We start from the raw sequence: 144,179 nt of genomic DNA, 5'->3' as shown, positions 1-144,179 counted from the left end.
AAGACATATATAGGCCAGACCTGGCATACATGCCACTGTTTATGCGATGCATGCCATATCTGGCTCGATTGTGGTTGGGTTTATGGCCCAGACCCATAGAAAACAGGTCTTCCCTAGATCCGGCATCAAGCTGGCACTTCTGACTGACCAGTGTCATGGCAGAGTGTATGTCAATCAGATGTGGGCCAGGTCTGGCAATGATGGCACTATTTATATTCCTATTTTAGTTAGAAGACCCAAATGCCATGTTGCAATACTATACAGCTATGGGAGCCAACGTTTCAAATGCAGGTTTGACAGGTTTGTGAGTGTACACTTTATCCAAAGCCTAGTGAGGGTTTACTGGAAGGTTAGTGGTTCGATCCCTGGCTCCTCTAGTCTGCATGTCGAGAATGTGTATGAATGTAGTTAGGAAGCACTCAGTTTAGAAAAAGTGTGTGATTGGGTGACTGTGGCATGTTGTATAGAGCACTTTCAGTAATCTGGGATAGTGAAAAGCCCTAAATAAAAATCAGTCCATTCACTGTCTGAACATAGTTTTGTCATGTTACTTTTGCACTATTATGCACATGTTGTTATTACATGGCTCAACTGAGGTACACATTAGGATGACATCTGGGGCCAGAGCTGAAACTGTTCTGGGCCAGCACAGGGCCAGCAGTGTGTTTGCAACTGGTCTTGTGCTAGCCCATGTGTGGGCCACCTCTGGTAAACCAGATCTGGGCCACCAAATGGCCAACATTCTTTGCAGCATGTGGACCGTGTGTAGGCACATTGTGTGGCCCAGATTCGATCCATGCCAATTTTGCTATATGGGTAAAGATAGTCAACTTTATTTTTAGAAGATAAAGTTACTAAAAGATGATGTGACCATCAGAGTCAATAACATTATAGTTCATGCAGTATCAGTTCATCTTACCGCACCATCTCCCTAAAGAACTTCTGGGGGAAGATGAACTTCAAATTTCAGCTCCTTACTGCCATTAATTTATTAGGTTTGTGCATGCTTGAAAACGTCTTGAGCCAGCTTATTATAGGACAGGAATGAAAAATAATTGAAGAAGAGCGGTGGATAGTGTCTTTGGACTCAAGCAACCAGTGAACTTATTGAAAACAAACAACCCCCACCCCCCCCAAACATTATCTATAAAAATACAAATACAGTATGTTTGCATGGTTAGTACTTTTAACTAACCTGCCCTTTGACTGGCACTTCAGCATTTAGGTGCATTTCTTTTCAAATCTCTTTTTGAGCGTCCATTACACCGGCCTACTGTCTCACATTGTGTGCAGAGAAGCAGGTAAAAAAACGAATGCCTTGCAGTGGCTAAGTGGGGATATACCATGCAGCCTATGAGTCAAGCAACTATTGTTTTTACTAATGAAAACAAAATAATCATATATCCATACATCAAAAATGTTAATCTGAGAGAGAACAACACATCTAAGCAGCTACAACAGGGGAATCTAAACTACATAGAAATCTCAGACAATATAAATACCACGAGAATGACTCATCTACACAAGTCAGAGCAGGTTATAGAATGTGACTGTTTTATATTGTTTGTATTATACATAGTTCAGTTGATAGTTGAATGCCTCTGCACCGTCTGAGAGACAAACCTGTCTGCCTCTCTGTCTGTCTCTGTGTGCAGGATGACCTATGTTAACCCAAGACAATGTAGAGTCACTCAACCTGTAAACAGGTGCACAATGGCACAAGAATATGTGAAATTCTAAATTAATCCATCAACAAGGTGCTCCTACAGTACTCATGATGATAACTTGACTGTGGTTGTTTCTTTGTTTTTCATTTATGGAGTTGCTGGTTTGCAGTTTGATCATTGATGTTTATCAGGTAAGGCTGTCTTGTTGCTGGATGTGTTTCTAGCCCATGTGATGGATAGATTCATTTGCAGTTAGTTATAACTTAGATTCTCTACCACACACTTGGTAGCAGCACAAGTTTGTGGGCATATGCCTGAATAGAGCCTATTGTTAGCTATGTGGCCTGTTTATACTTCTTGATGTCCAATGACTTGAAAACTAACCAGGGTTTTTGGTTAGGACACACATGTTTGGGTCCAGATTGAGGAGCGCCAATTATTGTAACTACTGTTAGTGTCTTTAGTCCATGTAGTTTGTAGCTTCATTAAGTGAAGTTTGAAGAAAGATTTATATACAGTCCTTGTGTTATTGTAACAGTGTTTCAAAGGGCTATTTCTGTGGTTGGGAAGTTGACAAACTGATAGAGTTTTGATAAAGTTTTCCAAAGATTGTAGAGATTAAAATCGCCTGAAACAACAGCAGCCTCTGAGTACTTGTTCTCATATCTACATATCATGTCATGGAGTTGTCTGAGGACATGGAGGTTGTACATTACCCTCAATACAATCCATTAGACTTATCTAGCTAAATAAGTAATAGCCACCAGAGTCTCCTAGTGTAGTTCCAGGAAAGAGTCGAGCACTATAAGATTAAAATATTCTTTGTGACCCTTTCTAGGTAATCGTATTAAGGTTTCTCTATCATACTTAACATGAGCCTCAACTGACAGCAATGGGTTTGCTGAGGTGTTTAGAACAAAATTATCATTACTATTGTAAATATTATAAGTACCTGAATTAATGTTCAAGGCCATCATTGTATTAGAAAATATATACAATCAATGTAGAATCTAAAGCAGGGGTGTCCAAACTTCAGCCCGCAGGCCCCCGCAGTTGGCCCGCTGGCCATTTTTAATTGGCCCGCAAGTAATTTTATAAATAGAATAGAATATGGCCCGCGCTTCAGCTTTTGCTTGACAATCTGGGATAGTGAAAAGCCCTAAATAAAAATCAGTCCATTCACTGTCTGAACACAGTTTTGTCATGTTACTTTTGCACTATTATGCACATGTTGTTATTACATGGCTCAACTGAGGTACACATTAGGATGACATCTGGGGCCAGAGCTGAAACTGTTCTGGGCCAGCAGTGTGTTTGCAACTGGTCTTAAACTGGCCCTAAAAGATGATGTGACCATCAGAGTCAATAACATTATAGTTCATGCAGTATCAGTTCATCTTACCGCACCATCTCCCTAAAGAACTTCTGGGGGAAGATGAACTTCAAATTTCAGCTCCTTACTGCCATTAATTTATTAAGTTTGTGCATGCTTGAAAACGTCTTGAGCCAGCTTATTATAGGACAGGAATGAAAAATAACTGAAGAAGAGCGGTGGATAGTGTCTTTGGACTCAAGCAACAAGTAAACTTATTGAAAACAACCCCCCACCCCCCCCAAACATTATCTATAAAAATACAAATACAGTATGTTTGCATGGTTAGTACTTTTAACTAACCTGCCCTTTGACTGGCACTTCAGCATTTAGGTGCATTTCTTTTCAAATCTCTTTTTGAGCATCCATTACACCGGCCTACTGTCTCACATTGTGTGCAGAGAAGCAGGTAAAAAAAACGAATGCCTTGCAGTGGCTAAGTGGGGATATACCATGCAGCCTATGAGTCAAGCAACTATTGTTTTTACTAATGAAAACAAAATAATCATATATCCATACATCAAAAATGTTAATCTGAGAGAGAACAACACATCTAAGCAGCTACAACAGGGGAATCTAAACTACATAGAAATCTCAGACAATATAAATACCACGAGAATGACTCATCTACACAAGTCAGAGCAGGTTATAGAATGTGACTGTTTTATATTGTTTGTATTATACATAGTTCAGTTGATAGTTGAATGCCTCTGCACCGTCTGAGAGACAAACCTGTCTGCCTCTCTGTCTGTCTCTGTGTGCAGGATGACCTATGTTAACCCAAGACAATGTAGAGTCACTCAACCTGTAAACAGGTGCACAATGGCACAAGAATATGTGAAATTCTAAATTAATCCATCAACAAGGTGCTCCTACAGTACTCATGATGATAACTTGACTGTGGTTGTTTCTTTGTTTTTCATTTATGGAGTTGCTGGTTTGCAGTTTGATCATTGATGTTTATCAGGTAAGGCTGTCTTGTTGCTGGATGTGTTTCTAGCCCATGTGATGGATAGATTCATTTGCAGTTAGTTATAACTTAGATTCTCTACCACACACTTGGTAGCAGCACAAGTTTGTGGGCATATGCCTGAATAGAGCCTATTGTTAGCTATGTGGCCTGTTTATACTTCTTGATGTCCAATGACTTGAAAACTAACCAGGGTTTTTGGTTAGGACACACATGTTTGGGTCCAGATTGAGGAGTGCCAATTATTGTAACTACTGTTAGTGTCTTTAGTCCATGTAGTTTGTAGCTTCATTAAGTGAAGTTTGAAGAAAGATTTATATACAGTCCTTGTGTTATTGTAACAGTGTTTCAAAGGGCTATTTCTGTGGTTGGGAAGTTGACAAACTGATAGAGTTTTGATAAAGTTTTCCAAAGATTGTAGAGATTAAAATCGCCTGAAACAACAGCAGCCTCTGAGTACTTGTTCTCATATCTACATATCATGTCATGGAGTTGTCTGAGGACATGGAGGTTGTACATTACCCTCAATACAATCCATTAGACTTATCTAGCTAAATAAGTAATAGCCACCAGAGTCTCCTAGTGTAGTTCCAGGAAAGAGTCGAGCACTATAAGATTAAAATATTCTTTGTGACCCTTTCTAGGTAATCGTATTAAGGTTTCTCTATCATACTTAACATGAGCCTCAACTGACAGCAATGGGTTTGCTGAGGTGTTTAGAACAAAATTATCATTACTATTGTAAATATTATAAGTACCTGAATTAATGTTCAAGGCCATCATTGTATTAGAAAATATATACAATCAATGTAGAATCTAAAGCAGGGGTGTCCAAACTTCAGCCCGCAGGCCCCCGCAGTTGGCCCGCTGGCCATTTTTAATTGGCCCGCAAGTAATTTTATAAATAGAATAGAATATGGCCCGCGCTTCAGCTTTTGCTTGACAATCTGGGATAGTGAAAAGCCCTAAATAAAAATCAGTCCATTCACTGTCTGAACACAGTTTTGTCATGTTACTTTTGCACTATTATGCACATGTTGTTATTACATGGCTCAACTGAGGTACACATTAGGATGACATCTGGGGCCAGAGCTGAAACTGTTCTGGGCCAGCAGTGTGTTTGCAACTGGTCTTAAACTGGCCCTAAAAGATGATGTGACCATCAGAGTCAATAACATTATAGTTCATGCAGTATCAGTTCATCTTACCGCACCATCTCCCTAAAGAACTTCTGGGGGAAGATGAACTTCAAATTTCAGCTCCTTACTGCCATTAATTTATTAAGTTTGTGCATGCTTGAAAACGTCTTGAGCCAGCTTATTATAGGACAGGAATGAAAAATAACTGAAGAAGAGCGGTGGATAGTGTCTTTGGACTCAAGCAACAAGTAAACTTATTGAAAACAACCCCCCACCCCCCCCAAACATTATCTATAAAAATACAAATACAGTATGTTTGCATGGTTAGTACTTTTAACTAACCTGCCCTTTGACTGGCACTTCAGCATTTAGGTGCATTTCTTTTCAAATCTCTTTTTGAGCGTCCATTACACCGGCCTACTGTCTCACATTGTGTGCAGAGAAGCAGGTAAAAAAAACGAATGACTTGCAGTGGCTAAGTGGGGATATACCATGCAGCCTATGAGTCAAGCAACTATTGTTTTTACTAATGAAAACAAAATAATCATATATCCATACATCAAAAATGTTAACCTGAGAGAGAACAACACATCTAAGCAGCTACAACAGGGGAATCTAAACTACATAGAAATCTCAGACAATATAAATACCACGAGAATGACTCATCTACACAAGTCAGAGCAGGTTATAGAATGTGACTGTTTTATATTGTTTGTATTATACATAGTTCAGTTGATAGTTGAATGCCTCTGCACCGTCTGAGAGACAAACCTGTCTGCCTCTCTGTCTGTCTCTGTGTGCAGGATGACCTATGTTAACCCAAGACAATGTAGAGTCACTCAACCTGTAAACAGGTGCACAATGGCACAAGAATATGTGAAATTCTAAATTAATCCATCAACAAGGTGCTCCTACAGTACTCATGATGATAACTTGACTGTGGTTGTTTCTTTGTTTTTCATTTATGGAGTTGCTGGTTTGCAGTTTGATCATTGATGTTTATCAGGTAAGGCTGTCTTGTTGCTGGATGTGTTTCTAGCCCATGTGATGGATAGATTCATTTGCAGTTAGTTATAACTTAGATTCTCTACCACACACTTGGTAGCAGCACAAGTTTGTGGGCATATGCCTGAATAGAGCCTATTGTTAGCTATGTGGCCTGTTTATACTTCTTGATGTCCAATGACTTGAAAACTAACCAGGGTTTTTGGTTAGGACACACATGTTTGGGTCCAGATTGAGGAGCGCCAATTATTGTAACTACTGTTAGTGTCTTTAGTCCATGTAGTTTGTAGCTTCATTAAGTGAAGTTTGAAGAAAGATTTATATACAGTCCTTGTGTTATTGTAACAGTGTTTCAAAGGGCTATTTCTGTGGTTGGGAAGTTGACAAACTGATAGAGTTTTGATAAAGTTTTCCAAAGATTGTAGAGATTAAAATCGCCTGAAACAACAGCAGCCTCTGAGTACTTGTTCTCATATCTACATATCATGTCATGGAGTTGTCTGAGGACATGGAGGTTGTACATTACCCTCAATACAATCCATTAGACTTATCTAGCTAAATAAGTAATAGCCACCAGAGTCTCCTAGTGTAGTTCCAGGAAAGAGTCGAGCACTATAAGATTAAAATATTCTTTGTGACCCTTTCTAGGTAATCGTATTAAGGTTTCTCTATCATACTTAACATGAGCCTCAACTGACAGCAATGGGTTTGCTGAGGTGTTTAGAACAAAATTATCATTACTATTGTAAATATTATAAGTACCTGAATTAATGTTCAAGGCCATCATTGTATTAGAAAATATATACAATCAATGTAGAATCTAAAGCAGGGGTGTCCAAACTTCAGCCCGCAGGCCCCCGCAGTTGGCCCGCTGGCCATTTTTAATTGGCCCGCAAGTAATTTTATAAATAGAATAGAATATGGCCCGCGCTTCAGCTTTTGCTTGACAATCTGGGATAGTGAAAAGCCCTAAATAAAAATCAGTCCATTCACTGTCTGAACACAGTTTTGTCATGTTACTTTTGCACTATTATGCACATGTTGTTATTACATGGCTCAACTGAGGTACACATTAGGATGACATCTGGGGCCAGAGCTGAAACTGTTCTGGGCCAGCAGTGTGTTTGCAACTGGTCTTAAACTGGCCCTAAAAGATGATGTGACCATCAGAGTCAATAACATTATAGTTCATGCAGTATCAGTTCATCTTACCGCACCATCTCCCTAAAGAACTTCTGGGGGAAGATGAACTTCAAATTTCAGCTCCTTACTGCCATTAATTTATTAAGTTTGTGCATGCTTGAAAACGTCTTGAGCCAGCTTATTATAGGACAGGAATGAAAAATAACTGAAGAAGAGCGGTGGATAGTGTCTTTGGACTCAAGCAACAAGTAAACTTATTGAAAACAACCCCCCACCCCCCCCAAACATTATCTATAAAAATACAAATACAGTATGTTTGCATGGTTAGTACTTTTAACTAACCTGCCCTTTGACTGGCACTTCAGCATTTAGGTGCATTTCTTTTCAAATCTCTTTTTGAGCATCCATTACACCGGCCTACTGTCTCACATTGTGTGCAGAGAAGCAGGTAAAAAAAACGAATGCCTTGCAGTGGCTAAGTGGGGATATACCATGCAGCCTATGAGTCAAGCAACTATTGTTTTTACTAATGAAAACAAAATAATCATATATCCATACATCAAAAATGTTAATCTGAGAGAGAACAACACATCTAAGCAGCTACAACAGGGGAATCTAAACTACATAGAAATCTCAGACAATATAAATACCACGAGAATGACTCATCTACACAAGTCAGAGCAGGTTATAGAATGTGACTGTTTTATATTGTTTGTATTATACATAGTTCAGTTGATAGTTGAATGCCTCTGCACCGTCTGAGAGACAAACCTGTCTGCCTCTCTGTCTGTCTCTGTGTGCAGGATGACCTATGTTAACCCAAGACAATGTAGAGTCACTCAACCTGTAAACAGGTGCACAATGGCACAAGAATATGTGAAATTCTAAATTAATCCATCAACAAGGTGCTCCTACAGTACTCATGATGATAACTTGACTGTGGTTGTTTCTTTGTTTTTCATTTATGGAGTTGCTGGTTTGCAGTTTGATCATTGATGTTTATCAGGTAAGGCTGTCTTGTTGCTGGATGTGTTTCTAGCCCATGTGATGGATAGATTCATTTGCAGTTAGTTATAACTTAGATTCTCTACCACACACTTGGTAGCAGCACAAGTTTGTGGGCATATGCCTGAATAGAGCCTATTGTTAGCTATGTGGCCTGTTTATACTTCTTGATGTCCAATGACTTGAAAACTAACCAGGGTTTTTGGTTAGGACACACATGTTTGGGTCCAGATTGAGGAGTGCCAATTATTGTAACTACTGTTAGTGTCTTTAGTCCATGTAGTTTGTAGCTTCATTAAGTGAAGTTTGAAGAAAGATTTATATACAGTCCTTGTGTTATTGTAACAGTGTTTCAAAGGGCTATTTCTGTGGTTGGGAAGTTGACAAACTGATAGAGTTTTGATAAAGTTTTCCAAAGATTGTAGAGATTAAAATCGCCTGAAACAACAGCAGCCTCTGAGTACTTGTTCTCATATCTACATATCATGTCATGGAGTTGTCTGAGGACATGGAGGTTGTACATTACCCTCAATACAATCCATTAGACTTATCTAGCTAAATAAGTAATAGCCACCAGAGTCTCCTAGTGTAGTTCCAGGAAAGAGTCGAGCACTATAAGATTAAAATATTCTTTGTGACCCTTTCTAGGTAATCGTATTAAGGTTTCTCTATCATACTTAACATGAGCCTCAACTGACAGCAATGGGTTTGCTGAGGTGTTTAGAACAAAATTATCATTACTATTGTAAATATTATAAGTACCTGAATTAATGTTCAAGGCCATCATTGTATTAGAAAATATATACAATCAATGTAGAATCTAAAGCAGGGGTGTCCAAACTTCAGCCCGCAGGCCCCCGCAGTTGGCCCGCTGGCCATTTTTAATTGGCCCGCAAGTAATTTTATAAATAGAATAGAATATGGCCCGCGCTTCAGCTTTTGCTTGACAATCTGGGATAGTGAAAAGCCCTAAATAAAAATCAGTCCATTCACTGTCTGAACACAGTTTTGTCATGTTACTTTTGCACTATTATGCACATGTTGTTATTACATGGCTCAACTGAGGTACACATTAGGATGACATCTGGGGCCAGAGCTGAAACTGTTCTGGGCCAGCAGTGTGTTTGCAACTGGTCTTAAACTGGCCCTAAAAGATGATGTGACCATCAGAGTCAATAACATTATAGTTCATGCAGTATCAGTTCATCTTACCGCACCATCTCCCTAAAGAACTTCTGGGGGAAGATGAACTTCAAATTTCAGCTCCTTACTGCCATTAATTTATTAAGTTTGTGCATGCTTGAAAACGTCTTGAGCCAGCTTATTATAGGACAGGAATGAAAAATAACTGAAGAAGAGCGGTGGATAGTGTCTTTGGACTCAAGCAACAAGTAAACTTATTGAAAACAACCCCCCACCCCCCCCAAACATTATCTATAAAAATACAAATACAGTATGTTTGCATGGTTAGTACTTTTAACTAACCTGCCCTTTGACTGGCACTTCAGCATTTAGGTGCATTTCTTTTCAAATCTCTTTTTGAGCGTCCATTACACCGGCCTACTGTCTCACATTGTGTGCAGAGAAGCAGGTAAAAAAAACGAATGACTTGCAGTGGCTAAGTGGGGATATACCATGCAGCCTATGAGTCAAGCAACTATTGTTTTTACTAATGAAAACAAAATAATCATATATCCATACATCAAAAATGTTAACCTGAGAGAGAACAACACATCTAAGCAGCTACAACAGGGGAATCTAAACTACATAGAAATCTCAGACAATATAAATACCACGAGAATGACTCATCTACACAAGTCAGAGCAGGTTATAGAATGTGACTGTTTTATATTGTTTGTATTATACATAGTTCAGTTGATAGTTGAATGCCTCTGCACCGTCTGAGAGACAAACCTGTCTGCCTCTCTGTCTGTCTCTGTGTGCAGGATGACCTATGTTAACCCAAGACAATGTAGAGTCACTCAACCTGTAAACAGGTGCACAATGGCACAAGAATATGTGAAATTCTAAATTAATCCATCAACAAGGTGCTCCTACAGTACTCATGATGATAACTTAGAATGAAAACAACAGAATTTGAGAGAAAACAACAGAATTAGAATGAAAACAACAGAATTAGAATGTAAAGAACTGAATTAGAATGAAAAGAACAGAATTAGAATGTAAAGAACTGAATTAGAATGAAAAGAATAGAATTAGAATGAAAAGAACAACATTTGAATGAAAACAACAGAATTAGAATGACAAGAATGGAATTTGAATGAAAACACCGGAAGTTGAAAGAAAACAACCAAATTTGAAGGAAAACAACGGAAGTTGAAAGAGAACAACAGAATTTGAATGAAAAGAACTGGAATAGAAGGAAAACAATGGATTTCGAACGAAAACAACAGAATTAGAATGACAAGAATGGAATTTGAATGAAAACACCGGAAGTTGAAAGAAAACAACAAAATTTGACTGAAAACAACAGAATTAGAATGACAAGAATGGAATTTGAATGAAAACACCGGAAGTTGAAAGAAAACAACAAAATTTGACTGAAAACAACAGAATTAGAATGACAAGAATGGAATTTGAATGAAAACACCGGAAGTTGAAAGAAAACAACAAAATTAGAATGAAAACAACAGAATTTGAAAGAAAACAACAGAATTAGAATGACAAGAACAGAATTAGAATGACAAGAATGGAATTTGAATGAAAACACCGGAAGTTGAAAGAAAACAACAAAATTAGAATGAAAACAACAGAATTTGAATGAAAACAACAGAATTAGAATGACAAGAACTCATTTATGGAGTTGACAGTTGGATATTAATTAATTAATTTCATGATGAGGGTATTGGGTGTATTGCACTTCTTAGTTTTAACACCCTGAGCTAAAGGATCTGTATTATAACTTATGCGCCTGCTATTTCATGAAAGAGCTAAGGGTGGTACCAATCCCCACAAATGCCAATATGAACTGCCAACAGTCCAGCATCACCTACAGAAAACATCTGGCTCATTATATAAGCGCAAAAAAAAAAAGAGGACATGAACTGCATGGATTAAAATTCTGTCTAAATGGGAAAACATGCTCCTTTCTAATCTCTCATCTCTCCCATGATGTCTCCATGGTGGGATAATTAACAAATCAGCATTAAACCAATATATAGGTGAGATTGTGTTAAGTAACGCTTCATTAACAAAAACAACAACATAACCCTTTTGTTTTGGTACAGCTGCTGGCTGTTGCTATGCTGACTCGTAAATCTGAAGATAGTCTGGTAAATTTGGGAAAACAAAAATGGCTTGCTCTTGTACATAATCGGGATTACACTAAAGAGAAATGAATTGCCAGGGTAAGTCGCTGTTTCCTTATTTATTTTAAATTGATACACTAACTTTGACATGGGGGCAGCACAGCGGTGCATCGTAAGCACTGTTGCCTCACAGGAAGGATTTCAGTTTGATTCTACCAGCTGGAACCTTCTCTGTAATGTTTGTGTGACGCCCACAAGTGTATGGTCACAATTTTAATTTTTTGTGAATTGTTTTGATGTAAAAGACCTGATTTTATGTTGGTATTGCACTTTTCATTTAGAGTTATGGACAATGTAATTGCTAGAGATGGCACGATACCACTTTTTTATGTCCGATACCGATACCGATATCATAAATTTGGATATCTGCCGATACCGATATGAATCCGATATAGTGTTTTTTAATCAACAAAACCGTTTTTTTTAATATCTTGCTGCATTTTGTATAAGTTCATACTCAAGTTTAAAACAACAACTACACTAAAGCTATTCTGTTATACCTATATGCAAAAAAAAAAAATTTCATAGTTCAGCAATACTGATCAATCTAATAAACTTAAACCTACACCATCCTCCCTATTCTGGTATTTTAAAGAGTACTTAGCGTAAATATTAAGCAACCTAACTAATAGGGTTCCAACTCCCAGCAACAACAAAAATAAATAAATAAAAAATAGGGAACCACCCCTCACGCTCCACCTCATGATGCTTAATCAACGTAATCAACCTTAATTTGATGCAGTGTGAAAAAAAAAGCACAGAAATCAATTATTTTTCAAGAAATATTAAATAAATTCAACATCTTTCTTCAACAAAATTGCAGACTGCACAGATGGTACCTTCCCAAAGGAAAAAGTACTATAGCTTACTAGGGTATATATATTAGACTTAATAGTCACTATATACAGTAATTGACTTCTATTCATTTTACATCAAATTAAAACTTTGGGTGTAAGATTCGGATAATTATTTATTAAAAGCTAGACATTTTAAATGAGAATAAGAAAGAAAAGTATGTCTTTGTGCCCCCTTTTCCCTGTTAATGCCCTATCGGCCCCCCTGGCTAAACTTTGCTAGATCCGCCCCTGCACAGTTACCAGCCGTCAGCTACGTAGAAAAAGATCCTCGAGTAGAAAGTAATAATAAATAAATTCTAACAACAGCTGATCAAGCTTAAACGTGCTGCTGTTGTTCAGCCGCTGGTTTCCTCTTTCTGGTGCAAAGTGGGCCAAAAGCAAACTAGAGACACGGACTCACGACAGAAAAGCTGATCAGCTGATCATTAAGCAGTTTCATGATTGAAGTAGCAGCCAGAAGAGGCAGTCGCTCCATATATCGTTTGGTAAGCTTAACGCAGGAATGCTTTACAAACATTCAGAGATGGACTTACACACTTGCTTTACTTCTCTCGGGGATAACTTTGTCGGAGATGAAATGCCGGGTTGCTAGCGAAGCTCCACATGCTATCCAGACCACCGACAGGTCCTGCATGCCACAGCCGCTCTATCACGTGATGCATACTGCTCCGACGTGCTTCGTGATATTTAATGGATCGGATTACATTTTTTATTTTTCTCCGATATCCGATCCAGTAATTTAGGTCAGTATCGGACCGATACCGATACGTAATATCGGATCGGTCCATCTCTAGTAATTGCGTGGCATTACCACAAGGGAGAGATAGTGGTGAGTGCGATAGGCCGTTGTAACGCTTCTCTGACTAATACGGCGGGGTCCCTGTCGGCTCGTGGCCGAAAAATAGCTTTACTTTGTTGTGTGGGTCAACTTTGCTTGCGAGAGACAGAGAGAGGCGTTGAAAGACTGCTCCAACGGAACTTATTGTTTTCGGAGGAAAACACGAACACAGTGTACAGTCGAGTCTTAATAGCTTACTTACAACTGGGCTCGTCAGGTACTCTTCTTGGCTGAAGTGGTTATTATTATATTTACATGCTTCCAGCTCCCGTTTTTCCTCGATGACAACTCGTACCTTTCCACTCCCCTTTTTCTCCCTCCTCGCTCACAGACACATAACGTGTATGGCAGTCCATTCTCCCTGCAACACGGACTACACTGCCCATGATGCTACATTCTTTAGAGCTATGCTTGTAGCATTCTGCCTGTTAGCTTAGCACAACAACAACAACGAAAAGGCGCTCTCTCACCCAGGAAACTCACAGTCACCGAGAGAGAGAGAGCGTCGCCCTGTAACTATGGCAACCGTAACACTTCCGCCTGGAACAACAGAACGTAGCTGTCAAACAAAACCCAAACAGTCCTGACCCGCGACAAAATGAAACAGGAAAGTATCGCAGTGTAATCCATTTATTTCAACAAACTAACTGTATTCTGAATACCACCTTTTTAAACCGTAACTGTAACGGAATACAGTTACTCATATTTTGTATTTTAAATACGTAACAGCGGTACATGTATTCCGTCACTCCCCAACACTGGTTAAATGTCATCATAACAGCTTTGACTGGCAGCTGCAGTCACGGAGAAACTTGCGTATCTCTGTTCAGGAATAGCAGATAGAGTGTAGGCTCTGAGAGGAGGGCCAGCGTTTACACTACGAAAACACGACCGAGTGTTTTAACCTGACAGCCTGAGGTGTTCTTCAGTAAACTGGACTACCCGACAGAAGGACCCAAGGCCCCGCTGCACTTTTTCGGTAAGTTAAACGTGTTTGTAAGCTAATCCGTAACTAAAATTCAAATTCAAATTCAAATTTTATTTGTCACGTGCACAGTCATACACAGTACGATATGCAGTGAAATGCTTAGACAACTGCTCGTGACCTAAAGAAAAAAAAAAGGAAAAGGCTATGAATAAGATAGGAAATAAATATGAAAAATTAAAAAGGGTAAATTTAACTAGGAAGGAATAAAATATAAAAAAAAATTAAGGTTAAAAATGAAATAACTGTACAACACAAATTAGAATGAAGGGTAAATTTAACTGGGAAAGAATAAGATAAAATATATAAGTTAAAGTTGAAAATAAAATAACTGTACAACAAAATACACAATACACAGTGTAGAAATATATAAGAATGTATGAAGAAATATAAATAAATAAATATATATATACACAATACCAGCAGCTGTACAAGTATTAACTGGAAATGAAGAATATAGTGACCAGTGTTGTGCAATCCACATTATGTCTTGTGCAGTGCAAATATGCTTAAAGTGATTTAAGTGATGAAGTGAAAACAATGTCCAGAAAGTCCAGTGTGTGTGTAAGAACTATATGTGTGGGTCAGTACTGTGTGGTGGTGTGATTGAGAGACCGTATCGCCTGCGGGAAGAAGCTCCTCCTCAGTCTCTCTGTGTTGGTCTTCAGGGAGCGGAATCGCTTTCCTGACCTCAACAGAGAGAACAGTCTGTTGTTGGGATGGCTGAGGTCCTTCACCATCTTCCTGGCCTTGGTCCAGCACCGCCTGCTGTAGATTGAGTGCAGGTCAGGGAGCTCGGAGCGGATGGTGCGCTCAGCTGACCGCACAACCCTCTGTAGAGCTCGTCTGTCCTGCATGGTGCTGTTCCCGAACCAGGTTAAGATGTTTCCCGTCAGGATGCTCTCTATGGTGCACGAGTAAAAGTTCCTGAGCACCTTGGAGGGCAGTTGGAAGCCTCTCAAGCGTCTGAGGTGGTAGAGACGCTGACGGGCCTTTTTCACCACGGTGTTGATGTGACAGGACCATGACAGGTCCTGCGTGATGTGAACTCCGAGGTATTTGAAGCTGTCCACTCTCTCCACTGGGCACTCGTTGATGACAGGGGTCTGGTAGTTCCTCTCCTGCTTAGTGCTGAAGTCCACTATCAGCTCCTTTGTCTTACTGACATTTAGAAGGAGGTTGTTCCTCTGGCACAAGTTCTCCAGATTCCTAATCTCCTTCAGGTAGGCCGTCTCGTTGTTATCAGAGATCAGGCCCACCACGACGGTGTCGTCAGCAAACTTGATGATGGTGGTGGAGCTGGTAGTGGCCACACAGTCATATGTGTACAGAGAGTACAGCAGGGGGCTCAGAACACACCCCTGGGGGGATCCAGTGCTGAGAGTGGTGGAGGCTGAGACATGTCCACCCATCCTTACTGCCTGTGGTCTGCCAGTTAGGAAGTTGGAGATCCACTGACACGTAGATGAGCTGAGTCCCAGATGCTCCAGCTTGGTGGTGAGTGTGGAGGGAATTATGGTATTAAATGCAGAGCTGTAGTCTATGAAGAGCATTTTAACATAATTCCCCCTTCTAGTGTCCAAGTGAGTGAGTGATGTGTGGAGGAGATGAGAGATGGCATCGTCTGTGGAGCGATTTGGACGGTAAGCGAACTGTAGTGGGTCCAGTGTGTCTGGTAGTGAAGAAATGATGAAGTCTCTGACCAGGCGTTCAAAACACTTCATCACTACTGAGGTGAGGGCTACAGGGCGATAGATAAGAGAAGCAGGGTGGGGTTTCTTCGGGACAGGAACAATGATGGACTCTTTGAAGCATGTGGGGATCACCAACTGAGATAAAGAGATGTTGAATATCTCAGTGAACACAGGAGCTAGCTGGTATGCGCAGTCTCTTAGGATGCGACCTGGGATGCCGTCTGGTCCTGCTGCTTTCCTGGTGTTCACTCTCTTGAAGGCTCTCCTTACTTCATGCTCGGAGATGACGAGCACATTTCCGGTGCTGGCAGTATCTTCCTGTCTGCAGCCGTTAGCGCCGCTAGCACTAGCATCGTTGGAGTCCTTAGCTGCAGCCTCGAAGCGAGCATAGAAAGTGTTCAGCTCGTCTGCCAGAGTCACGGCCGCGTTTGTCATACCGGTTGTTGGTGCTTTATAGTCCGTTATTGTCGTTAGTCCCCGCCATAGGCTCCTAGAGTCACTCTGTTGGAGTTGTGACTCTAGTTTCCTCCCATAGCGCTGCTTCGCCTCTTTCACCGCCCTCCGCACGTTATATGATGCGGCTTTGTACGGGTCCATGTCCCCTGTCGTGAGTCCCGTGTTGTAGGCAGCGGTGCGGGATCTCAGAGCGTCGCGGATGGTTTTATCCACCCACGGCTTCTGGTTGGGAAACGTTGTGATAGTCTTTGTCTCCACGGTATCATCCGCTAGTTTCCCGATGAATCCCACAACCGCTTCCGTAAACACGTTGACATCATCATCGGAGCTGTTTCTGAACATGCCCCAGTCTGCGTCATCGAGTGTGTCCTGTAACGCGGCCACCGATTGATCCGTCCAGCGCGCGACCTTCCTCTGAACCGGAACTTCCTGTTTCAGCCTTTGTTTGTATTATGGCATGAGGAAGATGGCGGCGTGATCGGATTTGCCAAACTGAGGGTGAGATTGTGCCTTGTAGCCGTCCTTGACCGTAGTGTAGCAGTGGTCCAGTGTCCTTTCACCTCTGGTGGGGCAGGTGATGTGTTGATAAAAGTTCGGCGCTGCGCGTTTGAGGTTGGCGCTATTAAAGTCCCCCGTCACAATAAGCGCAGCGTCCCGGTGTTATGTCTGGTGCTGTGTGAGTGCCTCATGCAGCTCGCATAAGGCGGTGACCGTGTCCGCTTGTGGTGGAATATAAACGGCACTTACAATGACCGATGTAAATTCCAGAGGTAGATAAAAAGGACGACACATGATGGACAGTAGTTCCAGATTTGGTGTGCAGGAGCGTGTGAGAGGAACAACGTTCGCACTGTTGCACCAATTGTTGTTCACCATTAAACACACACCGCCTCCCCTTGACTTCCCCAAGTCCCGTGTCCTGTCCATGCGGTGAACCGAGAAGAACTCGGCCGGCTGGATGGCGTGGTCCGGCACCGCTGGGTTCAGCCATGTCTCGGTGAAGCAGAGGAGATTGCAGTCCCGAATGTCTCTCTGGAACTTTATCCTGGCCCTGAGGTCATCAAGCTTGTTCTCCAGTGACTGGACGTTGGCGAGCAGGATGCTAGGCAGAGGTGTGCGGTGTGCACAAGCTCTCAGCCTGTTCCTGACGCCGGCTCGCTTACCTCTAGGCCGCCGCCGCTTCCTACCTACCGTCCTTAGCTCGGTCCTGAGACCTAGCTAGCTAAGATGAGGACTCGGCTGTCAGGGTTCGTTTAGCTAAAAGGTGCAGGTGAATGAATTTACTAAAGAAATCAAGAGAAATGCTCCAGGCGACTCAGTCACTAATTACTGTTACTGTACTTTTATTACAAGTATTATACTGTAAAAGCAACAGGATGCACTCTGCTTCAGCTCCTGTGCAGAGCTGATTATTAAATATGTGCAAACAACAGCATGTTTTCAGTCTCTTGCCACATCTATAAGGACAGTAACTTTAAAAAAAAAAAAAAAAAAGCTTGTACCTTGTAGCTCCTCATTAATCAGGAACTATGGATTAAAGTACTGTAGTGTACTGTAATACTGAAAAAAAATGTAAGAGAAGAACTTCAGATCCTGAGTGTGTGAGGACAAAAGAATCAGCTTTATTTCAATTTTGAGGGATAAAATTTATATTTGAGTTTGATGGTTCTGTTCTCTTTGTGATTACAAGAGCTGCCCTCAGATTCAGACCTCAGCACCACCCAGTGACAGCAGACAGATCATCCAACATGTTCACATGTTAACTGCAAAATGAACTGATGAAAACAGTACAAAGGTTAAAGTACCACATGTGCTGCAGTGAAAGCTGCAGCTGTTTTATTGATAAAGTTAAACACACACACACAAAAAAAGGATTAATCACACCTGTAACTGTGTCACTGTATATCAGCATTAACAGGACCTTAGTTTGGTGTTTCACAAACCTGCTGATCTTAGACCTGCACAGCTTCCGTTTTAAACACTTGATGTACTCAGCTGCATGAAGAGCACGTTTGAGTTTCTCTGACACAATTAAATAAAACCTGATGAAAGTCAAAGGTCGTTACTTGTATGTTGAACTACAAACTTGTCATCTGGAATTCTTTCACAGTTTTTTGCACATAGTGGGTTATTTATCATAAAGTGATGCAGAGTTATTCATACCAGAGTAACCAGAGAGGATCATATATTTTTAAATATATAACTTTCTACAGGACTAAATATAATATCTTTATGTAAAAGTCCGGAGCCTCTGGGGAGTATCCGAGTATTTATAACATTACACAAAGCAAAGGTCTCCATCACAGTGTTCATGAAATGCTGGGTTTATCCATCTTCTGGGGCGGGCCTACGGAGGAGCTCTGAAGATTTCCCTGTGAGGGAGCTGCTGGTGAAGATCATGAGTCCTGCTTGATCAGTGCGATGAGCTTCAGTGTTCCTGGTGTTTCTTAAATGAAGTCTCTTTCAGTGGGTCAACAGAACTTCTGGCACAGGACAGCTGTAATGAAAGAAAGGGAAGTTTCTCCAAACCTCTGGACTCAGAAACCCAGCTTAGTCCTGATGGTCTCCCTCACTAGTTTCTCTCCAGGGTGAATGTAGCTGTTATACATAATATGGACTCTATTATTAAATGAAAACAACACATTAGACTACACTAATGAAACGTTCTGCTGCTGTTTTTAAAGTTTCCATGTTACCAGGCTGTAGACTAGAGATTTAAACAGTTTTAGATCCATTACACTCACAGTCTTAAATGTCAAAATCTCAAAGGACAGCGTTACATTTTTGGTATTAACAGTAACTCTGGGCCTCTGTGGGATGTGCAGATGATCTCATCGCTGTCTAAAAATGGATAAAAAAAAAGAAGTGCTGAATCCTTCAATAACACAGAGTATTAGAGTAACAGGTGTGTAGCATCGCTAACTAGCTAGCAAGAAGCCTCCAACACAGTGCGTATGCTAGCGGCTAATGTAGCAAACGAATTAACAACAGAGCGATTTATAAGATGATAAGCTGTGTGTCTTTTTTTATAACAGTGACATGGTTGTATTTACCTTAATTAAACGAGTCGTCAGTCGCGGTAAACCAGCAAAAAACTCGAACCACAGGTGCTACGTAAAAAGTGTAGGGGGGCGTGTTTGCGGTCATGTCCAGCGGGTGTGTGGGCGGGAGTGTTACACAGTCGCTCCACCTCAAGTCACTACTGCGCAGACTCTGGCTCCAAATTTGCAAGATGGCAGCCTCCACAAGCGGGATATTTTGGCTTCATTTTTGCACAATGGTAGGAGGCGGTGTCGCGTTGTCCATCTTTTATACAGTCATTGGTTGGGACTAACGCGTTATTAAGTAACGCGTTATAGTAACTACGTTATTATTGTGGTAACGTGCACGGTAACTAGTTATTATGCCAAAACCGGGAACGCGTTACTCATTACTGGGATTTAGATAGGCTCGTTATTCGTTACTTCGTGTGGTGGCTATCGCGGAGCTTCCACAGATTCAATAACATTAGCAAGTGGTGGAGGCCAGCAGGTGGATGAAGGAAAAGGAAGGCAAGAGGAGAGACCCTCAGGTGAACTGAACTTCAGGTAAGAAGTTATAACCTGCAGTCCATCTGGGTTAGATATGAACCAAGTTTAGGTGGAGTTTATTTTCGTTATGCTGACTTTTTCGTACTGCGTGCTAGCTAGCATGACTGAGTTTCTATACAACTGAGTGGGTGCTATGTTACTGATGTTGAACTTTATTTTGTTCATAAGGTTAATTATTAGAGTTGCCAACCGTCCCGTAAAAAACAGAATCGTCTGGTACTCAGAGAAAATATTACAGGTTTCGTATTGAGGTGAAAAGGAACACAGTTTGTCCCGGACTTCAACTACAATGAAAAAGACACAAAGCTGGAGTTATTCTGTGTTTACGCCGCACAGCTGCCTCTTCTTCTCTCATCCTCTCACCCTCCCTCTCCTGTTTCTACTTCAATCATGAAACTGATCAATGATCAGCTGATCGGCTTTTCTCTCTTGTTTGTTTATCGCCCACTTTGCGCCAGAAAGAGGAAACCAGCGGATGTCGCGGTAAACAACAGCAGCACGTTTAAGCTTGATCAGCTGTTGTTAGAATTTATTTAATATTAATTTCTAGTATCAGCTGATGTTTGCTGGAGCCACAGCTGTAAACCTGCTGGTCATGATATCGGTTTGGTTATGTGATGAGAGGGAAACATGAAGATGAAACCAGGAAATGTCCTTACTGAATCATCAGAGCTGTGATAGAGAAACAGGTTTACCTTTTAGTTAACATGAATGAGTTGAAGGGAAGTTATGAACTGTTTCTGAGAGACAAATAACCCCAGGATCCTTTTCTAAGTAGCTGACAGCTGGTAACTGTGCAGGGGCAGGTCTAGCAAAGTGTTGCCAGGGGTCCATGTAGGGCATTAAAAGGGAAAGGGGGGCACAAGGAAATACTTTCTTATTCTCATTTAAAATGTCTCACTTTTAAAAAAAATAATTATCTGAGTCTTGCAACAAACAATTGATAGATTGATACATATATACCATCAGAACAGTGAACATCACTGTCACAACAGTGTTTATTTTCATTCAAAGGCTTTATGATTTTTGCTATAATGGTGGGCCCGGGACGATTTTTTTTGTCCCAGTCCAGCCCTGTATGAAGCTCATCTTCAGTCTGGTGTTACCTACATCTTCCTATTCAGAAGGCAGAATTTCCGAGTTCTGAGTACAATCGAAAGCACCACGACTGCAGTTTTTGTGTTGGATGTAAAAAGCAGGCTAGGATAGAATCAGGTGTGGCAATCTTGCTGGGTATCCAGTTACGGAAGCAACACATTAACAAGAGAATTCTGAGTAAAACCAAAGTTACTTTCTGTTACGTGTCTGCAGGCTGCATGTTTTCTTTCCCTCCCCTTTTGTTTGCCATTCCCTTAGGTCGCAGACTGCAGGCTGATGTCAATCTGGGGACGTCCAATTAATTAGAGGAGGGAGGCCCTAATTGGACAAACCAGGAGTGAAGCCCTTGATAAGGAGACTCACCTGTGGCTGGGCGCGGCTCTCTTCCCTCCTTGAATTGTTTGACACATGTGTGACGTTTCCCTGCTGTCTTTCTTTTGTTTGATGATTGTGGTGGGAGTAAAGTGGACTAGGTAAGTTTGGGGACCCCATACACTTACTCACGTAGAGTCTTTGTGTTAGAAACACTAGGTAAGTAGGTTGGTGCCACCCATGTAATTTTGAGCTTGTTTTAAGTTGAGGTTTAGGGTCTTTCTCTCCTGTTTGTTGCTTTTCTAGGATAGTAGCTCAGCTCAGCTAAGTTTTGGTTTTGTCTTTTTGGTGTTTTTTTTTTTTTTGGCACAACCTAACTGTCCCTTTTTCCCCCACATTTGTTGTTTGAGTCTGGGTTGTTTATTTTGTGAGAGCGCCGCCATTAAACCTTTTTTCATAACACCTGTACTGAGTTTCCGGAGTTGTTGTGTTATCCCCTCCTGCCCTCGGGGAGACGTAACACAAGTGGGGGCTCGTCCGGGATATATTTCCCAGAGCTGTGGACAACGCTGGTGCTTGGTACAGTGTTACTGCCTTGTAATTAAGTATGGCTTTCGACTTAGAAGATTTTATTCGTGCTCCGAGTCCTGAGAAGTTTGAGTTATGTCGCAAAGATGACTTATTGAGTATTGCGGCACACTTTGATATTCCAGTAAAGAAAAATAGTGCGAAGAAGGAAATCAAGGGCATTATCTTACAACGTCTGGTTGAGTTGAAGATCTTGACCGGTTCTGATGTGTGTGATAGTAACGTTCTCTCTGTCGAGCAAGGTGTCGCACCTCTGAAGGCGGAGGATGGTGCAATAGCTACTCCCCCCAAAGTCCAGGTGGCGCCTACGGTTCCTCCCACTCTACCTCGCTTTGATCCTCTGTCCCCGGACTTCAGTGGGTCAAATGGACATGCTAGACTTAAGGTGCGTCTAGCTCGCCTTCGGCTGGAAAGGGAGCAAACACGTAAGGCCGAGCTTGACTTCAAACTTCGGATACGTCAGCTGGAAATTGAAGCTGAGAAGGAGGTAAAGTTGAAACAGCTAGAGGTGGAAGCTATGAGACTTACACAAAGCCTGTCTTCTCCCAGCTCACCGGTTACTTCAGAACCCTTGCCTTCATCTGGCAGCACCTATAGGTTTGATGTGCGCAAAAATATTGCTTTGGTGCCAACATTTAGAGAGACTGAAGTCGATTCCTACTTTAATGCTTTTGAAAGGATTGCAACGGCATTAGAATGGCCAAAAGAAATGTGGGCTGTGCTGCTGCAATGCAAGCTAATGGGCAAAGCACAGGAGGTTGTATCAACTCTCTATCGAAAACAGCATGAAATATGATGTACTGAAGGAGTCCATCCTTCGTGCTTATGAGCTTGTGCCTGAGGCCTACCGGCAAAAGTTCAGGAATCACAAGAAGTCTGATGGTCACACATACGTAGAGTTCGCGCGTGAGAAAGCCGTTCTTTTCGATAAGTGGTGCACAGCAAGTGAAGTGAAGAAAGAGTTTGAAGCGCTTCGTCAGCTAGTCCTGTTGGAAGATTTTAAGAATCTATTACCAGAGAAGCTTGTAATGTTTTTAAATGAGCAAAAGGTTGCCTCACTGTCAAAAGCAGCCGTTTTGGCTGATGAGTTCACTTTGACTTACAGAAATGTGTTTGCATCACCCCCTCGTTCAGATAAAGTGTTGATCACACGCTCACCGAAGCCTGATCGTGGTCAGCCTGAAGCCAGAGCTAAGCAACCGTTTCTCTCTCGTGAGGTGCGCAAATGCTTCTATTGCCACAAAAAAGGTCATGTCATAGCTGATTGCCTTGCACTAAAAAATAAGACCACGCCGCCGCAACCCAAGGGAGTGGGTTTGATTAAAAACATGTCGCCTCCCAGAAACCAAACATCTCAGAGTGAAATAGACCCTTGTTTCAAACCATTTATCACACAGGGATGTGTTTCTTTGACGGGTGGTGCTGGTAATGACCAGTCTGTAACAATGCTGCGAGACACGGGTGGTTCACAGTCCATCATTCGAGAGGGTATTTTGCCTTTGTCTGTTGAGTCATCCTGTTGGTCAAGTGTTGTGGTCCAGGGTATTGGAATGACTTTTGTGTCTGCACCTTTGCACAATGTTCATATCACTTCTTCTGTGTTCAGTGGAGTTGGTAAGGTCGCTGTCCTCCCCTCGCTGCCAATAAAAGGGGTTGATTTCATCCTAGGGAATGATTTAGCAGGTGGAAAAGTGATGCCTGTCCCTGAGATGCTGGATAAGCCTGAACCAGGCTTGAAAGTTAGCCAGCAAGAAAACACTAACATTCTTCCTGCTTGTGGGGTGACTAGATCTCAGTCCAGGTGCTGTCATTCTACAGGAAGATCAGGATGGACTCGGCCACCCTGTGTGCTACTTCTCAAAGAAGTTCACTCTTCCCCAGAGAAGGTATTCCACCATCGAACAAGAAACCCTTGCCGTTCTGCTGGCTCTGCAGCATTTTGAGGTTTATCTCGGATTAAGCAGGGAGCCCATAAAAGTCTTTACAGACCACAATCCGCTTGTTTTCCTTTCAAGGATGTACAATAACAATTGTCGGCTTATGAGGTGGTCTTTAAACATTCAAGAGTACAACCTTCAAATCTGCCGTAAAAAAGGGACAGAAAATGTCCTGGCTAATGCACTATCCCGTGCCCTGTAGTCTGTTTAGGGTTTTTGTTTGTGTTTGAAGGATCCAAACTGTTTGTTTGGTGTTGTAAGGGTGGGGGTGTTACGTGTCTGCAGGCTGCATGTTTTCTTTCCCTCCCCTTTTGTTTGCCATTCCCTTAGGTCGCAGACTGCAGGCTGATGTCAATCTGGGGACGTCCAATTAATTAGAGGAGGGAGGCCCTAATTGGACAAACCAGGAGTGAAGCCCTTGATAAGGAGACTCACCTGTGGCTGGGCGCGGCTCTCTTCCCTCCTTGAATTGTTTGACACATGTGTGACGTTTCCCTGCTGTCTTTCTTTTGTTTGATGATTGTGGTGGGAGTAAAGTGGACTAGGTAAGTTTGGGGACCCCATACACTTACTCACGTAGAGTCTTTGTGTTAGAAACACTAGGTAAGTAGGTTGGTGCCACCCATGTAATTTTGAGCTTGTTTTAAGTTGAGGTTTAGGGTCTTTCTCTCCTGTTTGTTGCTTTTCTAGGATAGTAGCTCAGCTCAGCTAAGTTTTGGTTTTGTCTTTTTGGTGTTTTTTTTTTTTTTGGCACAACCTAACTGTCCCTTTTTCCCCCACATTTGTTGTTTGAGTCTGGGTTGTTTATTTTGTGAGAGCGCCGCCATTAAACCTTTTTTCATAACACCTGTACTGAGTTTCCGGAGTTGTTGTGTTATCCCCTCCTGCCCTCGGGGAGACGTAACACTTTCCCTAGTAACTAGTTACTCTGAAAGTAACGAGTAACTTGAAGTAACTGAGTTACTTTTGATAGAAGTAACTAGTAATGTAACTAAGTTACTAATTTAAAGTAACTTACCCAACACTGGTTTTCACCGATTGAGAGAAAGCTAACTATACCGCTATTTGTAATGGCAGCTGCCATTTCACTTGTAGTCGTTGGAGATGCTAGTTCTCTACATTGGAGAACTGGCTGAAAATGTGTGGTCAATGCTTACATATGAAACAAGAATTACATGTTATCTTCTCTTCCTATGTACAAGAATAACTGGCTATAACTGGTATAGGTCCTCCCACATTCCAAAGACATGCATTTAGTCATGATAGGTTAATTGGAAACTCTAAAATTGCCCATTGGTGTGAATGTGAGTGCAAATGGTTGTCTGTGTCTATATCCTAACCCTGTGACGGATAGGTAACCTGTCCACGGTGTACCCTGCCTCTCACCCTAAGACAGCTGGGATAGGCTCGCAACATTGAAAAGGATGGATCGAGATTTTATATTTTAGCACTGCTTACTCTATGCAGGGGTGTCGAACTCCAGGCCTCAAGGGCTGGTGTCCTGCAGGTTCTCACCCTTGGTCAACACACCTGAATCAAATGATTAGTTCATTACCAAGCTTCTGGAGAACTTCAAGACATGTTAGCTGTGTCCCAATTCAGCGACCGCACGCTTCGTAGTACACATTTGTAGACCGATTACGTCACAGTGACGCGACAAAGGGTGTCTCTATTCGAAGTATACGGTGGCCCCTAGAGACGAAGCGCGTACAAACTCCAAAACACTTGCAAACTCCCAAACACTTGCAAACTCCCAAACACTTGCAAACTCCCAAACACTTGCAAACTCCCAAACACTTGCAAACTCCCAAACACTTGCAAACTCCCAAACACTTGCAAACTCCAAAACACAACGTGCTCCAGGACGCTAGGGGCAGTGTTGAGCTTTTGTTACCTAGTAACTACACAAGCCAGGAAGTACCAATGACCGGATTTGGGCTGTATCCCAATTCATGGTCTGCAGCCTTAAAGGCCGCATTTTAAGGCCGATTACGTCACACACTTGACACATGAAAATACAACATTGTGGTATTAATGCGCAGTTGTTTAGAAACCGTTATGCTGTCTTGGCGAACTATATTTGTAACTTACAAAATGTAGTCACCGTAACATAATGTAGCCAGATGGGCTACTCGCCTTCCGTTGTTTTTCTTCTCTCATTCTCTCTCTCTCTCGCTCGCTCTACCACCCTCGCTCTCTTTCCACTGCACTCGCTCCTTGTATCAGGTGATCGGGTTAATTGGGAACCCACCTGCACATTGATTGCAGGGTGGCGCTAGCCTGTATAAAGCTAAGCCGATGTCTTGTTGGATTAATTCCTCCCGAGCTTCTGGTACGATACAGCAGTAAATGCTGGTGTACTGCGACGGACTGATCAGCAAGAGCCGATTATACGACAGCTACAGGTATGCTCTCGCTTAACCTTGGATTCCCTCCGAATACTGGAATTGGTGTTAATATCCTTTTCCGGCCTGTTGTAGCGCAGCAGTCTGTTTAATTCTGCCATTGCGGAGAGAGGTGTTCGTGGTATCTCCACCAATGAGAGTATAGTGCCTCCGGTCCTGGGGTAAGCTGTTAGAACTACTTTTATTAGCATTCATAGCTATAAGAGTTTAAGGTTACACTTATCTGTTTCAGGGTTCACTGCTGTACTCACCTCTCCATGGTAAATTGTCCAACCTAAATTGGAAGAGTGGACTGCCTTCTCAGTTGCTGTTGTGAACTCCTCCTTGGTGGAGTCTGCTGTCTTGTCTTGTTTTGTCTTATCTTGTTTTTATTAAGTAGGCTTACCTTTTTTTGGGTTCGCCTGGTGTTCTATTTTACCCTGGACTGTTGCTCGTACCCACACTTCTGTGATCGGGCTGAAGTGATTCTCTGCCCGAGTGTCGTGCTGGGACTCTAAATCGCCTGGGTGGCCGGTCTCAGCCGGTGGGGAGCCAGACCGGCCTACGCCTGAGAATAATTATTACCAGCACGAGTGGTAGTTTGACCCGTGGGGAATAAGCCTTTCCCGTGTGTGTGTGTGTGTGTGTGATTTCTTTTATTAAAGTTATTAAAGTGTGTTTTAGTCTTTTTATGATTTGTAGCGAGCCTGACGCTCAGTGTCCTTTTATTCTTTTAACATACTTTTCTGTGTTTTATTTCAGTGAAGGAGGACGAGCCAGTGGCCCTGGGACCTCAGGTGGTGGGTCGTTTTCACACTTTCTTTTGTACAGCACTGGGTGGTCTGCAGTGATTCTTTTGGTGTGATTTTCTTTTGGTTCCACGGCTGCTGGTAAGTCCAAGTTCCACGATTGTTTATTTTTACTGTAGGACACTGTCAATAATGACGCTACATCTTGACTTTTAATATTTTATTTATAAAATATTATTTATAATATTTTATTTATTTCTATAAATAAAACTGTTTTAATATTGGAAGCCAACCTGCCTCAGTGTGCATCCTTGAATCTGTGCGGTCTTCTTTTATTCCTTTTATTTATTTTTCTTAAATATATTTCCTGGGGGTGTAATTCCCCTAGGTGGCGTTGTCAAGTTTATTTATTTTGTTCATAACCCCGCCGACCACTTGGTCACATACTTGGCGTTGTCGACAGGATGCACGTTTGAGGTAGATGTTTGGTTTTGTAAATTGTTTTATTTTTTTGCAACGAGTCTAGTTCACCTGTTTGAAGGCTCTATTTGTTTTAGAGTGTGATTATAGACAAGACAGCAGTATCCAGGTAGAAGGAAGAGTAATAGGATTTTAGCACCTTGCTGATTTAATTTTCTCTTTTTTTTGGGTCAAAATTTATTATGGAGGAAGAATTGCAGCAACTTAGAGACTTGGTAGCGCAGTTAAGGGCAGATAATGAGCAATTGCGCCGGGATGGGGGCGCTGTGCTCGAGTCTGGTGGCGGGGCCGCGTCGTCCTCTTTCGTACCAGCTGGTTGCATACCAAATGTTGGTAGCCAGGCCGCCGTTACAGAGCGTCTGGTGGTGGTGCCTAGGGACCGTAAATGTCCCATGTTCAATGGTAGAACAGGCATCAATATAGCTGAATGGGTCGAAGAGGTTCAAGCATGCATGCGTGCCCGGCACCTGTCTGTTGCTGATCAAGCTTTCTTTATTTTTGACCATTTAGAGGGAGAAGCAAGGGAGGAGATCAAATTTCGCCCTAATTTAGAGCGAGGGGATCCTGCTCGGGTGTTGACCATTTTAAAGGAACTGTATGGCAATGCGCAGTCCTATGTCACTCTGCAGCAGGCTTTCTTTTCGAGGAGACAACGGGAGGAAGAGACTTTGCAGGAGTTTTCCTTAGCGCTAATGGCTCTGATGGAGCAAGTAAAACAAAGTGCACCTGATGGTATGCGTAACGCAGAGGTGCTGCTCCGAGACCAATTTGTAGAACATGTTGTTGATAGTGGTCTCCGCAGAGAGCTTAAACAATACGTTCGCCGTGTGCCCACTGCCACCTTGTTAGAGGTGCGCGGGGAAGCAATTAGATGGGAAAGAGAAGGGTTTTCAGGCGGTGTTCGCGACCGTGGCTATTCTCAACCATCGGCATATGGTTTTCAGTGTGGAGTGCACACTAGCCCTAGGTTCGCTCCTGTTGGTACACCCGAGTCCGAGTGGCGTGAGCTAAAGGAACTCCTAAAGCGCCAACAAGAGCAGTTAAATCGGCTCACTGAGACAGTGGCTTCTTTACAGAACCCCCGAAGAAGTGTTCGGCCTTCACGGGCTGGCTCGGTGATTTGTCGCCGGTGTCAGCAACCAGGACACTTTGCTAGGGAGTGCACTGGGGAGCGGGCTTCACGCCGCCCTAGAGCAGGTTCTGATTCAGGCCCTCCTTATGCCGCAGTTGGCAATCATCTTCCCGCTACCCAGTCGGAAAACTAACGCCATCTGTGCTGCAGAGTCACAGTTCAGGTGGGGAGTTCACTGGCTCACAGAAAAATAGGATTGGCAGGCTAATTTCATCGTGTCCAAAGATGGATGTGCTTATTAGTGGGGTAACTGTCCCTTGTTTGGTGGATACTGGGTCCATGGTTTCCACCATCACAGAAAGTTTCTTTTTGGCACATTTTGCCCCTTGGGGACAAGAACGCCTTCAGTCATGTCATTGGCTACAGCTTCGGGCTGCCAATGGGCTTGCCATCCCTTACATTGGCTATTTGGAGCTCAGTGTACTCCTGTGTGGCAAGGAAATGCCCTCTTGTGGAATCCTTATAGTGAAGGACCCTCCTGGGGCTACGCCCTCTGTCCCTGGCATCTTAGGAATGAACGTAATCCGCCGCTGTTATCAAGAACTGTTTGGGGCTTTCGGTGGCTCCTTGTTTAATTCTCCTTCTGTGTCACAGGCACCGAGACCAGTTTTGGAGGCCTTACATCAGTGTCAGCAGTCTGCAGCCCAAGCCCCAGAGGACCCTGTCGGTACCGTTAAGGTACAGGGCCCGCGGGCCGTGCGGATACCTGGTGGTGTTATGCAGCTGGTGGCCACTACTTGTTCTCAGCAGTTGTCAGGTCAGGCTGTGCTTTTTGAACCTTCTGAGTCCGGGTTGCCAGTTGGGTTGCTGGCCTCTCCATGTTTGGTTCAGGTGGATAAGGGCGTTGCCTACATCCCAGTCACCAATGTAGGGACAGCGGAAGCTGTTCTCCACCCGCGGACCCGTTTGGGAGTGATAAGCAAAGCCTCCCTGCCGGTGTTAGCGAGGAACACTCTTTTCCCGTTACCGTTTCCTCCCATACAACCAGCAGCCCTGCTCAAGAGATGGTGGATACGATTGACCTGTCTGCTCTCGCTGAGTCAGAGCAACACAAGGTACGGTTACTTTTGCGGAAGTACCGCTCTGTTTTCTCCACTTATGAGGGAGACTTGGGCTGCACAAACCTCATTTCGCACGACATACCGCTACTCGATGACGCACCTGTCCGGCAGAGGTACAGGCGAATTCCTCCTTCTGATTATGAGGCTGTCAGGGCTCATATCAACCAGCTACTGGAGGCCCAGGTAATTAGGGAAAGTAGCAGCCCTTATGCCTCTCCCATCGTGTTGGTCCGCAAGAAGGATGGAAGCCTCCGGCTGTGCGTTGACTATCGTTTGCTGAATAGCAAAACAAGGAAGGACGCCTTCCCCTTACCTCGCATCGAGGAAAGTCTGGATGCCCTAGCTGGCGCACGCTGGTTTTCTACCATCGACCTGGCCAGCGGGTACAACCAGGTGCCAGTTTCTGAGCAGGATAAGCCCAAGACCGCTTTTTGCACGCCGTTTGGCCTGTTCGAGTGGAATCGTATGCCATTCGGGCTGTGCAATGCTCCTGGTACCTTTCAGCGCCTAATGCAGAGGATGTTCGGGGATCAGCAGTGCCAGTCATTACTGCTGTACCTAGACGACATCATTGTGTTCTCCTCGTCTGTCTCTCAGCACCTGCAACGGCTAGAGATGGTGATGGCAAGGCTGCAGCAACAGGGGCTCAAGGCTAAGTTAGAAAAGTGTGCCTTTTTCCAGCAGAAGGTTAACTACTTGGGCCATGTAATCTCCTGTGAGGGTGTCTCGACCGATCCAGCCAAGGTTGACGCAGTAGCCAAATGGCAGTGTCCTCGTTCCGTGTCAGAGTTGCGATCCTTTTTGGGTTTCGCCAGCTATTACCGGCGCTTTGTGGAGGGGTTTGCCGCATTGGCGGCTCCCCTGCATCAAGTGGTGGCTAAATCGGCTGGCACAAAGACAAAGAAGGGCTCGGGACAGAGTTTGAGTGCTATTTGGACCCCTCAGTGTGAGGAGAGCTTTGAGGCCCTGAAAGCAAAGCTTGTGTCTGCACCTGTGCTAGCATATGCTGACTTTACGCGCCCATTTATCTTGGAGATTGACGCCAGCCACAGTGGTTTAGGTGCAGTTCTCTCCCAAGATGTAGAAGGTGTCGTTAGGCCAGTGGCTTATGCTAGTCGAGGTCTTCGGCCACATGAGCGCAATATGGACAATTACAGCTCCATGAAGCTGGAGTTTCTTGCACTCAAGTGGGCCATGGCCGAGAAGTTCCGGGAGTACCTGCTGGGGCAGAAGTGTGTGGTTTACACCGATAACAATCCACTCAGTTACCTCTCTTCAGCTAAGCTGGGTGCCACCGAGCAGAGGTGGGCCTCCCAGCTGGCGGCATTCGATTTTGAGATCAAGTATCGCTCAGGCCGCAGTAATAGGAATGCTGATGCTCTCTCTCGACAGTATGAGACGAGCTCCAGCTTGGCCGAGGGTGTGTTGCCTGGGACTTGTGTCCCGACTTCACTTCGGCAGGCTCAGTGTCCAGCCGTTTTGCCCTCCGTTACTCAGTTGGAGATTGGGGCCTTTCCATCCCACTCCCTGGAGGATATTCGTGCTTTGCAGGAGGCTGACCCCCTCCTCAAGGATTTCTTGGTACACTGGAGGAGGCACACCCTGCCCTCTTCGGAGGAAAGGAATCAGCTCCCCAAACCAGTCATGGTTCTGCTGCGTCAGTGGCATCGTCTGGTGGAGAAGGATGGCATCCTTTATCGCCGTATTTTGCGTCCAGGTGGAGGTGAGGAAGCCCTCCAACTTGTTCTCCCAGAGGCTCTGAAGCCTGAGACCTTGAGGCAGCTGCACCAGGACCATGGGCACCAAGGTATTGAGTGCACCACTGAACTGGTCAGGCAGCATTGCTATTGGCCCGGGATGTCCTCTGACATCAAGCAATGGGTTCAGCGTTGTGAACGCTGTCAGGTCGCAAAGGACTCAGGGTTGGGGCCTCATAGTTATATGGGTCACCTGTTGGCGTCTAGGCCAAATGAAATCCTGGCCATAGACTTCACGGTGTTGGAACCTTCCCGTAGTGGAGTTGAAAACGTCTTGGTTATGACTGACGTTTTTAGCAAATACACTGTTGCAGTCCCTACCCGGGACCAGCGGGCCTCTACTGTGGCCCAGGCCCTGTTAACAGAGTGGTTTTTTAAGTTTGGCGTTCCAAGCCGCCTCCACTCTGACCAGGGTAGAAATTTTGAGAGTTTGGTGATGCAACAGTTATGCGAATTGTATCGGGTAGCCAAGTCCCGTACAACCCCTTACCACCCAGCGGGTAATGGGCAGTGCGAACGGTTTAACCGAACCCTCCATAACCTCCTCCGGACTCTGCCATCATCTCAGAAACGCGACTGGGCTGCATGCTTACCGCATGTGCTCTTTTGCTATAATAGCACGCCACATCAGGGCACCGGAGAGTCACCGTTTCTCTTGATGTTTGGCAGGGATCCTAGGCTGCCTATTGATTTCCTTCTAGGCCGCGTTCAGGACCCAGTGCCTGGAGAGGTACAGGACTGGGTGGCCGAGCACCAAGCCAGGTTAATGGTGGCTTTTGAGGGAGCTTGGGCACGGTTGTCGCTGGCCGCTGACCGCCGTAAGGAACGGCATGACCAGAGAGTCCACCCTGTTCCTTTAAAGGTCGGTCAGCTGGTGTATCTTCGAGATCATAGCACCCGGGGCCGGCACAAGATCCAGGACCTTTGGAGCTCTGTGGTCTATCAGGTGTTGAGGGCACCCCAAGAGAACGGGGCTGTTTATACCATTGCCCCCGTGGGAGACTTGGAGAAGGTTCGACATGTCCATCGTGACATGTTAAAGGCACAGGTCAGCCTAGGGCCACCTACACCTGGTCCACCGGTTCCACCCCCACCTGTACCCGCTGACTCAGAGCAGACCTCTCTGAGTGACGACGAGTTGTGGCTCCTTGTCCCTGAGGTACCCTCACACCCTGTCGCACCTGTGGTGTCACTTCCCGATGCCTCTAGAGTTCCATCGGTGGAGCTCAGGTCTACTCCCAGTGTGATTGTAGCACCCTCGACCTCTGCTCCCCCAGGTTCTTCCTCAGGCTCTGTTGAACAGTCTGAGGTGAGTGGGCCACATTTGCGGAGAACAGCACGTTCAACAGCTGGTCATCACTCAAATGTTTATCACTTGCCACGTCCTGTTGAATCTGCGTCAGTTGCTAATGCTCAGCTTGCCATATTCAGGCCATGGTGTTAGGTTCCTTGAGTTATTGTCGGGGTGCCAATACAAAAAAAGGGGGGTAGATGTAGCCAGATGGGCTACTCGCCTTCCGTTGTTTTTCTTCTCTCATTCTCTCTCTCTCTCGCTCGCTCTACCACCCTCGCTCTCTTTCCACTGCACTCGCTCCTTGTATCAGGTGATCGGGTTAATTGGGAACCCACCTGCACATTGATTGCAGGGTGGCGCTAGCCTGTATAAAGCTAAGCCGATGTCTTGTTGGATTAATTCCTCCCGAGCTTCTGGTACGATACAGCAGTAAATGCTGGCGTACTGCGACGGACTGATCAGCAAGAGCCGATTATACGACAGCTACAGGTATGCTCTCGCTTAACCTTGGATTCCCTCCGAATACTGGAATTGGTGTTAATATCCTTTTCCGGCCTGTTGTAGCGCAGCAGTCTGTTTAATTCTGCCATTGCGGAGAGAGGTGTTCGTGGTATCTCCACCAATGAGAGTATAGTGCCTCCAGTCCTGGGGTAAGCTGTTAGAACTACTTTTATTAGCATTCATAGCTATAAGAGTTTAAGGTTACACTTATCTGTTTCAGGGTTCACTGCTGTACTCACCTCTCCATGGTAAATTGTCCAACCTAAATTGGAAGAGTGGACTGCCTTCTCAGTTGCTGTTGTGAACTCCTCCTTGGTGGAGTCTGCTGTCTTGTCTTGTTTTGTCTTATCTTGTTTTTATTAAGTAGGCTTACCTTTTTTTGGGTTCGCCTGGTGTTCTATTTTACCCTGGACTGTTGCTCGTACCCACACTTCTGTGATCGGGCTGAAGTGATTCTCTGCCCGAGTGTCGTGCTGGGACTCTAAATCGCCTGGGTGGCCGGTCTCAGCCGGTGGGGAGCCAGACCGGCCTACGCCTGAGAATAATTATTACCAGCACGAGTGGTAGTTTGACCCGTGGGGAATAAGCCTTTCCCGTGTGTGTGTGTGTGTGTGTGTGTGTGTGTGTGTGTGATTTCTTTTATTAAAGTTATTAAAGTGTGTTTTAGTCTTTTTATGATTTGTAGCGAGCCTGACGCTCAGTGTCCTTTTATTCTTTTAACATACTTTTCTGTGTTTTATTTCAGTGAAGGAGGACGAGCCAGTGGCCCTGGGACCTCAGGTGGTGGGTCGTTTTCACACTTTCTTTTGTACAGCACTGGGTGGTCTGCAGTGATTCTTTTGGTGTGATTTTCTTTTGGTTCCACGGCTGCTGGTAAGTCCAAGTTCCACGATTGTTTATTTTTACTGTAGGACACTGTCAATAATGACGCTACATCTTGACTTTTAATATTTTATTTATAAAATATTATTTATAATATTTTATTTATTTCTATAAATAAAACTGTTTTAATATTGGAAGCCAACCTGCCTCAGTGTGCATCCTTGAATCTGTGCGGTCTTCTTTTATTCCTTTTATTTATTTTCCTTAAATATATTTCCTGGGGGTGTAATTCCCCTAGGTGGCGTTGTCAAGTTTATTTATTTTGTTCATAACCCCGCCGACCACTTGGTCACAATAAAAATCTGCTTGACATTTTAACTTCCAAAGAACCTCGGTTTAACTTGATGTTGCAAATTCCATAAAAACCTCACAATTAATGAACAATTCTAGGATGTAGTGAAAGTAAAAAAGTAAATGGCCAAACATAACAGTAAAATGATTTCACGTTTTTGAAAGATTTAAAACATTAAAAATTATAACTGGAACTTAATAAAATGGAAATGGACCATTTTTTTTAACATCATTTGGTTGTGCCTGCATGTCATTGTGTGTGTGTGTTTTTTTTTTTTTAATATAATTTAACATAACTTACACAACGGTAGGTTACAGATATTCTTTGCATCATAGGATAATTTACATACAGAGGAGAGGACCAACAGATTTGATTATAACATGTAGCTTTTATGAGCACACTCACATCTCATATGAATTTTACAATTAACCAGGCCCATCCAGATTTTCCCATGCTGACCCATTACCACATTCTGCCACTGTCACTGCAGTACAGGTCAAAATGGTACAGATTTGTACTTTATTTCAAATTGAACCTTTAAAGGGGCATTTCTGGACTTTTAAAGATCAGTATTATACTTTTAAGGGAACATTTTTAAAAAATGTACCTATAGGTACAAAAATGTTCTTCTCTCGTACCTCTATTTCTGAGAGTGCAGCGACACAACGAAGGCTGTCCCAATTCAAAGGCAGCTCGAAATGCGGCCCTCAAATGCGCCCTTAATTTCCCTGAATTTTAAGGGTGGGTCGGTGTAGACTTTATGGCCCAACATATCCCAGATTTCATAGCGCGGCGGTGGTGTGGATAATTTCGCCGAAAAAAACGGCGGAAGAGTAAACTTTCATAAGTAAGTACTGAATATTATGTCACTTATTTATGCGCAAATGTTTTTATAATGAAGAACATTAAAACATTACTGTTGGCCACATGTCGGGAAAGTTATGTGACATTATCGATGTTTGTACTAACTTGGTTTTAAAGCCTTTACTTCAAAATATACGCCGTTCAATAGTTGACTTTAATCTTACAGAGAATGTGATGATTTTATGGATAATTAAAGTCAGTCATATATCCACAAACACAACAAGCTGAAAGTCAGTGATGCTGCTCGGTTTGCAGTCCTGAATATCACGGCACAAGCAGGATCCACTGCACTGTTAATGTTAGCTATGTTTTATTGCTGCCTCTGTTCGGTGGTGTCGAGCCAAACGGACTTTGACGTGTGTTTGAACGAGCTGACGGTTCACTCGTTAAGCTGAAAGAAAGATGCTTTAATCACAGGAGTCACACTTGTGTCCACTGTGTCATCTGGGAACTCTTCTTGTTTCGTAATAACACAAACACTAAATCCTCCTTCTTTTGTGCTGTTTTGTAGCAGTGTATACACCCGAGACTGTCACCTGCACTCTCTCTCTGTTTCTTTCTCTCTGATTGTGTAACAAAAGTATGAACATTCATTTATAAGTTACACTTGTGTTTGAATCCTGCAGCTTATCACACATTTGATTTCCATGTGTGACAACTGCAAGTGTCCAGAGTGAGGACAGACTGAGGGACCCACTGCTGCACATCATCTGTGAGGCTTTGCACCCCTGATGATCCACCAGGACAAACTCAGCAGTGTGTGAGGAAGAGGAGGAAGAGCCAGCAGCAGCTGACAGATGGAGAGAATAGACAGACTGTTCCCTGTTTGTGAAGGACTGCTAGAAAAGTTTAATATAACTAATTGTCTGTCCTGAATCAGTCTTATTAGGTAATGTTCAAATAATTTTATCATTGCAGTGTTTTCAGTGTGGGAGAAAGTACTCAGGACCTTCAAGTTACACACTATGAAAGGCAGCAACAAGTGTAATATTCAGAAACCTAAAGTATGTATCAGCAGCAGAATGGACCTAAAAATAAATGTTTGTTTCAGTTCTATGAAGCTTTGAGTATTTTGAATTAGTAGTACTGCTGTGTTTGTTGCATCATATTGTTGTAATTGTTTATATGCTTTATATATTCTGAGGTAAGTTGATCTATAGTGTTACATCATATTCTATAAGGATGTTATGTGTTTGTAGACTTTCTGCCCAGTTTGAACCATTTAGCAGAAGTCAGCCTGTTTAAGGCTCTGATATCTATTCTGTATGACTTAAAGCAGTTATGACATGGTCTGATTTTCTCACCCATTAAAGGAATATTTCATATATCAGTCTACTCTTCATTTTATCAGAAACAGTTTTCACAGCTCGTAAATTTTCCTTTTACACATACGTGTAAGCATTGAGCCAAATCTTTACTGAAGCTCAGTATTTGACACAGAGTTCAAGCTTACTGCTGTAATAAATCATAATAATAATAATAATAATACATATAATATTGGCCATATTATATTTACATTACCAAAGTAAGATGACTAGTCTCATGAACAGTATTAGCTAATTGTTATTTACTAATTAATCTTAAAATGACTCTTCAGTAAAGAAATGAAGCCCAACAGTCATGTTTTTACAGTCCCGTGGTCTCAGCCTCAGATACTCAACAAATAAAAGTGATCTCATAAAAAAAACAAAAAAACAAAACATTTCTGACAGAAATGTTCCTTCAATGCATTCACATTCTTCCAAATTCAATCTGCTGTACCTTGTCAAGCATGTACATTTTTAATTTAGGCAATCTGTATTTCTGTCTCAAGGCTGTATTTCACTGAGCCTCCATTAGGGGTCAGCGGTCAGCTAAGCACCGGTACTCCCTCCGGGTTCGGATCGCTCTTTTCGTGCGTCGTTGACTCCACTGACAGCTCCTCCGGAAGTCCCTAAGAGCTCCTGTCGCTTTATCTGTGAACAAAAGGTTTTTCTGGCTTTGTTTTTTCTTCTGTCAGTAAGAAAAAAAGTAGCCCTAGCCGGTGTCAGATGACAGGAGGAATGGAGGAATTTCATAACGGAAGCGAGGTTAGTCCTGATCCGAATTCACCGTTTTCACCAGTGACAGCAGAAATGAGCTAGCTAGCCACTCCCAGTGATAGCGGCGATTTTTTTTAATGCAAACGTCCTAAAATCAATAAATATAATTTATAATATTCAAAATAATCTGCTGTTGCTTTTACTGCTTAATGTGTTGTTAAAAATAAACGTTTACGTGCTCCAATAAGGTTAAATCTGTTGCTAAAAAGTGTTGCTAAAGTGATCCTATGGGTCACTTTAGCATTTTTCCATAAACGTATGTTTATTTAACTAAAGTCCTGTCATGTTATCTTTATTATGACCTGATGATCTGCTTTCTCTATTTTAGGGCTCATTCAATGCAGAAGAAGCTGACACCATAGTCAAAGAAGTAAGGTTTACTTTTATATGCAGCGTTATAAATCCCTTTAATGTCTTAACCCATTTTGCGCCACAGTGTCGTCATGTTTTTCAGGTCTTTATTAAACAAACACTGATTTTGTTCTTTGGGGAGTAAAACAAAAGCACATTTAACATTTTCCCAAGTATTAAGTCATAAAAATAGAAGTTTCAACAGCAGGTTGTTATGGAGAGATGCTTCGATTGTGTAGTAAACGGTTTAGTTTGATTGACTAAAGATTAATAATTAAATCTAGCCATGTAAACAGCTCAAATACACTCCTATTTTTAAATGTAACTTTTACGCGTCATTCATTTTTGCACATAATTTAAAGCTTTTTGATTTGTGTTTCATTGCTAAGCTTGCGTAGTTTTTCTGTGCTCCTGGGAAAATTCAAGATAATAAAAAAGTATCTTTAAAACCTCAGAAAAACCTTCAGAAACAAGCTGCACTCACTGCCTCTTTGTCTCAGTCTCCTCGGGCGCCAGCAACACCGGCTGACTAACACATGACTCTGAGCGCTGTGATGCCGTTTCTCTGTGTTTGTGTCAGTGCATTGAGAACGTCGTGGGCGGCGGAGACTACAGCCAGAGTCAGGTGAACAAGTGGACGGCGAACATCGTGGAGCGCTGCCTCACGCAGCTCGTCAAACAGGGCAAGCCGTACAAGTACATCGGTGTGTATTTGTTACTGTTAGAGTTAACCTTTTCATGCTCTTATGTTTGCCCTCCTATGAATTGTCACTCAAAAACAAGAAAGTCCCAGGGGGCCCAGCCAATCTTAAATCTTCACTCTCATGTCAATCTCTAATCTCTTCTAAAAATAGAGGAGGGTAATGGATTCACTTGAAGATTTAACTCAAAAAACATAAAAATCTCAGACTGTTGGCTTTAAACTGTTAAAGTGTTGAGGCCAATGTGTGATCCAGCTGCCACTCAGATACAAACTTCATTGCTATATATATATATATATATATATATATATATATATATATATATATATATATATATATATATATATATATATATATATAACTAATACGTGTATATAAATCAATTTCACAAATTTCTGCAATACCAGCCCACCAGGGGGCCCTGTACCACATGGAAACAGTTTTGTTTGTTTTGTTTTGTTTTTAACATAAAACAGTTACTGTAGAGGAAAAAAATCAGCTGATCCAGAGATGTTTTTAAAAAATCTTTTATGTGTTTGTCCTCGTGGGGTAAAATAATGAAACCAGATAACATAAAGAGACGCTTTAAAACTAATTCTTGTGACTTTGTTTGTGCACAGTGACGTGTGCTGTGATGCAGAAAACAGGTGCCGGCCTCCACACAGCCAACTCCTGCTACTGGGACACTGCCATGGACGGTATGTGTTGATTTTGGGGTGTTGTTCCCCTCCTCGATGTGCGACTATAGACGTTTTCTCATTGGTTTTTCGTGTCTGTAGGGAGCTGCACGGTGAGGTGGGAAAACCGCACCATGTACTGTGTGGTCAGCGTGTTCGCCGTGGCCACCGCATAGAAAAACGCACACACATTAATGAATCCACGAGGAGTGCAGTGTGCTCTTGTGACCAGCAGGAGGACACCAAGTGCCACAGAGCCTTCACCCGTACAGCTGTCTGTGCCTTCTGTCAGCTCCCTTAGACCAGTGAGCTCTGAGCAGCAGCTGCAGTGGCTCAAACAGCTGTATGGCTTCAGTTTCCAGCCTTCAGGTGCATGAAACGCCTTCATCGTAATGTATTTACTCCCCTCGCGCCACCGCCGTGCTTTCATAGCTTGATGTTCAGCTGCATTTATCCCAGACGCCTGACAGCTTGCTGTAAAACGACACGTTCAGTCAGGTCCTTCAGTGTTTTGTCTGTTTGTGAATCATGTAGATGAGAGAGAGAAAAGACACTTTTTGTACTCGAGCTGCAGGATAATAAACACGAAGACATTTAAGAACGAGCAGCAGCTTCCCCTCGTCTTTCTTTACACTAATAAAAGCGTAATTCTGTTTTATTTTTTCTGCTTATTTATGATCCCATTGATTTTATCCTGCTTTATTTTACATTTTTATATGATTTTAGCTACTTTTTGTTTTTTTTCTTTTCCTTGAATAAAGATTTGTTTATATAATGTGTTTATTTGTAGCATTTATCATTTTAGGCTTCTTTTAGTTAAACAGAACAGTTATGAGATGCTTTAGCAACAGTGTTTTAAGAATCTTCTTTCATTTAAATAAAGTAAACCTAACTGATTATACAAATATGTCTTATACATTTTTTCTCTGAAGTAAAATAAAGAAGTATTTAGCCTATTTAATATTTAATTTAAAACCTAAAGGAATAACATTTTATAGTTGTTTCTTTTATGAGTTGATTGCAGGACTACCTGTGGAGCAAAGTAGTTAAAATACCAATAAAGACCTACTTTAAACATCCATCAGCACTTTGTTCTACATAAATCAGAGAGAGGGGTCTAAAGCTGTGGCTTAAAGCTCCTGTTTACTGCTGGTAAATTTCCACCAGGAGCTTTATGGGATATCATCTCAAAAGGAATTCAGTTGTAGTCTTGCAAACACTGACCCAGTCTTTAAAATAATCTTATAGGCTGAAAAGGCACGTTTTTACTTGTGAACAGGTAGCAGACTTTAGTCTTTTATAATCCATTTAGAGTGTGGTGAGAGTTACTAAGTATGTGCACACAGACACACAAGAGTACCTGTAGACTTTTACACTAATTATAAATTCTACATGTGTTGTTGTTTTCGCACATAAACTCATCCTGCCAGCCTGGTGACATTAGACTAGAGTCCTGCTGATCTTAAAATAACCAAGTCTGTTTACTGAAGCACGGTTTTAATGTGTTTGTACTTTCTTGTGCTACTTTGTTCAGTTGTGACATTTTGGATTTAAATTTTGTGCAAATTATCACAGTTTAACTGAAAGTCAGTTAAACTTCATGGATTTTGAGTCTATTTCAACAACTTTGGTGCAAATCAAAGGGACAGCGTTGACAACAATCAGACAATCAAAAAAAAAAGAGGAACGGCTTTGAAGTTGGTGGCTCTCTCTATATTCCTCCTAACTATTTTTCTTTAGTTTGCTTTTTTCTGCTTGTAGCTTGAGATAGTACCTGTGTGACCTGAATGGGTTGCACAGATAGTCCAGCTCCAACAGGATGGCACAACCATGCTCAACATCACAGGAAGGATGCCCATGTTCCAGCAAACCCTCATGTGTGGAGGAGATACCAGGAAATGAGCTGTTATGCAACGAGAGCTGAACAGGGCTGTAGAAGAGCATGAACCCAGCAGTGTTTGTGCCTCATGTGCATGTTTCTAACCAGACTGTCAGAATGAGACTCTATGAGGGTGCTGGGCATTGTGGACAGTGTGGCCATATTAACTAGATGGGTTGCCAACATTGACCGGAGGGCATTTTTTTTGTTATTACATTAATAATATGTGTTTTCTTGTTCTTTTTTAGAGCACTTGCACTCATGCACGCTATGCAGAATCAAAACTGGATGCATAGTACACTCACAGAGAAGTATAACCGCAGTTATAAAAGTGGAAAATATCTTTCTTAGATTGCAGAAGCAAAGCGGGAAACAAACACAGAGACTTTTTCCCTCGGTGCAGACGTGGATCGAGTAACTCACCACACAGTAGGACAGCTGACTGTGAGAGAACTGTGTCTTCAACGCATTGCCATTAGTTTCACGATTTTCGAGTAGGGCTGCGCTTTGAAAACTAGCTGCACAAGCTGGTGAATGACCTTTTTTTGCATGGCTCCTTCCTCCCTGTCCTCCTCAGACGTGCTGGTTACTGTTGCAGAAGCACTAAACTACTGTTAACCCAATAATTAAACTGAGATCATACTGCAAAAAGTTAGCAGCAATACGGATGTTTACGTTTTCCATTATTAAATTGTACAAATTAGTGCAACTTAATTTGACTTTATCAGTTGGTTTAATAAACTGAAACTGTAAAAATGAGAAACCTTTAAAGTCTTGAAGCTTGACAACTAGTAACCAAGACCTCAGAAGTTTTCTTTAAATTGAGTTTTTCGTCCATGTAACATTTTAAAATGTCTTTACTTCATTAAACAGTTCATGCTGTACGTTTAGCTTTAGAGGCTCTGGAGAAAATGTATTCATTATTTAAATACCAACACGTTGTTGATTAAAATCTTTCACACAATGATGAAACCATTTGGAAAGGAAGACCTCGCAGTCAAAGCACTGCATTCTCCTGCAGAAACAGAATCAAAGGTGTTTTTTTTCCTGCAACATGAAAAGAAGAACAATTCATTCTCTATTAAAAAAGCAACAAAAGAGCATATTCACAAGTGTCCTTCAGCGAAGTTTGAACAAATTGAAGCGGTCATTTGTCAGGAATGCAGTGAAAAGTCAGGAAGTTTAAATTTAGTTTAGTTTTTATTAGACATTATGAGTTAAGAAATATTTTCAGCAGATTCCAAAAGTTTTTTCATTTACTATTTAAAAAGAAAAAAGCAGTGAATCCAAAATAATTACAGCAGGGATGTTATAGTAATTTTACTGCATGGGCCACACACATCCCACTTTGATGTGAAGTGGGCTGAACCAGTAAAAACGTGATAAACGTGTAGAAAATTCATTCAAAGAAAATGTCTTTGTACTTTGGGATAGTATGGATGGCAATGAGTGGTGGGAGTCATTATCAGTAGGAAAAACTACAGAACTTATGAAAATGCTGTTAAAGTTCAACATCTATCCACTAAAGCTGTCCAGGCTTACGTTTGATGCCCCTGACTTACAGTATGACAACAATATAGACATCTGATGTCTGAAAAGAATGACAAAAAGAACAGCAATAACCAAAATGTATAATAATTATCATGAAATATACCTTTTAAGAGTTTTGAACACTGTAATCAGCTAAATATGAAAATAAAAAGGTGGAACTACTTTCTCGTCTCCTTTGAGGATCTTTTTGACTATCGTCAAGAGATTGAGTTTGAGTTTTTTCATTAAAGGATTGAGAGCAATTTTAAATGTGTTTTCCTTTGTGGTTGATTATTTGACAACAAGCAGTCTCACATGGTAAAATGAACTTTAGGTGACAGAGCCTCTATTAGTAAATCCAACCATGCATATAACCCAGATTTATGCCACAGCTCTCCTTTTCTTATAGCAACACCACCCAGACCTCTGAAACAGACAGACCCTTCTCCAGAAAGCACTCCAGCAGGTAGCCTTCTGCTCCTTCCTGTTCTTGGATTGGATCAAACAGCTATTCAACTTTTTTAGAGAAATCAGGAAATAATCACACAGTAGAAGATTGCTTCTGGTTGGTCCATTTTTTTTTTTTTTATCAAAACAAGCTAAACAAAACATTTCTAGCCATAAAAGTCTTTGCCACATTTCTGCTCTCATAGAAAAAACACGGCAGCACAAAAGCATAAAGCATCCTGGAGCTTGTTCGGTCCATGGAGAACGTTTGCAGCAGCCAAAGCTTTAAAGGCCTCCACCTCTTCCCTCATACTGTTAGGGAATTGAAACCGCCTTTTAAGAAGATGAATCCACTTCTGGCACAAAGGAAAATCAATGAGGTGGAAACAAAAAAAAAAAAAAAAAAAAAAAAAGACGAGAGAAAACATTCTGAAAGTGGCGGTTTCACTTGTTGATGGAACAAAAAAGGAGAAGACAGTAACCTAGACAATGCCACAGGGTTTATTTTGAGTAACAACTGTATCTTTGCAGAAGTCTGCGGTGAAGACGTGATGAGAAGCTTGTCCCCGTCACCGATGAGCTGCCACTTGTTCCAAATGTAAATTTGTTCTTTTTTCAGAGGAAACTTGATAACTTATAATCAAGCAGCTACTTGGAAAGTTCCCCTTTTTTTTATCATGATCTAGCTGCTGTTTCTGATTTTCTTTGTTTTCCTAGAAATTTTCTTTATTGAAGATGAACTTGACAGCAGCAGCTGAATGAGACATACACTGTTTCTCCAGAGATGTCGCCAGCTGAGGCGGACCGCACAGGAACACACCAACTTTAGATCTGCAGGCACAAAACACCCCAACACTTTGATTATAGATATTGGTATTTATAGCATTCATCAGAGCAACAGTCATGGCTGTATTCCACTCAGTGGTCACACTTTAATAGCTTCAGAAAGAATCAAAAGGCAATGAATTAGCAGCAAAACTTCACCTGCATTTTGCTGTTTTGCAAACAATTCAAAAGTTCTCACAGAATAACTGAATTTGTGTATTTGTAAGTCTGTGCTTTAAATACTTACTATTTCCTACAGGCAGTTAAATCCAGTGTTATAAAAAGATCCCAGGGACCCCATTTAAATAGAGGTACTACACATACCAGCATTAAAATTTCAAGAAACAGGAAATGGATGAAAAAAATAAATAAATGTTAGGCGCAGAATGTGGCAGTAAGTTTGTACAGGCCTGCAACTAAAGATAAAATACAGATGGATAAAGAAAGATAAAAATCCATACTGGATTAATACACTGAGTGTTTTCTTATTTACCTAATTTGTTATTGGTAAAACTTTAAAAACAGTATGAAATGACCTTTAAAGTAACGAAAAGTGGCACCAACTTGGGAGATACTGCTAATAAAATAGTTTACACAATTACAAGGAGAAACACAATTTATAAAGTTTATATTATCACAAAATATAACTTGTACATGCTGAAGGTCAGTCTGACTAAATCGTTTTACCTTAATACATTATTGGTAACGTATACAGTGTGCCGGACTGATATTTTATTGTTTTGAGAAACTTTTTCCTTTGATGTACCGAACTGTATCATACAGGTATGCAGGAATTGTAAAGTTCGTTGACTAACCAATTAATGTCTTATCAGTATTAAAGGGTGCTCTACAAAATGAAGACTCTCCTGTTTATGTCTTTGAGTATTTAGCAATATGCAAGCAGTTATATATTTGTTATTTACTGCATCAGAAAACCTTGACTTTTTACGTAACTGTATATGATATTTCACTCTGAGCTGTAATGGACCTAATGTACGACACAGCATGATATTAATATTCTCAAATAAAATTACAAAAATCTCTACTAAATAAAATACTTGAGTAAATCTACTCAGTTTTAAAGCTGCCTAAAATTAGGCAAAGTGGAAGAAAATATGCTGACCCATTTCATTCTTTTATAACTGAGATTGGTATGATGTGCTGACCACTTCTCCCAGTTTACCAGAGATGAGTTTAATAAGATAAGATAAGATAAGATAACTACATTTTCAGTCATTATGTAGTGAAGAGGTAACAGCAGTTCTTGAGTAGATGAGATCATGGACTGTGTTTGCTTATGGAGAGATAATAACGTTAAAGAGGCTCACCGAGGGTGCTGCGAAGTAATATTGGTAAACTCATTGTCCCAGTTAGGTTTCCCGTAAAAGGTCTTCTGCTTCAGTCCGGTGATCGGATCATTTTCTGCCTCATGGTGAACACGGAAATGAGCCGCCTGTTAAAGGAAATGACAGATGGATGTCACTTTTTTTCTTTTTATGACTTTTTGCTTAATTTAAGAACCACATGCATTAAACCATAACATAAGAAGATTTCTTCAATCACAAAAAATGGTATTTGTTGTCAGTTCAGCCCACAGAAATAAAAATTTATATCAGTGCCTTCATACCTCCTGCTCCTTCCAGCGGGTGAGGTAGATGTTGTAGCTGAGGAAGCCCATCATGTTCTTCTCCGTCATCTGGCCCTCCAGGGACTGCAACAGGTCTGCAAACCACTCGAAGGCTTGGGTCTCCGGACAGAGCCAGTAGAAGTAGATCTGGCAAACAGTTTATTAACCTGACATTCAGACTTACTTACATTTATCATTTATTTTTTGGTTCATTTCAAACACTCTTATTTCACACTTTTTAACTCAAAGCCTTCAGTAAATAGTTTCACAGCAAAATGGATATGTAGCATCTAGCATTTCTTCCAGACAGATGTTGTAGATAATAATTTTTATTTTTGTTTCATTATGAACGCTTCATGTGGGGCTTATGTGATATGGTTAGTTTTATTTAAACACATTTTTTTTTAATTTAAAGTTCTCGCTCACCTTTTTGGTAAAGACATCTTGGTTGTTCTGGATGCGTTTGTACCACACAGATTTGAGGATGGAGGCAAAGGGAGTCACTCCAATTCCTGCACCCACCAGCATGACCACCTCATAACCAAACACGTCTTCACTGGCGGTACCAAACGGGCCATCTATGGCCACCCTGACAACAAAATATACACAAAATAATCTTATATCCTGTTTTTACTCTGCTCTGTGCTTTCAAGTCAAGCTTTATTTACCCAATAAAACTTTGATTATGTGTATTTATCTCAAAGATTAACTTGCTAACTTGCTTAACATGTGGATGTATTGGGACTTTTAGCCCCACACCCTAACTAAAGACCCATGGGCTCTGTGGCTTAACCCACCACTAACTAAATCTGACATTTCCAATGTGCAACTGTTGCTAAAATGTGAGCAATTAAGATATTTTTTGTCCCTCAGAGAGACAATGCTACTTGCTTGGTAATGCTACTGTATGTTTAGTCACTGTCATTGTTCACATTTATGTTTGTGTGTAAAATTAAGCACTCACGTATTGGACGTACAAGTTCCTAGTACTTCATTAGATTTATTAGGTTAATGCTAATTTCCAGAAAATCTTTATTATGTTGAATATATGAACACATGATCTTCTTCTCTGATGTTTTTTTGCTAAATGTTTTGACCCTGTTAAGATTATAAGAGATTCCATTATTTATTTATTTAGTTGTTTTTAACAAGATAATTGTGATGGCCCAATAATTCATGATGTACATCACAAGATCTAAAAATTGAACATTTTAATTACAATAATGATTTTACTTAAGTGACTGTAGTGCATAGTGAGTTTTTCTTTGTTTATTCTCTTATTTGTCTGTGTTATGGCAAATTAATTAAGCTTAAGTTACAAATTTGTGGAACTGGAAATGGCTTGAGTAACCAACATTATACTGAGATTTACACAAGGAACTATACAGAGCATGAGCATGAGAGCCTCCTCTTGATGTTAAAGGGCTGTACTAAAACTTGTTTTATCACCTTTTTATTACAACGTGATAATGTCAGATTGTTATGGTGTCTTTTTAGGAAGTTGTATCCAAAAAATTCAAAATGTATTGTGCAGCTCTGCCCTTTCATATGACATATTAATCAATATGTTTTTTTGAAAGATTTTTTTCAAGGTCAGCTTTGACCTTTGGTGCTAACAATAAAGATAAGGTCAAATGCTTGAAAAAGATATCTTGAAAACTGTGGACGTTAAACTGCTGAAAAAAGACATATAACATATTGTCTTCCTTTGGACGGAGAAATATTTGCGATGTTGCCATGCTATGCCTCCAAAAGTGGCTGAAGTCTGCACAACCTCCAGCAGACATGCAAAGAGGCATGGTGCATTGCCATTTTGAATGAAGGCTGCATACATGACTTCAGTCTCAAGCTAACTGCCATTTTTTTGCATCTGCTTTGGCAAATTCTAGAAAAAAATCTAAGGCCAGTTATATAATGTGTATATTTTTTTTAAATATTAGCTTCTTTTTGTTGTCATCTAGAACAGCTATTTGTTTGTTTTGCCTTCAAGCAACTTAAATAATGACATAATTTCAGGATTATTAAGGGATAATTGAAGACTTGGTCACTGTGCTGTTGTCTAGCAAGTCCAATCAAGGTCTATCCAAGCAAACAGTACACTGGCCTTAAGGTGATTCGAGGCAGCAGCTCAAAATAAAGGCCTCCTTCTTTCATTGTCTGGTCTATAGAAAGGAATTAGTGCTCAAATTTGCACAGCAGGACCACTGTGAAAAGATGGTATTCTTAATATTGTATGATTTTTACTGTTTGTGCCTCTCTACTCATTTCTTATGTGAGGGAAGAGAAACAGACATACACAATAAACCTCTCAGGGCTGTAAATGAAACCCCTCCTGCCAACTTTTCAAAGGCGCGCTGGACAGGCAGCAATCAACTGTAATCACAAGCAATTTAAAGCACAATTTTCCTCTGTTGTCAATCTTTCCTACTTGGGCAGTTTCCAGGCCTCCTGAGGCTCATTTTTGTCCCCTCCACAGGCCTCGTACAGCGCCTGAGTCCAGTCCCCGACAATACGGATGTGAGCACTGAAGTAGTCCTCCTCAGGGGCTGAGGTCAAAGTGAAGGGGTGCCACTCTAGCCTGGAGACAGATGGACACTGAATGAAGACGTACTGTCCCACCTCCATACTGAAGCCTTTCCTCTTCATCTGTAGTTCCAGTGTCTTGGAAGGGTGCATAACCACCTGAAGACCAGGTACAGGGACAATAGAATTATAATTACAGTTATTTATTCAGCCTTTTTGACCACATAGTAGCTATTGAAAGTAAATACAGTTTCAAGTAGTAATAATTTCCATGGCACAACTCTAAAATCCTTTGTGTTGTTACCTGCTGTGTTAAGTGTAATCTGCAGTTGTAGTATTAGTGTAATAATGCAGCTAAAAGTCAACCTTTTTTGAAAGACATGCATTTTTTAATCATTTTTCTTCAGATATTTAGTTGAAACAAGCTTGGTGGAGCTCCTAAAAAATGTATACCAGTGTAACTGAGGCAGGACCGACCTTAGTAATGACCACTTTTTGATGGGATCGGTAGATGCGGACGATCCTCTCACACACATACAGGATCATGGGACCCAACACCCACTTCCATGTCTGAAGAAGGGGAAAATATTGGATGAAGTACTTTTCTTAAAAGCCTGAGAAGAGATGCAACTTGCTGAGTGTTTGGGCTGGTAAGAAGTTTAGAAATTCGAAGCTAACCCCAGGTGGGTTTCCAGCAAATTCTGGGACAGCACAGTTGGAGCCATTTTTACCCCAGTCTTCAAACTTGTCGGAGCAGTTTTGAGGTTTATTTGTGTCCAGGCTGGCCACCGTCTGTCCTCGCACAATACGCCTACAATCAGACACACACAGAGAAAAGATGAGCACTTAAACATGTGTATCAATGATTATTTGAAGAGAGACCTGGGAATTTAGTTTAACTAAATTAATTTAATGGAAATTATATTATTATAAACTATGTAGACAAAATTACTGGGCCAGCTGCACATTACACCTACAGGAGCTGCATGACTATGGAAAGCAATGCCATGGGGCTCCCAGTGATTTCAGCGAGATTTGTAAAATCAAACATTTCTGAAATAGCGTTTGAAAAGACAGACTGCATGGCTTGATGGTTGAGTTTGTGGTTGGTTGAATCCGTGGTCATGGGACTGTATGAAAGAGCTGAATTCACAGACTAAGCGGCATGGCCCAATATTTTTGTTCACACAGTAAATTTGTAAATCCTTAAAACTAAGTGTATGATTTATAAAGCTCAATCACAGGTAAGTACAAATTTTACCAGTTTAGAGACTGATTCAAGACCAAGTCAGAGTAATGACAGTTCAAGAATCAAATAGTATTGACTATTAGTTAAAACTGTGATCAGTATAACATGTGTATGAGTTAAAGACCAAGATCAAGCCCAAATGTCCAAATCAAACCGCTAGTCCTGAAAAATTATGTGACAAAACTGCAGTTCACTTGAGGCTGGGAGTCAGAAGGGAGCCAGTTCACATAGACGCCTATGTTACATTGCCCAATGGTATAGCAGTATATACCGTTGGTATATATCACTTCTGGCTCCAACAAGTGCACTAACATTAAGGATAGAAACATAAAGTTGTGGCTAGATCCAGTCTGGTCAAGACAGAAACCAAGTAAATCATTTGTAATAAGCTCATTGAGGGCAAAATACTCTAAGAGGAATTACGTGTGGCTAAGTGTTTCAGGTCAGAAAAAGACAACTAATGTAAAAAAAAGAAAGAAAAAACAGAGCTGGCAGTCCTTTTATGGTTGAAATTTTGTGCTATCTTACGCATAGCCGTGAAACACCAGTCCAATGAAGAAGATGATGAAGAGATGATGCGTGTACCAGAACACCTCAAAGTATGACCTGCGGATGACCTCCATAGATGAAGTGATGATGAGGATGAGTGCTAATGTGATGGCCACACCTGTCAGCCCAGCGACGGTGGTGAACATGACAATGGTAGGATTCTGTAAATGCAGTTTACAGATGACATTTTGAGAAGATTTTCTCTTTAAAAAGGCCAAACAGATGATTAATCTAGAGTGGGATGAAGTCCCAGGTCATCGCCTCAGTTTTTCAGTTGCTTCAGTTGTAATGACACACCTCATGTTTGTTGACTAACTTCCCTCATTTACTAAATGGCTGTTTTGTCATACTTCCCTATATCACAGAGGTTGATTGTCTAACACAAGGTAACAAGAAGGAAACAAATGTTAGAAATGTTGGAAAGCGGAATTTATAAAATGAAATGGAAAGCCTAAAAGTCTCTAAAGAGTCAGCTGGAATGTTGGTCAATTAAAATAGGTTAGCACTTAGCTAACCCCAATTAGCATCGATGGTCAAGTTAAAATCACCAAATCTTATGTACATCTGAGGAAGTCAAACATGTTTACTCCACACAGAAAGGCCCAAGTCAGGATTTGAACCAGGAACGTGGTTGCTGTGAGGCAAAAGTGCTTGCCAAACCACCGTGCTACCCTTTTGCAATTCTTGGATCACTGTGAAGGCACCATGTCTCTGACCTCTGACCACTCTTCATCATGTGCACCAAATATGATCACTTTTGTTTTACTCCTAGATTGTCTTTCTGTGGGAGTTTGGACAATTGTGCTATTTTACAGTAAGAAGACGTTTTTAAGCAGTAATTAAAATGTATTGGTAATTTTGCAGAAAAACAAAACAAAAAAAACATTTCCCCATTTTGTACTGTAAGTACACTGTACTTTTTGGGCTTGGGCTGTTATGGAGTTGCTTAACCTTGCCTACCTTCCAGGTAATTTACAGGAAAGTAAACACTTCTTTCTTGTACACTCCTTTTGAAAGTTATGTTTGAACAGTGATTGTTAAAGAAAAGAAAGACCTGCAAGTTTTGATGGTATTTACTTTTTCTTGTATGTTGGTAAGGAAGAACGGTCCTTCATGGGGGAATTACACCCTTCGTTGTGGGCGGTACCACATTTTAAAATATTTTCATGTGCATGTTTTGTCTTTTTCGGAACCTCAATCTTTCTTTGTCTGAAAGAATGAGGTTTATGTTCTTTTTGTTTTTTTGCTTATATCAATTGTCAAAAGTTTCTGTTTTGGCTTATGAACAATTGTATTTGAGAAACAGTATCATTAAAGATGAAATTTCACAACTGATCTTGAGGTTTTTTTAAGAAAAAGGGAAGTTTGCCAGATGAAGTAATACTACTCAATACAAAATTTAGTAAGAAGTTGCAGAGATTTCAAGACATCATTGCAATACAAGAAAACTCAGCTCATATGACTAATCTCACCATTATTTTTGTACTAAAAAGGAAAAAATGAGGGCAGCCTGGCAATGGCAACAACTCACCGTCTCATTTGTTCTGATGGGGTTGAGGAAGGCGGCGTTGTCCCCATTACCAATTTCTGACAGAACAAAGGTCAGAAGGCTGGTGTTGCGATTGAGCTGGGCATCCATAAAAAACTCAAAGTTAAACAGATGTGCAATAATGTGCACAGCTACAAGAAACAGAGAAAAAGGAAAAATATCACTATAAATATTCAGTGCTTTTCTCCAAAATGTATACAGTTCTGTTTGGGCAGACATTACTGCATAACTACTCATTAAATGGTCATAAGTTAAAGTTAGATGCAGGTTTATTATTAATCATTACTCAGTGGGATATACAAACTCACAAACTCATCTGTATATTCCACTGACCAGTTTAGTCAGTTTATCAACCTCAAGCTATGTCAAAAAATCTATCTTAAAACTTTAATATGCTTTAAATCATTGCTATCATTAGTTATGGGGTAATGATTGCTCCAACCCCTTTAACATGTTAAGAAAAAAGAAAAATTACCTGTATGGAAGGCAATCATGTAAGCCACCAGTTTGTGAAAAGTTAGGTTTCGATCTAGTTGGCGAGCTGCTGTGCGGCTGCAGCACTGAATTTAAACGAGAAACACACAAAAATAAATTAATAAGCGATGAATATTAAAGCACAAGCAAATACACCACTACAGCATTAATAAGTATGGTACACCTGTTCAACTATTGGTTAACAACATCTACTAATCAGCCAATCACATGGCAGAAACCCAGTACATTTAAACATGCATCAATGGTCAAGATCAGTGGTCCCCAACCCCCGGGCCTTGGACCGGTACAAGTCCGTGAGTCGTTTGGTACCGGGCTGCGAGAGTTGAGGCTCAGGTGTGAAATGCATGGTTTTCAGGGTTTTTTATCGGTTTTCAGCGTTATTTTGTTATCGTTTTTATCGTTTACTCGGTTTTCCTGGGTCTTTTCACATGTGTTATGAATAAATCTTCTTTTTTTCGGTACCGGTATTGGTTTTATTTTGTTGTATTTATCCGCGACACCTTAAAGGCCGGTCCGTGAAAATATTGTTGGGCATAAACTGGTCCGTGGCGCAAAAAAGGGTTGGGGACCGCTGGTCAAGATGACCTCAGTTCAAACTGAGTATCAGAATGTGGACTCAAAGTGATTTAAGTTCACCAGTTCACCAGAGGTCAGAGGACAGTAATGCTCTGAGGTGATATGAAAGAAACAATGACTCAAATAGCCACTTGGTACTACCAAAGTTTGTAGCAGAGCATCTCTTCTACAGTACTCTACGGTATTTTTGCTGATCACAGTGTATCTAACTTCTAATGGTGCTTGCTCATAGGGGGTCATTTGATCGTTGGGTTTTTTCTCTGTATGTATTATTGTAGGGTCTACCTTATAATATAAAGCGCTTTGAGGTGACTGTTGTTGTTTGGCGCTATATAAATAAAATTGAATTGAATTGGTTCCTTCTAGTAGGATAAGGTGCTTTTGCACAAGCTGAAAACATTTCAACCTAATAAAGTAATAAAGTGGCCGGTAAGCAAATGTTTGCAGAAGAATCTGGCCCTATACCCTCATTACTTCTATCAAGTCTTTTCCACATAATGGGACACATTACATGCTATATACTGTCGTTTTGTGGTAAGCCAGATTTTCATTTATCTGTTATTTATCCTTAATGAATACCTGTATGGTGCCGCGGAGGAAGGAGAGGAGGTTTCTGCAGACTGGCAGCAGGATGAGCATGCAGTTGAAATTCAGGCAGGCAGCAGGAGCTCTGGCCCAGGGCAAAGCTTGCTGTGGAGAGTATAAAAAAACGGTGTGTTACAATAAAAAGTTTTCAAATTCACTTCCCTCACCAGTCACGTATAACAGTTCACCAGTAGGAGGTGAAAAGAGTTTTATATAAACCTGAAACTTAACTGTTGACAGGTGTTAAGCAAAAAGAAGAACTAGAACTGGACAGTAAATGGAAATGTCAAGCAGCAGTTATTTAGTGAGGTTTGTGGAAGTCTGAATGCCTTTTAATGTGTCACTTGAAACCTTAAATAGATCATTGCAAACAAGGCTAATGGATATAATTTTTTATTTTCTTATTTAAAAACAGGCAAAACAACAAGATAAATCAAATTAGAGCACGGTTATGGACGGCTGATGGGCTGTGAACCGATCCGGGACTTTACACCCTACAGCAGTTGGAAATGGCTTGAAAAATTCCATTAGAGTCATTTCTATCATTTAATACTGGCAGTCATAGACTTCATAGAGATTGACACACATTTTAATTTAACACCGTGTCATTGGTACCACAATGCATGCATGCATATATTATCTAGATCCTCTAATCCCCAGAAGAGCCCTGATGAGCTGAAGCTAATCCCTGATGGCTCACTTTCTTTATTTATTCATCTTTTCCATCAGAGTGTTATTGTACTGCAGTTACAGAGCCAGTAAATGCTGGTGAGAATACACGTGTGCTCTCACCACTCTGTTTTACATCAATAATTAACTTCATCTCAACATGGTATTGTTAACCTCAAACCCAGTCCCTCATCCCCAAATCATCATCTGAGCCCTTCCTTCAGTGTAAATGATTCATTTTTTTAAGCTTTCCTGAGGTTCTTTTTGGAGCTTACAGGTTTCTCAACACTTTTGGGAAAACAGTCTCTCTAAAGAAGCAGGATGCAGCCACGCTGAATACTGTTCCTCATCTCTCCATATTAAAATTTGAAAAACAGAAAGTACGAGATGCAATGTTTCACTTCTGCTGGCCTGAAGCCAGATGTGCAGCTGCTGGTCCAAAGTCAGTGTGTCATGAAGCCAGCTGTAACTTACTTCCCTTCTCTGTGTGCACGTTTGCTTGTCGAATAATGCCTATGTAGATAAGGAGTGTTTAACATGGGTGTATATGTGTGTATCAGGTGTAAGAATCCTAAATTGCAAGTTTTATTTGAACAAGATATAATCAGAAATATTTGCAAAGCCCGACAGAAATGGCCTTTGATGCAGGCTGATAGCACTGTTCAAACACAAAACGTTATTACAAAGTCCAACAAAGATCCAATAATACCTCACAGGCACATTAATGACTACAAACAAGTATAAAGATGACATAGTTTAAGTTACTTAAATCTGTTTTCCCTATTTTTATATCTGATCACGCCATTTTTTATAGTAACCGCATTTAACCTTTACTCTTTGTGGACTTCGTTTAAAATATAATTATTATTTTTTTTCTTATCACAGTAAAAACTTTTTCAAATGGCAATTAATAACTTCCCAGCATTCAAACATTAGAAACATTTAGTGCGTCACTCACACTTTTACAAATCTGTTAATTTTTTTTCTTGTTGGCTGCCAGACAACAAACTAATTAAGTTGCAGCATTAATAGTTCATGTGCAATTTCTGATAGCAACTTTGTAATTTAAAAATGAATGAAATGAGGAGTTAATCATCGCCGTAAGCCAGTCCCATCCATAAACGTGATCAGGTGAGAGGGAATAATCGTTAGCTCTCACAGTGGTTATTTTGAATGGGAGATATGAGGCTCTGATATCTTCCATGTGGACCAATTATTTGTGGAAGTGTTAACAAACTGATGGGTTTTGTTCTTGCGTACAGGAAATTTTGGCATTTCCACAACAGAAACTTTAACCAACCCCAGGAAGGGAAATTCCCTTCCTCGTTTCAGGGTATTAACCAGTTCAGCTAATTTGGGTTAAAGTTATAACATAATAATTATACTTGTTACTGCCTAGAAAATGGCCATACATTACAGATAGATTCAGTCATGAGAAAGGGAACATTTTCACAGGATTGTATGCAGTCCAGTGCAAAACCTAAGTACACCCTTACTGCTTTCATTGTTTAGATTTGTTTGGAAGCGTTGCCAAGAGAAAGTCTCTTCTCTCTAAAAAGAACATGGTAGCACTATTACCTTTTTTACATTTGTGCGATCTCAACTCCAAAGGTCAATTCTTGGAGTTAAAATAGACCGTTATTAATTCATTTGCATGTATAGATAGGTATCATGAATCGAGTTTATCTTAACATATAAAAAAAACCCAAATATCACATAAAACAAAATAAAATATTCATAATTTAGAACATAGAACTGCAAAAATGTATTTCTTTTTAATGCAAGATTGTTTAACTTATTGCCGTGGCTCTGCACTGTATCACTTCTCTATTCTGTTGCATAGTTACAGTGTACTAAAAAGAGTAGTGGGTGGGGTTGCAGGGTCTGCTTTAATTTTCTTGTTGTAATGTTAGAAACTTTTAAACTTTTACTGTAGCTATAATTTGAGGAAATGAAAAAGGCAGAGTCCTGTTTTTTTTCTTTTTTTTTCATATTTGCCTACAACTTTTGAAATAGGTGCAATTGTGTGTTTAACAGCTTGGAAATTCTCTGAAGAAATAAAAACTAGAAATCTACAAATACCGACTCAGTTTGGAGTGAAAGTCTGTGCAACAGAAGTGAAGTTGCAGGTCGGACTCACCCCGAGCAGGACTCTGGTGTAATACCACCTCTCTACCAGGAAGGCCATGTAGAAATGGACAAACAGGAAGGCGTTGATCCCCAGCCATACCAGCTGTAAAATGCACCCAAACACACTCAGGTTTAAATCAGCTGCAAATACAGCAACAGTTCAGGGTAGATAAAAGCATCTTTATTAACACACCAGGAGTGCAAATATCAGTTAAGTGCACTTGTTTAAGTCCCACTACAACAATGGCACACTTTCAGTGCTTAACTTGGAGAACATTTTTCTTTACCTGCTGAAAATGACTTCTCTTTGTTCAGAAAACAAGTCAGACTGTAATCGAAGTGCAACTAAAAACGTGGCTCAAAACTGTGGCATCAGCTCAAATTTAGAATGGATGCCAAAGAATACTTCATTCAGTTTCATGACTCTATCCTTGACACAGAAAAGAATTCAGATCTATTACCACGATCTGCAGCAGCCATTTTTTTTTTTTTTAGCTTAACCAATTAAAACTAAATATTTGGAAAAATGTTTAACTGTTTCAACCAAAGCCTATTTGGTTCAATCAATAAGAAGAAAAATCATATTTTTCTGAAGAAAAAGCTTGTTTTTCCATGTTTAGTCACTGATTTATATACCTTAACTATTTTATGACACATTAATGAGACACTGGTGACAATGCAGCTTGAATGAAAAAAACCCAAACAAAACAACAAAAACGAACAGACGTCATACCAGAAGCCAAAAGGAGAAAATCATTAAATATACTCACAATAACAAAGACTGAAAGTCCCTCGTTGGCGATAAAGTTCCCCATTATGAAAATTGTTTCTGAAAGGAGTGTGTGAAAGAGAGTGTTAGTGTGACAATGTAAAGGGAGACAGGAAATGGTGGCGGAGGAGAGTGAAGACTGCTGTGACTGATTACTCCTTTTATAATCTTTCTCAGGCTACTAATAAGGAAGTGGCCTTTCTGCAGAGGCAGTTTCCTTCCCATCATTCCTCCAGTTACTCTTAATCAAAGTTTGAGAAAACAATTATTAGATGGAGAACAAAAAAAGGTGATAATGAACCCTTAAGCCAACACAGTTAAAAAGAAATCATTTCATTTTCCTAAGAAGGTGTGAAGGACTTTGTTATCAATTGTTTTCTTTCACTTTCAGTCCAAGGTACCAGCTAACAGTTGACCACAGCTAAGGTCCATACAATGATAAGATCGGTTTTATCCCAATTACTCTGCACTTCCAGCTAAAACATTGCTCTGACCGAGAACACCAAATAACTTCTTTCAGGTTGATTGCAGTTGGACTAAATATGTTTATATCCGGTGATCCGAAGGGCCAGCTCTGTTCTAGGATGCCCTCTGGACCCAGTGGAGGTGGTGAGTGACAGGAGAACGGCGGCTAAGCTGTCATCCCTGATGGACAACATCTCCCACCCCATGCAGCAGACTGTGACAGCACTGAGCAGCTCCTTCAGTGGGAGACTGCGGCACCCACGGTGTGGGACGGAGAGATTTCGCAGGTCTTTCCTCCCCACTGCTGTCAGACTCTATAATAAAGACTTTAACTGATCAAGCACACACATCCACACATATGCAATAACACTAAGTGCAATAATCCTTTCTGTCATCGTTGTATTTTTACTCAGTTGTATATAGTATTTGTATTTGTATTCTATTTTTATCTTATTGTATATTTATTTTATTTTATTCTACTGTATATAGTATTTTATTTTATTCTATTCTGTACAGTTGTGTACTGTATTTATTCTTATTGTATTCTAATTTTTGCCTCATAACTTTTGCACTGTCCACTTCCTGCTGTGACAAAACAAATTTCCCACGTGTGGGACTAATAAAGGTTATCTTATCTTATCTTATCTTATCCTGTAAAGAAGTCCTATTCGGCCTTGTTTAAGGACCAAACATGACCAAAGATGCAAAATCTCAGACTTTAAACTGCTTTAAATACTCAGTTGCACCTACTTATTTTCTACTCTTGAGTCTGTTACATGTCAATGCAAGTGGATATCCTTAAATGTTCATTTTAAGCACACAGAACTGCCACCCACCTGCAGGTCAAATCAGAATGAAGTTGACATAAAGGGCTCGGAGCTAATCAGCTTATTTGATTATTTATGTTTAATAAATAACAAAGAATTTCCAGAAACACTTGCCCAATTTTAGGATCCCTTTGCTCTAACCATTTTGAGACACAACCTAGTGGTCCCCTGAAATCAAGTTAAGGCGCACAAGGGACAACTGGAAACCTTATAAACCCCTGTTGGGATCAAATGCTATTGAAAGTTAACTCTAAAAAAAAGCATTGAGAAAATTCGCTTAACTAGTCCTGGAAAAATCACATTTTTCTTGGCAGATTCCAGAAGAAAGCAGTTATAGAACATGATCATTTTTAAAGTCTGGTTTATGGTCATAGCATTGGTCTTAATGTGGAGGGGGGTGAAGCCTGACATTCAGATAAGAAATGACACTCTTACCAACATGAGCTGTGAGGATGGGTATTCTGATAGCAGCAGTTGAGTCCAAGGTATGTTGACACTCGAGGGGTAGATGACTGTTTAGGAGGAACTAGGTACTTGATGGCGACATTGTAAATTTTTGTCAGAGGAAGTGGCAGTTTTCTAAACATGAAGTAAAACAGAAGGTAAATTTCCACACGCTTCCTATTTCAAACTAGACTGCAGCAAGGGAAACACATGAACCGAACATTAACTTTGATTTACACTCGAAGAGTACAACAGAAGAGAAAAAGCCAAAAATGTTAGCACTTTTGAATCAAACACAGAGCAAAGGAAAGATGCTTTATTTGACACTAATAACTGGAGCTTTTTGTGTTTTTTACAATTAGAAAGAAGCTTAGCTGCAGTGTGTCATTCTGAGTGAAAGAAAAAAAAGCAGTGAGTTATTATCTTTTCCACTGATGACAATGAAAAGATCTAGGGGTCCTTAAGGATTGTAACAAACTACAAGAGGGTTGCAGAGTTTCTTAGATAAGTCAAGATGGAGGCTCAGATAGGGTTTTTTTATGAGGTAGAGTTAAGGATTAACTCTGGGGACACATCACAGAATGTGTATACTTGTTTGGTTCTTTTTTGAGAGTTTCCTCATGAGTCACTCTAAAGCTTTTTCCTTGCTAAAAAGTGGTTGCAGAGAACTTAGAGAGGTTACAGAGGCTTTGAGACAAGTCATGGAGTCCCAAAGGTCCAGCGGGTGGTTCCAGGGGTGTATGAGTTAGAGTTCATCGACGGATTTCTGATGCATTCAGTGTTCATTAGTGAGTTTCATGGGCTTTTTTATGTCAAAGTTCTGTCTTATCTGGGGTTCTTGGTAAGGTTTGGTATGTTTAAGGGGATTTCAATGGTCATAACATCCTTAAGTCGATTACAGTGGGCTAGAGGGGTCTTGATAGGGTTAAAGGCATAAAAATAATTAGATTGAGAGATCTTGATGTTCAATTTGGGGGCTCATGGGACTCATCACTTGACATTTTTCCACTGAGTTGTGTGGTGGCGCTAAATGGCCTCTTGTTGCTTGGGAACATTTTAAGGACTCTTGGAAGTATCTGTGGCACCTTGGGACCCAGGAGTTGATAGGATTCCAAACTCAAATAGTATTGAAAGTGTTCCTGGGGGTTCCTGGAATATCTGACCTCCTAGAAATTGCCTATAATGTGATTCTTTTACTAGTCTCCATTATGTGGATGGTACCTAGAGCTAAGGGTTATTTGATGGAACTGTTCACTTGGATATATTTGATAGGAACATCTTGATAATCCCTGCATTAGAAGACATTTTTTTGTTTGTTTTTTTTTCCCCTTTTTAGTGAAACTAAAACCAGCTCTCTTTGCTTGAAAAATAAACTTTCCAAGAACAATAACATGTTCTGGATAAAAACCTGTGGGAACGATAAAATAAAATCAAAAGCATTTAAAAATGATATCAAGGTCATAGTTTTTAAGTTTTATCTGGATTTAAGACCTCCATCACTTTAACGCTGGTGCTTTTAGCACAATTGCATGGATGGAAATCCAACTTTCACTTGGGATTATTGTCAATCAGATCACTGCTGATTGTGTTGAGGGATTTAACATTGCTGATTACATCACACCAATAGTAGTTAAGCCTTAAAATGGCGTCCCTCGTGTATGCTGGAAATGAGTATAAAGTTCCCCTTGAGTGTCATCTTTTCCTTGTTAAATATCTGACTGGTGCTCAGTAAATGCCAGGGCTTACGAATATGTAGTTCCATGAAACATGATTTAAACAGTGCACAGGTTTGTGTGCATGCAATAAATCACCAACATGCAAATGCAGAAACAATGTTGGCGCATTACTGCCACCTACCAGGAAATACTACACAGTGTAAAACATGATTGACAACAGACAGTGAATACATGAATGTAGAAAGTAGAAAAAATACCACATGTATAATATTGACAATTCATAGTAATTAAAATCTTAAACTTTATGTAGCAGTTTAATTCTTTTATTCTTTTATCATAAAATAGACTAAAAATCATACTATCATCGTACTATAAATTCCAGAAACTTCTTTAAGCAAGAAAACTGTCAGTGCATTCCTGCTATTATAAACTTGCTGCAAAAAAACCCAACTTGCTGCATTCTTCTCAGGTCACCGACGCGTAATCTAGACAAAAGATGTTTAAATTTAGCTAAAAAGTGAAAGGACTTCCTCTCCAACATCTCTAATGAGTCCTCAGCTGACCAGATGATTTAAAACCCAGGCCCTTCTTAGGGGTTCTGAAGAGGCATTGTTTGCCACAGCATCACCATTCATAATGGCTGTATCCCAATTCAGGGTCTGCAGCCTGCTTAAAGTACGCAGCCTTAACGGTCCACAAGGGCCGCGTATTCAAAGACCGCTAAGGCCGGAAGTACGAGGCTTCTGAAATGGGACGGTCTAGCCTCCATCACGCTGCCCAGGTTGCCTAGCAACCATGATACTAACAGCTGGAAACGTTTCATACAGCTTTGTTTGACAGAAATGAAGGAGAACATATTTTGTTCATTTGTTTGCTTGTTTTCACATGAGCTTTGTTTGATTTGTTGAGTATCTGAGGCTGAGACCACGGGACTGTAAAACATGATTGTTGGGCTTCATTTCTGTACTGAAGAGTCATTTTAAGATTAGCTAGCTATCTGTATGTTAACAGACCGTCAGATATCGTAGTTAAATATGCTTCTTTAAAATGATATCAACATTTTGGAGCATGATTTGCTATTCAATTGTTTTGTATGACCATAAAAACTGTGTTATAATCTTTACTAGAAATTCACTAATACTAATGGGAATTCCATTTCTCTTCACTTCTTTATCATTGGCAGGAACATACAGGAACAAAAACAAAGTGTTAAAGCCCTCAAAACTGAAGTGTATTCACAAAAAACCTGGTTCCTAGAACAATATTGTGAGTATGCAGTCACCTACAAAAACGTGTCAGAGGCAACAGATGTGTTCAGCCTTGGATGGCTTATTTATTACTAGAAATTGTCTAAATTTTGCAGTAAATGAAGCTGTTGAATTGCTAGAGTGTAGTCGGGTATTACTGCATACATTTTTTAAATGATATTTTTATTCCATGTAGACCAGTCAGTCTTCTGTAAGAGCTGTCATTTCCAGTGATGGGAATAACAAGTAACGGCGTTACAAACGGCGTTAACTTTTTCAGTAACGAGTAATCTAACTAATTACTACTTCTATCGTTACAACACGTTACCGTTACTAACAAGAAAATGCCATGCGGTTGCGTTACTATTTTTCAACAACCAGACGGTTGAAACTGTCTTCAGCTTACCGCACCTTACCGCATCAGTTGTACAGAAGTAGCTGTCTACGTAAGTAATCTGGGCGCTACAGCTTTAAGCAGCTGCGCACGCTCCCGCGGACAGCAATCACTTTCTGCCCGACAATCACTTTTTGGCACTTTTTTGCAGCTAGGGGGGCAAAACAATCGCATAAGTGCTGCTGTTTGACTGAGGAAGAATAAAGTAGTCGTGGTAAGCCAATCACATGACTCCTTCAAGATGACAAAGCAACAAGGTGATATTTACCAGTTTTTAAATTGTGTTGATAGGCCGTGTAAAACCAGAGCCATGATAAACAATATATATGCGGCGTTTTGTCCTGAATAGTTTCGTCACGTTTACTGTCTAAGGACAGCACTAGCAAGCACTCTCTGCTTATGACCAAAAAAATACCCCAAAACAAAAAAACACCCCTTTCGTGTTGGTGGAAAAATGCACCATGTTAACGAATCAAAAATGATATGACAACATGACATTTGGATGTTTAGGAAAAGGGGGGAGTTTTAGAGAGAGAGAGAGAGAGAGAGAGAGAGCGAAAGACAGCAAAAAAAGAGAGAGAGCGAGTTTTGAGATGCGAGAGATTTGTGACGTTTAGCGTGTTTGGAGTGTGTAGTTAATGTGTTGTCTTGTGTAGTTAGTGTGTTGTGGATAGTTTTGTGGTGTGTGTCAGAAAAATGAGGTGACTGCTGTCCCCAGGTAAAAAACAGGAGTGATGCACCTGCTGCTGTCAGAGCTGCAGGTATCAGGCTGTGATGTTCTCCTTTATAGTGGACAGAAATATTTAGAGTGGCCCAAATAATTTGGGTGGCATCTTATTGAATGCAGAACAGCTGATTGTTATGCAAATAGTTTGAAACGGTTATTTAAATAAAAGGTCAAAGGTAAATGGATGCAAATAACTTTGTTTGCAAAACTTGTGCATATGATTTTAAAATTGACAATTTATATTTGCATTTAAAGTTATGAACATGATTCATTAAACATGTTTGTGGTTGTTACAGTAAAAATATATCCATTTTCTACTCTGATTTTACGTTTTTTTTGGTCTGATTTTAGATCAATTGTGTAAATACAGTATGTCAAAATGAAAATATAACTGCAAAATCAGACACGTGAGGTTGTGCTGATAAGAATGATACCAAACAAGGCAAAGTAAATAGTTTTTAAAGGTGAAATGTAGAGGAAACATCAAAAGTAGTTAAAAATGGCCAATTATACCCTGGAAAAAATGTTAAACTTTTTTTTTTAAAAATAACGCAATAGTTACTTTTCAAGTAATTAATTACGTTTAGAATCTTGTAACTCAGTTACTAACTCAGTTACTTTTTTGAATAAGTAACTAGTAACTATAATGAATTACCTTGTCAAAGTAACTTGCCAGCACTGGTCATTTCTATCTTCAGCTGTAATGTGCCATTATTTAGAGACTGAAATAGATCAGACCACTGAGATAATTTAAACACATCTGTGTGTCCATGTTGCATGCTGGTTTGCATTTGTGCACTGGAATAATGTGTGTGTGCGTGTTTTGTTAGGTTTTGTATGTCAGTTTTGAGTGTCGAACAAGCAGACGGTTGTTGAAGAGAATGGGGGAAATGTATTATTCAGATCGAATGAGACTGAAGTTTAATGGCAGAGTGACACACATTAGATGTGACAGAATGAGTCCAATACCACACACATGCACAGACACAAACACAGAGTGCAGGTGTATCTTCTTTTTATTGCTGAAACATGTTGGAGTTGTTTGACACAGTTGTGAAGATCACATCGAGCTGTCTGTCACAGCCAAACTTTCATGAGTCGATCAAGACCAGCTGAGGATCATGTGGCTCGATTTTGCTACATTTAAACACTTCTGTCCAGTACTGATGAAAATATTTGTAATAGATTAAACTATGTGCTGAGCCCAAAACTTCAGATTACAAGGTAGAGACTAAATATTGATGCTGGTCCCCTGGTACTCCAGTACAGGTGTCCATCTCAACACTAATGTTAAAGTGGTGTGACAGGGCCATGTGAGATTATATAGTTTTACTGGCTCACAATGAAGCTAATTTAATGAATTCATATACTACTGGTTAAATACTGTAGGCATACACTGGACCCCCTTTTACCACCAAAACAGCTGCACATCCAAAATGAATATCTCATTACATCACATGCCAAGGGTGCTCTATTGGCTTAAGATCTGGTGACTGTGGAGGCCATTTGAGAACAGCGAACTTTTGAGATGATTTGAGCTTTGTGACACAGTGTGTTATCCTGCTGGAAGCAGCCATCAGAAGACAAGAACAATGTGGAGATAAAGGGATGGACATGGTCTCAAATAGGTTTTAGTATTTAAATGAGGCCCAGTATAATACTAACGTGACCAGAGGGTGTCAAAAAATATCCTTTACACCATTACACCACCAACAGCCTGAAGTACTGATAAAAGGCAGGACTGAGCCATGCTTTCATGTTGTTTACTCCAAATTCTGACCCTATCATCTCAGTGTCGAAGAAGAAATCAAGACTCATCAGACCACACAAGCTTTCTCCTGTTATCCAATTTTAGTGGGCCCATGTAAACGTGGCACTAAATGTGATCTTCTGCTGTATTCAGAGATGCACTTCTGCATACTTTGGTTGTAACAAGTTGGTTATTAGTTAGTGGTTGATTTGCTGTTGTCTATTTCAGCTTGAAGCCATCTGACCATTCTCTAACCTCTGACATCAACAAGGCATTTCGCCCAGAGAACTCTCTTTTTCAGACCATTCTGTAAACTCTTGCAAGGGAAATCTAGTAAAAAATTAATAGCTAAATGACAAGAAATGCCATGCCTCCTTTAGACTTATATGATTATGAAGGAGATTTGCCCAGCTGCGTTAGCACCTCTCTTGGCCAATCCAAGAATACAGATGAAAGCATTAGTTTTGGAGAGTCCATCAACAGGAGTTTTTGTCAATGGACCTTGACTTTATTACAGCAAACTGGCAAAAATAGAGGCTAATAAAAGGCTTGATGTCATATACCAGGAAAACATTATTCCTATCTGAAAGTATCATTCTTCCACCATCTTCGTAAAACACACACTCTGGAGAGGTTGCTAGCACGTTAAGAAAACCTCTGAGCAAATATAATGAGGCTATTTTTACAACAGATGTTAAACTTTATTTGATAACAGCAGAAGCTAAAGGTAATATTTAGTCAAATTGAACAGTAAGACATCCAGTAATGCATACAGTTAAATGAATCTTATTCCACTGTGTTCACCACCTCTGCTGCTGTGCCATGTACACAACCTTTGTGATTATTTTCATTTACCACATATTTGATGTAAACCCTCAGCTCTCCACATTGTATGTGCTTTATTTTATTTATTTGTTTTGTCCTTGGGATAAAATCCAGCTTGTGTTTGTCACTTTGCCTCCTGTGCCAAACAGTCCAAATGAATTATGCAAGTTCTCCAAGTGCACAAAGTCATCCAGTCAAACCTATGTAATTGTTGTCTCTATTACACTGCTATTAGGTAACTATCAGTTAGCCTGTTGGTTTTAGTCAGGGTTTGGTGTTGGTTTACACCCTAAACAGTCTTTGGATATCTGCCAATTAAGAAGCTCAGCCTGGTTAAAATGACTTGTCCACATTGGTGCAGTTCCTCACTTCTCGCAATGCCTCAGTTAAGCATAATGAATAATTATGATTCTCCATCTGAAATGTGCTTGGTTTGAAGGGAGAATGTTTAAGGCTGAAATCCTGCGAAATGAATAATTTATTCACTTGTCATTCCGCAGCTTCGCACTGTATTTCTATGTCAGCCGTGAGCAGTATAACCTACAAAAGAGGTCAAAACTTAGTCCAGGGTGGAGCGTCACAGCATATGGTAAACCTGCTGTAGAAGATGGAGGTTAAACAAATACTCACATGGTGTGTAATTTAGACAAAAGACCTTCTAGTGATTTTTCTTTCTAATCTGGGGAAAGGGGATTAGATTAAATCTGTTGCATGGCGACTGTGACATCACCGCTGGCCCGTTTCACAATCACAAAGAGCTGCAGGCACTGCAGCTGAGACCTTTGAGCTGCCAAACCAGAACCAGGGCTCGAACGTTTGTAGACCAGGATTCACATTCACCACTAAAAACGCATAAAGGCTTCTCTCAAGGCCTTAGAAAAGAGGGCGAGGGGAGGGGGTTCCTAATGGAGTTTGTTTCCATTAGGGCTGCCCACTGAGACTCAGTCCTCTGTTTTCAGTGCCCTGACCTTCATGAAATGCACTGTGGACCACATGACATAAAAATCAACTATTGTACTCACAGTCTCAACATGAAGTGATACAAGCAGAGGTAGACCGCACACACACAACACCCTGTCATGGACAACTAGTGACCTGAAAATTTTCACCCTGTGTTCTTTTCCCTCTGCAAGAGAAATGAAGCCAGCATGGAAAACTGCAGTTCCTCTAATGTCCACTTGAGGCTGGCCCCCAAACTAAGCCGATTCTTATAGATTCCCATATTAAAATGTCCAGTATTGTAGCAGAATTAAAAAGGTTTACAGCCTGTTTTCCAATAACTCAGCTAGGAAGGCTTAAAATACTTTGACAGATGGATGCTGACAGAGGTAGCTGACTAACAGGGTTGCTGCCTTTGTAAACATTTTCCATAGAATCACCAGGTAAATATCATGGCTCACTGTTTTTATAGCAGTTAAAAAAATGAATTTAAACACAACCAAAAACAAAGCAGTTCAGTTGATTATTATACAGCTCAATAACAAAGTGAAATCTAATGTGAAATCGAAAATAATCCCACTAAAGTAAAATAAGCATACATTCAAATGCTTACATAAGAAGGTTAACTTTCTCAAATTTAAGATGCCAACATAAAACAGAATTAAAAATAGCTGTGTATAGTAAAAAAGAATATGGTAAAAAAAAAAAACAGATTAAATCACAGTCTATCAGACAATGCACTGCAGTATTAAGTATTGTGACAGTGCATCCTTGATATATTAACATGACATTATTGAATATCTCACAACCATTTTCAAATATTTCAGTTTTATTGTGTTTGATCTCATATATAATATGAGATGCCTAATTAATAGTTTATGCATTTACAAATCCCCATCGGGAGGTTGGAGGGGTTCAGCACTCACACTGACTCAACGTCTTACACAGCAGAGACACTTTTCATTGGAAACAACATAGTGAAGTTAAGGAAATATAAACTGCTTGACTAAGCTAAGAAATATAGTTTGGGTTATGTATAATGGCTTCAGCTTTTTTTTGTTGTTGTTGTTGCCATGGTGACTATTCACTTCTAAAGAGTCTGGAAAACAAAAATACTACCTGCAGCTATTACAGTTTATGGATGTAGCTGGTAATAAAAACTAACAATACATACGCCAGCTCAGTCAGGCTGCTGAGTGGTGGAATTTGTTTCTTAAAGGCCTTTTTAAGCTGTAGGTAGGTCCTTAGGATGTTGAAAACAAGCTAACTAAAAGTTTTCACTCATCACACTTTAAAAAAGCGGTATGACGGCTGCAAACATCCAAACTATGGATATTCATGTGAAGTCCTACAGCCAAAATTGAGAGATCTCAGTTTCAAAGGAACTTCAGTAGTGCAAGGTTAAGCTGCTTCAGCCGTGTTAGCATCTGAAACAGAAAATTCATACCCGGAATGGAGTCAAGCTGTAATGACGAGTCAAGAAAAGGGGAATGAAATAATTTCCCTCAAAATGAGGAAAAAAGCAAAAAAGCAAGCACTCGTGAAAACCTCATAGCCCACCAAAACATCGTCCGAGATTTAAAGCATCTACTTCAAAATTGTACGCTGAGGAGTTGTTTTGGCTACAACATCAGGTGAAGGAAATGCAGGAAAATGCCACCTGCAGAGTGAGTCGGGAGGCTGCTCAAAACAAGGCCTTAACTTTCCAGCTGAAGGAGACTCTAAAAGTTGTTAGTTGAGTTGTTCTTGAGATGAACTTGAACTAATAGAAACATGTCTAATAGTTTATTATACAACTGAAAATGTCTTGCACTAAATGGGTTTAAGGAGGCACAGAAAAAGAACACAAATTAAATACATCCCGCAATTAAACCAAAGGTACTCAAAACTTAAAACGAGTCTGAACACAGCAGGTTCCTTTGGTGCTGCAAGCACTTCAAGCAGTGTTTCAGTTCAGGTACAGTTGACAGCGGGTACAGTTTAGGTTCACAGTGAAACACAATGACTCAGTTGTCCAGCTTCAAAAAAGGTGGCCAAAGGTAATTTCTCTTTCCTTATTGCTAGTGTCCTTGTCACTACTGGCAGGATCAGATGGTGCCTGCAACTCATTCAGGTTAATAGGTAGACCAATTCCAAGAATGGACGGTCATGTTTGCTGCAACAGGAATCTTTGCTAGGTCTCCCAGCACAGAATGTAGAGGTGACCCAAGGGAATGGATATGCAAAAGAGGAGCTGGACAAAATTGTAGAAGGGCATCAACTCCACGGCAGGGCTAATTATAGACACTAAAAGCTGCTTGGGAGAATTCCAGTCAGTAAAAATCTACAAGTTTGTGCTGCAGTTGAGAATCTGCCCCTGTAAAAACAGTAATCCTTGGAATTGAAAACTGAAAGCACTATTTAAACCTCAACCTAAATTAAATAACAGATTTATAAAACAAAGTTTATGTTGGCTAATGTATTCAGCTCTATCATATGTGACATATCCGTGTCCCATCTGGTAGAAAAATATTCCACTACCACAACCCCACCTCACATCAGCTTTCATTTATCCAGGCAGTCGCCTCAGTCACTGCGTCTCTGGATCTGGGATCTCTTTGATGAATCATTCAAAGGACGATGCACTCTAACTAATTTGAGTCATGCCTCCTGACTTTGGGGAGCAGTCATGCTCTTCTCATTGGTTAAACATCGGCAGCGACACAGTGAACAAACAGAGCAACATACAGTGGAGGCCTTGCAGCACAAGGGCCCTGAATCAAACAAGCTGCTCCTGAGAATAATCTGATTATTTTTGTCTCCGTGGGGCAGAGCTAATACTGATCCAGGATGACTGCTCTTTCACACGTCGTGTGGTACTGTCAGCGCTGCTGCAGGATCAAGATTTTTTTCCCCAAAAGCTGTCAGTGCTATTTTATGCTTCTCCCTCGCCACATTTTAAAGTGAATAATTGTACTTTTTACTGCAAAACGTGTATCTGACAGACGCAGTTATGTCTCCAATTAATATTTTATATACTAAAAAACAGATGACGTCTTTAGAAATTGTGCACTAGTATGATTAAACAAGTGGTTTCCAACCATTTGGCTTGTAGACTCATTCCTTAACCTTTTTAGGTAGCTATCTAAACCTCTTTTTTAAAATCAAGATGAAGAAAAGTCTATAAAATTCACATATTTGTGAATATATATATCGCTCAGATGTATAATGTGGCCCCACTAAAATCTGAAACAAAAGAAATAGTGACAGTGAATACTGGACTTTTATTTAGATGTTATTTCCTTTTATTTTGTAATGTTGTGGGATTAGTATTTTTATTCTTTCATCATTTGGGCGAGGCTTGTAACAAACACCCCAAGACATCATTGCTTTGTTTGTGTCAGATGAGCCTGGTTCTGCTGGAAGTTTCTTCCTGTTAAAAGGGAGTTCTTCCTTCCCACTGTCACCTAATGCTTGCTCACAGAGGGGCTGTCTGATTTTAGGTGTCTTCTCCTTAATTCTGCAGCGTGTAGCTGGGATTTGGTGTTATACAAATAAACTGGAATTGAATTAAATTTGTATTGTCATTTGACTTTTTATTAATTATTAATAATAGAGATTTTATTTATTTTCATTTATTTGTTTCATTGTAATTCATGGATTTCTTTTTAATGCACCAGAAGTCATCTGGAACCAAATAGTGGAAAGACCTTTACCTTTTTCTTCAGTTTCACAACTCAGTTGTTTCTGACCATAATCACTTAAATCACAACAATCTGCTTGTCCCGTGAACATTATGTTCATAAATCCTGATAAAATAACACAAACAAACAAAAAAACCCAACACATTTTGTTTTGCTTTTTTATCAATACAGTATCAAAAATTTAACATAGTTTACATCCTTCAGTTTTTCGTTCATTTTCTCCTGCTAATTAATCCAGGTTTACCGTATAAGAATTTACGACAGGACATCCTCACTTATTGGTGCCCATTTCCAAACAGGATGTTACACTTGAGTACTTTGTTAAACCTATGAGGTAGCCTGACATGCAGCTTCCCAGAAAGATATGTACACATTGTGGTAACATAGACAGTAATATGAGGTATAACCAGAATATACTGATTAATACGGAGATCCAAAAGTCCAAAGAGAGACCACAGAAAGTGAAAGACATTCTGATACTGCGAAATAAGCAACAGCAATGGGAAGTGGGTGGGAACCAAGAGAAACGTGTCCCTGCTTCCAGGAGAGCCACTGAAGTGACTACCATTTTGTCACATTACAGCCACAAACATGAATCAATTTTATTTGAATTCCACATGAAAGACCAACACAAAGTGGTTCCAAACATTTTTTACAAATAAATAACTGCAAAGTGGAGTTAGTGCAAAAAAACAAAACAAAAAAACCCAACACTATTTAGTCATTTATAAATTTCCTTTCTCTTAAAACTGGGACTTCTTCATATGAACAAACTGGCTCTAATTTAGAATTTATTTAAAAATGTTACCTTTTTTTGTTTCTGTTTAATTTGCTTCATTTAGCGCACACGTTGTATTTCTATTTTGGCACTAACTGTCTTCCACACATTGCTCCTCGGAGCAGAGCGCAATGGAGACGAGGAGGTGGTTCAGTAAAGATGGGTGGGGGAGTCCAGAGCTCCAGCTGGTGTTTGGCTAATGACGCGGGATCAGGTGGAGGAAAAGCTCCTTATGGAGGGGAGGGGGACAGAAATACTGTGACAGGGTGGTGAAAGGCGCATTCGCTCCGCGGACAGCACATCAGCACCGAGCAACAGCAGCAGCAGCTGTTAGAACAGCTCCCGACTCTTCGTACGGACTTCATCCCCACTATCTGCTCAATCGACGGGCCACCGGCCGGTTCCTGCTCCCCGCGTGGGTTTGTGTTTGAGGAATCGCGCCACAGGAGGCGTTAAAGAGGCTTACTCCAGGTAAGACGGATTCCTGCTTTTTAATCTGCAGGTCAAGTGCGCCAGTTTGTAAGGTTAACAAGAAGATCCCAGTTTACAAACTTCATGTAAAGCGGAAAGAAAATGCGTGAACTGTCTGAAGAATCACACAACTGTTTATTACTGCTTATTTATTTTATGCAAAACCCCAATAGGAGAGTTTTCACCACAGTTTGCTTACTGACGCCCCCCCCCCCCCCCCCCCCCCCCACACACACACACACACACGTTGAATCCATCGAAAATATAGTGACTATTGTAAATTACCTTTAAAACTGATGCTATTCTGTGTGTTGGAGTGAACATGTTTATCTACTGACATTTGATATAAATACGTTTCTTTTTAAAATTTCTTTACACCTGACAGTGAAACTGCTGCCTGAGGAGCACATGTACACCTTTTCAGTATGTCTGTACACCTGCTCCTGTGTGTTTTGTAAGTCCCTTTTTGAGAAGACAAATGGTCAAATTTAAGTTTTTCCCCAAAAAATAATCGATGCAGAAGCAGATGTAGGACAAGAAAAGAAAAGAAAAGAAAAAGATCCGTGAAGTTTCTTAAGCACTTATCAAGTTCAGGATATTGAGGATGGCATTCAATTTACTTTAGTTATTATTTGAATTCACTTTTAATACAGGTTACTTTAATTGAGTGCTCTGACTTAAAATTGTTCTTTTCTGCTCATTTTAAATATCTCTCAGTGTGGTTTGAAGATTGACCTTTTGTGATACCACACGGTTCAAATATCATGTCTGCTTCTTGATCAAAAAACCATCCAAAAATATGAGAGATATCAATGAAAACCATTGTCAGTGTACAGCAGGAGTGTCAAACCTGTGTCCAATCTGGGTCACTGGGTGACCTCACAAAGTGTGAAAATTGCGGTGGAGTCATTAATTACAGACATTATCAATACGACACAACACCTGCTGTGGTGATGGCAGCGGTGCGTCATCACAGTGAAAACATCTGGAAAGTTAAAATTATTTCTAGGATGATGTAAGTTGCTTCAAATAAAAGATGTGAAATACTTCTGTTTAGTTTCAACAAAGCAACGGCTGTGTAACTTTCCTCTTTGATCCGTAATCGTGTGGTGCATGTAATGACAGCTGTGTCACTGAATGTGGAAAGACGTTGACGCATCATTGAAAAGTGCACTTATTTTTTTAAAGATGTCAGGATGTTCCACCGTTTTATGAATAATTTAATGAGAAATCTAACCTTCTGGTGATCAAATTGGGCCCTATGTGATCTAGGAAGTGCCCATGTTTATGTGCTATTGAAGAGTAAGGTTTCAGGCAGACGTAAAGGAAAATAAGCAGCGCTGTAATAAAATTAAATCTGTAAGCATTTAATTCAAGTTGGGGTTCATCTACTCAACATTTGTAGACATTTTGTACACAAATACTTCAGGAATAATAGGAAAACCCCCAATAATATTTCTGTTAAATAAAATAAGACAAACTCTTTGCCTTCAGTGGATGCCGGTCAGCTGTGCTGGTGTCACCAACAAGCAGCTATTCAAGGCTCAGGAAAATCCCTGAATTTTAGCTGAAAGAGTCAATTAATGTAACCTAAAATCATCTGATCATCATTCCAGATTCTAAAATGTGGCACTTTGTTGCTTTACTGTTTGTTTTTTTTAGTCTAATGAGCTGAATATTTGGCTTTCTTAGTGTATTAATGCTGTATTAATTCTTAGATAACCATTAACTGTGACTTGGACCTTGGAAAGATGTAATAACTAAAGTCAGATAATGGAGCAGAATAGAAAACAAGAGTGACATTTCAGAACGTGAAATCGATGCTTTTTAAGATTTTTCTGCAGACACCCAGCTCTGTGTGAGCTTATCTCTGCCCAGTAAACCCCTTCGCCCTCATGACCCCATGTGTTATAACAGATAAGAATGGCAGCAAGCATACATTCAGCCACTTCCGCAACAATGAGCCATAAACAAGATGTTTTCTGAGGCTTGTTCAAGATCAGTTCAGTTCCTACATTAAGAGACGACTGTGCACAGGGATTCGCAAGGACGAAATTCTGGGTGCAGTTTTGTGAACACATCTGTTCTTTTCTTCTTTGTCGTTGTTGCAAATGTTTAATCACATCGCCACCTTCTTCTTCTCTGAAAACTTTTGTCTGCATGAACTGGGCTTTTAAAGTCAGGAGAAAGTAGATCTTGTCATCTTCTCTAACTGAAACTTCTAAATGCAGCTCAAGTATGGGAACAGAGGGCATTTACAGCATTTATAAAGTCAGTAAAACACACAGATTGAGCATTTCTATTTTTGTTTAATCCTTATGTTGTTGCCTTTCAGACGTGTCTGCACTCTAACTAACTGATTTGTAGTCACTGGGTACCATCTGCACATACCTGGAAATGCTTTCTAATGATATTGTGAACAAGAAGCATAACATGAAAGATATCGAACCTACTACAGAAAACTACAGAAAGCTCCATAGCTAATATTAGTGTTTGAGGAAGACTTTATAAGAACAATTTGGAATCTGTTAGATTAATATGATTCAGACCAGAGCATCCAAGTTTTTTTCAGTGAGCCCAGCTGAAGTCAGAGAGAGGGTGATGATCATTAACCCTATTTAATGATTATTTCCTCTGTTTCTCTATCTTCTGTTTGCTCATCACTTCAGAAACACTGAGCATATAAAACCACTAAATAAAAAAAACACAAGTTGAGCATTTCATGTTGCATTTGAGGTTGACATTGCTGCATACCTAACTGTAAATTAAAGACTGTAGATGCTTTTCTTTTCATTTTCTTTCATTTACTGTATTTTTAGTCACAACAGCAGTTGTCTCAGTCTGACACAGTAAGATAAGGTGCTACAATGCTGGAGAGAGAACTATAACAATCAGCTCATCACATTTGAGCAGGACTGTGTTTTAGTAGTCCCCCAGCAGCTTAAGCGTATAGCAGCTTAACTAAAGGATGGCTCACGGTCACCTGATCCAGCCCTAACTGTAAACTTTATCAAGAAGGAAAGTTGTAAGTCCAATCTTCAATGCAGAAATAGTGTCACTCTCCCAAATCCAAACTGGAAGTCTGGGAGCCGAGTGCTCTGTTGGGATAATAGACCACTTGGTCTCAAAGAAGCAAAATAGATGACCTAGTTTTTCAACATCACTCTGAGACAGGATGTTTAACAATACTGCACAAATGGAAAGAGCAAGGTCTACAGATTTGGTTAGTTTGTGAGTTAAAGACACGTCTTGGTCAGAAGTGACTCCAAGTTGTTGATGAACAGAGATGGGCAGTAACGCGTTACTTGTAACTTTTCATTTTCTTTCATTTACTGTATTTTTAGCCACAACAGCAGTTGTCTCAGTCTGACACAGTAAGATAACAATGCGTAATCAGATTACAGTAACGCGTTACTGTAATCTGATTACTTTTTTCAAGTAACGAGTAAAGTAAGGGATTACTATTGCAAAAACGGTAATAAGATTACCGTTACTTTCCCGTAGGAACGCTGCGTTACTGCGTTACTAAAACCGTGATTTTTTTGTGAGAATGTCTCATGACAGTGACGTAAGCGAGTGCGACATTCGTGACAACAGCTGTGTTGCAGATCAACAGTGGATCATATATCGAGTGCGGGAGAGAGTATGAGCGTGCAGCGTTTAAAGCGTGGCAGTACTGACCTTATTTTGAGTCTGATTCCATAAAAAGTGACAAAAACATTAGTGTCCGTTGTGCGTGGGAAGAAAACTTCTTTTAACAGCAAAAAAACCCCCTAAACTTCCAAACAAGCACCGAGTGCACTATGACGTAATGGGAAACTCACAGAGAAACTCACGGATTCTTCCACTGACCGCTGCAGCACACCTGCACCAGGGTAAACCTCCGCCTACCCTACTCCTGCTTTACAGGTGAAAATAGAGCAACAGGACCGCTGAGTCTTTGATTTTATTTATTTTCTGCTGGTTTTACTTGCATCTATTTGAAAGAGTGAGTGTAAACACAAAAAAAAATTATTTTATGTGCTGGAATGTGCAGAAAATAGGTTTAAATGTTAAATAAATTTCTTCCAGTCAGAGAATGTTGCATATAATTAAATTTTTGCTTGATGCATAAAGTTAAAAGATTAAAACTAATAAAACAAGTTTTAAAAAGGGACTTTTCCATTTGATTACATTTTATATGATGGATTATGTAGAAAAAGTAGAACTGGGCTGAAAGATCTATCGCTTTATCACCTATTCAGGTTGTAAATCATGTTTTTAAAAAGTAACTAAGTAATTAAGTAATTAATTACTTTTGAAAATAAGTAATCAGTAAAGTAACGGGATTACTTTTTGGGGGAAGTAATCAGTAATTAGTTACTGATTACTTTTTTCAAGTAACTTGACCAACACTATTGATGAATCCCAATCTGCTGCAGACAACAAAGGCAATGATGGAAAAGATTTTCAGGTTTTCAAAGTTTTGGGAGATCTAATCAAGTGTGCAGCTTTTTTTCCCGTAGTTTTTGCGCCATCTACATTTGGGTCAGTGTTGTCATGTACCTGTTTTTATTCAGAAATTGCTTTTCTCCACAGTGAAATCCTCCATTTGATTTGCAGATTGAATGCTTTCAAGAGAATGAAAAGGTCACGGCGACACCAATACATGAATGTATTAAAATGGACACCAGATAAAAATCAGTATCGATTTAAGCAGAGCAGAACTCTGACAAAATAACGGAAACATCCCATAGTGTCTGACGTTTATACCAAGTCAACTTGTTGATCCCAGGTGGAATGATCTGCTAGGCTGCTATCTGCATAATCAAACTCAATGACTTTCCTCTGCTGTGATAGGTGAAAATACATGATCCACTAACTGGAGTTTGGCCCGTGCTGCTGATATTTTATCCATCCATCCGTCCATCCATTTCTTTCCACTTCCTCTGGTTTTTATGCACTAGGTGACCTGAAACCTGTTAGGGGTAGAGTTAGAGTTAGCACCTTAAACTATTTGGCAAATCGGCTAAAATTCACTTAGGATACAAGAATGGCATCCACCTACCTTAATATTAATTTGTTTAAATTATGATCATGAAGGCATTTTAGTTTTGTGTTTAACAGGAAAATGTTAGGAGGTCAGGCACAGCAAGTGACCCATGCCTATTAACAGTGTTGGGTAAGTTACTTTAAAATAGTAACTTAGTTACATTACTAGTTACTTCTCTCAAAAGTAACTCAGTTACTTCAAGTTACTCGTTACTTTCAAAGTAACTAGTTACTAGGGAAAGTAACTTTGGTTTTACTCAGAATTCTCTTGTTAATGTGTTGCTTCCATAACTTTGCCAGTCTTCTAGCTTGCTTACTTGCCACAGTGCACTGTGCCACCTACCAATAGAAAGGAAAAGATAATGTGCATATTTCCACGAGAGAAATCCCACGCCTGGACCGTTGACCGCCGCCATGATTCTAGCCTACGTCACAGCGTCATGTGCGCCTTTTACATCCAACACAAAAACTGCAGTCGTGGTGCTTTGATTGTACTCAGAACTCGGAAATTCTGCCTTCTGAATAGGAAGATGTAGGCAACACCAGACTGCAGATGAGCTGCTTACAGAGCTGGACTGGGACAAAAAAATCGTCCCGGGCATTTTGACTAGAGACTGGCCGCCATTATAGCAAAAATCATAAAGCCTTTGAATGAAAACAAACACTGCTGTGACAGTGATGTACACTGTTTTGATGGTATATATGCATCAATCTATCAATCGTTTGTTGTAAGATTCAGATAATTATTTTTTAAAAGCGAGACATTTTAAATGAGAATAAGAAAGAAAAGTATTTCTTTGTGCCCCCCTTTCCCTGTTAGTGCCCTACATGCCCCCCTGGCCACACTTTGCTAGACCCGCCCCTGCACAGTTACCAGCTGCCAGCTACTTAGAAAAGGATCCTGGTGTTATTTGTCTCTCAGAAACAGTTCATAACTTCAACTCATCCATGTCACCTAAAAGGTAAACCTGTTTCTCCATCACCTGTTCAGCTCTGATGATTCAGTAAGTGTCATGGTCCTGGGTCGTTGACCCAGCGTTTTGTGTTTTGTGACTATTTCCCTCTGTTCTAGTTATTCTGTGTCCTCCCCCCTTGTGTCCGGTTCGGGTTCTAGATTTCCTGTTTTACTTTGTAGGTCTGTCTCGTTATGCCCATTAAGTTCCAGCTGTGTCCCCTCCTGTGTGCCATTTCCTCATTACCTGGTGTGTGTATTTATAGTTGGTGTCTGCCTGTGCTCCTCGTCGGCTCGTCTGCACTCATCCGTGTATTTCTGCGTATCTCTGCATTCATCTGCGTTCCATGGTGTCCTGTCTCTGCGTCCCTCTGCCCCGCACCCCCTTTGTACGGTCTCAGGTTTGCTATTTAGTTTCTCCCAGTTTAGGTTTCCGTTTGTAAAGTACTCATACCTCGTTGCCTGTTTTTGTCACCACCACCTTTGTAAATAAAACATCACTCGTATCATCAGTTTGCTGCATCTTGGGTCCTCCTTTTCCTCCACACCACACGGCTCCCTCCGCCAGCCGTGACAGTAAGGACATCTCCTGGTATCATCTTCATGTTTCCCTCTCACCAGATAACCAAACCGACATCATGACCAGCAGCTTTTTTGCAGCTGTGGCTCCAGCAAACATCAGCTGATACTAGAAATTAATATTAAATAAATTCTAACAACAGCTGATCAAGCTTAAACGTGCTGCTGTTGTTTAGCGCGACATCCGCTGGTTTCCTCTTTCGGCGCAAAGTGGGCGATAAACAAACAAGAGAGCCGATCAGCTGATCACTGATCAGTTTTCATGATTGAAGCAGAAACGGGAGAGGGAGGGGGGAGAGGATGAGAGAAGAAGAGGCAGCTGTGCAGCGTAAACACAGAATAACTCCAGCTTTGTGCCTTTTTCATTGTAGCTGAATTACGGGACAAACTGTTCCTTTTCACCTCAATAAGAAACGCGTAATATTTTCTCTGAATACCAGACGGGACGGTTGGCAACTCTAATAACTTATGAACAAAATAAAGCTCAACATCATTAGCTTCATAGCACCACCCAGCTGTATAGAAACTCCGTCATGCTAGCTAGCACGCAGTACGGAAAAAGTCAGAATAACGAAAATAAACTAAACTTGGTTTATATCTGACCCAGAGAGACTGCAGGTCATAACTTCTTACCTGAAGTTCAGTTCAAACTTGGACCGGCGGCCGCCTCGGGTCTCTTTTCCTTCTGCATCCCCTTTCCTTCATCCACCTGCTGGCCTCCACCACTTGCTAATGTTACTGAATCTGTGGAAGCTCTGCGACAGCCACCACACGAAGTAACGAGTAACGACCCTATCTAAATCCCAGTAACGACTAACGCGTTCCTGATTTTGGCATAATAACTAGTTACCGTGCTCGTTACCACAATAATAACGTAGTTACTGTAACGCGTTATTTAATAACGCGTTAGTCCCAACACTGCCTATTAATGACTATTCATGAGACCTGCCACCACACAAGCTTTGACTGAAATTCATAAATACCACTGTAGTCACTATAATTGTTGTTACTGACATCAAAACAGCTACATATAATATAATGCACTTTACTACACCATAAGGAAATGATTGTCTAGAATTGCAAGGACACTGAATTGGGGTCCTGGACGGTGGTAATGTTGCTGTTTATAAAAATAGAGTTTCCGTTTATCTGAAAATAAATTGAATGTAAAAGAAAAAAATGACAAAATAAAACTAGCGAAAGAAAGTTTCAGAAAACACTTGACCGTGTTACCTTGCATGCAAGCACTAATTAAAGCTCTGCTTTTCCACAATGTGACCATGTCAGTAATTTCCATCCAGTATTTACTCTCATGGTCATATAGAGTACAGCTAGCGAGTGCTCTGGCACCACTCTCCTTAGTAATTCATTTACATTTGGGTAGCAGATCACCAGCTGCTAGCGTCTCGTTTTTTGTGGCCTGGTTCTGCTCGTTGATGGCTATTTGCTTGTGAAGTGGTGAAACAGGTTTGTTGTTTCCACCTTTAGTGGGAGCAGTTTTCTGCTCAAGTATTGAGTTTTATTCGAGATTGTTTTAATAGTTCCCTTTTTTTCCTACTAAACCGTCAATGGAGGCTCACACGTGGCTCTCACTCTTATCCATGACTGAGCTTGTTGTTATGTATGCTAGGGAAGCTACAGACTTGGTGTTGCCATATTACTGATCTTAAAATGTGACACGTTTGTACCATGTAAGCATTTATACTGGTATATAAGAGGATGGTATTATTTGGCAAAGCCCTAATTATAATAATGGTTACCAGGCTTATGATACTGTGTGGTATATTACCATATTTTTTGGACCATAAGGCGCACTGGATTATAAGGTGCATTAAGTGAAACAAAACAGTCAGATACGTCAAGCTTTAGTCAGCTTATTCTTCTTGCTTCCTCCACTTCCATACCATTGATTCATTAATGTTGAATTCTCCTGCAGCGGCTCTATTCTCATGTTGTTGCAGTATATTAATGACTAACCTCGTATTGTGGATGGATTATCTCAGTTGTCTCCTGACTGAAGTTTGGTCCATTTACAGTATCCTGCCATGTGATTGCATTTGTCTCTAACCATCAGGAACCCTCATGTTAACTTTTATCAAGTGGAAAAAGGTTAGCGTTCATCCTCCAGCTTCACTGTGTTTATGTTATGCTAACATAGCTGTGTCGCTAGCGATCACATAGCACATCATTATATACCAGCTAGCCCAACTTCAGTAACCCTACAAAATTCACTGCTGTTTGGTTTTCTGTCTTCATTTATGCTGGAAGTGATAGCAGAGCTGTAAGTTTTATTTTTTTCAGAAATCTCTCAGTCAGAACATGCTATATCATGTTTAGGTGGAAACTAGCTAGCTAACTTCCTGCTAACTTCTAAGTCGGTTATGTTTTCATGGATGCTTGAATATTAAACTTCATTGTTACACCTGGTAAAGCAGCAACACTTATCATTTTTAAAGATGAAAAAATTTAGACAGTTTTTAACTCTCAGTGAGTTCGTTTGACTTTGGGACCTGAATCTGTCAAAAAACATTTTTTGACAGATTTTGAGCGCTGTGTACCACATATAATCGGTTAGAGGTGTTACGATCCTGGGTCTTATGACCAAGTGTTTTGAGTTTTAGTTCATTTTGATGTTTATAGTATGTTTAAGCTCATTAGGTCTCCTAGGTTTATTTGCTTAATAGTTCCCCCTTGTGTTTCCAACCCATGTTAAGTCTCCCCTGCTCTTCATGTGTTTCATGTCTGTGTCTTACGTTGTCAAGTTCTGGTTGTCATGTCTGCATCTCATTATGTTTCCTATTTTATTTTGAAGAGATCTTGTGTTTTTATATTATGGTTTATGTTTTGAGTCCTTTGTTGTACCGTTTCTTGTTTCCCTAGGTCTGTTATGGTTATCATAGGTTTAGTTCTTTGGCTTTGTCATATGGCTTCCCTGTGTTCCATGTTATGTCCACTGTGACGTTTTTGTACCATGTTTCAGGTTCCTATGTTCTGTCTCCCCAGTTGCTGTTAAGTTTGCATGTTTAGAATTCAGTCAGTGTGTTTCCTGTTTTACTTTGAAGGTCCATGTCTCATGTGAGTTTTTCTAGTTTTGCTTCCCTTGTCTCGTCCAGCCTGATTACTCCCAGCTGTGCTCTCCTTCTGTGTCTCATTCCGTCGTTATCCCTCTGTGTATTTAAGCCCTGTGTTTCTCTTTGTCAGTGTCATAGTCTCCCTCATGGCTGTGTTTCCCTGTGTGTTAGTTATCCATGGCCCAGTTTAGTTTTCCATGCCATTTCTGCAATAAAGCAGCTTTTTGAGTTTAATTTCATTGTCGTGAGTTTTGCGTTTGGGTCCTTCTCCTGCCTGTACACAGCCGAAACATGACAAGAGGTCAGTAAGCACAACCAGAATTCATACATACGGCGCTCAGGATTATAAGGCGCACTGTCGATTTTTCTCACAGCACAAAGGGTATATTTTTTAGAAAGTAAATTGATGCATTTTATTTAAAATTATTTTTTTAGCAAGTGGCTAAAAGGCAATGTGGATTTTAAGAGTTTAAGAGCCTTGATCTGTCCTAACAGTGACTCCACCAGTTAGCTTTTTTCTTTGATCACTGATCTAATCAACTTTTACACTGTTTAATCATCCATACATTAAGATGGACATATGAAGCTGAACCACAGACTTACCTGAACTGCAAGGTTATTCTCCCAACTGGCAACCATAGCCTGACAAAGGGCACCTATTCTGTTCCTTTCCACCTCTAAATGTATTATTGATGGACCCTACTGAAGTAGCTATGTGTTATTTGCAGTCTTTTCCACAATAGATCCCAACCAGCCTCAAGAAGAAGGGAGAGAGATTTAATTTTGAGCATCTAAAGAACCTGAAAGTATGCCAGATCTGACGTGCAAACTCAGATGCTGTCTTCCGCTCATTCTCTGTCTGAAACAACCTGTTTTAGCTCTTTCCTCTTTGAGGCACTTCTTCTGATTGGCTGACACTATTAAAGTGAAAGTTTGACCAGCAGGCAGTTCTGATATGGCAAAAGATGGCCATATCAGGGATACCCACTCTCTGTGACATTAGAAAAAAAGAAGAAGAAAGAAACAGCATCCTAAAGCCTGAGCATTTGGCTCACATGGATTAGTTGTACAGTCACTGACCTCGTTATTTAAAAGCAACGCAGGTTCACTTTAAAAGTATTTTAGAGGACTGTTCTGCTTCCAGAAAACTGGACTGTGCCCGACTTTCAGTGCCCTGAAATCTATAGTAGAGTCATGAAGTATTCAGATTTGTTGATTAAAGTTGTGTTATTACCTTTTTCAGTTATTAACTTTACCTAAATAAGTTTAAGACCCCTTAAACAACAAAATCACGAGAGCACACACTGTGTTTAAGGCTCTCAGCTCAGATTCAAGCTGTTTCAAGCAGACTCCAATTTTCTGGCTGTGTTCATCAAAGATTGCTGTGGGATTGGGTCAACATGGACATGCAGGATTATATAACGCTGAAAACCAAACATAACATGTGAGTTCCTGTGGATCGAACGCCCCTGTCCATTCAGATCTATATTTCCTTTGTGCGTTGCCCAAGGCACTGTGATGGTTTGGTGGAAAATGGAAACCACAGAGCAGCATACATCCTCCAGATAAGACTTATCACTGCACATGACAGTTAGAACCGTGGTCACAGAGTGACAGAAACATGTTCTTGTACTTTACAGGGATGTGAACACAAGTTAATTCCTGGGAGGACTTTCAGGTCTCTTCTTTGGCTGTTAAAGGGTTTGCATTAGTGCTTGAGCAGCTGTCATTTGCAGGCTGTTCAGCCCCTGGTGTCTGTTCACTCCAGCATGGTCTGCAGATCAGCGAGCAGAAAAGTGACAGCATTAAAGCCAGACGTTTTCATTGTGGCCTGTGCGCTTTTCTTTTGAAGAATTTACACTGGATTGTCGGAGCAGGTCAGTGATTTGAGGATTTTCTGTCTCGGTCTGAATTCAACATAAGGCAGCCAGCTAATCCCATACACTGTGGAAAAAAAGCTGTTTAGAAAAAAATAAATAAGACAAAGCACTCGCAGGCTGACCTTTGGACTCTTAAGTAAAGCTTGTATCGCTTACACACACAAACCCACTCACAACACACACATACACATGTCAGGCTGGAAAGAAACAAGTCATGCTGCTCTGATTAAGCTGTAAAGGAAATGTACATGAATCCAGAACTGAAAAATAAATATATAAGGCAGCAGCTCTCAAAAGGGTGAAAAATATGGAGCGCAACAAAAGTCTTTCTGGAACAAACTCTCAATGCTTGGCAACCATCTTGGTAACACCTCTTGGCAATTATTTTGAAGCCTCTATAACAGTGGTTCCCGATCTTTTTTTGCTAGCCCCCCCTTTGTTTTACAAGAAAATCTTCATGATGTTGCGATGCTTCAACCTCTGCATTTGTGTGGGAACCGTGTCAAAAAACCTGTCCATTATGCTAGCAGTGTTGTTAACTTGTACACAACTTTGGTGACAATGTAGGATCAAGTGAAGAAGGCCCTGGTAACACAGGCCTACAGACTGGTCCAGGATCAACTCATAATCATGGTTGCTAGGTAAAATGTCATTCCTGGGCCGGTTAGCAAGAAACTTCTTGAGATTGCTGATCAGCTGAAACACAAACTGGAAATAGTACTTCAAAGTAAAAGCTGAGTCTTTTGAAACGTGTTTGATAAAACATTCATTATGGGCGTTCTCTGTTTCCAGTTTCCTACTGCTACTTTTTGAGTTTTACTACTGCTTGATGATTAGTAAGCAGTAAGTAAGTGTTTGCACACAAGTCGGCATCTTCCTTGTAAATTAGTGGCAAACTCAGCACCTCTTTGCAAGACGATTTTACCTAACGACAGGCAGCAGCCTTCAGCAAACACCCACCGACTGATTGGGAAAGACACATTTTTCCTTCGTCACCATTGGTTGTATAGCACCCAATATGGAAGACTTTTCCCTAAAAGTCTCAGCTTTTTAAGCTGTTGCAGGATTTTCCTCTCTTTAATTAGAGGGATATATCAGAGCTTCTGTGTGGATATATCACTGAAACAGTGAAGAGCAACCTGACTTTGAACTTATTATGCACTTGTTATAAAAATCAAGAGATGCACGATTGGATGAAAACACACCAAAATGTGGTTTGTGCCAGGAAATGTGATGTCACTTGTGGCGTGAACCACCGACCACGAGGGCAACAGCAGCGGGTAGGACGAAGGCTTTACTTTCTCTGAGGTTTTAACTAAAACCATCACCAACAGGGGGCAGAATTTCACCAGTGTGTGGTCGGTAGATGCCCGCCTAATACAGCCCCCCCCCCCTACCACCCACACTACCACACTACCACCCACCTCCTTTGTTGGGCTTTTGTTGCTCTTTAAAAGTCATCAAGCTTTTGAGCCTTTGTCAGGTTTGATAAACTGGATGGCACAGTGATACATAAACTTGTGCTCCCTTCTTTAAAGTCACTACACGTTTGTTTAGCCCATATTTTACTGCTTGTGTTTGGATGTAATTAGAAACTTAATTTTTAAAGGTCAGCGCCTCGCCTGTGGGGAGCGCAGCGCCGTGACGAAGCAGCAGCAGATGCAGTAGCCCTATTCTTTTAAAGTAGGAGATAAGGTTTAATTTAATGGCTTTTTGAATGTCTGCTGCAGCCCGTGACCACTTTTATAAGCTCACAATCACAGGTTTGCACAGACACAGCAGCATGGAAACATTTAATTGTTTTTTTGTGTCTCACTGGCTGCATACCTGCATGTCATCAGAATGAGAGGATGAGAAACACATAGCAACTTGCCATGCAAGGAGAGTTATCTTTTTCAGTCTTCATGACAATGCCAGGTCGGGGTCAGGTGACCGTGGAGTCAGCACTCCTTTGATCTTGTTTGGTCTTCAAAGCTTTGAGGCGTGTTTGGGCTCATTATCCCAGTGCATTTTGAATCCTTCACAGAGATGCAAACCAGAGGAATAACAGAGTCTATTTGACTTTAATCTTCCCACCAGCATGTTTCACTCTGCATTTGATCCCCTTAAGACTGGGTGAGTAATCGGGTCTTTAATTTCACTAACAATTTCTAATGAAACTGAAAGCGAGATAATCAGGATTAAAAAATATATATTCTTTTTTAACCACAAAGCTCTCAAAACTATCAAAATTAGCCTGCCAAAGACTCCAATCTTTCCCACTGGACAGCTTTGGAAAATGTGAAAAAAGACATAAATTTTAGACTTTTAACTGTATTTTGATACAAATTACAGCTTGTCCTGCTCACCCACAGTCATTCATACTACAGTAATAAAAGTAAGAGACAAACAAGCAAGCGACAGGAAAGTTCTGATTTATTGTAACATGGATGTCTAGGCAGTGAGCTACAACAAGTCTTTCAATAATTTTTCACGTCTTACAATTTAAGCCCAAAGAGCCGCGCTGACACATTTATTTAATTTCCTACAGCAGCTTTTCATTATCAGATCGTAAAACTGAGGCATACTGTTGAAATTGCACTTGTTTTTCGACTGCCAAGATATCTCAGGGATTGCAGTTTAACTACTTTACACTGACAGAAAGGGGAGTTTCACCAGTTAGGATCAAAGTGTGCTGCATATGGATCCCAATGTAAAATGAGTTTGACATCCCTGATCTAGAAGAAAGTTTCTGTATGCAAACCTGTTACATACGGTTCTCCAGGAGTGGAGCATTGCCATAGGTGATGGTTGTCAACTTTTCACGGTGCTCCCTTTGTTTCTCCTGCTGCTACCTGAGTCTCTAGTTGTGCCCTACAGTAAAGGCCCCTTCAGAGTCAAAAACACCTGTTAGCCTGACCTTTTTATCCCCATCCACCTTCGTTTTTCTTTAATTCATCATTCAAATTATACCTGAATTTCATGCAAATTCCCAGAAAGGATGTGTTTTTAAATGCATCAACCTTATTAAATTAAATAATTATTATGCCAAATAAAATGATGTTAAACTGAAGATAAAAATGTTCAGATAATTATAATTATGATCTTTACGATAAGCCAGCAGACCTCTTGTGTTATTATTCTCTTTCTCTTTATTGCCTCTGACTGGGATTTAGTCAAGTACAGTGAATATTAGTTGAGTGAATTATGTCAAAAGGAATTTTTTTCTCCATAGTTCACTGTGAAATGCCGGTTCATGATATTTAGCCTTGTTTTCCCTTTTGGGAAAACTTTCAGAGAAGCCCCTCGTCCTCAGAATCTGCTAATAGGTGCTCACTTTTTACTATTCACTGTTCTCTCTCTATTTGGTTCCATCTTTATTAAGGTATGACAAAAAATAACTAAAGAAAGGAAATGATACCTGACTTCAGTGTGTATACATACACACACATGCGGAGCGTATATCTTTCTACACATCCCTGTAACACGTATAACCAGAGCAACAAATGAAGCAGTTTCATCCTACAAATTGAGCATAAAGTTCAGAATGTCAACAGAGTGACGCTCAACCTTAATCCTCTTCAGATCAGCTGATCTCAGTGCCTGCCCACATCAGCTGATTTCTCGTCAACACATCCCATTGGTAAATCTCACACAGGGAATACTATTCAAGCTGCTTTTGTCACAGTCCCATGGTTCTGTGCTGTTTGTCACTTTTGAATTCCCTTTTTGTTTTTAGTAGTGCTTTGGACACGTTACATTTCAGTTTTTTTGTAGTATTTAGAGAAATTCTGATTCAGTGTTTAATTAATAAAATAATAGATAAAAGCTTATTAAATGATCTACAGCTGGGCTCTAACATCTTTGCCTGAGACAAATTGGGTATTAGGAAGAATTCAATGATGAGTGGACCAGCAGCTCCTTTAGTTTTTAGCACCTGCAGCCCGAGGGAATGACTGCTTTCACTGCCTGGGATCACACCGCTCAATATGTGTGAGTGCAAACAAGCAAAGTTACTTTAGAGGGCTGACTCACAGCTCTGCTCTGAGCTGGTGTCCTGTTTCGTGCATGTGTTTCACTGCAGTTGTTTGTGCAGTATGAAGATTGCAGTGCTTGGAAATGGAAATATCAAGTTCGATATGATAAGAAGGCAAAGACGGAGAGGAAGACGTGGCACATGCTCTTCTCTGATTTCCTCTTCCTATTTTGCTGCCATGCTGCTGATCACCTGTTTGCATATCGGTGCCTGCTCCACCTGCATTTACACCTGATGGTCTTAAATGACAGACTCTCAAGCTTTGTTCTTTACCTTGAAATGAGGCTTTACTCTGCAGGTATTTTGGGGTAGTTTAGGGGGAAAATGAATGCAGGTTTAGGGTTATAATAGTTAACCTTCAGATTTTTATATAAGTCACACTTATCTGCTCTCTTTCTGTGTCTGTAGCCCTGGTCCAGAGGAGAGAATATGTAGAAGTGCATAGAGGTTAACATGAATATGTCTCATTTAAGGTCATCTTTTCCTGTTCTTGTTGGCCGAGCTTCATGAAATTTGGCATAAAGTGTCCTTAAAAATGTAGGTGAGTGGAGAACAAAAGAATTATATACAGCAGATGGGCAGTATCTGAAAGTCATGTCCTCAAAAAACAGGAAAAAATCCAGCAAAGACCTGACGCAGGACCTGAGAGATGCATCTGGGTTTTCAGTTGATCATCTAGTATTCATTGAAGCCTTATCTGAAGTGGTCTCAGTGGAAGAGTGGCTGTCAAGAAGCCATTCTTAATGAAGGGAGACAGGGAGAAAAGGCTGAGGTATTAAAATTGAACAAGAACTGCACTGTAAATCAGTGGCAACAGGTCTGATGAAGTGATGAATTCAGATTTGAAGTTTTTTGGCGTAAATCATTGTCAGTATGTAGGGAGAAGTTCAGGAAAGAAGTACAGTGAGTGTCTACAGCCATCAGTAAAACACGGTGGAGGCTCTGTCATGGTTTGTAGTTAAACAAATGGTTGAATTAAGAACACAGAGATGTACCATCACATCTTGATTCACCATGCAAAACCACCTGATTAGGAATGGCTTCATTTTTTAGCATGACATGGATCCCAAACACTGCCAATGCAGTAAAATCATACCTGGATAGAAAAAGTCAAACTCTGTTTTGATTTTATATACATTATTTCCATGTATGCATGTATGTTTCGGTAAATCACAGGATCCATTTTTCTTGCTCAAGACTTTTTGCACAGTATATATTGACATCACCATGGGAGTCTACAGAACCTAGAGTTTCACAGACTTCCATATTAAAATGTTCCACTTTTAAGGTAAATTGAACATGTTTACAGTCTGTTTTTTGTTTTTCTTGTTTTTACAATGTGAAATTCTTTTCAACAAATTTACAGGTTTTGCACTTTTATAAAAATCAATCGTTTTCTGTAATTTGGGACACTTCAAATAGCAGGTTCAGTGCAGGTTCAGTTCAATAGCCATCCACTGGGTTTTGTCTCTGCTAATTGGCGTTACTTAACTTATCTTCTCAACCATGTCTGTGCTGTTGGTTCCTTTTGGACCATGTTAACAATTAATATGACATGCTCTGTGCTTGATTGAGGTTAATTATACTAACAGACAATCGCAGAAGAAGCTTTTGCTCCATTTTAGCTGTTGCACTAACTTGTCGAACCACTATAATCGTGTTTCGCACCACCAGACATCTCTCACTCGCAGCTGCCCAGTTGTGATCTCATCACATCTGTTGAGATGTATGTTAATAGGGGGGGCAGGGATAGCTCAGTAGGTAAAGTGGTCGCCCCATGATCGGAAGGGCGGCGGTTCGAATCCACTTAACGGCTACCCTGAGGTACCCCTGAGCAAGGTACCGTCCCTACACACTGCTCCCCGGGCGCCTGCTTAGTGGGCTGCCCACTGCTTCACTGAGTGAATGGGTCAAATGCAGAGAAAAACAAGTAATTTCCCCATGGGGATCAATAAAGTATCCATTATTATTATTATTATTATTAATGTCAGAGGGTGAGCTAACGACTTAACTTCCTAAATTGATAAATAGTGTTTTGGTGTCTATTTTTTACAACAGAACCAAGATAATCTGATTTCAATTCCCCCTGTCCAGAAAACTTTTTAAATGTATAACTGGATCATAACTACCACATGAGTGGTCATTAAACCAATCATGCGCAGAGCCTCCACATGCTCTTGCGCTGAATTCCTCAGAAACATAATTAGATGTCATCTTTTAAGGTCAACAGCATGTTCTGGGGAAAATACACAATTATTTTTTCCTTAAATATGATAACAGTGGTCATATTATGCACTCGACTCCACAGTCCATGAGTTTGTCTCGTGTTGCAGAGTCTTTCTCTCAACTTACGAATAGTAAATTAACTATTAGATGTAGAGTGATTTCCTTCTCTCAGAGACACATGTTTGTTTGTTTTACTACAATCCACATTCACGGCGTCTTACTCTCTAACTTTTAAGGCCTGTATCTATCACGCAGGGCGACTAACTCTGCCTCGTCTCCGCTAATTGGCATTACTTAACTTATCTTCTCAATCGTGTTTGCGCCATTGGTGCCTTTTGGAGCATTTTAATGCAATTACCCAACAATTAATATTGCCGGAGGAGCTGCAGATCAAACCACAAAGCTCCTGATTAGCCATGGCCTAGAGATGGGAGCCTTAGCCATGCATTTTACAATTGTGATTTTAAAAAAACCCAACAAAAAAAACCCAACACATTTAACCACCTGTGGCATTGATTTCCATTAAATAAGGCATACATGAAATACAGACAAAGCAATAATTTTTCATTTTCAGCAATGCTGTACTCTACTACATGCTACATAAAGTTCATAAAAAACTTTATGTAGCATCAAACATTAGCGTATTTAAATTTGGCCAATCCCCCGGTCAAGGACCCCATCAGGTTACTTCTGCCCAAAGTAACCTGATGCTTATAACAGAGATAGCACCTTTTATAGATGAACTTTAGCTGTAAGTGATTACGTGTTGCAACTGCAGTCTCCCATCAACAACTTAATTAATGTTTCCTACATAAGGCTGAAACCGGTGTCTACTTTGAAGCACAAAGCAGCAGCATCAAAGAGCTTTTCTGTAGTTCAGGAGCATGAATGAAGAGCAGTGGGCATTCCTCAGTTTGTGCAGGACCTCTAAGGCTAAACCCCAAACAGTGAGCCAGAAAAAGACCAGTTCAGAGAGTCACATGCATTGAGCTCATTTGGCACATTTCCCTCAGGCTTTTAGATGTTTTCTGCGTGACAGGAAGCTGTAAGTTAGCTAATTGCTCAGCAGTAATAAGATGAAGATCGAAAGAAATCTGCTCTAATCATAAAAAAAAAGATCCATGTGACTGATTAGCTCACAGTGGATGTGAGGATTCTCTTTTCCGTCACGTTTTTTCATTGAAACTGAAATGATGCTTGTTTTTCAGTGGTAATTATAGTTCACTAGTGTGTAGTGGCAGACAGGGCAGAGACGCTGAGTCAAAAGATGTAATATTTTTTTTGGAAAGTCTCAGAGCTCATCTAGCAGCTATAAATCGACGCTCAAAAGAAAACCAAGCACAGAACAAAAAGATACAAGATGGTCACAGAGAGAAGTGATATAAACTCACCACAACAAGATAAAACAATTTCACAGAAACATAAAATAACCACAAATAGTTGTTAGAGGACACTTTGTAGCAACTACAAAAATGACCACAGATGAATTGAAAAACACACAAAGAGGCACAAAATGACTTCAGAAAAATGTGAAATAACCACAAGTAAGTGGAAGGAGACCACAGAGACACCAAATTACTCTAGAAGGATACATATCAGGCAAAAGGCGCAAAGGAGCTACAGAGAGACTCCCAGTGATATCAACTGACCACAACATGAAAATAAGATTAAAGAAACATTTTCAAAAAGACACTGAATAGACATAAAATGACAGCACTGAAATACAAAATGACTATAAAAATGCCAAAGACACAGAGATACAAAAGAAAATTCAGTGATATATAAAACAACCACAATTAAATGGCAAAAGACCACAAAGAGTAAAAATTAAAGCAAACCAGCCACACAAAGTTGCAAAAGAGACACAAAATAACCGCAGAGAGACTTAAAGTGATATAAACTGACACAGCAATGCAAAAAATATTCTAGATTTTTTAAAAAGACACACAAGCGACACAAATATCTGCACAAAAATGCAAAACAATCACAAAAACTCATAAAGAAAAATGTTAACTGAAGTTCTAAGGAGGTGGTGCTTTTAAACCCTAGCCAGCAAACCAACTGAACTGCCTCAAAATAAAAACACAAAGAGCTTATTTTATCACAAGTGTTAGCCCTTTAAATCCCTAAATACAGAGCATGGGGTATGATAAACATAAACATAAAATCTGAAGTGCAGTCTGAAGCTTTTAAAACAAGTGTTTGGCTTTTTTTTTAGGTCAGATGTTTGGTGAGGGACGCCGAAGGATTAGAAACCGAGACTTTTTTGTGCTTTTTGAGGTGGTTGCGCCTTGTGGCGTGTCAGGGTGAGCCGAGGCTGCCAGATAAAACCCAACAAGGCCTCGCAGTAATCCTGTGAGATCAAGGCGGGGATTATTCGCTGTGATTGTTGTCTTAGAGCTGGAGGATGGAGCTGAGCTGCTGCTATTGTTGCTGCTTGCATGTCAGTTCTGTCATCTTTGCCTTCATAAGACCAGACTTTAAAGGCCCTAAGCCCCCGTGTGGCTTCATTAATGTCACACAGGCTTCACGCAGTCATGATGAGGGAGGCTGACAGATTTATTTATACTGTTTTCTCCTGTTGTTTCATGTCTCCTGTTGCTAATGTAGGTTCATGCCCATACAGTTGTCAGCAACAGGACGGCCCAGAAATTCAGTCCAAGCTTAAAGCAATAATCAGCTACATGTAAGGGTCAGCTATGAGCAGTAAAAGAAAGGCAGAGGGAGGTGGATAACATGGAAAGAAGGAAGGCAAGCTTGAACGTGACAGGTAAAAGGATTTAAACAAAGTAATAAAAAGAAATAAGGAGATGGGGTGAAAGCAAATGAAGTAAAAGTACATAAGGGCAGATGAACAGGAGAAGTAAACAGTGTAAACAATATAGGTGTAAGAAGGAAGGTAAGAAAAAAACACAGAGAAAAGAAATGGATCCAAAAGATCAGAATAAAATTAGGGACACTAGGAAAAAGCAAAGAACAAACTAAGATTAAAATATGGATATATGGTATGAAGGGAAAATATAAAGTAGGCATTAATGAAATGAGAAAAACACGATATGAAAGGAGCAAAAGGAGACATGGAGTGTAAATCTGGAACGTGTTTGGAAAATGAAGAAGAAAAACATGACAAAGAAAAAAACTAAAGAAAGAAAAGTTAAAATGGATGAAAGACAAACAAGTAGTGGCAGAAGTAGTAGAGGTGATGACCTCAGACTCCTGGGTGAAAGCCTCATGTAGGCCTAATGCCACTGCATCCACCTGCTGAGGGGAACTTCGTGGTTTTTTCTACAATTTGCAAAGAGAAATAAACTTCACAGTCAGTGCAGGTAATCAGAAATTAAGAGGCTTGTAGTTGTTTGACAGGTAACTGTCACTTCTGAAATATTGTCAGTGGCCAGGCCAGGAACCACATTTAGACCCTGCAAAGTTCCCGAGCTCCTGGAAAAATCTGTTTATGGTCACTTTAGCTGATTCTAGGAAGCTGCAGCTGAGTAGTCCTCAATAGTTCCTGAGTGCCAAGAAAATCCAGCATTCATTCAGCTTATTAGTGACTTTAGACTACAAGCATTTGGTTTTCCTACTGAAGACCCTCATTCTCAATAGAAAGACAGAAATGACAGAAAACGTTTATCTTCTTTTTGCCTCTCGATCACAGCACGTCTTGAGAATGACTTGTGTTTTTACCTCTGCAGAGAAAACCACCAAAACATATCAATAAGTCCACTCTCCTGATCCTTCAGCAGTGTGTGTAAATGTGCATCTATGACTTCTTGCACATGCTCAGTAGGCTCTGAGGAAACAGTTCAGTGGAGTAAGCTGATTAAAGTAATGAGCTTTGAGCAGACCCTCTAATATCTGATATTGTTGATGTTATCGAACACAGCAACCTAAAGGTCAGTGTCACGGCAACGATATGTTCTGATTTAAAAAATCATGTTTTGTGAGGGGACAGGTCTAAATACTGCAGCACTTTATTTCTAGAAACATCAAAGTCCCTCCAACAGTGTTTTAATCTTTTCATCCAGATGGTTTGACTAGTCTCTGGGGATTCTGGAGACAGTAAGTACTATTAAACCACTTTGTGGGTCGTGCAAACATTGCAGGGTAATTCACTTTTCGAAAGATAAATAAGATCTGATGTAAGCTGGAGCGAATGAGCATCAGCAGTTGTTAGAGTTACAGAGGAGAACAAAAGACACCAACTTGGAAATCATCCACAATTTGAAAGTGAATTTACACCAAGTTTTTCTTTTTTTAATGTTCAGAAGATGTGTTTGTAATGCATCTTTAACTATTTGGAGTTATATTTAAGCCTAAGTTAAGAAGTCCGCTGACTTTAAGTCATGTAATATTGGCTGTGGGAAAATGAACCCATCAGACTGAGCCGTAAAAGAAGAAATTGTCAGTATCTTACCTTACACATGGGCAAAAATCCCTCAAATTTCAAAACAGTGCCAATATTTTAGACTTAATATCCAAAAACATGTCCAATATCTGTTCTGCCAAGGTTGTTTTGTCAGTTTAGTGGGTAGTCCAGCTTCAAATGCTAATTTGAAACAAACAATTTGGGATTTTACAGACCAAGGTCTAGTGCCCAGACTTTGACTTTATTTCTCTAAAAAATAAGTACAGCTACAAACAAAGTTACTAAGTCACCACTAACTAGTTCAGAGATCTGCAGTTTCTTGCTGGTTTTCACAGACAGCATAATATCAATCTGCATACATTTTCATTGCTATGCAGACGATACCCATCTTAACACACAAAAATTAGTTATTAAACTACAGGAATGTCTTAAAGACAAGACTTGGAAGACTTCTAATTTCCTGTTTCTAAATTCAGGCACAGAAGTTTTTATACTCAGCCCTAAAATCTTAGAAATATGGTATCCAACCAGATGCCTACTCTGGCTCCCAGTAACACTGTGAAGAATCTTAGAGTCATTTTTGACCAGAATATGTCCTTCACCTTTCATATTAAACAAATATGCACACTGAAGGATATACTCTTGCTTTCCATGATGCACTGACCATTTCTTCTTCGCTAAACTCTTTTCATTCTCTACGTTGTGTACACCACTCTGCAATTATTAGTTATTAGTAAAGGTTGGGCCTCTCTCCTCTAGTTTGCTTTTTCTCCAATCTCTCTTTGCTCACTTTCCTTTCCTCTCACCATATGGCTGCCCTTCTCTGAGCCTGCTTCTGCTGGGGCTTTCTTCATTTTAAAAGGCAGTTCTTCTCTCATCGTAGCCAAGTGGTTGGTTGTAGGAGGTTGTGTGATTTGGGGATTTATTTCTAGGGTATTTACCTGACAATATAAAGTACTTTGAGATGAATTGTTGTGAATTGGCACTATAGAAATGAAAATGAATTCAACCAATTTGAATTACCAATTCCTCTTGTTTTCTGCCCTCTGGCTCCATGTACATGTTAGCACTGGGTCTGGGTCTGTCAGAAATGTTGATTCCATACAAGTTAGTTCACAGCCTCAGATCCTTCGGTGGGTCCTTCAAAATGTCACAATGCAGACATGGAAAAAAAAATACGTGCCATGCTTAAGTAGCATACAGAGCCACCTTTAACAGCAAAAAGCTTGAAGTAATGATACAGAAGTCAAAATAAAATTATAGTAACATAGTAGTACAAGTACTATAATAATAGCTGGCAGATGCCTCTCTGCCAGGTCACACAGGTATAATTCAATTATAGTTGGTGATAACATATGGTCTGTTAGAGAAGGTGCTTCACTCCAAATGCTGTCATTTTTTCTGTAAAGCAAATTTACCTTGCCTATGGGTATAAATAAAGTTACCTTGACCTTGACCTTCACTCCTAACCACTATCTGCAGTAAGTGGTGCAGAGGGTGGTCAGGATTATCCACGGTGGATAACAGTTTGGTCAGTGACCTCCCCACCTCGACTTCAAAAGTTTTCAGTCTTCAATCAATCACAGAGCCAGCCTTCCTAATCAGTTTATTCAGTCCGTATGTGTCACCAGCTCCAATGCTGCTTCTCCAGCAGATCACAACAAAGTACACTGAGCTCACCACAACTGAGTGATAGAAAATCTCCGGCATTTTGCTGCACACATTGAAGGATCTCCAGAGGATACGGAGCTTTACAGCCTCATTTTGTATACATTTTGGTCCAACTGTTCAGCCTTATGTTAACATGCATGCCACAGTACTTGCACTCCTCCACCGCATTAACATCCTGATCACATTTATAAGCAGATGATTCCTCCTCGACCACTTCATGGTGCTCTCTTTCTCCTGCCCATCACTAATACGTCCAACTAATGCAGAATAGTCAGACTATTTCTGTGGGTAGTATACAAAGTGAACAGGAATGCAGACAGCATCACCTGTACTGCACATGACCAAATCAGAGTGAATTGTTTTCTGTATGACTTTAACAGTATCTCACTTTATTGTTGTCTGTATGTAATTTTTTATGCACAGCTTGCTTAAAGTTGCACCAGAAGAATCAGGTCCGGCTGAAGTATGGACTTTGGCTGAGCCGTTACAACACCTCGAGTCATTTTTTTTCAGCCATTCTGTTGGAGATTTGCTGCTGTTCTTGGGTTTATTGTCCTGTTCCATGACCAAGTTTTCAAGCTTTAGCTGGTGGTCCTTACAGATGTCCTTACATCTGACTCTAAAACAGTTTGGTATATAGATGAGTTTATGGTCAGTTCAGTGACTGCAAGGTGTCCTGTGTTTGCTTTTCTCCAAAAGCGGTGCTGTGTGAACAAACATCTCCATTTTGGTCTTGTCTCTCCAAAATATATTGCTAAAGAAGTGTTGTGATTTGTTCAGATGCAACTTTGTGAACCTAAACCATGCTACCCTGTTCTTTTTAGATAGAAGAGGTTTTATCCTGAAAACTCTTCCAAACAAGTGATGCTTGTTTAGTCTTTTTTTAATTGTTTTGTCATCGACTTAAACATTTCCCATCCCAGCTGAGGCCTGTAGAGTCTGAGTTGGGTTTTTGGCTTTTCTCTGTGCATTTCACATTCGGATATTGGGCTTATGTTACGGGGTGCCGAGGCAGGCCGTATGGATTAATAACGGACCCAAGATGCAGACTGCTTAAGTGGAGGGTGAGCTTTATTAACAACAGGTGAAGTACAACAAAAAAGGGTGGCGAGAAACAGAACAGTAAAAACTCTAAACTGGGAAAACTAAAACTAAACACAAAGCCAGAACACGAACGAGGGTACCTTGCAGGGAGAATGACCAGGAAGCCGGAGGAATAAACACAGAATGACGGAGGGGGAATAACGCAGACGAACCAGCAACTAACAGAGGCAGACACGAGGTTAAAATACACAGAAGGATAATGAGGGGATGAGACACAAAAGGAGGGCACAGCTGGGAGTAATCCGACCTGACGAGACTGGGGAAAAGTAAACTGAACACACTGAGAACAGACACGGACCTTCAAAGTAAAACAGGAAACACATACACGTAATGACATAACACACCAACTTAACACAGACTGGGCGACACAGAACATAGGAACATGAACCATGAAACAGAGAAGTACAAACACCCAAGGTAACCAAAACCACAGAATAATAATAAACTAAACAAAAACACGGAGTCACAGACTCCGGACCATGACAGCTTAATTTGCTGGCATGTCTTCTCCTGGGAATCTTGTGGCATTGTGTTACCAAACAGCTAAATGCTACACATTAGCAAATGGCTAAAGCATCTGCTTTTACAGTTAGTCACTGCATAGAATGCTAAAAAGGAAAGAGTAAAGGCAATTACTTGCATTTATAATGATTAAAAAGGGACAATTTTTCTTATAAATTCCATTTAAAAATATGTGGATTAAAAAGTTAATTCTATGATTACTGAGTATTTTGTGTGCTGTGTTACATTTCATTCAGTTAAATGGTCAAAAAAATAGATGAGGGCATCCTTTTTGGATAATTTAATGAGCAAAACCTGTCTGTTTGCTATTTAGTTTTACATTTTTATTACAAGTCCATTTCAGTTAAATTAATTTAATTATTATCACATTCCAGTTTGGGCATTCATGGACTTCCATACCAATGGACAGTGTTTTTCTCTGTTGTTTTATTGTTGTGTAACATGCACCAAGGCAGATTTTGTTTTCTGCTCCTTCTGCAAACACGTGGAAGATTGTCAACACTGGGAGGTAAACAGATAAATCTAAATTAGTTTTTTCTCCTATAAGTTTATTAATTCATTGGAAGAAGTTGTAATTTTAGGAATGCATGAAGTTTTTAATGGGAATCTGGTGAGGCGGCGGTGTTGTTCAGGACTGATTTGATGGGAGAAAGGAGGAAGTGAGGGGGGTTTCATCCCTTGTGATGTGTCTCATGACTGGAGGAGGCAAAGCTGTTGTGTTTGGACTTGAGGAGCTGCAGGGTGAACCCACTGATGCCCCTTAAAATTGAACATGTGACTCTTAGACAAGTGGACACTTAGATAGACTTCACTGTTATCAGATGGAAACTAAACTTTCTCACAGTAAGTGCATTAGGAGCATTAGGTGTTTAGTGGGTCTTTTCCCCAGCTCATATTTGAATGTTTATTTGTGTTGATAGGTTAACAGAAGGCTCTGAGATGTTGTGGCTGCTGCTCTGTCTGCTTCCTCCCGTGAGTTACGGCAGGATCGTCGCCCAGAACAACGCTCACACCGAAAGACACAACCATGGTGAGTCTGAGAGCAAATGATTTACAAATGATTTACAAAGTATTTATTTATTGCCCAGGTTTTCTTTTTTTTCAAAACTGTTTGCTCATCTGTGCTGATGTCACACCAGATGGTCCCTCTCCTCTTTAGCCTGGAGGCCACAGGATACATGAACTTCAAAAAGTGTCTCAGACTCTGATTGGTCAGACCCGCACCACTTGGCCTCAGGCCATCTTAAACGAGCTCAGACTCATTGAAGAAGATGTTTTTGGATCCATCTTTTTCCTTACTCGGTAGAGTTTTAACTTAATGAGCTGTGTTTGCTGACAGTTTTGCCTTTAGAGGTGTTCCTGAGTTCATGCAGCAATCTCCACCACAGAATCAGCTCTGTTTTTAAGGCAGCGCTGCCGGAGGGGCCTGAACTCCACCAACATTTAATGATGGTCTGCAGGCTCGTGTTTTCTTTACAGAGATTTTACAGACTTTCTGAATCTTTTAATTACATTATCCTTCCTTATATTTACTTTTGAAAAGCACTGTCATTATTTTGGGAGGAATTTTGTTCTACTGTCTTGTCTGTTTGCAGTCAGAGAGCACAGCTATCCCTAAAGGGCAATGGCTGTACTAAAGCTTTGATCTTTATTATGTTTTTTTTACAGTATGATGATGCCAGCCTCTTATTGCATCATCGTGACATTGCAGGGAATCATATTGAAAAAATACAAAGTGTGTTGTACAGTTGTGTTTATGTCCTTTCATATGATATATTACTTAATATGGTTTCTTGAAATTTTTTTTCAAGGTCAACTTTTATCTTGAGCGCTAACGATGAAGGACACGGTGAAATACTTAACCAACCTAGCTTCTCGTGTCGGCAAAGGTCTATTATGCTGTTGTTTGAAGTTTGAAGATGATCGGTAAAAAATTGTGGGTAATATAAACTTTTTACGGATTTTCATATTTGGTGTGACCTTGATCCAGTTTTCACCTAAATGAGATCAGTTCAAGCTGTTATTGGTACCTATCATCACACAATTTGAAAATGATATCTTGAAAACTGTGAAGCCTAGACGGGTAGCAAGCAGACAACCAGACAGAACCGATAACATACTCCCTCCCTTTGGGGAGGGAATAACTGTTAACAGGGCAGTCCATCAGCTTTGTTCAAGATTACTGAGTTCATGTCTTTAAACAATTTAAATCACACAGAGAGTCCCGTAATGGGCACTTTCAATCAGCTTGATAAGTTTCCAGTTAATTTTTTGCAGTAACCTTCACATCAGTGTGAACATTTAAAAATAAACTCAGAACAGCAGCAGCTTTGTCTGCCGGGATCAGCTTCAGACGGCTGCCAGCTGAGTTTGACAATTTCCTTCCGCTCAGATGGACATGTCGGCAGCTCATCGATACCTCAGCTGGAGAGGCAGGATGACTCACAAACCTGATGGCTGCTCATGTTTCGGAGCATCACACGGGTTTATCTCTAGGCCTACACAAACACGCTTTGTCTGTGAGTGTGTGAATGTGTGTGTGAATGGGTGGATGACTGGATATGTAAAGCGCTTTGGGGTCCTTAGGGACTAGTAAAGCGCTATATAAATACAGGCCATTTACCAGGCCATTTGTCTGTGTCTTTCTGATCTGATTTTTGAGTGATGTTTAGGTGAGAATTCATGATTGTGTTTGAAGATACGCACAGCACAATAAGAGATTATCTCATGGCCGCAATTTGAGTTACAAAATTGTGCTTCAGCTTTTATAATGTGTTGAATAACTTACTTTTCATTGAGGAAGAAGAGATATCCTTCCAAGGCTACACTGAGTGAATAATTCAACACTGCAATTCAAGTATGTATGCCCTGGTGTATTTATCGAAAACAAAATGCCTTAGGAGACAAAAAGACAAAAGACGGCAGCAAACGAAAACTTCAGTTCTGTGGAACAAACCATCCATCCATCCATCCATCCATCTTCATCCGCTTTATCCGGGGCCGGGTCGCAGGGGCAGCAGCCTAAGCAAAGAGGCCCAGACCTCCCTCTCCCCAGCCACCTCCTCCAGCTTATCCGGGGGAATACCAAGGCGTTCCCAGGCCAGCCGAGAGATATAATCTCTCCAGCGTGTCCTGGGTCTGCCCCGGGGCCTCCTCCCGGTGGGACATGCCTGGAACACCTCACCCAGGAGGCGCCCAGGGGGCATCCTTGTCAGATGCCCGAACCACCTCAGCTGGCTCCTTTCAATGTGGAGCAGCAGCTGCTCTACTCTGAGCCCCTCCCGGATTGGCCGAACTTCTCACCCTATCTCTAAGGGAGAGGCTAGCCACCCTTCGGAGGAAGCTCATTTCTGCCGCTTGTACAAACCAGCTCAGCTCAAATAATTACATTTCCATGTTTTGGCTTTTTCTTTATTGGCTTTTTGGAGGGAGAAGTGTTCATATATGGATGAGAGGGTGCAGTGTTATCAGCAGCAAAACAGTTTTTAGCCACGCGTGTAACCGGTCTCAGTTACACAAGCCTAGAGACCTGTCAGCGATACCTCAGGAACCATCAACTGCAGTCTCTCACAGCCAATCACAGCTGTTTCCAAAGGCACTTGACAGCAGTGATGTACTGCAGATAACGTAACCCATAGGTCATGACGTGTCACTGCTATGCCCTGTGGGTAACCTTTATAGTTGAGGCTTGGGTTTTCATTGACTACTTAGTCTTCAACCCTTGAGTTCTCATTTATCTTCAGCACAAGTTTCTGTGTGTGTTTTTATGACATTAATTATTCTCATTAATTAATCTCACCCTTCAGTTTAGAGTTCATTCTTGTCCCTGTTTAGTTGTTCCCTGACTTCCTGTTTTGATATTGGTTTTCCTGTCTGTTTGTTATTCATGGTGTTGTTTTACTTCTCTCCTCTTCTCTGATTGTCCTGATTATGTTCAGCTGCATCTTGTCAACCATTACCTGATTACCCTGTGTGTCTATAAATAATGCTGGCTTCCCTTTGTCCTCCCTTGTGCTTTTGAAGCTTTTGGATTCTGCTTGCCTCTTCAAGCTATTAAAATTTTGTTTGGATCCATTAAAAGGTCTATTAAAAGGTCCATTGTCAATTCGTTTCATGAGTCTGCATTTGGGTCCTCAGTCTCTGAGTCATGATAGTCAACGGGGTTACCTAGGCAACTGGAATGTCCACTAGTGAACAACTGTCTACAAGGGGATGTTTACAGAAGAAACCACACAGCGCTGTCTTCTTCCATGCTTCTCTTTTGATACTGTGTGCATAGATTTGAAAAAAAGCCCTACACTGCACACTTGCTGGATGGACTCCCCGTACCAGCACAGCAAGACACATTATTTGTTAGATAATTCCACTTAAAATGCTCCAAAAAGCACTAATAGCACAAACACAATCCAAAGGTCCAGTTCAGTAAATGCAATTACTCCAATTACTCCCCTCCCGTCCCACACACAAACACTGTTTTTATGAATGTGGAAATTATCCATATGGAGAGCAAAGCCTTATATTTTTTTATATCGCGCTGTAAACAAGTTCATTTTTGCTGTAAAGCTGGTCAAATTTAATGTGGGAGTCTTTGGGGATTGAGTCACATCTGGAGCCAGCCTCGAGTGACCATTAAGCACAGGTTTCACTTTTCAGTCCTGCACACTGGTGCTTGGTGACAACAGCTAATTTGCAGCCTTTATCTTAAGTCCCCTGCAGAGATTTTCTCTTGCTCCCTCTCAGTGACTGTACCTGCTCTGAACCGCAGACTTGGTCATTTTCAGTAACAGGAGTGGCTTGCTTCAATCAGAATCAAGTAATATGGCAAGTTGAGAACTTTAAGTTTAATTTTGAACTCTTGCTGTACGACTCACATGCTTTCTCTTGTCATTTAGCTCACTGATAAATATCCTGACATTTTCCTTCAGAAATCACAGGCTTAGTTGACTGACTCCTGGCTCAGAAACAGCAGTATAGGTTCACGCAGGAAGTGTTTATCGACATTTTGTTTTCTGCACAACTAATATCCCAGGAAGCTTACGAGTAAACCTTTTTATATTCTCTCTTTTTTATGACATATGGCTGAAATCTTATTCTCCCTTTCAAACTTTAGCTGTGAAACACTTCTGACCCTGCAGTGTTATTAGCCTTCTGTGATTTGTCTGGCTTTGTTCTACTCGGACGGCTGTTTGTGCATTTGACAACGAAAACGGTTTTGACAAATGTCAGAACAAATTAGTTTGATGTCTTCAGTCTGTGTGTGTGTGTGTGTGTGTGTGTGCGTGCGTGTGTGCGTGTGTGTGTGTGTGTGTGTGCGTGTGTGTGTGTGTGTGTGTAACTGGCATTCAATAAATCAGTGTGGCTGGACATGGTATTTGCTTTATTTCATATCCAGATGTCTGCTTTTGTTTTGACATTTACAGGAGGCTCAGCCATTAGTTCGTTCCCAAAATGCTAAAAAGCTGCGACTGCCTGTGCCAGACAGCAGGACCTGCTTCTGATCAACAGCAGGAGCATCTTTTTATGTTTATGCTTGTCATTGAGTTTTGCATCATTTCACCAAGAATTACAATCTGGAAAAAATAGATGGTTCTTATATATGGACATCTGTTTCTAAAATTTTAAAAGTCATATGGCATAGCGAGAAGAAAAAAAAATACATATATATATATATATGTATTTTTTTTTTTTTTTACACACATATATGTGTGTGTGTGTGTGTGTGTGTGTGTGTGTGTGTGTGTGTGTGTGTGTGTGTGTGTGTGTGTGTATATATGTATGTGTGTCTGTGTGTATGTATATATATGTGTATGTATATGTGGGCAATCCAATGGTTGCCAGTTTGAGTCCCAGTTCAGATGCTGTTGTGTCCTGTAAAAATAAGCACTATAAGCAGTACTGTGCAAAAGCCTTGACCAATAATTTCTTTATAAATTGCTAGGGAAATGGAGCATTTGAGATCATAGTATGAACCATCAGGAAAAGAAAATTCATCGAAGAATTTATATTTCTTTCAACCCTCCTACACTCCATGCACAGATGTCTGAGGGATCTTCTAGAAATGGCCATGCTATTTTTGCAGGGAAGTGATCGGTCAACAGGAGGTGATTTTCTACCTGTTGATCTCTAATCTGGAGCATAACCTCCTCCAGAGCAGATCAGGTCTGCAGCATAAGTTACCATGGAGATGCACCCAGTAAGGTGTGAACTGCCTTTGTAACGCTGAAAAAACCCGGGATTAACCTTGAAGTTACCTGGATAAACCCAAATCCTGCTTCGTAGCGCAGACCTCAGGTCATCACGTCTCTGATGCACTTTGCTTTGAATCATTTCAGGAGAGAATATAGTCTGTTCTGTTATTTTGAAAATTGACTTGATGCTCTCTGGTAATACTTTGTCTGACTTCCTGACCTCCTTCTCTGCTCTGTGCAGATTGAGAGGGCTTGAAGGTTTACATCAAAAATAAATTTAGCACTTGTTTTTAACGACACTGGTGCAGAGCCAGTTCTGGTACACTTCAATAATCATGTTATATTCTGGTTGTTTCATGTAAATACGAGGCTGGTCCTTTGAAATCTCTTCATATCTTCATATATTAAACTAGGTCACTCTAAGAATTGCCTTCTTTCTTTTCTCTCCTTCTGTTGGTGCAATTAAAGCCGGATATCATTCTTTGTGAAAAATTAAATTGCAAGCACTGCTGTTCATCTGCAGGTAGAAATTTGTCCAGCATTATTGGTGCCCAGCGTGCGTTCCTTAGCTGATTTATTTCTGAGAAGTGTTGGTTTTTCATGAGAAAGTCCCTGCAGCGTGGCTCCCTGAGCTTCTTACAGCAAACACAAGGCCTTTGTTTCCCTGCTGCTCGCAGACTGAAGCGCCACGAATTCTCAGATGGATTACTGCTCGCTTCCCACAGCGTCATCTCAACGGGCAAGCAGTATTTCATTACATTAATCACCACACTGAGGCCCTGCTTTAACATGATAACACAGACATGAGGTGTGCCTGATTTTGCTGCTCTGAAGCAGTTGGTCATGGATAACTGTTCCAGATTCACACGTTGGGTACACAGTAACAATTGCTGACTTGTTTATGCAGCATCTGTCTGGATACAGGTGAAGCTTAAAAGTTAGGGGTGTAGTCGCTGTGTTTCAGAGGTGGATGGAGGCACAGGTGGCTGTAGCTGCTCTGTCTGCAAGAATCAAATTCAGTAACTGAAGTGTTTGTGCTGTTGGCAGGGGCATGCCTAGAGGGAGCCCCTGTAGTGCCCCCCCACCAATGTCATTGGAACAGAGTACTATTAATCTTATATTGCCCAACACCAGAGCAGTTGGAGTGTAACTGAGTACATTTACTCGAGTACTAGTTTGATGTACTTGTATTTAATTTACGGATTTTTTCGTTATGCTGCTTAACAGTCCTTTGCTTTTACTCCATTATACTTTCACAAATTTCTAGCACCTATCATTAATTCAGGTGTGCAGAGCTTTCTAATTTTTTTGTTTGATACAAATATTTTCTTAAAAATGATTAAGCATCAGCATCTTATTATTCTGAAGATTCATTTTACTGTCATAGATCAAGGTGGACCATTAAAGAGACGTGTACACATCAATAAATGAATAATAATAATTATAGCTTAATAAAATGTCTATATATTATGTATATAATATTCTGAAAATGGTCATTTTACATAAGTAGAATGCTCTGTATAGCTAGCTCGATACATTGACATTTATTTTAATCTCACAAGACAAATTACTTTGATTCTACAGCTTGTTTACTTTTAAGCTATTTAACTGGGATTGTAACTTTTACACAAGTAAAAAGTCTAAATATGTTTTTTCCACTTTGCAAAACATTTGCCCAACACAAAATTATATTTAAAGTCTTGTGCAGCTCCACGTTTCATGTAATAAATCTTTAACAGGACACAGCAGTTACTCATTAGCAGGTATCTCAGTCTGTGTGTTGCACTCATACATTTTATACATTAGCTGATAATTGAGTACTTCATCTCTCTCATCCATCAGAGAAGTTACTTTTCTTCTAGTTACAAACTTCATTCTGCTGTTTGCGTGCATCCGTTACTAGCAGAGCTTTGATTATTATTTAACAGCACTGGGACTGCAGAAACCTTCCATACACGACCTCTAATCCTGTATTAAAGAATCTGTGCAGTACACTTTGAATTTTTGCAATTATAAAACTGTGATGTACTCGGGTTGTTTGGAGGCAGGGGATTTCTGCCTCACTGCTTCATTAAACAAAAAGTAGGCGCCTAACATAAAAAAGCTATAAACTCGGTTAATTCCTAGAGTGCTCAGAGCTCAGTGCCACCTCATCGCCTGGATGATGCCGTTGATCTTTCCTTTTTTTCAAAATTTATAACAAACAGCATGCTATCTGTGCAGACAGGACCGCTTTCCCTCTGCTTTCAGACGCCAATCAATTTTCCAGCACTGCTTTAAATCACAGTCATGGGACTAACAGTCTATCAGATAGAGATGGGCTGGATAATTGTGTGTGTGTGTGTGTGTGTGTGTGTGTGTGTGTGTGTGTGTGTGTGTGTGTGTGTTTGAGGTAGAAACTGATGAAATTAGAGAATGGATTTTGTCGAGGTGAAGCAGATGAGAGATGACAGCTGGATAATTGATTTTCCTCCCTGTTGTTTCCCACTTTATGTATGTGGGGTGTGTGTGAGTGTGAGATCTAGCAGTCTGACTGGATAGCCATTTCGTTACCTTTCCATTATCCAGTCAGTCACAGCTTTTTCATTAGATGCTTTCATGTGTTTACTGGGACGAAAGATTTGATTTTCTCTCCAGCAGTTCGCACGTGTTGGCACCGAAGCTGCTTCGGCCGGTTAGTTTCAGCAATGCGACTTTGCCAAAAACGGCTCAGGAGATACCGAAAACAAAGCGGTGAACAACTTTTTAGCAAGTTTTCCTTCCTGTGTAGATTATGATAAGAAACGTAGGGTTTAATTTCCGTCTTTTATTAGATGCAAAATGTCTTAAGGTGCAGAAATAATAGCTGGGATGTTTGCTCCCAGCATGTGGCAGAGATACAGAGACCCTGCAGGTATTGTTTAATGATTTAACATGATTTAATAGTTTGTGTGTAATAAAGGCAAAGTTGACACACTGCTGTGCTCCCACAGTGTTTTATTAATAACTACCATGCTGTGTTGTCATGTATAATATGTTTACAATACATTAGGTTTTTGTCCTAAGTCACCACCTCACTAGTCTCCCTCTCCTTGTTGCTGTTCTTAAGCTGGGCTGAGACAGTATAAATAAACACAAGAATAGAAAGGAAATGAATAGATGTGACCCAACAGAGACAGGTTTACACAAGTGATCTGATCAAATTAGCTTTAAAAGGTTCACTTGTCCCACACTTAGATTAAATTAAAGCAAGCAAACAATACATTTTTCATTTATAAGATTCTTTTATTTTGTTATTATTATTATTTTTTAATAGAAAAGGAAAAAATGTCTTTATATACACATTGATGGACAGAAGTTTCATGGAATGTCATAGTAATTTTTGAGCTTTAATGATTTCTGTGGGTGGAATGATTGCACGCACACATCTTTAATGAATTTAAAAAACAAGCACTGGGTGCTCCAGTCTGAACTTATTTTAGATTTTTTTTCTAATCCACACAGGGTCAAAAGCCTTCTGGCTGGATATTTGACCCCTCTTCTTGGCAGAATTGGTAGCATTAGCTTAAATTGGTTGGTTTTCTGGCACAGACCTGAGTTTAAAGCACGGTACACAAAATGTCAATATAGATGGTGTTGAGGATTTGGGAAGTTCATTCCAGAAGGTTAATCTTAGCCTGCTTCATCCACTCAAAAAACAGATTTTATCTGTTTTTCTTTTGTCTTGTGTTTGGTCAGTGGTCAATGGTAACTTTATTGTCCCCAGTGGGAAATTGATTTGCAGTCTGTTCATACAGAGAGATGAAAACAAAGAAACACAACACAAAGCCCAGAGAAAACAGACCAAATTTTTCATAAAAAAATGCAAATGTGCAATGGCAACAACCCTTACGTATTATTAACCGTGATTATAGCAGCAGGTACAAAAGACACGCTATGTCTCTTAGACTTCAACGGAGGCACTTTATACCCACGACCACAGGGAAGCAGCTGAAAATCATTAAAGAGAGGATGGTCTGAGTATAACATGACAGAGGTTGCCTTCCTCAGCACCTGCCTGTTATAAAAGTCCACAAGTTGGACCTGAGACCTCCCTGAAATCTGACCAGCCACTTTAACCAGATTGCTAAGTCTGGCCTTATTGTTAAAAGACATATTACCATACCAAGCAATGATGCAGAACAAATAAAACAGATTCAATAAAACTTTTATAAAAAAAAAAAGGGTCATTATTTCAGAAGAAACATTAAAACCCAATCTCCTTAAAAAGTAGTCTTTGTTGAACCTTTTTCACTGTAGCAGCAAGATGTGGCTAAAAGGGACAGAGTCTTATCAACAACCCCCAAATACTTATAACTGTCCACTAGTTCAATGGCTGCACCATTTACCACTGTTAGTGCAGGATGGGGGGATGACTTCCTGAAGTCAATAACCATGTCCTTGGTTTTCAAGGTGTTGATCATTAAAATGACTGATCACACCAAGAAGCAAACTCATCCACAACAGGCCCATGGGAATCCTCTTCACCATGAAGGAGGCTTACCATGACTGTGTCATCGGCATCTGTAATGAGATGCCTGTTAGCCTGTGTACTGCGACATTCATTACTGTACAAAATATATAGTAAAGTGGAGAGGCAGCAACCCTGTGGTGAAGCAGTAGAAGAGTTCAGCTGTTTGGAAAAACAGCCGTTTACTCTCACACACTGAGACCTGTCAGCTAAAAAGTCTAAAATCCAGCCAACAAGATTAAAATCAAGTTTAGACTGGTTAAGAAGTTCATCAGCTAAGCTATGTGTCTAAGTCCTAACTAAGTCCAGTTTTTATCATTTAAGGCGACTGGCAAGAGTAAAATCTTTTCTTTCGAGGCAGCACCTTGAAACAGTGAGCCATGCTTTTATTTCTTCCTGCCTGGACTACTGTAACTCACTTTATGTGGGGGTCAGTCAGTCATTGCTCTCATTGCAGGTTCAAAATGCGGCTGCACGACTCCTAACAGGAACTAGAAAAAGAGAGCATATAACCCCCGTGCTAGCCTCTCTGCACTGGCTGCCTGTGTCTTTTAGAGTTAATTTTAAAATTCTTGTGTTTGTTTTTAAATGCCTTCACAGTCTTGCCCCGCCTTACCTCTCTGAGCTTCTTCATCCCCACACACCCTGTCGCTCTCTCAGGTCAGCTGACCAGCTGCTCCTGGAGGTACCGAGATCCAGGAGGAAGCTCAGAGGGGACAGGGCCTTCTCTATCATGGCTCCAAAATTATGGAATAATTTGCCCATGCACGTTAGGGAGGCCCCTTCACTGTCCACTTTTAAATCACGTCTTAAAATCCACTTTTATTCCTTGGCTTTTAACCTCAGTGAGACTTAGTTTCTCTTTTAATTGAAGTAGTTATTTAATTAATGATTCCACTCTTCTTTTATTTGGTTTTTACTTATATCTCATGTAATTTTATTTTACAGTTCCACAGCACTTTGTGTCAGCTGTGGTTATTTTAAAGTGCTTTATAAATAAAGTTGATGATGATGATGATGTGGCTGGATAGTATTAAAAGCTGAAGAAAAAACAATAAATGAGAGTTGAGCATGACGCTTTGGCACCATCAAGATGGCAATATAGGAAATTTAACAGAGTGACCACTGCATCATCAACACCCCTACACGGCCTGTATGCAAATTGTAGTGGGCCGATAAGCTTTTCTACCTGCTGCAGGATCTCCTTCCTGATAATTTATTCAAAAGACTTCATCACTAAAGATGTTTTTTCCATACCTCGGGAAACCTTTTGTTGCTGAAGTGATAAAAGAAAGATATAAGAAAAAACACTGCAGAGTTGCTCAGCACATGTTTTAAGCACCTGGCCACATATTTGTTTTTGTTTTGTTTTTTCTAAATCATTGTTCTGCTTGAGACGTTTTGACGATCTAGCTGTTGATTTGAGGTGAAGCTGAAGAATTTGGAGGTATAGTCCTCCTTCTTGATTTTTCCATCCAGTTTATGTAATATGCTAGTACAACTGTCAGCAAAATAGCGCCATAGCATGATGCTACCACCACCATACTTGCCAGATGGTACAGTGTTTACATACCTCTGTCTACCAATATACCTCTTGTCATTGTGGCCAGGCGGCTCAAACTTTCTTTTGTCTGACCACAAAACTTTTCTCCAGAAGGCATTTGGCTTGTCCATGTGGGCAGCTGCAAATTTCAGTCAAACTTTAAGGTGTTGCAAAAAAGTTACAGATACAAATTCTTGAAATGTTGAACTGATCATCTTGGAATTTCCAGTTGTTTACAAAATGGCTCCAAGAGACATTCCTAACCTGTGTAAATCTGCAAATCTTAATCTAAGTTCCTTGAATTTTCCCATTGTCCTGAGTGTTAGTCAGTCCAGTGATTGCTGTTAATTAGTGCTGTTGTGCTGAACAATGAAGCAACCACTTGTAGTCAGTAATGATCACTAATAAGAAGTTAATACGCCTTAAAAAGTTAAAAGACTCTGCAGAACCCTCAGCATCGCTGAAAGATTTAAGTGAGTATATATTTGAGTCTGTATGTATAACTCTGTACATTAGAGAATTCCAAAATAAATTCAAAATTGTGAATTGAAACTACAACGGGTTTTTTTTTTTCAGAAATATAAATGAATCCATAAATATTTATATATCATTCAACTGATATGTTCATTTATTTATTTTAATTATTTCTGAACATTTATTTATTTATCAATACATTTTTTTCCTGCCTCCTTTTTGGCGCAGGGCGTTTTTTGACACTCGCCAACTGTTCACGTGTGGCTGAGTGCTTGATTGATTTGTCTGCCCCTGTTTTCGGCCAGTTGTTTTTCTGCTTGTGAAAGAGTGTCATGCTTTAGAGAGCACTGTGTTTGTATTCACAGTGTGAGTCTCCAAAATCCCTGCTGTGCCTGAAGAAGAGCAGATTGATCAAAGAGTTACTGTGTAGCACAGCTGTATGCCCACTTTGTCTGTCTTTTATATTTAATTTGAAAGAAATTGAATTATCATCAGTCTGCTCTCAATAAATCATAAAAAAAAGAGAGGACGTGTTTTTAGAAATGATTGTAATAGTTTTCAGTTTGCTGCAGTCATGTGGGCCATGTTTGCTTCAGTTGTCCTACTTCTTAATTATAGGATTTGTAAAGAATTTATTCGTAAATCACGGTGGAAAATAAGTATTTGGTCACCTCAAACAAGGAAAATCTCTGGCTCTCACAGACCTGTAACGTCTTCTATAAGAAGCTTTTCTGTCCCCCACTCGTTACCTGTATGAATGGCACCTGTTTGAACTCATCATCTGTATAAAAGACACCTGTCCACAGCCTCAAACAGTCAGACTCCAAACTCCGCCATGGCCAAGACCAAAGAGCTTTCGAAGGACACCAGGAAAAGTATTGTAGACCTGTACCAGACTGGGAAGAGTGAATCTACAATAGGCAAGCAGCTTGGTGTGAAAAAATCAACTGTGGGAGCAATCATCAGAAAATGGAAGACATACAAGACCACTGATAATCTCCCTCGATCTGGGGCTCCACGCAAGATCTCATCCCGTGGGGTCAAAATGATCATGAGAACGGTGAGCAAAGATCCCAGAACCACACGGGGGGACCTGGTGAATGACCTGCAGAGAGCTGGGACCAAAGTAACAAAGGTCACCATCAGTAACACACTACAACGGCAGGGAATCAAATCCCGCAGTGCCAGACGTGTTCCGCTGCTGAAGCCAGTGCATGTCCAGGCCCGTCTGAAGTTTGCCAGAGAGCACATGGATGATACAGCAGAGGATTGGGAGAATGTCATGTGGTCAGATGAAACCAAAGTAGAACTTTTTGGTATAAACTCAACTCGTCGTGTTTGGAGGACGAAGAATACTGAGTTGCATCCCAAGAACACCATACCTACTGTGAAGCATGGGGGTGGAAACATCATGCTATGGGGCTGTTTTTCTGCCAAGGGGACAGGACGACTGATCCGTGTTAAGGACAGAATGAATGGGGCCATGTATCGTGAGATTTTGAGCCAAAACCTCCTTCCATCAGTGAGAACTTTGAAGATGAAACGAGGCTGGGTCTTCCAACATGACAATGATCCAAAACACACCGCCCGGGCAACAAAGGAGTGGCTCCGTAAGAAGCATTTGAAAGTCCTGGAGTGGCCTAGCCAGTCTCCAGACCTCAACCCCATAGAAAATCTGTGGCGGGAGTTGAAAGTCCGTGTTGCTCGGCGACAGCCCCAAAACATCACTGCTCTCGAGAAGATCTGCATGGAGGAATGGGCCAAAATACCAGCTACTGTGTGTGCAAACCTGGTAAAGACCTATAGTAAACGTTTGACCTCTGTTATTGCCAACAAAGGTTATGTTACAAAGTATTGAGTTGTATTTTTGTTATTGACCAAATACTTATTTTCCACCCTGATTTACAAATAAATTCTTTACAAATCCTACCATGTGGATTCATGGATTTTTTTTTTCACATTCTGTCTCTCACAGTTGAAGTGTACCTCTGGTGCAAATTACTGACCTCTGTCATCATTTTAGGTGGGGGAACTTGCACAATCGGTGGCTGACTAAATACTTTTTTGCCCCACTGTAATCATCAATGATTTTTGCACCACAGCTGCCATTTCTTATTGTGTGTCATACATACAAGTTTAAAACAATGAAGGTCACTGTATATACAGGTGTTCATTGTGAGCAAAATTTCAGGTTTCAGACACTCAGGTTCAGTTTTTTTCTACTCTTGGCCTTGTATGATATCACAGGCACAAATGTGGCCAAATATTTCAAACTGACAGACAGCCAGTCAAATGAATGTTAGGTCAAAGGGAGGATGACCTTAAAGAGGAAGTAGCTGAAATGGCTTGTAACAGACAGAATGAATTAAACTGAGGGGCTTGAGGAAGGAAAATGTCGTGAGCAGACTATAATTTCATCATACTTCCTCTAACTCCACCCATGTGTGACTCCACAGAGGCGACTGGTGGCACCACGACAAGGCCTCACATCTACTTCTGCCGCTCGCCAAACATGGAGGACTTCACCTGCTGGTGGCATCCACTCAGCAACCTGACAGACGGAGAGGAAGTCACCCACATCCTCACCTACTCCAAAGAGTATGAACTCCACATCTCACAGTTAACTAGGACTAAAATAAACAGTAGATAGGTGTTGACTGGTGGCCTTAGTGCATATGTTTGAGACTGAGGGACTAAAAGGCTTTAAAAATTGTAATCAAATTGTTTCAAATTTCATCAATGCTTTACACTAACCCACATTAGTGGGGTTAGTGTAAACATATTATGTTATAAAACCTTATAAAACATCCACCCTAACAAACAATAAGAGCCTTGTTTTAGCCTTGTGAAACTATAAAAGAAGCCCCAGATCAGCAGCACACTGGGTCAGTTTCTGGGTCAGGTGAGTTTGTGCAGTTTGATTTCTCGTGCTTCGCGTCACCGGGAAGCTTTTAAGAAGGTCAATATTTCCAAGCTGCTCTGAAATCCTGAACGCAGACTCACGTGGCCTCAAACAGATGCCAGCTGGCCCAGATGGCAGCCACAGCAAAGAAAACGCTGCCACTAATCAGGACAAATTGGATTGTGCTTTTGACCACCACGTGGCTTCAGAGCTCCTACTGATTGTTGTTTCATCTCCTGCTGCACTTTGTATGTTTGTTTGGGAAAACAAATGTAGATCAGGGATTATCTGATAAAAAAAAAAAAAAGACAAAATCTTACTAAACACCAAAGCAGCTAGGAATAAAGTCACAGCTCAGAGAGGGAGATTACACTCTGCAGGCACACCTCAGTGCTGTTTGTGTTTTAATATATTAAACTGCCATTACACACTTTTTATTTACATGAAATACCCTCACTAGGACTGAATACAAACATGCTAATAAGGTTAAACATAAGCTTGTGATTATCCTCCATATAGAAAAGTCTCAAAACTTAAAGACAAGTTCCTTAAAATATTACAGTTAAGATCAATTTGAGGCATTAGCCTAACGTTGAACCTGATTTGGGGCTTTGATTTGGCCATTTCTTTATAATGGTTTTAACCTGGTTTTAAGCTGGTTTCAGATGTTGGGACTACTAGGTCAGGACTGGATTCAGTTTTGGTTTGGGGCTTGATCGAGAACTTTCCCCAGAATTTGTGTGTCTCTCTCTGTAATCTCCATGTGTTAACCTCAGGTCCTCAGGAGTGAGACCATCTGTTGTGGGATACCTTGTTTTTCTTTTGGCTGAAAACAGTTCTTCAGCCCTCTGGTTGGATGTTTGGCTTCATGATGTCTACAATAAGTGTGATAAATTATTGCAAACCTGCTTGGAAATTAGACAAAATTAGACTGTTAAAAAAGCCAAAAAGAAAAGAAAGCCCAAGTATTGTTTAAAAAGATGTCCAGTGTTAATTTACTGATTTCCCTTTTGTTTGTTAGTGTTTATCTAAATGTGTTTTTTCTTTGATTTTGTGAAGGAAGGAAGCCAAACTGGAATGTCCAGACTATGTGACTGGCGGCCCCAACAGCTGCCACTTTGACAGCAGCCACACATCTATATGGATGGTGTACTGTTTGACCGTGACCGCCATAACCACCCACAGAAACTACACCTCCAAGCAGCACTGCCTGGACGTGGCGGAAATAGGTAAGGGGTCGGATCTCGGTTAAAAATGCTGATTCAAACTAATTATATGACTCCATTACACAGAAGTTCAGTTTTTTTGCTTCTTTTTGTTTTGATTTGGTTCGTTTGTTATTCAGCCAACAACAAAACTGTTCTGTTAAATGGAATTTGATTCCATTGGAAATTGATTTTGGTGCAGATTTCTCCTTGCGACCTCTTATTTACTGACTAACATTGAGAACAAAGTGATACAAGAAAACAGACGAAAACAGAGCGAGTTTCAAGGCTTCAAAATTCATGTCTGAGTATTGATAAACCCATTTTTTAAAAAAGAAATCTTCATGCTCAGACAGCCAGCTGCGCCACCTGTGGTCAAAGCAGCAGCGAAATAAAGGGCAAAAGTGAGATGACTTTATTGTCTGCAGGCTTTAATTCATTTTACCTCCTGGAAAACTTAAAAGATTGCATAAATAAGATAATTCACAGCAAGTTCACGGGAAGGAGAACTTGTTCTAATCTCAAACTCGATATAAATCAGAAACAGAAAAACATTTGTACACGAAGAGCCAAAGGACTTTGGACTGGAAATCAGTAGGTTTTTAACTTTTCCTCACTGTCATCATAATTGAGCTGTAATTTTATGTGTATCTGGTAAAAAGCCACCAAATGTGTTATTAGTACAAGCAGCTCAATATGACCTTTATTCACTATGTAAATAACAGGTTTTGTCCTTGCTCAAAATTAGCCCTAACTAAGTACAGCTGTAAATTTGACCTCTTTATCATTACATCACACCATTCATTAAAAAAAATTAACACTCAAGGACAGAGGAGGATCTTTAGGCTCATCTTCAAGTTCATAAAAAGACAAAGAGAACTTGACAGTTGACAGAGCTGCCAGTTTGCCGAGAACTAGGAGTTAATAACAACTGTAATAGTCACTGTGATGGCGTGAATAATTACCCACCTACTTCATCTGGATTGGATTAATCCTGAACCTAAATAGAGGATAATAGGGGGATGTGAGGTGTGCACTATGAAGGGAGATTAAAGGAAGCGTTGTGGCTATCTGGCTGAATCACCATGGTACTTACCCTCAACACATAACCTCATCTGGACAGGTCGTGTTTAGAGTTTTGATTTAAAATTGTCTTTAAGTGTAACAAGTACCGTCTGCTGAGGGAATACCTTTTACACATAAACTGTATATAACAGATGGACACAGCCACAGTGATGTCACACATTGGTTTGTGTGTAAGTGTTTTGGCTATGCTTTTTTTGTAACCTAGAGGGACCATGTTTGGATGACAGGTCAGAATGCTGTGTTGTCAACATTTGGCTCTTTTGGCACTTTCCATTTGTACTTTTGCAGAACACACTGTCTGCTGTCTCCTCACAACTTACATACATTTAAATTCCTGAATCAGAAAATACATTACCAATTGGCTTGGCTCTTAACTCCATTTTTAGCTGGAATGGCAACAAATCAAGCAGATTAGAAAGCTGTTCAGTCTATTACAGAGCCTATTCAATTTGGGAAAACAAATTTTACTTTGCTTTGGTCCAAAGCTAAAGTGATTTCCTCGTCTCCTTCATTATGGCACAGTGCCATACCTGAATGCGCTTCTTCAGCTCTATTTAAATGGATCTAGTTTAACATTTAACATCTTTAATGAGCAGCTGTCAGTTTGGAAAGAAACAGCAGCATTGAGAGCAGATTGAGTGGCAAAATAAATGTTTTCACTTATGAATTCACAAGATTAATGGTTTTCTCCCAGCACTGCTCTCTTGACTTATTTTCAGAGCCTGTTGCTTTCTGCCAGAATATGTTTTAAGGCTTAATAACCTCTACTCACATCCCGTTGCCCTGTTCCACTGACTCACCGTCCCGACTGACATGATTGCTGACTTCTTGGCTAAATTGGATTTATTCTGTTAATGGCAGTAAAAAGTAACACTTAAGCACAAGTCTGCAAAGCAAATGGAAATCTAGTTGTGTGAAAAAAGGGGAATGTAATTATATGTCTCCACATGAGGTAGATAAATCAGGGTTCCCATGCATTCTTAAGAAGTTTTAAAAAGTATGAAATTTGATTTCACATAAAATGTCTTTACTTCTGAAAGGCCTTTTTAGTTTTTAAAAGGTATTTATGACAGAAACAAATCATAGTACTTAATCAAATATACAGTCATGGTAAAATAAAATTTCACCCTTTTTAAATTCAAATATTTTACATTTCATCAGCAAGTGTGAGCACCTCTATAAAAGTTTTGGGAGTTTGCTAGTCAGGAACATTCAGGTGTGCGGTAACTCAATGCCAAGAAGGAAAGACATCAGCAATGGTCTTAGAGAAGCAACCTGCCTATCGCTTACTGAAGCGTTGTAAGATAATACATAACAATAATAATGGTAAATGGCCTGCATTTGTATAGCGCTTTTCTAGTCCCTTTCTAGTCCAAAGCGCTTCACACTACATTCAGTCATTCACACACATTCACACACTGGCGATGGCAAGCTACATTGTAGCCACAGCTGCCCTGGGGCACACTGACAGAGGCGAGGCTGCCGGACACTGGCGCCACCGGGCCCTCTGACCACCACCAGTAGGCAAACACGGGGTTAGTATCTTGCCCAAGGATATTTGGCATGCAGCCAGGAGGCAGCCTGGGATCGAACCACCGACCTTCTGATTAGTGGCTGACCTGCTCTGCCACCTGAGCTACAGCATAGCTGCCACATCAGAATCGCTTCATTTCCTAATTTCAGAGAGTCTTCTTTATACCTACACAAATATACGAACAGTGCTAATTTGACCATTTCAAAATCTATTATTGCTTATCATGTTTACCATAATAATATAAGATAACAATAAAGTTAATAAATAAATAATAAATAGTTATTATTTGTTAAAACCAGCCTCAGAATCTCTCAGTATGCTCAGTCTGAACTGAAGTAATTTAGCTGTGGAGCATTTCAAGGTTAACCATGTGAGTGAGCTCCTGATGTGATTAGAATCTTGTTTCACTTCATATTGAGTCTATTAGCAGCCATTCATTCTTACTTAAATATAAGATTCACAAGGTCATTCCTTAATTGAGGGAAGTTTTTTAAAGGCCTCAGACCCTGCTTATATTGAGATTCTGCGTGTAATGACCAGCTGCTAATCTCATTTATTGGGGACTGAGTGTCTGTTATTATCCAGATGCTGCACATTTGGACCAGAGCAGTCCACTTCCTGAGCTGGTTTTGAGGGGTTGCAGATCGGAGGTCTGCTTGGCATCATTATCACTGAACACGTGCGTGAAGCAGCGTCATGTGACCAGCAGTGTAGTGCTCTTTTTTTTGTGTGCCTCAGATGTCAGGGGAGGTCAGAGACGTCGCTCTTATCACAGCCATGCAGGAGATTCAGCTAACAGCTGCAGATAGGCGTTTTCACTGGAATTGAATTAAAGGTTACAGTTTCAGTGTTAGAAATGAATTATTCTCATGACTCATTACTGAAATGTTGCACACCTAAGAAGAAGCAAACACACCTTAGATGAATCAGTCAGAGGGTGAATTTCCCTCTGACAAATACCCTTTGATGTCGAATTTCAATTAGAGTTTTAATGAGAACACTCCAATACATTTTCAGACTCACTACATAATGAGTTTGACATTTTTTAATGTTAAAATATAGAGAGTGTAGTGTTTATATTATATCCCTGTATAGTACACTCAAAACCTCCCAATATGCTTCAAGTTCAAGTTCAAGGTTCTTTATTTGTCACATGCATAGTTATACAAGTATAACACACAGTGAAATGTAGCCTGACACGCTCCTCGACATGTGCAAAGAAATTGGGAGGGGGGGGGGGGGGGGTGTAGAGGAAGAACATTATATATATATGTAGTATATACATTGGGTGAATGTGCAGTAGTAGCAGCAAGCAGGTGAATTCTGTACATTAATATGAATAGACATCTGACTATTTTACAGGATAGACAATTTAAAATTAAATGAATTGAAATGTACATTGTGCCTTGGTTTAGTGTCTGGAAGAGTCCTGATTCAGTCAATTATAGATGATGTGAGAGGCCGGGTGTGTGTGTTTAGGGCACGGATGGCTTGGGGATAGAAGCTCCTCTTGAGTCTCTCTGTCCTTGCCCGGAAGATGCGGAACCTTCTACCAGATTGCAGAAGTTGGAACAGTTTGTTGCCAGGATGGGACGGGTCCTTCAGTATCTGCGCTGCTTTAGTCCGGCATCTCCTGGTGTAGGTGTCCTGAAGCGGGGGGAGAGCAATCCTGCAGCAGCGTTCTGCTGTACGGATCACTCTCTGGAGAGCTTTTTGGTCCTTCACACAGCTGTTCCCGAACCACGATGTCATGTTCTGTGTGAGGATGCTCTCCACAGCGCCTGTATAGAAAATCCTGAGGATCTTTGGAGAGACCCTGAACTTCCTCAGTTGTCGTAGGTGATACAGGCGCTGCCTGGCCTTTTTGGTCTGGACCTGAATGTGGGCAGCCCTTGTCAGGTCTGAGGAGATGTGGACACCAAGATACTTGAAGGACTGCACCCTCTCCGCTGGAGCTCCATTGATGATAATGGGCTTGTAGTCTCTGTGCTGACCCCTTCTGAAGTCCACCACCAGTGATAAGTAGGGTACTAATAGTTCCTACCCAAGTCTAAGAGAAAAGAGAACCCAGAATTTTGACAATTCTGATACACTAGTATTTACCATGTTCTGGATCCTTTTTTTGTTCACAGTTCAGACGGAAACACCAGTCAACCTGACCTACAACCTGACAGACGTCGGTGGTGATGAAATGGGCCACAATGCGCTGATCTCCTGGACCTACCCGGTGCCTGCCCATGTGCAGTACGGTTGGATCACGCTGGTCTATGAGCTGCAGTACAGACGTATTACCGAGCCAGACAACTGGAAGGTAAAGAGAGAAGTAATAATGAACTACAGATGAGTTTTTATACAAATGGAAGAAAAGAAAAAAAGTTCTTGGGGGAAGATCTTTACATTTACAGTTCTGGATATTTATTTAGGAAAGAAAAGAAATCTTTACATCACTGAGGTGTGTTTCTAAATTAAATTGGTGATATTTGCCTTTATTTTATTTTACTTTTAAAAATAATTTAAGCGCAGACAACTGATTCAAATGTGAGATTACAGTCATTTGTTTTAATCGAGTTTTGGTTTCAGGTGAATGAGAAACTAGCTTGTGGGTGTGAGGAAAATGTTGGGTGCATCATCTACATAAAAGATAATATTTTGAATCTTGTACAGAATTTAATTAATAGACATTAGAAAAAACAAGCTCAAACAAAAATGTGATGAGGATGGCAAACTTCAACAAAATGTCAGGAAAAAAGAGGAGAGACCCTAAATTGAGCACATAGAATCTCAAGATACAAAACAAACGAACCAAGAACTTAAAAAAAATTTGCCAACAAAATCCTGTGTAAAACAATGTGGCAGAAAATGTTATACACGTTACACTGAGTTCATTACTCTTCTTTAGACAGAGTTTTACGTATAAAGTAGTTCATTATGGTCTGCATGTCACAGAACATGTTGTCTGTATGCAGGTGAAGTATCCTCTGCGTGAGCCTCAGGTGGAGCTGCTTGGACTCCCGGTGGACGACTACGTGGTCCGAGTTCGTTGCCGTGCGCAGCACTCCAAGCTGTGGAGTGACTGGAGCGCCACGCTGGTGATGAGCATCCCCCCGAGGCAGTCTGCAGGTACATCAGCAGCCAGACGGAGTAACGGTGCTGATTTACATGCTTCTGGTTTTGACTTTCAAGTGTTTCTTATTTTTACATTTATTGTTGGTTTAATTGCAGTGAACACAGTATGTTTCTGCATTTTTAAATTATATTTTGTCGGTTTCTCGTGAGATTCATTTTGAACAAATTTTAAGGCAAGTACAAAAAAGTTAAGCACCTATTTTTATTGTAGATCCTAACTAAAGCTTTATAATGCAGGCATAAAATCACATTGCATTTAGTACAGGCAATGACAAGACATCAATAACTTAAAAAAAACACCATCCAGTTAAAAGCTCTCAACACAGACTCAGTAGTGCTGTGGCACAGGAGGAAGGATTCAAACATCTACAGCTTGACACTAGACATTAATCCTGCAGACACATGCTAAGCTTTTTAAGCACATTAAGCATATTTCTTTTACATGCAATGTTGTTTTAAAAAAAACAAATTTAAAAAAACAAACAAAAAAAGACAGTTTTTCAGACATAGAAACAGCATTTCTTTCAGTGCAGTGCCAGGATTCTGAATTTGGACAGAATGGATCAGATCTATTTGAGCTGAGGATTCACATTACAGAAGTTAATGTTTTTAATGCTACCACTTCTATTTATTACAAGCAGGTACATGTGCCTGTATCAATCAAGGAAGCAGTACCCAATCAGTCACTGTTATTTTTGCTGTACATTAGAAATACTAATATAAGCCAGTTCACAAGCTGTGGGCAGTGACTGAAAGAGGCTCTCCCTCAGTGATCGGGTGAGAACTTCAGTCATTTGGGAGGGATTCAGATTAGATCTGCTACTACTCCATAGATGATGGATGGATGGATGGATGGCTAGACACTGAAATCCAACTGAAATTAAATAAATCCTGTCTTATTTGAATTATTTCCATCATATAGGCTAGATCACAGTAAAAGAGAGCTGAAGAAAGAGACTGTTTGATAAGCTACATTGACTCTCATCAGTCGAGAGGCTCATTGTATTTAAATTCATTAACTTCTCTCAATAGAAACTGCCTCTGCTTTCAAAGAGAACGATATGCAGAAATGTTCAGCTCTGTGTAGTTCTACTGTGAAAAAAAGCTACTGTGTAAAATACATGTGACCCATTTATTAACAATCTCAGGGAAAATTAGTTTTTTCCCCTAAGGGTAGTGTAAATATCTTTTAAACAGCAGGAGAGAGCCATGCTGCTTCAATAAGCATCATGCCATGTCACAAGATATGCATCCACAGCAGTATGCAATGCAAAAGAAAAAAAATTAAAGAAAGTTTCTTTGCTGAATGACTCCTGCTTGCTTAACATGCATCAGCTCGTGTGAAATGGCCTGTTCTGATTGGTGTGAATGATAAATTAATGAATGTTATCTTCAAAGATTGGAAAACGACAGTCTTTTTTCATTTTTTATTTTTAATTGTATTTGTTATAATCATTTAACATGAAATCGAGGAAAATCTCTCTCACAGGCAGTCCTGATGGGCTCTTTGTTAAATTGGTGGGTCCAAGCCCCTTAGGCCCACCCACAACATCACAAAAGATTTCCTCTGTTAAAAAAACATCCCTTTTCCCAATTAAATGTGTCACTGAAGGAGTAAAGCTGCAGGGGAGGAGGAGAGGGACGGTGACTCAAGGTGTGTGTTACCTGTGCAGGTAAATTGCTGGTGCTGATTCTGGTGACTGGAGTTGGCGTTGTGGCTCTGCTTGTTATCACCTTCAGTATTGTTCTACAAAGCAAGAGGTGAGAAAAAATACACATCTGTTTCTATCTTTGTCTTGCCACATATACACATGCGCCCGGACACACAAACACACACACATCATTTGATTTAGATTTTTGGGTTTAATATTGCAGGTGTAGAAGTAAGACGCTAACTGCTGCCCTGCTTCTTGTTTTTGTAGCTGTCAATAAGAATTTTCTTTACATCTGAACTGATTCATTTTTAGGAAGACCTTCAAATTTGTAAAGAATGTTCAGCTGCAGAGAAATTGTTAAACTTAAATTGTTAAACTATCCAATTCTGACGCACAGGAAGAGCAGGCTCAGAGATAACGCTACATTTTTTAAAAAGATTAAATACATTTTATGGCTGGAACACTGACTTCGTTCAATGTGTGTGTGCTAGCTTAGTGCTGCCGTGAAGCTGCCTATTTTATGTGTGTCAATTAAAGGCAAGTACACCCTTTTTCAAGGTTTTACATATCACTACATATTAAAAATAATCTAGTCCCACCAGAGCATTTCAATCAGGTTAAAGTCTGGACTTTGACTGAGCCACAGTCAGTCTGCTGTAGATTCTCTACTGTGCTTGGGATCATTGTCCTGTTTAATGACACGGTTTGGGCCGAGCTTTAGTTGTTGGACAGATGGTCTCAAATTTGACTCTAGAATACTTGGATATACAGAGCACCTCATGGTCAACTCATTGACTTGTGGCTGCAAAACAAGCCTAACTCATGATCCGTCCACCACCATGCTGTAAGCTGGTATGAATTGTTTGTGCTGATACACTGTGTTTGTTTGTGCATTATGATCAGACATCTTTACTTTGGTCTCTTCTGCCCAAAGGATGTCTTCTGGTTTGTTCAGATGCATCACTGCAAACTTAAGCTGTGTTGCAATGTTCTTTTTAGAGAGAAGTTGTTTTCTCTTGGCAACCCCTTCAAACCAGCTTGTTGATCAGTCTTTTTTGAATAATCCTTTTCACATACAGCCACCAGGAGGTGATCAGGATATTTTGGCTATTTTGGCATGTGTTTGAGCTTCTCTTCCCTATAATTTATCATATCTGCATTGCTCCATAATACACACCAACAGTTCCTATTTAAAGCAGAAAGTGGTTCAGAATAATATTTTCCATGGGAACTTTTCAGAGGCTCCACAGAAACACACTGTGAAAAATAAAGATTAGCTTCACTCCTCAGTGTGGACAAAATGAGCGAACGGCGATAGGTTTTGTCTCTTCTCAGGGTCACACTGTTACAGCGTGGGAGGATGAATGTGTTGTTTTTGTTTGCGTACTGACATGTTCAAACCTCCTCTCTGTCTACATTCACCTTCAGAATAAAAGAGTACTTCCTGCCACCCATTCCAAAGCCACGGATCATCGGGATTGACCCATTGCTCCTGAAGGTAAAATGCGTGCATGCATCCCTCCTTTCAGGGTCGTGTTTTAGCCATTTGTCCTGACCTTGTACTTCTGCTCCTTTATTGCCTTCTTTCCATTTGTTGCTTTTATCTCCCCTCCCCCTCTTTTTCTTATTGTATCCTCATGTTTCTCCTTCTTTTGCTGTTTTCACTGAAAATTGCCCTCATGTTCTTTTTCTTTTTTCTATCACTTTCCTCATTTCCCATTTACATTTTGATTCTATTTTTCCTCATCTTAATTTTCATTTCTCATGCTTTTGCTTTCCTGATCCTCTTCCTCTTAATTTCTTAATTTGCCTTACTATTATTTCCTTTATCATTCTTCTTCTTTTCCCATTTTCTTCTACATCTTAATTTCTCATTGGTTCATTATTTTTTTCTTTATTTATTTATTCCTCCCATCCCCACCTCCATCCTCAGAAGGGGAACTTGGACGAAATCAACCGCCACTTCAGTAACTTCCACAGCTACAGGCCTCCAAGCTACTCTGAGGAAGTCTGGGACCACGTCAGCACTGATGACATCTATCTCACCACACCGAAGCACAGCAGCGACGCACACAACCCTTCGGAATCAGAGAGGGACACCTTAATAGTTCCCTGCAACCCGGCGCCCTTAGAAGTGTCCACCCGGCATCAGCTCACAGCTCTAAACCCAAACTCGTACATGCAGAATGTTCCACCTTACTGCTCTTTACCCACTGAAGCCTTCACCCCACCTCTGAGTATTCCTTCCCCGTGGCCGATGCCAGAGATCGTATCACTGCCCCGGACGGACTACAGCATGATGGAACATCCCAGCCTTTCCAACACCATCCCCACTCCAGACCTCACTTTCAGCACCAGCCCCTCACCGCAGGACTTCTACACCTGTGTCCAGCTCTTAAATGAAAGTGGTGAGGTGCATCTAGTGCCATGCTTGCCGCCGCCATACTGCAGGGAGTTCCCACCTCTCCCAAGGGCTAATTTAGATACTGCAGAGAAGGAGGAGAAAAAGAAGACAACCAACCACCAAACTAGGAAGAATGATGGTGGCAACTCTGAGAAGAGTGAGGCGGCTGTCCCTCTGCTGCCTGTTGCTGTTGACAACAGTGGCTGAGTCACAGGAAGGAGATCTATAAACTTTGAGAAAATGCGTCTAACGCAGAGACTTTTAAAATATGCAAAGTAAAATCTCCTGTAACCTGCTGGTTTGACTGGAAAGTGATACTGTTCTGTTCCACACCATTCAAGCTTCAAAGAAGAAGAGCACCTGGTTGACTTAACAACAGGAAGTAAATCTGCAAGCTCAAAGAGCCTTTTTTTTAGCTTGCTAACATCCTGATCTAGTATTGGAAACCATTTAAAAGACTATGGACCAACAATACTGATGCAATAAAGAACATTATGTTTCGATGACCAACATTTGGGCCCTCACAGTATTGAAACTGATCATTTCAAAGACACTTGGCTAAATTTTAAGCTTCACATGCACTATGCTAGAGCTAAAATCAAAGAAATCAATAGTTAAGAGGAAAAAAATCAAGACTAAATTAATACAAGCAAGCACGTCATCCACAAAAGCTGGATTTCCTGATGAGATTAACACTGAGCTCTATTTATGGGTAATGGAGTTCATCAAACTTGAGGAAGCGTAACTGTAAATAAAATAATATAAATGTCACTTTACCACTCGCTGCTTTTCCCCAAAGCTTCTCATTCAGGGTTGTATGTCTTCTCAGGAAAAAGTGCAATCTGATGTTGAAGGGTGTTTGATTTACGGGGATTGTTTAACTTTCATCCCACTGTTTTCTCTTTCAGTGTCATTAAAGCAACATCTGGTGCATATTACACATATATGTTACAAAGCTGTAAATATGGCAATCTTCATGTCCAGGATATCAACTTATTCCATTGTGTAGTACTTACATGTGCCGGCCTTGTAGGGGAATATTTGCATCATACTCTGCATCACTTTCAGAATGTGAGTCTGGCACATTTCAGTGGGTGTCCCAGACTGGGGAGGAATAAAAAAAAAAATAATAATTTATATATATATATATATATATGTGTGTGTGTGTGTGTGTGTGTGTGTGTGTGTGTGTGGGTGACGGAAAGGCTTGGCTCCGAAGTTAAACTCACACTCCTGGTATGACATGAAGCTGGCTGCTGCCAAGAAGCCGGACTTGGCAGATGAGAACACCTGTTTCTCTTCAGAGGAGGAACCTGTTACATTTTCAGTCCAGAGTCCCAAAAGATTTATTTAGAGATTTATTCCAGAAATATAAGGAATCAAGGAAAAGTAACTCCACTCCCTCAGAAAGACAGAAACTGTGAATTTATTTTCATTGTACTCAGTATGTTTAACTTTATGAGGTCTCAGTCAGGACCCTATATTTTGGAGAGAAGCAAAAGGCATTCTGATTGCTGTAACGTTTGGGAATTGGGATAATAACAAAATGACTTTGTAATCGCTAAGCATCAGTATAATCACTGAGACCTCACAGGATTAACAAACTTCTACCTCTGGCCACATCTCTTTAGTTTCCAGAGAATATTTAATAAGGTAAAGCCCTCCCCCTCTGGTCTATTACACAATAGTATATATTTTCATAACAGATGGTTTTAGTCAGGATTAAAAAATAACACTATTACAAAAAGTGTTATATATATTTTTTGAAATGATGAAAGACCACCCTCAGGTAGTGTGTTCTTTATTTTCTTGGATCGAAGTGACATATTTTGGAAATCAAAGAGAACCAGTGCATGCATTTAAATTGCAGTATTACATTTTGTATTTAGGTCAAGGAATTCAAAGAGTCTGAGGACTCGTCAGGGGTTAAATACAAAGAGTTGGTTGAAAAAGAAGGATATTTTTAAGAGCAAATCCAATCTGTCCATCTGCTGCTGGCTGATCTTTGGTGCCAGGTGATCTTACTCTATTTCCAGATTGTAATGACAGCTAAAATTAGAAAGCTGTTCTAGCCCTATTCTTCAGACCAATGGGATGAACAATACCTGTAGTGTGTCTAAGACATAAGGCCTCTTGATGTATCAGTCTTAATTCTGAATGTCCAAACTCTTCCACAATTTATATCCTAGACACCCTGAGAAGGATTTGACCAGTCAGCATCCTGACATTCAAGCCCAACAATATCATGAAATCATTTGGCTGTTTTAGAATGTCTTAAAACGTTTCCAGCATCAGAGTGCCAAACATGCCACCAAAGAAAAGCCAGTAGCATTTTACCAGCTGGATACACTAGGTGATTTTTGATTCCTTAAGCCTCAGAGAAATGCTGTAACCACTGTGTTGAGGTGGGTTCTGTAGCTTACTAATAATTTCTACCTTGTTATTGTCGAAATGGCTGCCATTGTTGTCCCACTAGCTGTTTCAGGACACAGAAATACATGAAATGACCACAAAATCATACTTTAGCAGTGGAAAGCAATGAGTTCCTATCCTGTGGCCATGGTTACCAGAGAGTTTTACATGTGTTTGCTGGTTAATTCCATTAAAAAGTATTTTTCCAACATGATGATGATATCTTGACAGTGCAGTGCCAGGAGATCACCGGAGATCAGCTGCAGGTGCGTGGGCCAAGGGCGTGAGCCCAATCCGAGCTCCGCCCAGGCAGACAGGTAGGAGAGAGAGAGAGAGCAAGGCAAGGGGAGCAGAGAGACAGTAAAACAACAAGCACTTGTGGCCACACTGGGCTGGCCGGGGAGGCACAGGGACCATGACACACCGCTGCCCTGTTAGCTCTGACACTGAGAAGTGTGCCGTCACCGTGGGTTTTTTTTCTTGTGGATGTTGCAGTTAGACGTCGTGCTGTTACCTCTTCTTGTGCCTGTACGTGCCTTTTCTCACAGAGTACTATTTGTTTGCTATTCCTCTGTCGTGTTGAACTCTCAAGCAGCCAACGTGCCACTCCTACACTCCTGGAAATCTTTTAATATGAGCATAAATGGCTGATGGGTGAACACCTACAGTGTCTGCACATGTGTGCTGTGTGGAGCATGTACAAAACCTACTCAGTGTTAGTTACAGTTTCACCTTTTATTGTGTCTAGACAAAAGCACTTTCGATTACTCTTCAATAAAATAAAGAGTTTAAAAGCTTCTAAAAGTGTGTGGGCTTCATCATTCTTAATGCACACACCTTTAAATCAAAACTGTTTGAGATGGTTGATAAAACGGAGTGATTCGTGATTGCTCCAAGAATAATCCTTCTTGTTTATTTCCTCTCATGTTTCTCACTAATGTGTCCAAATTGCAGTTACCTGTCAGCATAACTGGATTTGGTTCTGTCCTGCCTCCTATGCGAGTTATATCTTCTTGTCCTTGTGATGATCAACAACTTATTGAAGATAGATAAATGGTTACTAAATATTAATGAACTGTCAATATATCATTTATAAATGCCTAGAATAAAGAGCTAGGCTTACTTTAGGCGGAACTGGGCTTATCGTAAGTTTTATTTTGTAACAGGCCTAAAGGAACCAAACACCAAAAGAAGCTAAAAATGAAAAAAGTAGAAAATAAATAATGTGAAATTAAGAGAAAAACAGTGGTTTTTGTGAGAGTCAAATGTGTCATGTGTGAAAGTCCACTGACTGCTCAAGTTTTCCCTGGATGCTCCATTTTCATTCCTCAGTCTGAGCACATGGTTCTTTGGTAGGTCACAGTCCCTTCCACCAGAGATACAACCAGACACCAGGAGTTAAGGAGTGAAGTAGGTGTTCTACTTAAGGAGCCTTCCTTGTTGTTGTTGTTTTTATTAAATATGCTGATTGGAACAGTTCCATCATTTACCCACTGTTTTTTGTTTGTTTGTTTGTTTGTTTTTTAAAGCAGGCATTTAATGATCTCAACATGACAGTATTCCTGGACCTGTTTATATTGTCACAGTCATGTGAAAAAGAAAGATTTCTTTGCAGTCCTGTGGCAAACGCTCTGTGATTCAGTAGCTCGTGGAACCCCCTTTAACTGCAACAAACTGAATTCATCATTCAATGTTCCACTTTATCAGTCTCTCACATGGTTATGGGGGAATTTTGACCCTCTCTTCTTGCTTCATAGAGGTGTGTATGCACTCATTTATGCACGGCCCTCTTAAAGTCCCTCGGCAGCATTTCAATCAGGTTGACATTTGGACTTTGACTGGGCCTCTATCTTTTTCTTTTTCAGCCATTCTGTTGTACATTTTCTGCAGTGCTTGGCATCCAGTTTGGTCCAAGCTTTAGCTGTTAGACAGAAGTCCTCACATTTGACTCTAGAATACGTTGGTATACAGAGGAGTTCATGGTCAGCTCAGTGACAGCTCCACGTTGGGCTCATATGTTCAAAGGATATTATTCTATAAGTATTCAAGTATTCAAGCTGCCATGTTCTTTTTAGCGAGAAGAGGCTTATACCGGGAAATCCTTTCAAACAAGTCATACTTGGTCGTTTTTCTTATTATGAGGTCTGTAGCATCTGAGATGTAACCCATAGTTTTTTGCAGTTTGAACATTGCATGGGCTTTCTTCTATTTAGCCTCTTAATCAGCATCCTTTCAGCAGATCCAACATAGCATTGCTATGTAAGCTGTAAGCGTTGTGTCTCAGCAGCTGTGGTGACTAACTAGATCAAGCACTTCAACTATATATCAGAAGCTTTTTTTAAAGAAAAAAAAAAAGAGGAAAAAAAAGAAATATTCAAGGCCCAGGCAAGAGGAGGCAGAGGATGTGTTGTCTTATGTTGCTGCTACAGCAGACATGGACATTGCCTCAGATACAAACTTGGGAGGGTGAATTTGGACCCACTGTAATCTCACTGTGGCTCAGTACAATCTGTGACGCACCGAGCCAGACATTCACACACTTCTCCAGTGTCCAATTTCTCACTTAGGCCTAATTGAAAAATAAATTCATTACTCACAACAAAGTTATTAAAGGAAACTTCAGAGGCCAGTGAGAAATGTCCATGTCTGTCACACTGTCACCATAAAATCATGCCTGCTGCTCAGAGTAATGTCAGTGTTAACAGCAGTGTCTCTGTTCCTTCTGTTAAACTGTGCACACAGGTATGCAAGAGTGAGTAACCATGGTTACAAAGGGACGCCATAATCATCATTCCCAGCCGAACACCTCAGGCTATTATGAAATGTTAGCTTTTTTTTTCTTTTCTCTTTCGTGTTATGAGGCGTTGATGGGAGAGAGGAGTTAAACACAAAACATGCTAATAGAAAGGTTTGGTTTTACTGAATAAATAAATAAAATTGCAATCCAGGTATCCACAGAAGGGTAAACAGTCAGGAGGACAGGTGGGGAGTTGGGACTATAGAAACACTTGGACATGGGTGAAAACCTTACAAAAGAGGGAAAACAAAGAAAGCAAAGCAAAGTTGTTGTTTTTTTTTTTTTAAAAAGGGAAAAATGGTGAAACCAAGAAAAGAAGAAACAGGAAAAGTCAACCCAGGAAAGGCTCTTTTATACTGACTCAATTATAAAGGGACCAACATTTTCAAAATAAGAGCATGACAGTAAAGAGGGGGCTCAACCTCACAGTTTATCATCTTATATAGCAGCTTTGTCCCTTCCTGCCATACTACAGCAGAGCTGTATCTCACACCACTTTTATTGTTATTGTTAAGCACTTTGTGCAGCATCGGCTGTTGGAAATGTGCTATATAAATAAATCTGACCTGACCTTGACCTTATACACAGAGGGTTAAAAACACTTACAGTGGGGCAAAAAAGTATTTAGTCAGCCACCGATTGTGCAAGTTCCTCCACCTAAAATGATGACAGAGGTCAGTAATTTGCACCAGAGGTACACTTCAACTGTGAGAGTCAGAATGTGAAAAAAAAATCCATGAATCCACATGGTAGGATTTGTAAAGAATTTATTCGTAAACCAGGGTGGAAAATAAGTATTTGGTCAATAACAAAAATACAACTCAATACTTTGTAACATAACCTTTGTTGGCAATAACAGAGGTCAAACGTTCACTATAGGTCTTTACCAGGTTTGCACACACAGTAGCTGGTATTTTGGCCCATTCCTCCATGCAGATCTTCTCAAGAGCAGTGATGTTTTGGGGCTGTCGCCGAGCAACACGGACTTTCAACTCCCGCCACAGATTTTCTATGGGGTTGAGGTCTGGAGACTGGCTAGGCCACTCCAGGACTTTCAAATGCTTCTTACGGAGCCACTCCTTTGTTGCCCGGGCGGTGTGTTTTGGATCATTGTCATGTTGGAAGACCCAGCCTCGTTTCATCTTCAAAGTTCTCACTGATGGAAGGAGGTTTTGGCTCAAAATCTCACGATACATGGCCCCATTCATTCTGTCCTTAACACGGATCAGCCGTCCTGTCCCCTTGGCAGAAAAACAGCCCCATAGCATGATGTTTCCACCCCCATGCTTCACAGTAGGTATGGTGTTCTTGGGATGCAACTCAGTATTCTTCTTCCTCCAAACACGACGAGTTGAGTTTATAGCAAAAAGTTCTACTTTGGTTTCATCTGACCACATGACATTCTCCCAATCCTCTGCTGTATCATCCATGTGCTCTCTGGCAAACTTCAGACGGGCCTGGACATGCACTGGCTTCAGCAGCGGAACACGTCTGGCACTGCGGGATTTGATTCCCTGCCGTTGTAGTGTGTTACTGATGGTGACCTTTGTTACTTTGGTCCCAGCTCTCTGCAGGTCATTCACCAGGTCCCCCCGTGTGGTTCTGGGATCTTTGCTCACCGTTCTCATGATCATTTTGACCCCACGGGATGAGATCTTGCGTGGAGCCCCAGATCAAGGGAGATTATCAGTGGTCTTGTATGTCTTCCATTTTCTGATGATTGCTCCCACAGTTGATTTTTTCACACCAAGCTGCTTGCCTATTGTAGATTCACTCTTCCCAGTCTGGTGCAGGTCTACAATACTTTTCCTGGTGTCCTTCGAAAGCTCTTTGGTCTTGGCCATGGCGGAGTTTGGAGTCTGACTGTTTGAGGCTGTGGACAGGTGTCTTTTATACAGATGATGAGTTCCAACAGGTGCCATTCATACAGGTAACGAGTGGGGGACAGAAAAGCTTCTTTTTTTTTTTTTTTCTTTTTTTTTTTTTTTTTTTTTTGGCCTGTCCCGTTCGGTTCTTTTGCCATCAGAATTGTTGTCTAAAGGCAAAGAAAGATGCCCAACAGATTTACTTTACCAAACTGACCATCCCAGCCTTGCCGTAATGGTCCATTTGATTCACCTTTTATTGTTTATTTTATTTTCACTTACTGAATACGGGACAGACTTGACTGGGGGAAAGAAGGGGAGAAAGAAAGAGGGAAAGAGAAACAGCTGAGAAGAGGGACGGGGGAGAAGGGCAAAAGACAAAAACCAACAGAACGGGCAGAGAAAAAAAAATGCATATATCAATCACCTGGATCACCTGCTGAGAAAGAAAAAAGAAAGCAAGCAGAAGAGAACAAGAGTAATAGAATAAACAACATCACAATGATATATGGGAATATGACAGTAAATACTAAATGTTAAACATTATTGTGCAGCACATAAGATCAACAGAACACAGTGTGCTTTGAGGTAGGAGCCAAAAAGGGTGTAGTTTGTGGGTGTGATCACCCGTGTGTACACCTGTGAGCATGGACGCGCTTGTTTTTTGTTTTTTTAAAAGGTTCCTTCATGTAATAATCTGCTAGAGGGTGTGGGGGGGCCACAGCCCCGTCCTCCAGGGCGTGAAGCAGGTGTGGAGGAGATCAAAACTCCAGACATCCAGAGGCCCCCAGAACACAAGAGACCAAGGAAGACCAACAGAGGGGCAGCCGCGCCACTGTCCCGGAAAGAGCTGAGGAGAGTCCCAGATGAGGGCTCACTCAGCAGCCGCGGAGCAGAAGCCAGGGGGAGTTGCAGTGACGCGCCCGTGAGCTCCGCCGGCAGCCAGCTGTGCCTGAGTGACCGAGCCCCAGGCCGAGAGGCCGGGGGCACCCCACCTCCGAAGTGGCCCGAGCGAGCCCCAGGCTCCAGGCCCCGATAAGCGGCCGCCAAGGAGTGAGCCGGTGTGTACCTGGACGCCCATCCCCGGACACAAAGAACCACCAACGCACCGATGTCTGAGGGGGTCCGCCACTGGCAGGGGAAGTGGTGGTAGGGGGAGATAGGCCTCCAAACCTTGGAGGGCCTGAGATGTCCCCAGAGAGGTGGCGCCTGACACCCAACCTGACATATAGACACAGACATACAGGCACACACAGATACAAACATCCATTCCCACCCTCATGCTCTCATATGCACTTACTCCACACTCAACCAACGTGGAGACAGACATAAAGAGACGCTGTACACACGATCACACTCCCCAAGCGTACTCTACAAACCGGGTCTAGGTGCCCCCGCCCCTGGAGGGGGGAACTGCACCCAGACCCAGGTGGTGTTTCCCTTTTCCCTGCGGTGGGGGGAGGCAGACCGCCCCGACTCCGCAGCAGCAGGAAGGCTCCACACTCCAGACCGCAGTCGGACGGCCAACTCCTCCTCCTAGTCCTAGCCCCCCTGCTCCAGCAGGTCGCAGAGAACGGGGGTGAGAGAAGACTCCGAACCTCCCTCCACCCGCTCATTGTAATGTTGATGCATGTGTGTTCTAAGGTGCATTTAAAACCCAGGAGGGCTTGGAGCTACCTGCCAGAGAGCAGCAGGTAAGCGCATGGTCCCTCCTGCTAGCCCTCAATGTCTACGTGTATTTAAAATTGAGAGGTGGGCAACGATGCCAGGGGTGGGGTGTACACCCTGATGGTACTTTGGACTCCGTGTAGCGTGCCCACCCCCAAGATCCTATATGTATGTGTAATGAGAGTGTGAGTAATGTGAATGTCTAAGTTGTGGGATAAAATTGAGGCAGAGGCAGCCAGAAGGGGACAGAGGGGGGGGGGGGGGGGGGGGGTAGCCTCCTCTGCACCCTGGTGACATATCCCTACTCCAAGGCCCTGCATGTGTGGGTGGTTGTGGTGGAGCGGGAAGAGGGAGGCAGCTGGAGATGGGGAGGGAAGGAAGGGAGGGGCAAGTGACCCCTCCCTGGGGCCAGCTCCCCCGCTGACCCCAGTAGGCACCCCCATACTCCGCGACCCGCCAGGGAAAGGGGGCCCAGGCCCATCCAGACCGGGCCCAGTGCAGCAGCGCCGCCCGGCCCCACAGAGCCCGGGACAGTCCACCCAACCCCACCACAGAGAAAACTGCACCCACCCCACCATCCACTCATCTTCCAGACTACATAAGACAATAAACACCCAGGCTGAGATCTGTATCTCCCCCTCCTGCAGAGGCAGCTCCTGAGGAGAGGAAAGCTCCTGCAAGATGTGACAATCTCCCCCACCAGTTGAAGAGCCCCCCAGGTGGCTCGACGCACCGGCGGCACCCTGCTCCAGGGCTGGGCCCCCATGCACCCACCCGCCCACAACCCCGGCAACACACCAACCAGGACCCAAGCTCTTTGGTCTTGGCCATGGCGGAGTTTGGAGTCTGACTGTTTGAGGCTGTGGACAGGTGTCTTTTATACAGATGATGAGTTCAAACAGGTGCCATTCATACAGGTAATGAGTGGGGGACAGAAAAGCTTCTTACAGAAGACGTTACAGGTCTGTGAGAGCCAGAGATTTTCCTTGTTTGAGGTGACCAAATACTTATTTTCCACCCTGATTTACGAATAAATTCTTTACAAATCCTACCATGTGAATTCATGGATTTTTTTTTCACATTCTGTCTCTCACAGTTGAAGTGTACCTCTGGTGCAAATTACTGACCTCTGTCATCATTTTAAGTGGGGGAACTTGCACAATCGGTGGCTGACTAAATACTTTTTTGCCCCACTGTATGTGTTCTCAGTCACAGCTCCTCTGCCAATCCTCCTCTATCCTATAGCTTCATTTAGGGTTTCCTTCAAGACTGATTTTAAGGACACAGGCAGAAAAAAAGGCCCTGAACTGGCCGCAGGTTTTCTGTCTGTGTGTATGTCACCCCTGTAATGGACTGGACGGTGTGGTGTGAAGATCAATGTCTGCAAAATCATTAATTTTGTAGCAAATGATAAAGAGTTGATCTGCAGAAGCAGAAAAATATCATCGTATTAATGTCAATGTTCCTGCTTAAAACAGCTGGATTAGAAATCACCACAGGCAGACTCTGAAATTGTGATTATTATAATATTTTATCCAAGAGCTTTTCCTGCTTTTTATTCAGCAGTTACAGTAAATAAAGTCTTTCCATAATTAGCTCTACATGCATGCAGGAAGACTCATGTATCTTATTAATCTAATGAGACTAAGTTGAAACACATCACGTGAAGTGGAAATAGACTCTCATGGGAAAAGAGGAGTTTAAATTCAGTTTGATCTACTGAAACATCCAGTAATTGGAATTCATTTTGTGAGCCTTTAAATAATGAGCTCATAATATCAGTGTGTGTGTGAGTGTGTGTGACTTAAATTAGCTGCATTCTCAGACTATAAATAGTCCAGATGATTGTCATCTGACTGCAGATAAACACAGACACACACAAACACAGTTGGGAGACTGTAGTTCCTACCATTGACTGAGAAAATCAGCTTTCTACGGGAGGTCGTGTTACAAAAGCAAAAATAAAAATAGTTCTGTGCACTGAAAGGACAGGAAGGCACTTATCAGTTGTTTGCTGAAGTCCAGTGATACATCAGTGTGGAGTTTTTATTTCTTACTTTTCCTTTCTTTTAGAAGCTTTGTTTCCTGTGTTTCAAAGTCAACGTGTTATTATGCCGAGTGACTATAACGCAGAGAGTTTACCTGCTGTCTGAAACCAGAATACAGGAAAAAACACTAAGTGAAGAAAAGGGGAGGGCAACAGAGGAGTAGAGAGAAAGGGCAAAGAAAGAAACTTTACAAAAGTGTAAAGGAGAGAAAGAAAAGGACTCAATAAAAGGAAAGCTCTGAAGAAAAAAAACGTCATGAATAAATTAAAAAGAAACTGACCTCCAAACACATTTCATGATGTTTTTGGTCATTATTTGATAAGCTTGCAGCATTGCTGATGATGTAACAACATTGTAACTTTAAAGAAAATGAATACAATGTACTGTACAATGTATCTACAACATAAATGCGATAAAGTTTTCTAATGCAACAATGTAACTTTGTTACATATAAGACATACGCTTATCAGATGTAACCTATCTTTTCACAGAAAAGGTAGATAGATAGAAGTAACTCTCATACAATTCACCTATAAAAAATGTGTTTTTAAGAAGGATTTAATATGAAAGTGGGCTTGCTGACCTTATCTCCTTATTTTACAAGAATCAACATTGCTAGGTATTAAGAACACCAAATTTTAAATGTAATGCAGAAGTAATAGACCGAGATAGATGAAATTACCACGACAATACCCCAACCAAATTTTTGTTGGTAGGGAATAAACTAAAGAAAAGGAAGGAAATGCAGGAAGAAAGGCAGTGGGAGGCAGATCCGTTTAAAAGGTAGGAGGAAATGAACAGGAAGTAAAGAAACAAAGGTGGAAAAGAAGAGGAGAGAAAAGGACTGAGAAAAGAAACCAAAGGAATCAAGGAAGAAAGAAGAAGTATGTGAAAAAAGACAAGGGAGGAAAGGTAATAGGAGGGAAGGAGACATAATCATGTTGTGGATGTAAATCTCAGTGAAATTAGAGAAAGCTGAATCCTCCTGCAATGCATGTTATTCAATAAACATTTCCTTAATTTGCATTTAATTTGCATTTTTATCAGTGTGTGTCTCTCCATCTCGGTTTGGTTGTGTCTTTTAATGAGGCCTGTTTAAGTAAAGGTTAACTGAACTGTACTCGAGTAAGAGTACTCAGTTACTCCACAGCTCTGGTGTCAGGTGTCAGGGCCTCCACTGGCCAGGCGGTCCAGGGTGGGGGGAGGTGAGAGGGTCTAACTTTAGGAGTCTGTGTCAGAGCGCTCGGAGTCGGCTTCAGAGGAGCACCTTTCAGACAGAGGTAGGAAAACACACTCACTCTCAGACACACACACTGAAACAGGTAGGAGATGTTTTCTATGCAGCTGAAGTCCTGTTTATTATTTCTGAATTTTCACACATCTGATCTGATCTGAGAGCAGCTCTTCCTCTGCTGCTGTTTAAGGCTCAGAGCTGTTAGGTCTCAGCACTGCTGTGAGGCCTGCAGGCTGAGGCAGCTGTCACCGCCTTAAAAATAGACTTGCTGGAAGGCCTCAGCTCACACACACACACACACACACACACACACACACACACACACTTATAGCAACATGAGGCTCTGTCTGATTGCTTAGTATCTTAGTCATGGCTGCCTGTTGTTGACCCTTACTGACTGTCGATCAATATAACTGAAAGAATATTTGGTGTTTTGACTTATTTCAGCTGTAATCACAGCTGAGAGAAAAACAAGAAGAAAGAATCAGACTTCTTAAATCTTAATCTGACCTCCCCTCAGGCTGATTATTAATCACTGTCACTGACATAAACTCAAGCTACATATGTTGAGCTTAATGAGAGCAGGGCAATTAGAAATCTGAGTTTTCCTTTTCTGTTTAACACCATCAATTCCACTTAGAGCCAGTCAGTGTTTATGCAAGTATTAAAACCAAGTATCATGTAGACTAGTACTGTGCAATGCTGTATATTTTGATGTTGATCCAATATTGTCAATACTGCCAATAACTGCACAGATACCGATTTGTAGATATAACTTCATGTAGCTAATGTAGGGGAGAGGAGTGTGTCTGAACACATAATGACCACTGTGATTTTTTACTTTTCTCTATAATTAGTTAACACATCAAAACTGTCATGGTTAGCACTGGCAAACTGTGGGAACGGGGAAAAATGGGACCACAAATGCAGGACTCTTCAATGAAATCAATACATTTATTTACAGTGAAGTAAATAATCACACAAAAATAAATCCCTGTGCACCCCAGACTCCCGTGCCGTGTCTTCCTCCCAGTGTCTGTGCTCTGTGTCCTCACTTCCAAGTGTCCACGCACCCCGTGCTTGCTGCCCTCTCGTTTCCACGTTCCCCGTGAGAAATAACAGAGGCAGACTTTAGACACGTTCAAACTGTGGCTGGCTTACACTCACTAATATGTTGAAAACACTGATGGGTAGTCACACAACAATCCAGCGTCGGAGAGAGCTCCGCCACACTCCTAAGTAGCTCCTCCGACGAGCCTTGATCAGCTGCAGGTGTGTGTGTGGTCATTTCCTCAGGTGTGGCCAGCCACCTTGCAGGGCACACCTGCCAGGCCTGAAGACTCCTGTAAACTGGTGCTCCCAAATTCAACCGCATCCAGACACGCAAGCAGTGAGAATGAGGGACAGCAGCACCAAATATGCATATGTCCATCAACTATTCGAGAACTGGAACTAACACGGCTTTCTGCATTTCATGTTCTGGGTTTTTTTGTGTGTGTTTGTTTTTTGTAGACCTGGAATTAAAATGTGTCTGTTCCTAAAGGACTGTGGGTCTACTTCTGTAGTTTAAATCTGCGATACGGTTTAATTAAAATAGACATGACAGGTCATATTTTTTATAGTGCATGATTGAGGAAATATTTATTTTCAGTGTCCTTTTCTTTGTGCTGTTGTTTTGTCCATCAATAAACTTAAGTTAAAGATTATTAAACAGTGAAATACTGCTCACAAATTCATGCAACTTCATTAGTACAGTCACTTTAGTACAGTGCAAAAAAATTTTTTGTCCTTTTTGTGATATTTTACGTGCAATCAAATTATTGTGATAGAACAATATCTTTATAATAATTTAGCTTAATTTTGACCAAATATAGTCTAATTTAATGTTAATTAAAGTTGAAATTTATTAAGAAAATAAGTTACAAATTTTGATCTTTTAAAAAAATCATGTTTCTGTTTTGTTTGTTTTTTTTCCATTAAACTTTGGCATTAACTCAGATGACAATGCTGAACTGTTGACAAAAATATAGACTTAGCATCATATTAAATGTCTGGTGTCACACTTTTGTCAAGACGTTTTAGAGAGTACTCATGTACGTGTTATTCATTTATTTAAATTGATCTATAAAATAGTGAAAACATCGCACAAGTTACAGGAAAAAAGTTGAGAGTCAGTGAGGATGAAGTATGCTTTTATTTTGTTGATGTCTCTAAAGAGAAAAACAGCACAATTATTTATTTTCTTCTGTCAGTAGGGATCCAGGTTCATCAGAGGCAAGGGAAGGAGGCATATTGGTTGCCATGGCGTCGGCCAATGAACATGGAGAGCGAGGTGATCAGATGGTGCCTGATGGAAAGGAAGAAGAGGAGGAGAAGAGCGTCCGTGGAGTCCAATCTCATTACCTTCGCTGTCCCTCCCCAAAGTAAGAGCCAAGTTTTAAACACAGAACACCAGACTCAGGTTTACTGACTGGGAAATTAACAGATTCTGTCAAACATGAAAACACTGCACAATTCCTGCTTCAGTGTTCAAAATTTAAATCAAATCTTCCATTTTCACAGGTTTTGTATCACTGCAAAACTATTACTGTGTAGTTTCCCAGTAAAATGTTCGCTTTACCCCATTTAAATGCATTTACACTTCTTTGACACGTTATTAGGTACACCTGTTTAATTCAATTCCATTCCATTATATTTATACAGCACCAAATCACAACAACAGTTGCTTCAAGTCGCTGTAAGGTGAACTACAATAATACATAGAGAGAAAACCCCAACAATCATATGAACCCCTAGCAATCATTGGACTGTGGGAAGGAAAAATTCCCTTTTCTCCTCAGAGAGGAGCGGCTGTCTAATGTGACCTGCAGATTTGCTTATTAACACAAATATCTGATCAGCCAACCCCACAAGTGTAACTCCGTGCAGCCACACTCAAGACGACATGCTGAACTTCAAACTGAGCATCAGAATGAGCATGAGGGAGGAGAGGAATTAAGTGATTTTGAAAATAGCACTGCTGATTTACTGGGATTTTTCTACATAACTATCTCAGGGGTTTTTCAGACAGAGCAAAAATGCCTTGTTGATGTCAGAAGTCCGAAGAGAATGATCAAACTGCTTTGAGCTGATAGGAAAGCAACCATAACTTAGATAACCACTTGTTACCACCAAGATATGTGGAGGAGAATTTCTGAATGCACAACATGTCGAACCTTGAAGCAGATTGACTACAGCAGCAGGAGACCACACTGTGAACCACAGAGGACTGGAAAAATGTTGCCTGGTCTGATGACACTGATTTCTGCCATGACATTCAGATCTCGATACAACAGAGCACTTTTGAGATGTGGTGGAACGGGAGATTCTCACCATGGTCCAAAGATGTCTTAAGTAATTCATTACACATGAAAAAATAAGAGCTATAAATATGTATGCCATATTTAGCTTGTTTCCTGTTTTACAAATCTCTTTTTAATGCGTGTTTCCTTCTCGTACAAACAGCTTGGAGCCATGGTTAATGGCTTAAATTGAAGAAGTTACATATACAATAAAATATGTGTGCCTTAAATTATTTAATGTAATTTGTGCATGAAAATTAAGGACGTTAAGCCCACTTTGATGTGAAAAACCTTCTGTTTCACATTGAATCCCGCTAAAAAAATACTATAAAACTGAGACCACAAAGTGAAATGAAGATTTGGCAGTACTGTATTTTAATTCCACCTTTTTGTGCTGTGATATGTGGAGCCCCGATTAAACTGAAAAGCAAATTAGAAATAAATCAGAATAGTAGAGTTTATTTTTGTTCATAAGTGATGAAACTTGTGTTTTTTCATCCTCTGTAAAGAAAAAACAAAGTATGAACGCAGCTGTGGTTTCAGTGAATAACTGTGGTTTGGATAGCTGTTATACCCCCAGTGTGAGGGTGTAAAATCAGTTGTAAACTACAGTTTTTACACGGAAGGTGGTGCTACATAGAACATCTCTCATGAATGCTGCAGTAGATTTAAAACTTGTGAAAGTCAAACCAAATTTTCATGTCTGATTTCAGTTTTTTCTTTTGATTGTATTTTAAAGTAAATGTACTTCTGACATTTGCAGCAGGAAGGTCCTCTGTATACGTCGCCTCCAACTCCTTGTTCATCATTTTAGCTCAATCCACCTGCAGTTAAAATAAAGCACCTCTTTGAAGTGTCTCACATTCCTCTAGAGGTCTGGTTTCCAAGCTCCTGCTTAGCTCTTATGGGAGTGTAATGGAATTACACAACGCTTATATCCTTTTTTAGTTTTTCTACATTTTGGTGTAAATGAAATGTGCAAGAATTCAAAAACAAGAACTGGGTGGACTAGTTTCAGTTTATTTTGGATTTTCTCTTATCCACACAGGGTAAAAAGCCTCTGCCATAATTCTCACTGTATGTTCGACCAATCTTCAGCCCTAACTACATTTATAAGCTTTGTCAAAATGGAAAGTTTTAAGCCCAATCTTAAAAATTTAATGCTGGCAAAGATAAACCCAGCAGCAGAGGCTAATCAATGAGGTTAATGGGCCTTGGCCTTGTAAAGTAAAAAGACAATGCAGAATCTTTAGCTCTACATTAAAAGATGTAAATGTCTGTTAATATTTCAGTCTGTTTATATACTTTTGACTATGTGAATTACAGAAATAAATAAATAATAAATAAATTCAAACTTCTGCACCCGAGTTTTAAAGTCATAAATATGTATGCTGTACAATTGTTAAAATAAACAATTAAAATATCAAAATCACCACCACATTCATAAGTCTATGTGAGCTTCTGATCATGGCTGTGAATAATAGATGTTGAAGATGGTGTCACTGTTCTGCAACCTTGATGGGTGAACTGGAGCTCTTTTCTTGTCTCAGCTAACATATTTCTATCACATTCTTTAGATTCCAGAAAATACATTTAGTTATTTAGTTCAGCATAACCTTAAAATACAAAAGTTGCATTCTTCAAGAAGTACTTCTACAATGTCTAAATCAACCTCACTGTAGTTGATGGAGGAGCTCTTGATCAGACTGAGAACACTTTATAAAGCCATTTAGATTAATTAAACCAAGTGAACCTTTTCTCATTCAGAAATGACATCAAAGAATTCAAAAGTCAGAAGGGTGCCTCAGCCTCATTTTATAAACTCATGCATTAACTACATTTAACACAATCAACATTTCAGTGCAAGCTGACGCATTAGGCTCTTGTTTTCAGTCACGCAGCGCTCATGAATAATAACCTCTCTGTCTGTGCCTCCCAGTTTCTCCATGACCTCAGAGTCCAGGTTTTCCATGATCTCTGGGTCTGACGCTGAGAGCATCTTCATGGAGCCCATCCACCTCTCATCAGCCATCGCTGCCAAGAAGATCATCAACGAGGGTGAGACGACACAGGAAAGAGGCTCAAGCTGCCCTTTACATATTTTATTGAGATTCTAAACAAGCTGCTGTTAATCACATTTTCTTAGAAAACTTCTGCTGCCTTGCTTCAGCATGATGTGTAAGTCTGATCTCCAGATCAGACTTACTTATAAAGTAAACAGGCCTAACAAAGCCCTCAAGTAGAGAAATATCAGAGCTTCTGGGTGGATTTTATATGCACTTGGAACGAGTAAAACACCTGGCCAATGAGTCCAGATGTGCAGATATTTATTTTTAAAAAGAGAAGACCAACAGGATAATCAGACTTAATCCAAAATGTAATCCGCAGCAGAATAATGATCATCTGCAGAGGAATGGCTTATTTGAAGAGTTTCAGTCAGGTTTCAGAGCTCATCACAGCACAGAAACAGCTTTAGTTACAAATGATCTTCTTATGGCCTCTGACAGTGGACTCATCTCTGTGCTTGTCCTGCTAGACCTCAGTGCAGCGTTCGATACTGTTGACCATAATATCCTATTAGAGCGATTAGTACATGCTGTAGGTATTACAGGTACTGTGCTGTTGTGGTTTGTATCATATCTATCTAATAGACTCCAATTTGTACATGTAAATGGAGAGTCCTCTTCACACCCTGAGGTTAATTATGGAGTTCCACAGGGTTCAGTGCTAGGACCAATTCTGTTTACATTATACATGCTTCCCCTAGGCAGCATCATTAGAAGACATAGCATAAAATTTCAAATCAAATCAAATCAAATCACTTTTATTGTCACATCACATGTGCAAGTACATTGGTACAGCACATGTGAGTGAAATTCTTGTGTGCGAGCTTCACAAGCAACAGAGTTGTGCAAGATACAATAATGTAAACAAGCAAAATACAAGAATGGCTACATCTGAAACTAATAAATATATGTACAATATATAATAGTATATGCATTTCTGGATGTGTATACTAAATATTTTCTACGTGTGTGTGTGTGTGTGTGTGTGTATACACATATTTTACAAATTAAATAGAGTAAACAATAAATAAAATATATAAAAATATACAAAGTTGAGACATGTGCAAAACAGTGGCATTACTGTACAGTATGGAGTGCATAATGTTGAAGTTCCAGTAGTGAAGCTGAGGTGTCTATGACGTGTTCAGCAGTCTGATGGCCTGGTGGAAGAAGCTGTCTCTCAGTCTGCTGGTACGGGACCGGATGCTGCAGAACCTCCTTCCTGATGGAAGCAGTCTGAACAGTTTATGGCTGGGGTGACTGGAGTCCTTGATGATCCTCCCCGCTTTCCTCAGGCACCGCTTCCTGTAGATGTCTTGGAGGGAGGGAAGCTCACCTCCAATTATCCGTTCAGAGCACCGCACTACTCGCTGGAGAGCTTTGCAGTTGTAGGCGGTGCTGTTGCCATACCAGGTGGTGATGCATCCAGTGAGGATGCTCTCAATGGCACAGTGATAGAAGGTCCTGAGGATGCGGGGGCTCATGCCGAATCTTTTCAGTCTCCTGAGAAAGAAGAGGCGCTGCTGCGCCTTCTTCACTGTTTTGTTTGTGTGTACTGACCACGTAAGATCCTCAGCCAGATGTACACCAAGGAACCGGAAGCTGCTCACTCTCTCCACAGCAGCGCCGTTGATGGTGATGGGGGTGTGTACTTCTCTGCACCTCCGGAAGTCCACTATCAACTCCTTTGTCTTTGCGACGTTGAGGGTGAGATGGTTGTCTTGACACCAGTGGGTCAGGGCGCTGACCTCCTCCCTGTAAGCCGTCTCATCACCATTGGTGATAAGACCCACCACTGTAGTGTCGTCCGCAAACTTCACAATGATGTTGGAGTTGTTAGTGGCTGTGCAGTCGTAGGTGAAGAGTGAGTATAGGAGAGGGCTCAGTACACACCCCTGTGGAGCACCAGTGTTCAGTGTGATGGGGGATGAGGTGATGCTGCCCAGTCTGACCACTTGGCGTCTGTCAGACAGGAAGCTAAGGATCCAGCTGCAGAGGGAGCTGCTCAGTCCTAGATCCTGCAGTTTCCTGTCCAGCTTTGAGGGAACGATGGTATTGAATGCTGAGCTGTAATCTACAAACAGCATCCTCACATACGTGTCTCTCTTCTCCAGGTGTGACAGGGCAGTATGTAGTGTCAGGGCTATGGCATCATCAGTGGACCTGTTGTGGCGGTATGCGAACTGTAGAGGGTCCAGTGAGTCGGGTAGTGCAGAGCAGATGAAGTCCCTGACCAGCTTCTCGAAGCATTTGCTCACGATGGGGGTCAGGGCTACAGGTCGCCAGTCGTTCAATGAGGAGATGGTGGAGGATTTGGGTACAGGGACGATGGTGGCCATTTTGAAGCAGGCTGGGACTACAGACAGAGAGAGGGAATTTCACTGCAATGCAGATGACACCCAGCTCTATCTGTCCATGAAGCCAGATAACACACACCAATTAGTTAAACTGCAGGAATGTCTTAAAGACATAAAGACCTGGATGGCCGCTAACTTTCTGCTTCTTAATTCAGATAAAACTGAGGTTATTGTACTCGGCCCTGAAAAGCTTAGAAATATGGTATCTAACCAGATTCTTACTCTGGATGGCATTACCTTGGCCTCCAGTAACACTGTGAGGAACCTTGGAGTCATTTTTGACCAGGACATGTCCTTCAACGCACATATTAAACAAATATGTAAGACTGCTTTCTTCCATTTGCACAACATCTCTAAAGTTAGAAATATCCTGTCTCTTAGTGACGCTGAAAAACTAGTTCATGCATTTATTACTTCTAGCCTGGACTGCTGTAATTCATTATTATCAGGATGTCCAAAAAACTCACTGAAAAGCCTTCAGTTAATCCAAAATGCTGCAGCAAGAGTCCTGACAGGGACTAGAAAGAGAGAGCAGATTTCTCCTGTTTTGGCTTCCCTTCATTGGCTTCCTGTTAAATCCAGAATTGAATTCAAAATCCTGCTCCTCACATACAAGGTCTTAAATAATCAGGCCCCATCTTATCTTAAGGACCTTGTAGTACCATATCACCCTATTAGAGCACTTGCTCTTGCACTGCAGGCCTTCTTGTTGTTCCTAGAGTATTTAAAAGTAGAATGGGAGGGAGAGCCTTCAGTTTTCAGGCCCCTCTTCTGTGGAACCAGCTTCCAGTTTGGATTCGGGAGACAGACACTATCTCTACTTTTAAGATTAGGCTTAAAACTTTCCTTTTTGCTGAAGCATATAGTTAGGGCTGGACCAGGTGACCCTGAATCCTCCCTTAGTTATGCTGCAATAGACATAGGCTGCCGGGGGATTCCCATGATGCATTGAGTTTCTCCTTTCCAGTCACCTTTCTCACTCACTATGTATTAACAGACCTCTCTGCATTGAATCATATCTGTTATTAACCTCTGTCTCTCTTCCATAGCATGTCTTTTATCCTGTCTTCCTTCTCTCACCCCAACCGCAACAGATGGCCGCCCCTCCCTGAGCCTGGTTCTGCCGGAGGTTTCTTCCTGTTAAAAGGGAGTTTTTCCTTCCCAAAGTGCCAAAGTGCTTGCTCATAGGGGGTCATATGATTGTTGGGTTTTTCTCTGTATCTATGAAGCGCCTTGAGGCGACTTTTGTTGTGCTTTGGCGCTATATAAATAAAATTGAATTGAATTGAAGTGAATTCACACAGAAGCTTCCTTCACTTAATAACAAATAAACAAAAATGGAAAAAAATATAAATATATCATAAACTATTGATGAAAAGTACAGAGCAGACATCAGATGCCTGTTTACAGGCTAAATAAATAAATAAAATAAAATCCTCACCAGCCTTAATCTGAAATTTGATTTGTATTTGCAAAGCTCTGGGGGGATTCTAACTGATTAATAATAAACCACAATCAGATGAATTTCTCTGTTCTTTGTCCAGCCGTA

At 40.7% G+C, this 144,179-nt stretch overlaps 4 protein-coding genes across 5 annotated transcripts in view; 3 read left to right on the top strand and 1 right to left on the bottom strand.

Annotated features, from left to right (window-relative positions):
- Window positions 1-37,293: 37,293 nt before the first annotated feature.
- LOC146608019 (dynein light chain Tctex-type 1-like) lies at window positions 37,294-39,909 on the top strand. Its single transcript, XM_085348999.1, has 5 exons — window positions 37,294-37,450; window positions 37,791-37,832; window positions 38,394-38,517; window positions 39,135-39,212; window positions 39,294-39,909. The coding sequence occupies exons 1-5, from the start codon at window positions 37,412-37,414 to the stop codon at window positions 39,365-39,367; spliced, it is 357 nt and encodes a 118-aa protein (XP_085205125.1). The 5' UTR covers window positions 37,294-37,411; the 3' UTR covers window positions 39,368-39,909.
- Window positions 39,910-43,490: 3,581 nt separating this feature from the next.
- Window positions 43,491-56,707, bottom strand: cybb (cytochrome b-245, beta polypeptide (chronic granulomatous disease)). Its single transcript, XM_085348993.1, has 13 exons — window positions 56,595-56,707; window positions 55,835-55,927; window positions 53,020-53,130; window positions 51,845-51,929; window positions 51,352-51,500; window positions 49,800-49,981; window positions 48,701-48,833; window positions 48,500-48,592; window positions 47,928-48,181; window positions 45,926-46,088; window positions 45,500-45,646; window positions 45,201-45,325; window positions 43,491-43,878 (listed from the first exon to the last, which is right to left on the bottom strand). The coding sequence occupies exons 1-13, from the start codon at window positions 56,637-56,639 to the stop codon at window positions 43,761-43,763; spliced, it is 1,698 nt and encodes a 565-aa protein (XP_085205119.1). The 5' UTR covers window positions 56,640-56,707; the 3' UTR covers window positions 43,491-43,760.
- A 14,056-nt stretch (window positions 56,708-70,763) lies between these two features.
- Window positions 70,764-123,049, top strand: crfa4 (cytokine receptor family, class I receptor 4). The gene is made up of 9 exons (XM_085348996.1): window positions 70,764-70,819; window positions 97,157-97,266; window positions 111,387-111,528; window positions 112,892-113,061; window positions 117,790-117,968; window positions 118,624-118,777; window positions 120,457-120,544; window positions 121,867-121,936; window positions 122,372-123,049. Exons 2-9 carry the CDS (start codon window positions 97,176-97,178, stop codon window positions 123,047-123,049), a joined length of 1,572 nt encoding a protein of 523 aa, XP_085205122.1. The 5' UTR covers window positions 70,764-70,819; window positions 97,157-97,175.
- An 11,820-nt stretch (window positions 123,050-134,869) lies between these two features.
- Window positions 134,870-144,179, top strand: part of styxl2 (serine/threonine/tyrosine interacting like 2) — a 33,317-nt gene continuing 24,007 nt past the window's right edge. Inside the window, exons 1-3 of one of the 2 annotated variants that reach the window (XM_085348991.1) lie at window positions 134,870-134,912; window positions 137,119-137,289; window positions 140,147-140,265. In XM_085348991.1, the coding sequence (XP_085205117.1) occupies window positions 137,168-137,289; window positions 140,147-140,265 (241 nt within the window). In that variant the 5' untranslated portion in view covers window positions 134,870-134,912; window positions 137,119-137,167. The remainder of the gene's footprint in view (window positions 134,913-137,118; window positions 137,290-140,146; window positions 140,266-144,179) is intronic. The other variant, XM_085348992.1, reaches the window with a different exon arrangement.

Source organism: Diplotaxodon limnothrissa, linkage group LG23 (assembly GCF_057381915.1).
Source record: "Diplotaxodon limnothrissa isolate DT_005_m linkage group LG23, D_limnothrissa_male_GT1.1, whole genome shotgun sequence".
Classification (NCBI taxonomy): Eukaryota; Metazoa; Chordata; class Actinopteri; order Cichliformes; family Cichlidae; genus Diplotaxodon; species Diplotaxodon limnothrissa.
Note: the sequence above shows the minus strand (reverse complement) of the source record. Positions and strands in the feature narration are given on the sequence as shown.

Bases quoted from the DNA above. Each gene is read 5' to 3' on its own strand.
- LOC146608019 (XM_085348999.1), top strand. From the start codon at position 37,412: ATGACAGGAGGAATGGAGGAATTTCATAACGGAAGCGAG. The intron at 37,833-38,393 runs GTAAGGTTTACT...TGTTTGTGTCAG, and splicing joins CTGACACCATAGTCAAAGAA to TGCATTGAGAACGTCGTGGG. The intron at 39,213-39,293 runs GTATGTGTTGAT...TCGTGTCTGTAG, and splicing joins CTGGGACACTGCCATGGACG to GGAGCTGCACGGTGAGGTGG.
- cybb (XM_085348993.1), bottom strand. From the start codon at position 56,639: ATGGGGAACTTTATCGCCAACGAGGGACTTTCAGTCTTTGTTATT. The intron at 48,593-48,700 runs GTTAGCTTCGAA...CCCCTTCTTCAG, and splicing joins TTGCTGGAAACCCACCTGGG to ACATGGAAGTGGGTGTTGGG. The intron at 46,089-47,927 runs GTAGGAAAGATT...TTTTGTTGTCAG, and splicing joins GAGGCCTGGAAACTGCCCAA to GGTGGCCATAGATGGCCCGT.
- crfa4 (XM_085348996.1), top strand. From the start codon at position 97,176: ATGTTGTGGCTGCTGCTCTGTCTGCTTCCTCCCGTGAGTTACGGCAGG. The intron at 97,267-111,386 runs GTGAGTCTGAGA...GTGACTCCACAG, and splicing joins CACCGAAAGACACAACCATG to AGGCGACTGGTGGCACCACG. The intron at 113,062-117,789 runs GTAAGGGGTCGG...TTTTGTTCACAG, and splicing joins CCTGGACGTGGCGGAAATAG to TTCAGACGGAAACACCAGTC.